This window comes from Onychomys torridus, chromosome 5 (genome assembly GCF_903995425.1).
Source record: "Onychomys torridus chromosome 5, mOncTor1.1, whole genome shotgun sequence".
NCBI classification, from domain to species: domain Eukaryota; kingdom Metazoa; phylum Chordata; class Mammalia; order Rodentia; family Cricetidae; genus Onychomys; species Onychomys torridus.
Window position 1 is genome coordinate 106,569,086 of NC_050447.1, and position 144,179 is coordinate 106,713,264.

Genomic DNA, 144,179 nt, shown 5'->3' on the forward strand with positions numbered 1-144,179 from the left:
CCTGGCTGTTTACAGCTCCTAGTGCAGGCTGTGGCTGAGTGCTGTTACTTAGGCCCAGGACTCCTGTGGGCCTTAAAGTGATACGTTCCTCCACCTCCTCTCACTTGAGTGCCCTTACAGTTTTTGACAAATAAGCATGGTCCGGTAAACACAAAGCCCAAACCTTCTCCTTGACTGTTCATGGATTTCTAAATAAATGAAAGACTTTTAAATAACCCTGACAAAGAAGGCTACGTGCTTTCCAAACCCTGGTTTGAGCCTTTGACTGTGATATACTGATTTATTCCCCTCTCCATCTTATTCTCTAAAAGATTCAAGGCCACTTAAAAGACTATATCCTGGCAGACAGACAAGCAGAAACCCTGAGCCCAGAAAAATACAGATCAGAATGAAAGATTAAAACCAGTTAGAGCTGGAGTTTACGGCTCAAGGTTAGAGTGCTTGCTTAGCATACATAAAGCTCTGGATTTGTCCCAGGCACCACAAGATGAAAAGGAGGGTGGGGGTGAGGGAGAAAGACCAGTTGCCCACTGCAAAAATGTAAGCCCTGCGCAGTTGTTAAAATTTAGTTGCAAGAATGACCATGGACTTTCTGTCTAAGATTAGGGAGGTATCCCTTTCTAAGGGCTGAATGTTGGAATTTCTAAGTCTCTCTCAGTTGACGTGCTGCTGTTCTGTCTTCTCTAGAACATATCTTAAATTTATTATTGGAATAAAAGAAGGCATGCCCCAAAACTATCCCTTAACAATCCAACAGAACTGAACATGGGGCAGAGGACCCATACATGAGTTTGTGTGGGGTGATGTTTCTTGGGGTCAGAAGCATAGCCAGGGTCAGGGGCAGCTGCTGTGTTGTGAGTGAGGGCATTAGCTTCTAGAATAATGGGGTATCTCACTCCACTGTTTTCACGTAAAGCCTGCATAGCCTTGGGTGAGCTCCTTTATTCTCCCAGGTATCACAACTATAAGGGTAATCTGAGACAATTTCTGTACAAAGCCTGGAGCCCACTGAGCTAAGAAGTCTCGGGGCTCTGTCTGTGTTACCTCAGTGGGACCACTCTGCAGACTGGGGCAGTGGACTACCTACAATGCACACAATAGGGAGCTGCACTTCTTCCCCTAGGACATGGTAAAGCTGGGAAGAAGAAAACGCAATAATCCAATTGGAACCTTCTACCCACCAGCCCAAAATTTGCCTGCATCACTCAATATCTGTACAAGAAGCACCCCACTTCTCTCCTACCCTATTCACGTAAGCAATACACAGACACCACTCAGCAAACAGTCCCAAGACCAGAGAAGTACATTTTCATGATGACTGGAATCTGGTTTTCCTGGGGTGCAATCCCCATTGAGTTATCCCCAAGCAAACATGTTCCCATGGGAGGAGGTGGGGGAAACTTGAGACCAACCTTTTGAATAAGCTTCTTCGTGAGTTATTTGGTCATGAGGTTCTGAGCACCAGAGTTACAGTTCTTCTGGGGAAACAGAGACAGTGGGAAAAGGGTTAGAATAGGTTTAATCAGGTTCTGACTTACAATAGGAGAGCGTGTGAAGAACTGATAATTTACTACTGGCTTTGTGGTGATCTTCTAGAGACATCCAAGAGGATAAAATTGTTGGTAGCCTTCTGATAGACATACCTATTCCCCCTCCCCTGTACTGTGACATCCTGTCATCCATTCCCTTCCTTCCACTGAAGCCAGGTCAACCCACTTATTCCTTCATCATATCCAAGTTGCAAATGCATGTTTGCTCAAAGCCCACTGTGGCAAAGCAAAAGAATCAGTACTCATGACACTAGGGCTATGACAGCTAAAGAGCATGGCTGCTTCTGGTCAGTGTAGTCGATGAAGGGATGTTAAGGGGCATGGGAAGATTTAAGAAGACAGGCAAGGTCTCAGATGGGGATCCTACAGCCCTTGTAAAGGAGAGGACATTGAACACCAGCTTTAGTCAACAGGCTTCTAGGTGATAAAGAGCGATCGTGACGGACTGGAGTTTAGGATGTATTAGAATAGCTGAGGCTGCTGGTCTGATGTCTTGGTGTGAACAGTGGGAGATGTCTGAAGACTTTCTGACTGGGGATTGTCACGACATGGCTTGGATTTTAGCTGCCCCTCCCAGAGGCCTATGTGCTAAATAAAAGCTTAATTTCCAGCCTGTGGTGCTACTTGGAGGTGGTGGCACCTCTGAAAGGTCCCTGGGGGCATGACCTTGAGGGGGGCAATAGGACCCGAGTCTGTTCTCTCTGTCTGTCTCTTCTTGGCCACAGTGAACCATCTTGCTCTACATCTTCACAGGAGCAATAGTAATGAAATTATTGTTGTGATGTAAAATAAGAAAACTTAGCACAAGAACTTCATCATCTTGTATATTTGTTATAGTGATGAAAAAATGACTAATAGAGACGTTGGAAATAGGGAAATCCTTTGACAGAGTATGAATGGCAGTGGGTATTGGCCTACAGTCTGTTTTGTTCACTGGGAGAAGAGCAGGCACAAAGTCCTGAAAACAGGAAGAAAGAGAGAAGGAAGTTTTGTTCCAGGGGAAAGGAAGCTACATCATCCTTGCTCACATTTCTTTCTTCTGGCTCCAGAGTGCTGAGGAATTTTGCAGGAGGTACCTACTGAGTTCTGATAGATGAGAGGCTGTTTCTGATGGGGATGTGTGGTGTATGGTTGGGGACATAAGACAGAGCCGTGTGTCACTTAAAGTCTAAGACAGAAAGCAGAGAATTCCCAGGCCTTAATTTTCTAAGAGAGGAAAAACATGCTTCTTAAGAGAAGATGGGTATGTTCAACTGATCAAAAGCTAGTTAAGAGCTTTCAAACATAAAACAATTAAAAGAGATAAAATAAGAAAACATAAAATACTTTAAAATAAAAGGTTAAATGGTAGTTTGGGATCAGAATTAATATTTTAATACAATGTAAATTCTTATTTTAGAGAACATATAAGATACAGATTATTTCAAAAATAAATCTGCAAAAGTTTAGTCTCAACACTGTTTAGTATCCCTAATATAAAAACCTGAAATTTGAAATGCTTCAAAACCTAAAACTTTTTGAGTTCCAACAGCATGGCTCTGTAAGTAGAAAAGGCCACACCTGACTTTTTGTGCTAACAGTCAAAATTCAGGGGCACTGAAAACACTGTACACTACTTCCTGAAGACGGTATGTATAAGGTGTACATGAAACAAGGGAACTCTGTGCTAAGATCGGGGCCCATTCTTAGGGTATCTCATTATTTATATGCAAATATTCCAAAATTTGAAGAGATCCAATATCTGAAATACTTGTGGTCCCAAGCATTGTAAGTAAGGGATGCTCAACCTGTATTTTATTGAAAAATAAAATGTACTTGTCATATTTAGGCATCCAGGAACACCAAACATATATAGTACTAGAGTGGGTCTGGAAATAAGCTCTAAGCCCCTTCCCATCCATCAGGAGCATGATAAAGCTTTGCCCATACTCCAGTACTTCCCTTCTCCCACCTCAGTGTTCTCATCTGCAAAGTGGGCAATAGTAATAATGCCAGGTTTATGAGGGCAGCATGAGGTTGCATGTGTTAATCTTTGTAAAGCAGTTAGAGTAGGTTCCACCATGTAAGTATAACTTTAAAAACAACTAGACTTATGCATGGAGATTTTAAAAATTATTTTCTTATGATATCAGTTTGCTTTAGGTATCGCCGGTTGGGTAGGATAACAAAAAGCTGATTTTTGTAGTTGTGCTCACATGATTTAAAGTATTTTTAAACACTTTTTAGTCTGTATAATGTCATTAATTCCTTGCTGTGGTTCCTATATTGTCCTGACATGTCAAAATGTATTTAGACTCTTGGTTAAAAATACATTGGTGGAAAGTGGGCTCAAAATAGGCTGGTTACCCTAATAAGCAGTTTATGTAGTCTGGGTGAGGTACTGGCTAGGTAATAAGTCTATTTTTATTTGGCATCAGTACCAATTATCAAGGAAAGGTATATTCAGACACAAATAAAACTCAGCACTGATGCTGAATTTAGATGTAGATTTAATTTCAATAAAAACTGGCTGTGGAAAAAGTGAGAACCTGGAGTAGAGTCATTCCAAACTTTGCTGGTCAGAGAGAAGCTCCTTTCCAAACCCCAGAGAGCGGGGATGGTGAGGAGAAGAGCAGGAGGAAATGGAAGTACGGAGAGTGTGTACTGTCCCAGGCTGGCACCAGCTACCCAACCAATGCACCCATACAGAGACAGCCACATAAGCTGGAAGCTGAAGGTGGGGTTGCTAACTGTCTCCATGTTCCTCTATCCCAGTTAAGCCTAAGCCTCAAGTAAGGTTACTTAATGCATCTGCTTTTGTGTTATCTCAAAAATCCATGGTTATTTGGGAGAAAAAAAAGCAAATGAGGCAGAGAAACAGTTAGGAGGCTACTGTAGCAATTCAGGGAGCAGGTTCCAGGCCAGGGCAACATGGGATGGGGAGAGCTGGAGACATTCCTAATGCAATTAGAACATACAAGGTGCAGACCTTGGAGATGAATGAACTATGAGATGGGGGGACTGAGATAGGAAGGAAAAAGGAGAGGCTCATGAGCTGATTGCTGCCATATAATGGGCGTTCTTTGCTGGAAGAATGGTTGTCAGTGATGAAGTGAGGTGGAGATGGGTTTGACACAGGGCTGAGAAGACCCAGTGGATACATCCAGAATGCATGAAATCTCTACCAAAAGGAAGACGAGGGGGTCGGAATGCACACACTAAGGTGATGGGAGCAGAGAGAGATCTCACCCTAAGAGAAATTAGCATAGTATGGACTCAATTACCCTCAATAAATACTCCAATAAAAATCTCTTGAACATATGCTAAAACATATGCTCATACCAAAGTTGAGCATTAGAAGATCTGGTTCCCAGAGGAGAATAAAATATACAAGGTAAACAGAGAACTGAGAATTGAGAATTTTGTTTTAGGGAGAGCATTCTCCTAAATGTATATTAGCATATCTTCTCCAAACTGTTTTTATAAATCTCAGGCCATATATCTGTATATGTGTGTGAGTTTGTGGTGCAATACATTTTACAACAGATACAATGATTTCATAATGCTAAAAACAATCTATGAAACATATATAAAATATAACATTAATGTCAATTAAAATAATTGAAGCAATTTATTTCTAGCACAAGATGGGAAACTGTAGCAAAGACACTATGAGCAATCTCACTTAAGTTGAATTGACTATATGGTCTGAGGAAACAGACAAATGGAAACAGGAAACATGGTCACCTGCGCACTCAGTCTGGAGTGGAGCTTGTGGTCTGACAGCCAGGGGTGCTTGAGAGCTTCGCTGGCACTTATTCTCCAACTAAAGGGAAATTCAGAAGCATGTTAGGGGAGCATGCAAATTGACGACTGCGTCAGCAATTTCTCTTGGGCCCTGGTCTCAGGGTTTGGTGGAGTGGCTAACCCACACTGAAGCCTGTCTTCTGGAATTGTGTGGTATGAAAATGTCCAGAGGTGACTATCAGCTCTAACCACAGAAACAACATTGGTAATAAAAACAAGACAATAATCAAAATCTTATTAATAATTGAATGATTTTTCAAATATAAGTAATTAATTCTGTGATATGACATCTGAGCTTTATAAGTTGAACTCTTTACAGATCATTGAGGAAATAAATGCATGTTTATTAATTATAAGAATAAAATGCTACAGTAATTCTCAATGAAAACAGAAGCAGTTTGTGTGGGAAATCTTTTGAATATGTCTTCTAACTTTTGAATGAAGGAGTATTGGGGAGTTTAGAACAGGGAGAGTTATAATCATAATAGAATATATTAGATTACTTTTTACAGAAACTATGTTCTTTTGGAGAATAAAAAAAGGTTTACAAATTTTTTTAAAAAATAACATGAAGATTAATAAAGGTCATATTACATCCTAACTCTAGACTTTATAAACTTACTTGGTGTGCTGATAAATATCACATTAAAATAACCTTTCAGATTAAAAACTATGAGTGCACCTTCTGAAAAACATCAAATAGTTTCGAGCAGTCATGAAGCTTCAGTATGGAGGATTACTTTATTAGATGCCAAATGTTGAAGTGTAAGTCTTCACTTACAATGAAGTTATTGAAGAAAAATCACTGTTACAGGACCCTGAACATGCAGAAGTTATTAAAAATGCCTCAGCTCCATCAGCCTCACATGGTTCTATTTAGGATCCTAAGGTTTTTGCTATTGGGTCCCTTGACCACTCCAACAGGATGGTGCTGAAAGATGATTATTTCTGCACCCCAATGAAAAATGTTTGAAATCTATTAAGTTATTAAGACTATACTCATAACTGACTTTTAATAATATTTCATGTTCATTTTTGTGCCCCAGATACTTATTTGATGACAGTGATATTTGGCCTGAGCTTCATCCAAGTGTTGATTTGAAGACTAAGTTAGGTGCTCATCTGTCAAAATGTTATCTGATACTTCTTGGATACTAAGGAGCCCCCAGACTGTGGGAGTAGGCAGGACTCAAGACGCCTGAGTCCAGAAAATCTGCTTCTGGATCTGTACATGTGATTCCATGGCTCTCAACCTCATTTTCCTTACATGAAAATATAGTGATTAACTCCACATGACACAGGAGTATCGAGGAGTTAAAAACACACGCACAGTACACAGTAAATGTAGTGTTCTTCATCCTCCAAAGTTTAAAAAAGCTGGCATTTTTCCATCTCTACATTGTTTAGCACCCATAAATGTAGAACACTAACAACCTTGGCTGTTATTGTGCCTAGAAGTCAAGGAGAAATAAATTAACTCTCTAAATTGCCCCTCCTCTCAGACTGATGCTTTTATTCATCTAACTCACCTCATCCTTTAGAGCAGTGGTTCTCAATCTGTGGGTTGCAACCCCTTTGGCAAACCTTTATCTCCAAAATTATTTACATTACAATTCATAACAAAATTAGCATAATAACAAACAACAAAAGTATCAAAATTACAGTTATGAAGTAGCAAGGAAAATAATCTTATGGTTGGGGGTCACTATAACATGAAGTGCTGTATTAAAGGGTGAAGTCTCTGAAAAGATGATAGGACCCCATAACAATGATTCCATCAGGACTATGATAATGCCACCAAGCTGACAAACACCACCTAAAGATCAGCTTTGGATCTCAAACTGCTTAGGACAATTTCAAGATGGCTAGCTGAGATGATTCAACTTAATAGACTACTCTAACCAGGACTTGAGACAAGCCGTGCTCTTTCCCATTTTGCAGAGACTGGACAACAAATGATACAGCTGCCTCTTCCAGAACTTGACAATTAACTCAAAATTTTCTTTTCAGGATCCCCTAAAGATGCCTTTGCCCCCAGAGAGCAGGAAGTAATTTTAAGAACACAATGCCCACATTCCCAAGAGGTGGGGTTGGTGGCTTTTGGCCTTTCAATGGGTTATGGATAATTGTCATTGTTTAGAATGGTTGGTTACAAGTTGTTAATTGTTAATAGTCAAGAAAAAAAGCTAAAATAAAGGAGATTAGATTCAGGGTTTTTGTTTTAAAAGAAAAAAGAAGATATATATATGTGTGTGTGTGTGTGTGTGTATGTGTGTGTGTGTGTGTGATAAAAAGGTAGATTGTTGAAACTACTCTGAAAAAAAGATATAGAAATGATAGGATAAAAGATTCAATGAAAGATTATTGAATCTACTCTGAAAAGAAAAAAGGAAGAATATGGATATGATAAGATTTAAAAGGTAGATTATCGAATCTACTCTGAAAAGAAAAAATATGAATATGTATACATATAACAAAAAGGTATATTATTGAATCTACTTTTAAAAAGCAACTACTAGTTTTAAATATTTCCATTGGATTGGATTTTTGTATATTATATACAAATTTTGTATATTGATACAAAGTTGAGATTAATTTTGTTAGAAAATACTGTACATATAATTCTAATCTTGTTCAAGGTATTGTATCTATACAGTTCATTTAACAATGTAATGTAAATTGCTAGTCCTCTAAAGTTATTATTACCAATTATTAGGATATAAAGAAAAAAGTTAGTAGTTAGTCGTTACAATCAAACTTGTAAGTCATATTAGGTATGTTTTTAATGTCAAACAGAAACATATTTTAGATAGGCAGGTCATCTTCAAACACTTCAGAGATCTACATAATATGGCATTTATGATGTTTTAATAAAATAGATTATTTTTTAATGACTAAGAGACATGTATGCTCCTGCCAGCACCAATATACTTCAGAGAAGATGATGGGCACCAAAGAAACTCCATATAGAATTTACTTTATTTGTGGTAAAAGTTAACCATTGGGCAAGAAAGTGCCCTTACCTCAACTGCTGACAGTATGCTGTCCAACTAGACAAACAGGATACAAAAGAAAAGACTGCCAAATCTTGCCAAGACAAGATAGCGAGGTCCTTTAGAAAATCCTGCTTCACGGATGAATCTGTCAGATATGCTAGGTCTATGGGCTGAAGATGGATGCCCCAGTGTTGCAGAGGAACCTTGGGTGACTTATCCAGGCAGCCAGCTGTTTCTGCATTTCTCACATTTTTTTGGAAATTGCTTGCTTGCATTTCCTGATTACTTAAGTATTATTATTTCCTTCTTGGGTCTCTGAGGGAGTTGAAGACTAAATCATTATAGTTATAGTTTCCCTTGTTAACAAATTCAGAAAAGAAACTCACTAAAGAGGTGTAAAGTGTATAAGTTTGAAAGACATCAAAAGATAGTATTCAGTTGGTAATATAAGTTAGGATAGAACGTGAATTAGGTACAACATTTTGGACTCACCAAAATAGAATAGATAATGCAGTATTTTCTCTTAATCTGTCAAATGTTAATGGACTGGACATTGTTATGTAATGATTGACTGTATATATTGTATATACTTATTGTACATAGTTTTTCTTATATTAGTTATAGTCTTTTATCTTTTTAGACCAAAAAAAGGGGGAATGTGGTGATATATTGTATATCCTAATAAAATTTACCTGAAGATCAGAGAACAGAACAAGCCACTAGATTAAACATAGAGTCCAGGCAGTGGTGGCACACACTTTTAATCCTAGCACTCAGGAGGCAGAAATCTGTCTGAATCTCTGTGAGTTCAAAGCCACCCTGGACTAAATGAGATTGGCTCAGGCTAGGAGAGAGAACAGAGCCAGGCAGTGGTGGCACACATCTTTAATCCCAGTACTTGGAATCACATGCCTTTAATCCCAGCTCTAAGAAGGATGTGTTGGTGGGCAGAGAGACAGGTATATAAGGTGTGAGGAGACAAGAACAAGAGACTTTTTTTGGCTGGAGCCTTTTGGGTGAGGACTCAGAGGATTTCAGTCAGAGAATTTGTGGAGTGGGTGAAGTGACACATGGCAATGGCTTGTTACTTTGTCTCTCTGATCTTTCAGCATTTACCCCCAATATGTGGCTCAGGGTTTTTAATTAAAAGACCTTTTAAAATCTGAGCAACAAAAGCATTGCTGCATTAGGAAGGTTGAGAACCACTGCTCTAGAGACTCAGATCTGGTCCCATCATTTTATCAACTGGTTTGTGTCATTTCCTTCTAAGAAGACCAATCTTGCCAGACATGATAGTGCATACCTTTAATCTCAGCACCTGGAAGATAGATGCAGGCAGATCTTGATGAGTTTGAGGCCAGCCTGGTGTACAAACTGAGTTCTAGGCCAGCCTTGACATATTTTCTAGCACCAGTTAAGTGTTTAAGTGAAAGAATTCCCCCACCTAATACCATTAGCCATTACCTAGGTTGTTACTCCTACTCTCCTCTTCCCTATTCCTTCACAATCATGTTTACTAGTGGGCCTAAATGCTACAAGGAAATAAAGCAGCTGTTATTGGTTCTAAAGAGCTTAAATGTGATCTATTGTCATATAGTTCACATATAAAGCCATCTAAAGTGGCTACTCAGTGTCCTTCTCATTCTGTGTCTCTAAACTCAAGCCCCTATACTTTAATATCATAGTTGTTCATCCACTAAAATTTAAATTAATGTATTTTCAGCATGAGAGGAAAAGATAAAGCCTAGAATGTAGGCTTGGAGGAAGATCAATTCATATTTAGTGTCATTTCTGCCCCTTCCTAGCAGTATGATCATAGAGTAACTACATACTGTCTCATCATAAAGTAGTCACAAGAACCTTCTCCCTCTGGGAATTAAGAGCTGTGTTTAAAAGAAATAATGTCCAAAAAAACAGATGACACTGTCTGGCCTATAAATGTTGGTAGACATGAAAGGGATCGAGGGTAGGTCACCTGGGGTCGACCAGAAGGGCTTGACTGATGGAATGTCATTACAAAAGTCATAAAGAAGCAAGTTTTTCAGTCCCATCTATCCTCATGATGAAAACAGTCCTAGTCACTAGCAAACTGGGTCAAGGATTCAAACCTCATTGCATTCAGAGTCTGCACAGGCATTATGGATGTCACTGAGAAAATGGAATCTATTAACTCCATGGTGCACTCTACACCTAATCATCCCTATTCCTCCTACAACACGAGATGAACTTGGCTTACCTCTTCTCCTTAATTAGGAGCTTGGAGATGAAATCCTTGGCCTCCTCTGAGACATCTTGAAATTCTTCATCCTCTAAGTCCCACCTACATGCCAGGATATTCGTCAGCGTCTCTGCATCATTATCGCCCAAAAAAGGGGACAAGCCACTGAGTCTACAAGACACAGAATTCAGGGTGAGTATTTTTTAAACAGTCTTGAATCTCTTATAGATAGGATGCATTTTAGTTTTTCCATTTAAAAATAAAATCAGGAAAATATCAATAAACTATAAGTATGTAATACGTCATTGCAGCCAGGCCCATGCCTATGTCTCTCATTCAAACTACCAGTTAAGCAACTGCAGCATTGAAGGTTATAGCTATACTTTAAAGTTCAAATAATAAAACAAATTTTCTTTCCAAATATTTTACAGCTGGCAAGACAAGGTACTGTCACTTACTCAGAAGGCAAACCCCAGAATATCATTGCTGAGGTGCAATCCAAGCAGATCAGTGTACACTGACCCAAAGAGATCAATAACTAGAATTTTTATAAAACAAACAAACAAACTTCTTTTAGGGTTCTTGGTAACCTGGGACTCAAAGTGTCCTATGGAGAAGGCATGCATGTCTTTTCTTTTTTTTTCTTTCAGATACAGTGGAGAAAGGAATTCACTCCTTTCACTTATAAGACTCAACAGAACCTAGGCAACAGGAGATGGCACTGTAGGAGATAGCACTGTGTTATTCTAGAAGGCCTGGGTCAAGGCTTTGATGCTAGTGAAGCCTCCTAGAATAGTCACAGATTACAGGGAGAGTGTGTGAGAGATGGGAGAGCTGCTCACAGCATGTATGTGATGACGCCCACACTCCACATATCCGTAGGAAAGGAAACAAAATCATAGTTCACAACTTCAGGGGCAAGAAATTCTGGGGTTCCAAAGTTCACCTTCAGCTTCTCTCTGGGTTTGTATCTGAAATTGAGGGAACAAGAAGGGAGGGGTGGGCATGTCAATCCAAAATCAAAACTAATGAACTTCATTGAAAACAGACACCATCTATAAGGCCAAACTACCTTCAGTTATGCAGCAAATAAAAATAAATTAACTTTTGCCAGAAATCGCATATCTGTGGTAGTGTCAAAAACTGACTGATATTCCAGGGGTTCAAAGTAAAAATAAATCCTATAAAACCTTAACATTCTGAAACCGTTGTAAGAAAACCACTCTGAATAACTGGAACATCTGAATAGGGTTGTGACAAATACCCTGGTACAGTCCTTCACACGCACATGGCCAGAACAAACCCTTCCAAACTGACAAGATGCTGTAATAATGCACAGCATCTGTTTTCTGTGTATTAGTGTGCTGAGCTGTTAATATGCCCATGTAAACTATTTGCTTCCCTAAGAAATCACAACCCTCTATGCCTTGTTTAAATTACTAACATTTTTTAAGTAAATATTCTCTTTATAAATGGAACATAAAAACTCTGATAAACACAAATTTTAAACTAATTTATTATAAGTTAATAAACGTCACTGGACTAAGTTTTCACTTCTCATTTTCTATTACCTGTGTTATAGAAACTTCTCAACGTTCAAATCTCAACTCTAACAGGGTTAGGGTAAAAGTAATTTTCATTAAATTAATTCTAAATAAAGGCATGAGATCTGAGGCATATCAGATAGTCTGCAAAGAATGAAGCTCCCATCCCGTACCTCTATCCCTGTACTTACATCTGAATGGACATACCTTCTGGCCAATCCAAAATCAATAATTTTTATTTGCTTAGCATCCTGATTCACACACAGGATGTTCTCAGGCTGCCAAAGAAAGAGACACATTAGCAATGAAAACAACCATCTTTCACTCAAATTGTCCTTGAACCACAACTAAAAATACAAGATGCTCAGAAAAAACATATCAGGCCTTTCACTTGGGGGCTGGCTTGTCTGTGTGGGTATTTTCTTCTCTAATTATGTGGTGGATGAGGTTGTGGGTAGCCTGCCAACCTTGCATTACCCTGCCTGTCCCTCTTCATGGTTTTAGAGATTGCCATAATGCATGAGTTCAGGCATGGGCCTTCTAGAAGAGAGACAGAGAGGGGAGGCTGTTCCAGCACTTTCCAAACGGGCTGGTGGAGGCCAGCTCAGAACTGACAGAGCCCTCCTCCTGTTAAAGTATTAAGTATATTTCCTTCTTGGAGGAATATTTCCCTTAAGATTTACGAGTTCCAAGAGAAATGGCCTGATTCACTTAAACAACCACACTGAATACGCAATACAGTGCGAACATTTTTGACCTCCAGACTTTTCCCGGGTGCTTTGTCTATGGGAAAGTCGCATGCTAAAGGGAGGTTTTTGTCTCCTACTCATTCTTCATCTCCAAAATTCCAAGGTTTTGCTGAGCTCGGTCTCAGTGCTTAAAGTCCTTGACTAAGTGTTCCCTTGGAGTTAGATGCTAGTAAAACTTGGCCCTGCTAATCTGACAGGCTTGGGGGAGGGGAAAAAATCAAGCTACAGCACTACTACTCAGTGTCCCTGGAATGTCCTGCTGATGTAGCTATATTTATTGGGATAGAAAACCTTAAGTCTGGGAAAAATAAGTAATTTCATTTAAAGCCAAGGTCATCCATTAAAAAAAAAAGAAAGAAAGAAATAGCATTTTCAAAGAGCCAAGAACTCTTAAATTCTAATTTCAACTCCACTAAGAGCTGGGCATAGCAAAGTTGCCAGGTACCCGGAATTCCATCCCCATCTTTTACACGGACCACACCCCCTTTCACATCCTGTCTGGTGGAAAGGAGGTCCAAGAGAGGCAGAAACCCAGACACACTTTGTGAAATGATGTAGTGTCTTCATATCAATATCTAATCGCCCATTTGGTTGTGTGTAATATCTTTGGAAGCTCTTTTCTAAAATGTCTCTAAAACAGATGTCTGAGAGTAAAAGTCATTTTACACAGAGGTGGGTGCTCTACTAGAGCATTTGGAGTCATGCTTAAATAATGGATTGGACAAATAAAGGCTGTCCTATTATCAAAGAATACCATTGTATCCTGAAAATTCTTTTGCAGAATATAAAGAAACAGAGGGCACTTCAAAAAATATTTCTATGATACTAAAACTGAGACTGTCCATCATCTAAGATTTTCAGAAAATAAAATGACGAAAGAGAATACTTTAGAGTCACCTCTTGACTCCCTGCAGTGATGCACACTCAATGTCACCAGTCTTTTGTCTTCCAAGGAGCTCTCTGAAAAAACCTGGTCCTTTGTGACTCATCCAGCTGTAACCTTTATTATTATCTTTATATATAAGCCATAACTAAAACTGCCCATTGCAAGTCTTCAATCAGTGTTACAAAGCCACAGACGAAATCATTTGACTTATGATAGGTCAGCTTCTGGCTCCAGCTGCCAATCAAGTCCCTTTAGGGATATCTGTAGAATATCTACAGTGAACAAAAGTGCTCCTTGAAAATGCACATTATCATATTCAGTCCGTGGCCAAGGACTTTGCTAATGATTTCTAACCTCTGACTTGGTCGTTTTATGTCCCACTTTCCTCCCCTCCTCCTGTGCAACAGTGAATGGGAAAGGCAAGGCACATAAATCAAGACAGCGAGGGAAGCCAAGTTGTAGGAAGAGAGGCCCATGGAAACCTATTTAAGGAGGCCAGATTTATTCAGCTGTACCTTCCCTGGAGACTTACAATATATGGTATGTTACATAGAATACACAATTTATCTCACTGTCATGCTGTGCAAACAGGGAAATGAGGAAATGATCAAGCCACACAAGAAGATGCACTTTATGATACTAACTGTAACATAGACTGGACCAGGCTTATTAGGTAGGGTCCAGTCTTTGGTTGGTTTTATCTCATGTGATGTGCAGTACAGTTCTGGAGACTTCACAAGGACAGAGAGATAAAGAGGAGGAAGGGAATGGACTTCTTCCCTCATGGCTTCTGATTTGTGAACAAGTACCCTCGCTTCTCTTTGGCATTGCATCCCCACCCTCCAGCTGCCCTGCGTTCCATTTGCCATGGCTTCTACTTGGTGTTTTTAGCAAACCTACAGGAAAGCAAATCCCAAACCAGAGTTTCCTAGAAGAATTCAAGAGGCTACTGGGGATTCTTGAGATCTGAAATGGTAGCTACAACTTGGGAATTGAAGACCAAAATACTCCTACCATGTGCTCTGATAATAAAGAGATGGCAGGAATACTGTGGGAATGGTGCTGTCTCTAATGCTACACTTTTAGGGACATACCTCCTGTGTTGGTTTAATAGAGGCAATTTATAATAATCTCAACAAAAGACTCTAAAGATGGGTGTGCAAATATTAGTCCTCAAAAGTGGTGACAGGAGTTGAGAATGAGATAAAAATCCTGATTTTGCTAGGTGGTGTGGGGCTGATTTTGATAGGATATCTTGAGCTCAGAAGTTCATGGCTGGGCTAGGCAAAGAAGCAAGACACCTCTCAAAAAAAAAAGAAGGGGGGGGAATCCAGATTTTTATTAATTCCTGAAAACATGACCAGAGACAACACAACTTTCCAAGGTTGGTACATAATATTTCACAGGTCCCCTGACCATGGGGGAAGACCTAAGGAGGCTTTGCATTTCACAGGATGAAAAACATGCCCTACCTTGAGATCCAAGTGGAGGATATACATCTGGTGCATGTGCCTGATCCCCTCACAGATCTGCTTCATGAACAGGATGGTATCCAGCTCTGTCAAGTTGCAGTTTTCATCAATGATGCGATCAAACAGCTCCCCACCCTCCACACTGCAGAGGAAAGAGGTGGAACATTCGGTCCTGACTCCATGAACACCATGTGTTTTTCCTGTGCTAAGTTGCTGCCCAAGTTGTTCTAGCTCTTGCAACAGGTCTTCCTTGCCTTCTTTGCTGTGTGGGTTACATGATGCTTATATTGGATACCTTCAGTATACCTTATGTATATACCTTCAATGTCACACAACTGAAGTCCCAAAGTCCCTGTCATTGGTGGCTGAGTCCGTGTGTATCACTTAACAGATAGTTGTGAAGAGAACACAAGGACACATTGAGGTTGGATTCCAGTGTTAACAGAAAGTGAGTCAAGGTCTTCACCTTTTAGGTTCTTAGATTAAATGTAATGGCAAAGGGCTTCTATGTGGCCAATGCTGGACACATTGGTTTTCCAAATGCGTTATATATCATGGCAAACAAAACAAAGCAACTTTCAGTATCTGTTCACTATTAGAACTGCTTGAGTTCTGTGGTGGGTGTGCTGGTGTAGGACTCTGTAGGACTTTAGATGAAAACCAGGGCATCACACATGCTGGGCAGGCACACTATCACCTGAGCTGATTGAGTTTTTTCATAAGTGATTCTGAAATGAAGCTACTTGGCCTAGTATCAAGGGCTCGGCATGTGCTTTGTGTTCTTGAATACTTAACCATTCCTCATCCATAGCTTCATTTTGTTAGGTTTTAGCTACTCGTGGTCACCTGCAGTTGGTCTAGCACAAGATATTCTGAGATAGAGACTGCAGTCACAATTTTTATTTACTATATTGTTGTAATCACTTCATTTTACTATGAGCTGTTAACTGAGAAGTTAATCTTTACCATGGGTATTTAAGCACCTCTAGACTGAGCACCATTCCAATTTCAGGCATCCACTAAATGTTTTATTTAGAACATACCCCTGAGGGTGAGGGAAATCACTGTTGAAGGAGATGAAACTCACAAACCACGTTACTCTAGGTTGCACAGGATAAAATCCAACCTTGATTTGGAACAACAGAACTGCATCTATTTTGATACAGGCTGCATCTGTTTTGTACTGCTGCACCTGATCCGTGAGTCATGCTGGGAAATTGCACTTAGAAACAGCTTCCCTTCTGATTCTGGCAAGATCTCGTGTCTCCTGCAACCCAGATCCAATGGTGCACTGCCCATGGTCCCAGCTGAGTCATGAGCACTGTGCAGAAGGTGTGTGAAGGTGGGTAGGAGGGAGAGGACACCTACTACTCCATGATGAGGATGATGTCATGCTTGGTCTCAAAGGCATCGTAGAGCTGAATGAGGTTCACATGGTCCAGCTGGTTCATGATGCTAATCTCGTTCTTCACATCCTCCTGAGGAGAAGGAAAGAGTCAACTAGTGTGGTGGAAGCTGGCCCAGAGGAGAGGAGATGCACCTCCAACGGCCTTTACCTTGTCCTTTGCACCTCTAATCTTAATGATTTTAGCAGCCAGCTTCAGACCCGTTGCTTTCTCTTCACACTTGTGGACCTGGCCAAAACGCCCCCTGCCAAAGAACAGACAGTTCAGTGAGGCACTGTAGTCTGCAGGGCCCCACATCAGTCCCTGCCAGGTGGACAGCACGAGTTCCCAGGCATGTGTCTCTTGAGTGAGCAAACTTGCAAGTGTGTCTCAGCATCGGGAACAGTACTGGCCAAGGTGAGTTCTATAGCTCACCTATATCCCAGGAAGTTGTATTTGTCTTTTGTTATTTCTCCAAGTCAGAAGCACTGTCCACTACAAAGCTCTACTATGTGAAGGGAATAGGTAAGCCCTGAAAATCTTATGTCTTGAATTATATTCATGTCTGTTGTCTTGACCTAAATCCTAGAAGTTAATTTGCCTCAGCTGTCTGCTAATACTTATTTCTGGTTAGGGCAGAGGAATACGGTCAGTGTCTCCTGTAGGTTTCACTTGAATTTTGAATTAAGGACAGTGGTTAAGCAGAGTGGTGACTAAGTTGCATTCACACATTATGGTGTTGAAGCAATACTTCAATCTGAATTTGAATTAGAATTTTAATTGTTAATATACCTCTGTATGTTTTACTTAGATAAATATCTGATAGTCTTATCCTGTGCTTAAATGTTATTTATTTATTTAGCATAGACATTAAAAATAACTTCTGGGGCAAAAAGAATAGTTTCCTGGACCTTGCATCTGTCCTACACAGGCAGGAAGGTGAAGTCCCAGAGTCTGTACTTTCAGCTGATGCATAGGCATACTAAAACTTGAAAATCGCTATTGTAGATAACATAGAATCTTTCTGAATGCATATGAATGTAGAAAATTGGAATTTGTAAGCATATGAACAATGCAACCTGTGGGTCAGGTGTATAAAAAAAGGTTCTAGAAACTGCATTTAAATAAAATAACAACATTGCAAGTAGATACATAATTACGTTGTGTCCAAAGAGACCCAATGAAGTAATTTAGATTAGCTTAGATATCATCTTAATACTTTAATAAGACAGTTGCTTCTATGCATATCGTTTAAGTGTGTCCCCATAGGTTTAAGCTGCAGGAACTGAGTCATCAGAACAGAGGTGGTGTTGGCAGTTGTATAGAGCCTTTAAAGTTGGGACCTAGTGGTAAGTAATTGTGTCATATAGGTCTTCAGAGTGAATTGGTATAGTTCTTATTAAGCCCTAATTTCAAGAAAGAGTAGCTATAAAGCAAACCTTATCACCTCCCCCCCTCTCTCTCTCCCTCCCTCCTCTTTCTTCCCCTTCTCTGTCTCTGTCTCCTCTCTTCCTCTCCCTCCCCCTTTCTAGCTCTCTCTCTCACTCTCCATGATGTGATCCACTATGATGTGATGCAGTCAAAGGATTTTTCACCACAGTCAAGTGGATACTGGTACCATGCTCCTGACTCTCCAGGACTGTAGATTAACTTAATCTATATACATTATGCAGTATCCAGCCTCAGTAATTCAGTATAATATAAAACAGAATACTAATACTTCTCACATAATCATATTCAGAAGTGCACACACATAAGCAGCTTGATTTGCTTCCCTTAGTATTTATTTAATAAAGTAAGTCAGGACACATATCTCTGCCCTATATATTGGTGGCTATCATGGAAGAAAGTGAAAGGGGAGGTCCCATAACAACACAGTAAACCAGAAAAGACCACATTCCTGTTCCCTGTAGAGATGAGGGTGACCATGCTTGATGTGTACAGGAGGAGCAGCAGCCCAACCACCATGGACTTGGGTGGATCATTACTCTGTATTACTATAAACATATATAAGTGGCTACTTCAATTCCAACATCCACTCTAGAGGCCCTCTGTGCTGGCACACATGAACACACATGTCACTGTGATTAAGAAAATTTCTTTTTCCATCATTAGCACTAATCTTAGAACTGTCTGATCAGTGGTGATGCCCTCACTGTCTCTCTCCAATGATATATCTCCATGCTGAGGCTCTCACATGACTCGTTCTGGAAGGACCTTGATACTGAGGCCACCTTGTAGGATCCATGCTGGAACACCAAACTGGTACCCTCATGCTAGCTGAACATAGACATGAGGTATTGTGCAGATTCTGTTGTATGAATGGAATCCATGAGATAACCTAAAGGGATTCTTTAGGTTATCTCAGGGTTTGACTCAGGGTTTCAGAGGGCTCAGCCTATGGTCAACTGGCCCTGTAGCTTTAGGCATGGGACAGCACAGCACATCACGGTGACAGAGAGCTGCTCACTCCATGGTGGCTGGGAAGCAAAGGATAGGAGAGGATGAGAAGCCACTGAGGTCCCACTATTCCCTCCAGGACACATTCCTAGTGACCTAATTTCATTCAACTATGCTCCACCTCCTAAGGGTTCCACCATCTCTCAATAATGCCACCTAGTAGCTGAGCTTTTACACACATTGGGAGAGATTTTTATTCTAAATGATGAGCCTGATATATAAATACCCTAATGCCACAGTGCAGGAGATGAACCTAGGAAAACAGCCAAGAATTCCATGGTATTTGGCCTGTTTCAATATCTCCCCCAAGTAAAAGATAAGCTACAGCATAATTCCTTACCACTCATAGGCAACATGTACTTGGTGGCCATGTCACATCTTGAAACGATGCACACCTAATTATGCTCTTCTAACCATTGCTTTTGTTTTTTGGTGAGCACAGCATGGCCACCAATGTTGAGGTGAGCCCATAACAAGCAATATCAGACCTCAAATCCAACTGTGCCCAAAGAGGCAGATGAGAACTTTAAAAGGAGCCACTGACAAATGTAGCCCCCAAAGCAGGACAAACCCTGGGAATTATGTCAAAGTTTCTTCTGCAAATAACTTTTCTCCTTCAGAGGTATAGTTTCTGGTTTCCACTGAAGTCCCTGAAGACCCAAATACTTCAGTCTTACACTTGGGGTTCCGAATCCTCATTTCTCCCTCATTCCATCCCCACAGGCCTGGAGGGAGTTCTCCAAGATCAGCTGCCAAGGAAGAAAAAGGTCAGGTGTTTCTACATGGCAGAGGGCAAGGGAATGTGGAATGGTAAGGAGAGGACAAGACTTTACAAAATTAACTGATTACCCCTTAGCATCCTGAGGCAACCACACTGAGGTATCATGTGCATCCTCCATGGGTCGGGTGTGTATGTAATTGCTGTTTTCCTCTATTTTACAAAAATGTGTGGATGGTAGTAAATCCTGTTAGGCAGGCTTTGAGTTACAGGAAATCATTGGGAGATTGTGGCTGAAGCAGGAAAGGGAACGGTCCCCCAGTGTAACCCTGTCCCTGATGAACTCTAATCCTCCTTCTTTAAGAGACAGTGCACTTAGATGACACTCAAATCAACTGAAATGGAAACAGCAGTGAAAGCTGTAACAGCAGAAATGGAAAACCAGCAAGAATGATGGAAAGATGAAATCCACATCACTGGGAATACATACATGGGATGCATTCCTGCATGTCACCTCCTAAGGGTTAAACCTGCCTTTGGACAGTTCCTGGACCTTCTTCTGCTGACTCATCACATTTTTCCTACTCTCAGACATTATGACATAGTAAATAAAACAGATGCTAAATGGAAAGTATAGCTACCATGTCAACCATCTGGGACAAGTGACAATTTTCAAAAAATGGTTAAAACCTCTTAAAATGTTTGTTTTTAGTGTTTGTTGTTCTCAAGTCGAGACCAGCGAACATTTCTTAGGCTCTGCCTTGGGAAGATTCTCTGCTTTTACTGAGACATTCAAACTGAGCCTTACTCACCCTCCTAGGATCTCAGATTTGCTCACGGTGAACAGACTATCCACTGCAGAGTGTTTGGCCATTACAATCCGATGGTCAAATGGGGCTGCAGGAGCAGGGACATCCTCTGTAAGGGGAGAAGAAAAGGGCTGTCCATCAAGGAGTCTGACCTCCTTCCATCATTAAGCAGCACATCTCATAGTAAAAGTCAGCTCATGCAAAACTGAAATACAGTTACCTGTCTTCTTCCCAATGAGCCTAATATACATTTCCATTTCACGTAAGAATGGCCTGTAACTCACGACTATCTTATCATGTATCTTTGAGAGACAATGTTATTCACAAACTCTTTAGGGTAACTTCCACACAATGCAAGACAGTGAAAAGTCTGCCATCCCAAGACAGTCAAACACTTCTAGGGCTGGAGCTGAAGCACAGTGGGAGAGGACTTTCCTAGCATGGACTGGAGTCTTAGTTTGATCTCCAGCACATTTTCCTTAATGCTTTCAAGCCTGAAACCATTTTTCATTTAACCATGAGAAATTAATTGATATGTCTTTTTGGAAACTGATCCTGTATAATCCATATTTTAATTAAAGCAGAGATAAAAAGAAGAAATGTGAACTATTTCCTTGTGTCATTGAAATATTTCACATTGTATACTACTTTGTAAAATGTTTTAGGCTTTATTTCAGAGTCATTTAAAGTACAGAGATGAATTTTTCCTGGCTGAATGGAAATAAAACACTCAATAAAACTATGTAAGTTATATGCTACAGCTATTCAATTTTTCCCACTTTCCACCTTCCATCTTATATATTAAGTGATAGTCCACATCAGCATGAATCCTAATGTGCATAGCTACTCAATAATATTTATCCTAATAGTCTTCATATTTTCCCATGGCCATTGCTGTCCATGAATTTGTTCATCTCCATTTACTTATTAAAACAGCTACTGCACACATAAGCAAGGGTACAAAGAGAGGGGAATAGAAACAGCCATGTTCTTTATTTTTTTTTTATGTATTCATTTATTAGTTTATTTGAGACAGGGTTTCTCTGTGTAACCTTGACTGTCCTGGAACTCACTCTGTAGACAAGCTGGCTCAAACTCAGAGATCTGCCTTTCTCTGCCTCCTGAGTGCTGGGGTTAAAGGTGTGGACCACCACCACTGCCTGGCTTCAAAATAGCTGTTTTTAAAATTTGGAATTTATCCAATATATATTTCCTGATCACTTAGCTTGTTCTAGGTATACTGTCAAATAGTAATATTAATTTTGTTTAATTAATTTAGCATGTTTATAACCAGATAGCACAAATATCTTGGAATCTAATTTGATGTATATATTCCCTTCTCATGCCATAAAAATACTCTGAAACAAAACCAGGAGAGATTTCTTCAGGAAGCATTCACTGTTTCAGATTTTGTTCAGGCTGGGTAAAAGTGCTTTGTGTACAAGCCTAAAGACATGAGTTCGGATCCCTAGGGCCCATGTAAAAAGCCTAGCATTGTGCCTGTAACCCCAATGTTGAGGCCACCAGCCTAGCTCCAGTCTCAAAGGAATATGGTGGAAAATGATAGAGCAGGACATTTGGTGTCCTCCTTTGGCCTCCACACATGTACAGGTGCACACCCTGAGCACACATGTTTATCGGCATCACACATATAGTACACACATATTCATACACACCTAAAATAAATAGTTGATGATAGAGAGATAAGTAGATAGGTAGGTAGGTAGATAGATAGATAGATAGATAGATAGACAGACAGAACTGTTTCTTTTGCCTGCACAAAGAGTGTTCAAGTTAAACACACTAATAATATTAATATGGCATGTGTCTTCTTAAAGCTGTTAGGATAAGAGAAATTCAGTTGGAATGCTTGCTGGGGATAGTTAGGAAGCTTTGAAAGTCCACAACATAGAACATTTCCTACCCAGTGAGACCGCCAGTTCTTGCTGTCTAGAGGTGGTCCTTCCATCCCGGGGTCTATCATCCAGGCTCCTGGCTTGTCTGGTTTCCTCTGTCATAACTGTGGGCTCTTCCCCCACACTCACTACATCCATTCTGCTCTTCTTGTTGTCCTCACTTAGGAAACACTCCTCTGCCACTCTGCGCTTACTGCTGCCCACAGACTCTGTCTGTTCAGCATTCTGAAAAGTGGATCCTGTTACTGAATTTCCCAGAATTCCTGGCATAGAAATGGCCTTTATATTACTGATGCACCTGGAAAATAAAATTCATTTGCAACTCTCAATGTTTCAAAGAAAAAAATGTTCATATTGTCAAAACTCTTAGAACTGGGCCTTCCTTAGGATGGTGTTTGGCGAAGAGGATGCACAGAGGTGACCAGTCCAGCAGTTGAGAACATCAAATCTAAGTAGATTACTGGACACAGAGAGTCTTCCAAGGACCTCACTGTGAAACCAAAAGTGGTCATTTATGAAACCTAACTAAATTAACAGAAGAGATAAATTATAGGAAAGAAGCAGTTATCTCTTTAAAGATTGACAGCCACAGAAGAACCATCATTGGTGGAAGAATTGGCTTACTTGGCATATTTTGGCAGCTGCTGGTCTTCCTAAGCACAGTTTGTCATGATGGACTGCAATAATGACAAGTGTTTAATATATAGGAATTAGATTTCTTCAAGATTAATTTAAAATGTACTATATCAAAGCTAAGAAAGAATTATATCTTAAAGACCCCCAAAAGACATCAGAGGTGTTTGGATGCCCTTGGCTCCAAAGAAATACTCACCATACTTAGGGCAGCTAACTTTAATTGGATACAAAAATTCCTGAATTTGTACATGACACTTCTTCATTTTAATTTTAAGTAAAAAACTTAGTTATAATGAATTAGGCCAACTCCTTCAGATTTGGGTTTTTAATTTACAGCTCAACATAATCATTATTTAATTCTTAACCTTAGAAAGGATATGTTTTCATTGCTAAACAATAAATCTTTTTACTTGTTCTTTAAGTAGTATTGATTACTGAAGATATCAAAATTCCTGATCTTAATGTTGGTGTAAGATTAGAAACAATCAAGTGGGGATCAGGGAGGAAGTGTAGACTTAGCTTGAACAAGGCCCTGAGCTCCATCCCCAGTGGAGGGAACTAAGGAAAAAAGGAAAGGGAAAAGGAACTGGAAGGGGGATGGAGGGATAGATGGATAGTTGAGGGAGAGAGGTAGGAAGTGAAGGAGGGAGTGAAAGAGGGAGGCAGGGAGGAAATAACTGAAAATATTGGCAAGAAGAAAGAGGAATAGCAGAAAAATAGGAAAATGTAGTCATGAAGAATCAATGTAAGACTGGAGTGCATTCTAAACATTGCCTTTAAAAACATTGCCTTTAAAAACATTGCCTTTAAAAACATTGCCTTTAAAAACATTGCCTTTAAAAACATTGCCTTTAAAAACATTGCCTTTAAAAACATTGCCTTTAAAAACATTGCCTTTAAAACATCTTCGTTTTTCTTCCAAAATGGCCTCCAGTACCACAGCACAAAGGCCTTTAGGAGACAGCAGCTGTGGATGTGGAGTACCGTAGCACTACCTTTCGCGGGATGGGCTGCCATTCATTTCATCAATGTGCTGATTTTCAGTTGAATGTTTGCCCAGCACTGTTTCATTCGAAGCTATTGGAACTCTCTTCTCAGCGTCTTTGTCTCTGGCATCTGCCTTAGAAGGAAGCTCATCTTTCCCTCCTTTGAAAAATGGACATCCATTTTTATCCTCAGTGTCTTGTTTATCTCTCAGGATGTTGCTTTCTTGTCCCTCCAGACTTTCTATGCATGGACCACCTTTTCCACCGGCATTCTCTCTTATCTCTGTGGAATTCCTTGGAACAAAATCTGCCTTGTCTTGTCTTTCCTTATGGCATATGGTGTAACTCCTCTGAACTTCAGACGTGTTGGTCTTCTCGGCATTTTTCCTGTTGAGTTTGGTAACCTTTTCTTTCTCGGAGGAGAATTGGCCTTTCCGGTCTGGTCTCTCTAGAAGCCATAGAACACAAAACATTTTAATGAAGAATTCACATGACCACTTTAATCTTGGCTTCATTCAGTGGCATCTCTAGTCTAGCTTCTTTTTAACAACAGATTTAAGTTTTCAAAAACAAAGCAGAGTGAAATATGCCCTCTGACTGAAAACTGTGTGTCAAGAGATTTTCTTATCTGTCACTGGCAAGTCCAAAGCCAATCAGATAAAAATATCAAGAAAATAGCCCTCCTCCCCACAGGATTTAGGAATGTGTGATTTTCTCCAAATAAGAGAAACAGCAGACTCTCTCCATAACCACTGAGTCTCCTAAGGATGTTACCTGTGAGTACTGATGTCTTTCCACCTTTGACAATTGTCCGTTCATTTGGTGCAGGGTTGGACCACACATTTTCCTCAGCCTGTGGAAGTACAATCAAGCAATTAAGGTTACCTACAGTATACACATGCTTAGCCTCAGCGCTACTGACAAGGGCTATTCAATTCTTCATGTAAAGAGCACCACAGCATGACAGGATGTTTAGCATTATACCAGGCCTCTCCCCACCAGTGCCAAGAGAAGCCTGCCTTCCAGCTGTGATAACCAAAAAAATGACTCCAGACATTTGAAATTTAATATCTCAGTTTACAATGCATAATACATTATTGCTGACTATATTTACCCTGCTGTGCAAAATAAAAATCTCAGCCCTATTCTTGTCTATCTGAAATGTTGCCAATTAAAAATAGTTAGTAAAGCAAAATGTCTCCAAAGATTACTTAATTTCCTCAGAAGTAAGGGCAAAAATTGTCCCAATTTGAAACTATTATACTATGTAATTCAAACATGGGGAAAGGCACAGAAATGGATAATCATTTAACCTGAAAAATAGTCTGAACTAATGAAACTCTGTATAGACAGCAATATCAAACAAAACAAAATGAGCTCACTTTTTTCTTTTTCTTTTTTCTTTCTTTTTTTTTTTTTTCTCGAGACAGGGTTTCTCTGTGTAGCTTTGGAGCCTGTTGTGAAACTCGATCTGTAGACTAGGCTGGCCTCGAACTCATAGAGATCTGCCTGCCTCTGCCTCCTGAGTGCTAGAACTAAAGGTGTGTGCCACCACCGCGCGGCTGAGCTCACTATTTTCAAAGAAATTCTGCATGGTGTGTAGAAGGTAACCCATCTACACGATCTTGTTGAAGGGTATGGCTAACGTGTAAGCCGCCCTTGGACTCCGTTTTAGTTGTTTTGATTTGGTTCATGTATGGACTGAAGAAAAATCAGAGAACACATGTGAATGAGCTTTCTGAACTGCCTGGTGGAGATAAAGGCAGTGAGCTTCTTAACAACTGCTTCTTCCTTTCCCTAGAAGATGCCTTCCTCCCAAGCAGTTACATGTTCACACAATCCTAGTTTCCCCAGATTAGCATAACAACCCTTCATACAGATTAGCCTAACCCACACAAATTCTAAGTTATACATTGTAAATTGATAAAATCATATGAAGTCATAGAAAAATCAGTCCCGCCACTCTTTGAAGCAGAACTCAAGGAGATTTGCAAATATGAAATATCACGTAAGTGCAAACTGTTGTGCCTAAGACAAATTGCAAATACTCTTGTGATAATGCTTCCTTTTTCTAGATGGGCACCTCACCACACAGAGTCACATGTATTACATCTATAGAAAGCCAAGGGTGGAGGTCAAAGCTAAAGGAAGCCTCTCACTTTTATGTGCAAGTACAGAGATGACAGTAAAAAATGTTCTTCAATTTTCTTAGGTGAAGCCAGTTGCTGCTTCTGTATGTGGGCACAGAACTTGGCACTTAGGCCAAGACCAGTTCCCCCTGTAACACTTCACTGAACTGTTTTGGCCAGTTTGTTTCCTAGTAGGTGTTGGGTTTATGATGGCCATGTATTTAGACTAGAGACATCACATAGTGATGATGATGGTGGTGGTGTAGTCCTAGTGCTGTAATGATGGTGACAACCGTGAAGAAGATGATGATGATGATGATGATGATGATGATAGTGTGGTCATGATGATGGACATAAGAATGAGAACGACAATGATAGCTACATGCACTGAGCACAGACAAGTCTACTAGAAATTCTTCAGTGCACTCTGCATGGTTAACTCGCTGGTGACTCACAGGAACTCAGAGAGAGCCTGACCATCAACCACATTTTTATATTGAAGTCAGGATTCTAATGCATTTCTCTGTTTGGTCTCTTCTCTACGTGGCAGCATGCTCTGTACTATTTTCCTGTTGTGGGAAGGGATTTTAGCCAACCTGGATAGTTAACATTGGAATCTACTGAAGAGTAGGCACCATAGAATAAGAAAAGCAAGAGCAGGGAGTTAAAAAAAAAAAAAAAGCATTAACACAGCAAGGAAGACATATGTGTTCATTAGCTAAAAGATTAGAATTAACATGGAAGAGGGGAGAAAGAGATCATTTCATTTTAACTCTGAAAAGTCTATATTCAAGTTAGTTAAGTAAGGCAGTTGAACAAATTGTGTTGATGGCGTTTCATATTTGTCTCTTGGTAATTTCCCTTCTGAAATGAAAATGTCTGGTGTATTGGTAGGCACCATGCTTTGGGACTTAACCTGTGGGGCATAGACACTACAGTAAGAGCAAAGTGAACTGGATAATGATGAAACCTGGTATGTGTTCATTTATTTCAGCCCATCAGAATATGTAAAAGTGAGAGTCTGGCCATAGAACTCTGGAACCAGTCCAGGCCACGAGTATCCTGGCAAAGGTGAGTGTGAGGTATCCACATTCTTCATTCAGAGGCTGGCCTGGCTAAGCATGGAAACTGTGAGTGCCGAAGACACAGGAGCCAGTCACCAAGCAGGGCTGCTCTTCCTTTATGTAATTATGAGTCGCATGTGTTTTACTATTTAAATAATGCAAGGCCTCCATTCATTGCCACAGGCTATTTATAGTTTCATTTCCTTGTGTAATACTGACATCTAGAGGAACTGAAGTGTCTCTAATAAACAGCAGCAGCATTTTTTCCTTTTCTCTCCCCATGTAGCAACCATGTGGACCTTTATTCTGAATCCTTTTCATTTTGTATTTCAATTCTTCCATAGAAGTTCGTACAACAGGACACAGATCTATGGACACATTTTCCTGTCATCCAAAAATGACATTTGTTTTCTATGAATATACAAGTCAGGATCAATGCTGTTAAAGAAGGAATTCATAAAACCATTCCCATCATCCTGCAAAGGGATGAATCAGGATTGTGCTTCTCTGCTGCATTCACAGCTCTGGCTGAGGTGGACAAAAGAGTTCTTTTCATTCAGATTTGTCTATTAATTCATTTTAAAAATATGTATGGCTGGGCGGTAGTGATACACGCCTTTAATCCCAACACTCAGGAGGCAGAGCTATGGGTTCAAGGTCAGCCTGGTCTACAGAGCGAGATCCAGGACAGGCACCAAAACTACATGGAGAAACCCTGTCTGGAAAAACCAAAATAAATAAGTAAAATAAAAAAATATGTATGAATTTGCATATGGATACATTTGCCAGTGCCTGCCAATTCCTTTTGTAACAATTCTTTTATAATTTATATTTTATATATTTTAAGATATATATTAATAAAATTAGGCAAACATAATTTATGTGTTACTATAATGTTTTTTCCAAAAGTAAATATGCACACACATTATCAATGTATATAATTGGTGAATATTTTAGAGTGGGCTAACCTTTTACTGATAACTGTGTAAAATCAAATATTTCAGACCCATTTTTTTTTTTTTAGGCATGCTGGTTAGTGTTTATCAACTTGACACAAACTAATCACCCAGAAGAAAGAATCTCAATTGAGGAACTGCCTCCAACAGATTGGCCTCACGGCATGTCTGTGGGAAATTTCCTGGGTTAATGATTGATGTGGGAGTGCCCAGGCCACTGTGGTCAATACCACTCAGATGGTCCTGGGTAGTATAAGAAAGCTGAGCAAGCCATGGAGAGCAAGCCAGTAAGCAGCATTCTTCCAGAGTTCCTGTCTCTGCTTCTCTTGAGCTCCTGTCCAGGTTTCCCTTGAGGACCCACTGCAATCAGGAAATGTAAGCCAGATAAACCCTTTCTTCCCCAAGGCACATTTTGGTCTTGGTATTTATCACATGTAACAGAAAGCGAGGAAGGCTACTAGGCAACACTGTTTCAGTCATATTCCGATTTTTCTTAATTGTCTGTTTTGGAGGGGGAAACATTCTAATTAGCTGGTTCAAGGACAAGCACAGAATTAGAACTCTTGGTTAATTTCTTACCAGGGGTTTTCCTACAATATACTCTATATGAGGTCAGGATTCTTCGCTCAGATGCCTGCTTTCATTGCTCATCATACACTTTACACCCATGTCACCTCTAGAATTTGGCTTGCCAAAGGATCCAACCATGCAGGGTGGTGGCACCCACTGCCAGGGAATGAGTTCCTTTCTGTCCTGTACTTCAAACCCACTTCCGGGCCACATCCTGACTCTCCTAGAAGCAGTGAGATGACTGGGTGGGAAATTAACCCACAAGTCCAACTTTGCCTGTTCCCTCTTTCATACCCATTCCATAAAAACAATCCTTTAAAAATCAATTAAAAAGTGGATTTAACCTGGGAAGTGACAGGGAAAGTGAAACTTCACTAGACTTCAACAATCCTGCAGTCAGTTTTTGTGTCATTGTGCCACTGAGGGACACATCTCTCCTCACACTGGTATATAAAGCCTTCACTCTATTTCTGGTCCTCTGGCACTTGGAACAGGAGAATTTAGGGCTCTAAAAAATGCTCAGGAAAGCAATGTGCACTGAAGGGAGGAAGTGCCTGCAGAAATGGTTTCTGCTAGTGTGGGTGTGTTCTGCCGTCAGGCTCCTCACAGGAAAGCAAGGTTTCCCTGAGGACCATCGCTAATGCATCCCCAACACCGATGCTCATGTCCCTTGCTTCACTTCAGAACAAAATGTTATGTGATAATCACATCCCTGCATTTGGGGATTACAGCTGCTTCAGAACAGTAAATTCATAACATCACACATGGAACAGAACCAAACCTGCTCCCTGAATAGTGGCTTTGTGTCTCATTGCTGTGGTAATGCCATGGTGAACACTTTCCGATCATTTTAACCCAATGTCTAGTAATACAAAAACAAAATTATAACAATTTAAAATGACTTTGCTAAATTTTAACTAGGTTCTTAATGGGAGAAATGAGAAGAAATAATTCCTGACAGAATACAAAGAGAAAGGTTTTTAGAAGAAATAGTGAAAGTACTTATGTCTCCCTATTTGAATATAAAAAATTAATTGTAACATCTTGTGTCTATTTATTATTTGTTTAGAGTGAGTGTGCCACAGCCGAGTGTGGTGGTGAGAGGACAGCCTGCTGGAGTTAATTCTCTCCTTCCACCAAGTGGGTGCTGGAAACCGAGTACTGATAACCAGACGTGACAGCAATTACCTTTATCTGCTGCACCATCTCACCAGCCTGGAAAGATTAATCTTAGAGATCATTTGCAAATAGACCTATTTCTCTTCATCTTCAGATGCTCTCCAATTCCCTGTGCTCTAAACACAGAGAAAACACCCTGGGTTGCTGGTCAGACAGGGAGAATTCTCATACTGTACAGTCTGTGTTGTGGGCATTGGCATGGGATAAACTAGGGCAGGGTCCCACGGACGGTAACCAGGAAGGAAAGTGTTGGCCTTGACCTCAGAACTGAGGGAGTGGCTCCTCCCTGAGCTGTGGATGATGTCAAGCAGGATCAGTCACCTGAGTAAATAACCCTGCCCAGAAGATGAAAGCCTTTGGACGTGTCCACAAATCTGTGAACAGTACTTCATTCAAAACTATGAAAACTGGACTTCAGGGGGCAGATGCTAAAGCTGCCGGTTCAGCAAAGTCTAATTAGACCATCTGTCAAATGAAGATACATAAACATATAGGGTGGACTGCTGGGTTCTTGTTCTAATCTTGAAGAGCAAACTGCTGTGTTCCTCAGCCTTCTCCAGCAGAAAAAGCCAGTATAGCACCTTGTTGCTCCAATCATCCTCTTGGGCCATTCCTTGGTGAATGACAAAGAACTTTTCTCTTTTCCTTTCTTTTTAGTGGAGGGTTGAACCTAGGACCTCATGCATGCTAAGCAAACCCAAAACCCAAGGTCCACATAGATGGAATGTCTGAAAGAGTTTTGGAAGACCAGTGACCTAGGCTGGCCACAGAAGACAGAGTATGAAGCCCCAGTGTCTACCCCAACATTATTAAGGTACAGGTATGGGTCACAACTGTGAATGATCCCTTCCATGCTGTTACCCGGGCCTATCTTTGTCAATTTTAGAAAAAGCAGTTTAAAACAAGAAAATTGTATGTTTCTCCTAATGTTTAGTCCCACCAGGTACTCTATCATGCATATCTCATTTTGCTTCAACTTATACCAGATGGCTGAGCTGAACCAGGCTAAGATACCTTATAAAATATTCATATTCCTTCTTAAAACTTTACCTATTTTGCTTAATTGTATAAGTGTTTTGCTTGTGTGTATGTGCATGTACTACCTGTGTGCCTAGAACCTGAAGAGGCCAGAAGAGAGTGTTGGGTCTTTTGGAAATGGAGTTACGTTGTTAAGTCTCATATAGGTGCTGGGAATTGAACCTAGGTCCTCTGGAAGAGCAGCCAGTGCTGTTAACCACTGAGCCATCTCTCAGCACCTCACATTTCTTTCTACTTCCCTCCTCCCCCAGATGGCACACTGACTTTGCTCTTTTCCTAAGACAATGACTTTTCCGAACCTGTTGACCCGGCCTGCCTCCCCACCTCCACATCCGCCTTCTTTTGCTCCTCGTGTCCTTGAATGCCAAATATTCTGAATGCTCCTGAAGATCTGAGTGAAAGTGGCAGTAAAGGGGGTGGGTCCTGGACCTTGAGGTCTTCCTAACCTCACTCACGGTAGTGTGATTGCAGCATACTACAGCCTTTGCAAGTCACCACCTGTGTTGGATTATGTCAGTCTATCCTTTGTTACCCATTTTTGTTCTTCAAGTGCTGATTCCTCAATCCCACAAAACCTGTATGCACCTTTGATCTCATCCATGGCAGAGTATCTACAAACCACCGCCTCGTTCTCACTCTTGACCCAGGTATGCAATGTTAGCAGGCAAGCAGTCTAAAGCACGACCCTGGGGATCCCAACTCCCCTTGCAAAAGTGACCTATGGAGTACCCAAGGAGAACTGTAAAATAAAAAAGCCAATATCCCTAACCACACTTCTGGTCCTTTGTCTGAAGACCCTCTGCTTGCTTCTTGGTCATGATGTTTTAAGTAGCCAGGTAAAAACTCATGCTGATGGGGACAAACACCATCTGACAGGGCACAGAATTATTTATTGGTCTTTATATAAAAGTAAATCTGGAAACCATAATCCATAATGTCCTTTGGCCTCCTCAGGACTCTGTGGCAGGAAAACACTTGAGCATGTTAAAAACAGTAGTGCCACTTCTAAGAAATTGTGAACATGAGTCGGAAAATGAAAAACAAATTCACATGGAATCATTGCTCCATTACAGTCATCTGGTTAAATTGAGTCTTACATGAAAAATTCTTTTTGTACTACACAAGACTAGATCTTGGGAGATTTGTACATGAAGTTTACAGTGTTTTTTCATCACCCAATAAACTTTTTGATTTCTTTTACTGAAGACAGTTTTAAGAGCATTCATTTCACTTGGTGTTCTCAGCATGCATTTTATTTTAGACTCACTTTTATCCCTTTATCTCCTGTCTCCTGACCCAACCATTTGTCCTGTCAACTCCATCCAGCAGACCAGCTCTCTGTGGTGTCCTGTGCTGGCAATGCCTGGCTAGAACGGTGTCTCTTAGGGTGAGGGGATATGTGGTCATTTGGGTGGTAGGGACCTCGGAGACCTAAACTTAGACTAATTGGGCAAATCCTTAGGCTCCTAGTGACTGTCTTTATGCATGTTCCCCCTGTTGATACAAATATAAACTTTTTATATTCCTATTTAAGATAATTTGTATATTGATACAAATACAGAACTATGTTTGTTATATTGTACACATATTTTTACTCTTATTTGAAATTTTTGTATATTGATACAAATGTAAATTTATATGTCATACTGTACTTGTGTTCTACTTCTGTTTAAGATATTCTGTATACTGATATATATTTAGGATTATTATCATATTGCATATTGCACTATACATTCCTACCTCTGTTAAAGATATTTTGTGTATTGTCACAATGTAAAGTCATTGTCATTTTACTGTACATTTGTTTACAGACTGTTTGCCTTATTTATATGAAGCCTTAGTCCTTAGGTTGTTTAGGTAGATAAGACTTATAGATTTATTGTCACCTATGCTTGTCATCTCTATAATTATGTTAGTTAGGTTATCCAGATTTATAAATACATAGGTCAGATGGACAGGTAATCTTCAAACATTTCATGGACCTAGATAATATGGCATTTAAATAACTTAGAATTCTGTTGACGTGAGACACAATTGCTCCTGGCAGCACCAATTTGATCCAGAGAGAATGTTGGGCTTCTAAGACATTTCCATTTGGAAGTTTGTCTTTTTGGCTCAAAATGGCCTACTGGGCAAATAACTGCCCTTGCCTCAACAGCTGACAGTACAAATGCTGTCCTTTCTGGACAAGCGGGACATGAGGAAAGCGACCACTATACTTTGCCAAGACAGGGTAAGATGGTCTTTCAGAATTCCTGCTTCTGAAAATGGTCTGTCAGATACTCTAGGACTGTAGCCAATTTGAATGCACCAACGATGCTGAGAAACATTAGGTGACTGTCCAGGCTGCCAGCTGTCTCTGTCTACTCTTGCAAGACTCCCGAAAGTTGCTTGCGTCCTTCTCCCATTTCTCAGGTATTATTATATTCTTTCTCAGGTCTTTGATGAGGTTGAAGACTAGCAATTATAGTTACAACTTAGTATATATACCTATATAATATCTTAGATAGAATATATTAAGTATTAGACTCAGGTTCTTTAGGATAGGACACCTTTTGAAATGATCTTTGTAACATGCCACCTACTCACGCTCTAGACTTCCCTGGATTTTAGTATGTGTTTTTTGCTTGATATTGTTTGCATTTATTGTAATTCCAACTTATCTAGGTCATTATCCCTCATTACTCCTGGACAATATTTGATAACCATTTCTTTGTATATAGTCTTGTATTAGGTTAGAACCTTCTTATTTAGACAAAAGGGGGAGATGTAGTGGGTAGCCATCCCAGCCTTGGCCTGAAAATTCCAACCCCCACTGAGGCTTCGGTAATGGTCACGCCCACAAGGCGGGGCTGAGGGAGGAAGCTGAAGACCCAGGATCGAGAGGAGAAGTCTCTCTTGGCTCTGGGACCCTGGACACTGGAGGTAGACCAAGCAGAGTTCTCCAGAGAACACCCCCGGACTGTTCCATACCTTTGCCGGACCCTGTTACCTATCCCTTCATTTGTAAGTTACCCCAGATCCCCCCCAAGTAGGAAACACTAGAGTACACTATGAAGCAGAATAGCTTTTAGAAGGTTACCATTTTAAAGCAATGAGAAGCTACAAAGTTCTTCAAAATGTCCCTAAACTTTGTACATGTAATATGAACCCTAGAGAAAAAACTAGTTGGGGTGGGGTGGGGGTGGTAAGATGGCACTGTTGGTAAACCCTAACAATTTGAGTGGAATCCCTGGAATCCACATAGTGGAAGGAGAGAGCTAACTCCCTTCTGACCATACACATGCCATAGCATGCACATAGCATTAAGTAAATAAACAAATATTTTTAAAACCTAATAGGTTCTGAGTACCCTAAGCCTTTAATTGCCTGGCCCCTTCTATTCAAAATGGGTGTGTGGACTGGTAGCAGTAGCAGTACCTGAAATCCTATTAGAAATGCCCACAAGGGCTGGGAGACGACAGCTCAGAGGGACAATGATGGTTGGCATACATGCCTCTGGGTCCAGTCACCAGCACAAGAAAGAAGTGAAGGAAGGAAGGAAGGAAGGAAGGAAGGAAGGAAGGAAGGAAGGAAGGAAGGAAGGAAGGTGAACCTCTGTCCCTCCCTCCCTATCTAGAATCTACATTTCAACCAGTCCTCAAATAATTTCTATTCACATTAAAATTTGAGAACATGGAACAAGAAAATCCATACAATGAACTGGTGTGAAAATGACACAAATATTTGTGATTGCCTCATAAATCTATTTAATGTTGCATCCATTAGCTGCCTCACCAGCTAATTAAGCTCTTACCTCATGAGTTCAGAGCAAAGACAGTGGGAAACACAAAGTGGCTGATAACATTGAGCTGGTCTTTCTGTTTGCTGGCCTCAAAGGGAGTCACTTTTGAGAACCCACCACTGGGAATGACTTCAATGAGGTTCTCAGAGTGTCCAGACCCTGACAATGACCAGGACTCCCAGCAGGATCTGGGAAAAGACAATGTATGATTGATGTACCATGCCTAGAACGTTCCACTAATTTCTGGGGTCTACAGAATGGTCAAGCTTGGCCCTCAGAGGGGGGAAAAACATTAACTGGTGCAACCATGGAAGAGTGAATCCAGAGAACTGAGAACATAGCTGTTAGGATATCTGAAGGGCACTGGCCCCAGGATCTCTGTTGACACTAAATTCACAGATGCTTGGGTTTTTTGCATAAAATGGTGTAGAAATGGCCTGGAAATGGCACATATTCCACATGCCTCCAATTCAATAGCTTCCCAATGATGCTCAGTGCAATGTGATGCTGTGTGAATGGTTGTTATACTCCACATTTAGGAAATAATGACTTCTGTACATGCTCAAAACTGACAGTTTTTCTCCAAATATTCAGTTGGTTGAAACTACAAGTGCAGGAACCCCTGTATCCAGAAGGCAAGTCTGTGTATCCTGTTTGGCTCCCCCAGTGCAAAGAATACAGTTATGATGAAGAGAAGTGTTTTTCAACTTGCTTTTTCATTAAAAAGGTGACTATTAACATAAAGGGATAAAAAGTAATTTTATTTCACTCTGTTCCTATGGGGAGACAATGATCAAAGGTTTAACGTTTCAATTCTGCCAGCCAGAGGAGTAGGTATTAGTGAACTGTTTCATCCGATGGTGACTAGAACTAACTTTGTATTGAATATTTCAAAACCGTGAAAAGGATAGTTTTTGTTGTTGTTTTTTTTTTTTTTTTGTGGAGCCGAGGATTGAACCCAGAGCCTTGCGCTTGCTAGGCAAGCACTCTACCACTGAGCTAAATCCCCAACCCCAGTATAGGTTTTAAACATCCCCTTCACATACACAAAAAAAGGGAAGTTGTTGATACAGTAATGATATGCTAATTAGCTTTAATGGAATCTTCCTATGGTATACATACATACATAGATTGAACATCAATTTGTGTCCCATAAAAATACATAATTATTATGCCAATTGATTTTATTAAAATCAATAAAAATTTCAAATTACACAAAAATATATACCTTTTAATAATCTATACTTGTCTATTTCTATTCTTAAATTTTTTATTGATTTGTTGGTTGTTACATTTGTTCCAGTTTTGAGACAAAGTCTTCTTGTATAACCCAAGTTGACCTTGAACTCAGGATTGTCCCTAACTCTGCTTCCCAAGTGCTGGGACTGCAAACACGCACCACCACGCTAGCTGTGCTTGCTATGTTTGAATCCTCAGTTCATGAAGAGCATAAATACCTTACTGCATGCTTCATCTTTTTGCCTCATTGCTCTTTGTTTTGTTGTGAACATCAGAATTATTCAGCTGGTGCCCTGGTACCTTACTGGTTCTCAGCATAGAAAAACCTCTATAGTGATTGCTAAATAGGGGATGTCCTATGACTTCCAGGAGCCCCTCTCTCTTCCTGCTAGGACCTTCATATTAACCAATAACCAGAGGATCAGTATCAGGCATGTTGGGGGCCTCCAGAACTGTACTGTAATGTAGTGGGTTCTGACGAATCCCTATAAGTAAACAATACTGACCAGGAAAGAGCAATAGAATTTGAAATAACCTAGCCAAAAAGTAGGCTGATGGCCATGTGATTTTTCAATAAAAAGCAGGTGATGCTTGCTATCCCTTTGCTAGTTTTGTAAGTTAACTGGCAATGGGACAGTGAAAAGGAGACTTTGAAAATCAAGAGTGGATAGTAAGTGAAATACAGAGTACTATCAATGCATTTTTCAATCTTACAGCTTGGGGCAATGGTCCTAAAATTTATAAATCTCCTCCCTTCTGATATTCTTAATCTGGCTTAGAGTCCAAGGACATCTCTCACAAGTTTGCAAGTGATTCTGATGTAAGTGGTGCAGAAACCATACTATGAAAAAAGCATGTAGAGTTCCCATGCATTATTCAAGACCTAACTTGGCAAAGTGTTCCTTTGTAGATTCTTTCTCAAAAATGCTTCTCCCACATCCTCATTCTCTTGGTTGGCCATGAACCTCACACATGTGTAACATCAGACCATGTTGGAAGTATTGGTTTGCATGTTTGACCCTGCCTGTGCATCTCAGTATCTCTGACATCTAACTTGGTATCCGCATGTGCCAGACAAGCATTGATTGACTGCTTCATACATTAGTAACTTGGGAGAGATGAATTCCAGGCAGTGACTGAGCATATTGAATGCCTGGATAAATGTGTCTTGAGAGCTTGCAATAGGATACACTTTACCATTCTCTTCAGCAGCAGACCCTATTATCCAGCTCCCAGAGTCCTCTAGTGCCCAAAAGTACTTTCATGTAGGGAAAATTGCCATCTGTACCTCTATGAAAAACTATAGTCTTCTTGGACTTTTAGAGGACTGCAAATGTCACCACTCACATCTGGAACTCTATTCCTAATGTGGTTTTGTAAAGTCATTTACCATTTAACCACCTTCTCAACAAATGACTTATTACTAATGAAAATCAGAACATGCACTACAAATGTTCATTTGTTTAATGTGCATAGTTAAGATCTGTTATTCACATTGCTGCACGGGCTGTAACTTCTTCAACATGTAGCTTCTTTAACACATTAGCACAGAGATATTTTGTGAATACTTTTGATGGGAAAGGAGAGGTTGGAATTAGTCATGGCCACTGCCACTGTTCACTGTATTCTAACTATGGAATCTAATTTTTCCAGAAGGCAAGAGAAAGCAGCAGCTATTTCCTTTGAAATATTTGATGAAACTTCGATGCTGACACTGACTCAGGTGTAGAAGAAATGTCTTTACATATTACTATTAAAGTCCTTCCCATCCAAGCAGGGAGCACTACCCCTATTGGCCTAGCTGTCTATGAAGCTGAAGCAGGGTCACTTTTGCCCAGCAGTTCAGGACTGGCCAAGCCTAGACAACGTAGTAAGACCTGCCCTGGGTAGGAGGTGGTCTTTACAATATTTTTAATGTCAATTAAGTAGGTAGCCTGACAATATATCACATATGCCACCTACTGTCCCTTCCACTTAATAAAAATCACAGAATGACAGAGAAACTGGAGGAAAGCTTGACACCATCAAGGAGCCCAGCCTGGAGCTTCTGACACAAGAAACCACTTCTTAGGTGATTTGCCAAATACCTTCACTCCTGGAGGTTGCCCTCCATCTTGAAGACGGCTTCCCAGTGCTGGGGCTCCTAATTAAGAATGTCTCTGTAGCTCATGGTGGGGGTGGGGGGGAGAACAGTCTATACTTATTTTCTTCACATTTGTAGTTCATATCTGCTTCTCAGAAGGCAAAACTTCTACTTGGGCTTTAAGATCAGGTTCTCTCACTGTATCCAGGATGTCACCCAGAATTCTGCTGGACTCAGTCAACCAAGTTTCCCAAGTGTCTCCACCTGTGGCTCTCAGGGTGAATGGAGTACACATTCCATTTGTTGTAAGTCCTAGCATTTGCACACGGGCTGAGGGGAGGGGCGTACGTGATCTAATTTAGCGACCCTGTGGTATCTAAAGGAAATTCTTGAACTCAGCTTCAGCCTGAGTAGTGCTTACAAACTATGAGAGCTACCTTCCCTCCTTGGCAGCGGTAGTCTCCACACAGAACTCTCCAGAGGAGAAGAAAAGATGTGTTTGGCAGGACACGTGCTCCTAGGAAACAAATGAATGTAGATTTGCTCTTCTCCACTACACTGAGAGCCCAGTTAAGAAATGCTTACAATGAGGTGACAGCTGGCCTCTGCAGCACACCACAATCGCAGATGGAAAGTTCAATTATGGGTATTCCAAGAACAGAATGAAAGTCTGTTTCCAGTTAGAAATCCCATAGAAAGCCATGTTCCATCTGTGTTTACTACATGCAGCTGTGGGTTTCCAACTGCTTAATGAACTTTTTCTTCTTGGTGAACACTGCCCTATAGAAGTGCACAAATGCAACCACCTGAAGCACATATCATGAGCAAAGGCTGCATAAGACAACCCAGGACCATAGGCATGTGCTCTCTTCCAATTACTAAAGCCTTTTATGTGTCACAATAACAGCCTGAGAGAATTCATCCAATTGCATAAAGGAAATCTAAATTGTGAAATGAGAAACTTTTTAAAAACATACTAGTGACTTTCCCCAGCTATTCTGATCATATATCCTTACTTTCATATTAAAATTTAAGTGGCAGTCTAAATATACTTACATTATACATATAATGAGATCAGTTCAATTTGTCATTTAACAATCATCACTAATAAAGAATTTCATTTTGATTTGACTCAGTTCTATACTGATATACTTCTCAAACTGATCTCATTATTGGTGGAGCAGATGTGCTCATAACTCATTGTGGCAATATCCATCAAAGCTGAACATGAAAAGTGCCTCTTGTGTAATTACTATGCTGTTGTTCATTTTTTATTCACTCCCACGAAATTAAAGGTATTGGCATGAAGTTCTCCTGTCTAACAGAATAGTAATCTAGTGTGAAAATGAGCAAGCTCAGGCTCCAGGTAAATGCTATAAACATTTTGAGAACATTTTATGAATTCTAGTTTTAGTTTATATCACTTGAAATTTTTCTCTACTAAAATTAAGACAATAAATGTCAAAGTCAAATTAACATTATAAAAACAGGGATTTCAGCTGCTAAAAAAAAATAAAACAAAAAAGCGAAAAACAACCTTCAAATCAAAATTCTAAAATCTGTATTTTTTCAAACAATTAAATAACCAAGGTTGGTTTATTATACAAAATGGATATTTATTTTTAATGAAATTGCACTCCATTTAAATGCATTATGTTTTTATTAAAATATTGCTTCTATAGTACCAGTTCAACCAAACTCACTTTCATAGAGTGCACATAACCTTTTCCTTCTAAAAGATCCAATTTATTAACATTTAGAAATAGGAATTTTGAGAGCAATAATCTCAACTTTATATTGAGACATACTTTCTCTAAACCATGTTTCACTGGAATAATAAGCAATGTTAAAGAAAAAGTCCCTGTTAAATTCATGAAAATAATCAAACAGTAGCTCAAAATAAAAAACTGGGAAATCTGACAGTGCATCTACAAAATATTTGTATTTAGAAATATTAGAAACGTGGCTGATCCCCCAAACCCACAATGGAAGGAGAAAATAAACTCCTGAGAGTTGTCCTCTGACACACACACACACACACACTCACACACACACACACACACTCACACACACACACACTCACACACACACACACACACACACACACTCACACACACACACACCACACTCACACACACACACACACACACACACACACTCTCACACATGTAATAAAGAAAATTTGTATGTGTGCTCATGAGCAATATTCCTTAATAAAACTCCACTTTTAAAACTTGGCTTTTGAGCATTACGTGTGGTTTCACTGTTCTGCAATGGTTTTGTGAGTAATTTTTTTCAGAATATACAAGAGTTGACCTTTGATTGTCAGAGTTTACCTTTGCAGGTTTGCTCCACAATATAATCTTTTTTGTCATCTTGACTGTGTGAGGAAGAAGAAATGAATCACCTAACCAAAGGGATTCTACAACACCAAAAAAAAAAGTATATTTACCTTGACACAAGGCATGATAATCACCCAGTGCTTTAGGATCCTCACAGCCACTGACAAGGGCTGCGGCTCTGGTTAGCTGAGACTCTACATCCTAACCCATTTCATCTCTTAGCTTGTTACTTGGCACTCCACCTTATAACTGCAAGTTGTGGCTCCCATCGAGGAAGTGGGTACTTCCCTGTAGAGTCTTTATATTACAGGAAGAGCTGAGTTCATCTTCTCGGATATATACATTATCCTGCATGACTTGAAACCTTGAAATTATTGGGTCTCTTTCTTAATGAGCAACTCTGATATGGAATCTTTTAAAACAAAATCTAGCAAGTTTAGTGTTCATTTACAAATTATGCAGCTATTAAAATTGAGGTTGTATGCATTCTCTTAGGAGATGCTTAGACCTGTTCACCACAGCTGCTGTGGCCTGCCTCCTGCTTGGGATGCCCATCTCTGTCCTTTCGACATCTCTCTACACTGGCCATTATAACACCCTGACAGTTCTCTTGTCTACTAGTTTTCTTGGCATCGATGAACATGAGCACATTTATTCTCACTCCTCTCAGTAAAGTCATCCAGCCTTCAACTCTACACCAATCATTTCAAGATGTATCTTTATTCTTCTAAAACAATAGGAAAAGTGTGTGTGTGTGTGTGTGTGTGTGTGTGTGTGTGTGTGTGTGTGTACATGTGGGTGTGCACATCTGTATGTACATGGAAGTCATGGGATATCAGATGTCCTGTTCTAGCCACCTTATTCCTTTGAGATTGAGACAGGGGTCTTTAAATGAACTTGGAGCCTAGCTGGCAGCCAGCAGCCCCAGCAATGTTCCTTTTTCCACCTTGTATGATGTTGGGATTAAAAGCTCATGTGTGGCTACACTTAGTTTTTTACATGAGTGCTGGGGCTTTGAACTCAAGTGCTCACACTAGCCCAGAAAGTGCGCCTACCTACTGAGTCATATTTTCAAAGCAAAGGATTTTGAACTCTATGTATCAGAAAAAGAAAACATCTTACATCAACATCTCATGCTCTAAATTAGCTTGTTGCTATAATTTAGATCTGCAATGTTCTTTATAGGTCATGTCTTAGAGGTTTGAACTGGCACTGTTAGGAGTTAATGGAACTGTTAAGACCTAAGGTTTAGTGAGACGTCTTGGATGACTAGAATTATATCCTCAAAGGGATTGTGGGGTGTCAGCCCTTTCCTCTCTTTCTGTTTCCAAACTGCATAAGATGAAGTTCATTCTACTACACGCTCCTTGTTATATGTTGCCCCCGCAAAGTCCCCAAAACAGTGGAGCTGCCTGACTGTAGATGTAACTGTCTTGTTAAATAAGAAACACAGAGCCAGTTGCAGAGTTAAAAGCCAAGAGGTCAAAGCAATAGCTGAGCACTGAAAACCTTACCCTTCACTGCTGCTCTGTCTTTCTTCTCTGCAAGAGATTAAAACCCCCAAAACTATGAACTAAAGTAAATCATCTTTCATTTGTGACTTATTTGTGAAATTAGGGAGTTTTGAGCAAGACAGAGCCTGATCTGTGAAGAAATTTCACCTAAGACTCTGGATTAGGGCTTCAGAGATGTCTCAGTCAGTAAAATGCCTGCCATGCAAACATGAGGACCTGAGTTCAGATTTCTAGCACCCATGTCAAAGCTGGACACAGTAGTACATATCTGTGACCTCAGCACCCACCATTGAAAGACAGGGTGGGAGTGCTGCTGACAACTTGCTCGGCAGGTAAAAATGATTGCTCCAGAGCCTGACAACTTGACTTTGACATCTGAGACCCACATGGTAAAAAGAGAGGACAAATTCCTACAAGCTGTCCTCTGCCCTCTACACATACATTGCTGACATACAATACCCCCAAAATTAAATAAAGAAATGAAATTCTTTTAGAAAGTTGAGTATAGTGATGTGCACTTGAACTCTCAGTGTTGGAGAAGCAGAGAAACAGGTAGGTCCTTAGGACCTGCTGACCAGTCAGTCTAGCCTAATCAGCAAGCTCCAGGCCAATAAGAGACCCTGTCTCAAAGAATAAGATGGTTAGTTCCTGAGAAACAATACTGCAGATTGATGTCTGGCATCTTCATGCATGTTTATACACATGAGCACATACAAATTCACATACACACACACATACACACACACACACACCAAAATAAATATATTTAAGACAAACAGCAAAGACTCAGCCAAATTTAACAATAATTATTTGCAGGGAGATTTGGTGGCTAAGAAGACCCCTTGAGATATGCCTGTCCTCACCAAGCTGAACTCCTAAACTGAACTTCAAAACACTAAGGCATAAGTGAACATTCTCTTATACCACACAGCAGAGTAACTTGTCTTGAGCCCAGAAAAGTCCTGAAGAAGGCAAGCTACTCGAATCCATCAAGTGTTCACTCCATGGGATCATTTCTGTCAAAACCAAAGACTGACTTGGAGCTGGATGCCAGACATTGTGGTCTGAATAAATATTGTCCAAAGACCCATGTGTAAGAAGTCTGGACAGCAGCTGATGGCACTGGGAGATAGTGGAACCTTTAGGAAGTAGAGCCTAGTGGAATGGAAAGAAGTTAGTTTATTATAGTTGTGCCCTTGAAGGAGATAATGGGACCTCAGCATCCTTTCTCTTCTTACTTTCTGGTCACCATTAGATGAACAAGCTTCTTTATCACTTACTTGCCACCATGATGGTCTGCCTTGCCTTAGACCCAAAGGCAATGGAGCCACACAACCATGGACTGAAACCTCTGACATCATGAACCAAAATAAACATTCCCTCCTGATACACCAATATCTCCAGAACTTTCTCACAGTGTTAGAAAGCTGAATAACACATAGGCTTTGATCCCATGTCTTCTCAAAAACCATGTGCCCTTGAGCAAGGCATAAACAACATCTGGCTCTGTCCATTATGAAAACAATGTACAGTGTACATGTGAAAGTGTAGAAAAAGGAAAATAAGGAAATGGTCACTCAGTTTAGTCTTTCCTTGACCAAGCATTTTCAAGGTCTACACAAACATCGCAGTGCATTGATACTCTGACCACTGCTAAAATAGAAGGTTCTCCATGTATAGATCTCAGTGTTGAGTCTTTGTCACCTCTGCTGAAATTGGAGTAGTGTCCATGCTTGACCCTTACACATGGAAAGACACTGTCCTGTTTATATAACAGCCACAGAAAGCTGCCCCTAGTAATGTGTTAGGCAGCACATTCCCCACCCAAGGAGTCAGGACAGGATTCACAGCCCAAACTCTCCTGGGACATCAATAAGGAACAGCAAGGGCTGGTGGTGCAGCCAGTACCTGTTAAAGGTCACATCCCTCTTTAGCTTAAGTATAGGCTGTCAAATGTGTCCTGGGTTGCCATTCAGTGGCAGAGCTGGCTTTTAAATTTTCCTTCAAAGCACAGGTTGTGGGCACTCCCATCCAAAGTCAGGGTAAGGAATGACTTTTTCCTTGTGTGAAAAATAATATATGAGAATATAGTATATGAATATATATATGAAAAATAATAGATGTAGAATGAGGTGCATTCTACAATAATGGCTATTGTCAAAAATGGGATATTACTAAGGAAGTAGAAAGACTGCAACTTTTGTGCAGTGTTGACAGGAATGTAAAATGGTACCATGCTGTGATTAAGCATGTGGAAGTCCCTCAAAAGAGAGAACATAATACCTCCATGTGATCCAGCAACTGCACTTCAGGGACTTCTGAGTCTATACATACAAGAATGGAAAGCAGGGTATCTTAGACTTTCTATTGCTGTGATAAAACACCATGACCAAATGCAAATTGGGAAGAAAAAGGCTTATTTTGCTTATACTTCCACATCACAGTCCATCTTCAAAGGAAGTCAGGGCAGGAACCTGGAGGCATGAACTGAAGAAGCCATGGAAGAATGCTGCTTGTTTGGTTTCTCCTTATGACTTCCTCAGCTTGATTGTTGTTGTTTGCTGTTTTTTTTTTTTCCAACTACCAATGGTACATTATTTCTGGAAATTTCTATGCATTACATAGGTATTAACATCCTTCCTCTCAGCCCCACACCCCCTGCACATCCAGAAAGATTTAAAAAAAAAAAAAAAAAAAAAGATGTCCTGTATAAAAACCTCTTACCTACTCTCTCTAAAGCCCTGAAAAGTGTCACTGCATGTGAGCGAGGCTCTTGAAGCTCAGGACTGCCAATCCTTCCCAGGGGGCAAATGGTCAGCGCTCCTGCTTCTTTTTCTGAGATCCATTTCTCAATCATTACACATTACACATTCCCCACTTCACACCTCCTTAGCAACTTGATTGTTGGATGCATTTTTCATTTGGCAAAAATTCAATGTGGCTTTGCATAGGATGTTTAGCGTCAGAAGCGGCAGTGTTGATGCTCAGGCTCTGTGGGAAAATAGAGAGCTGTGTATATTCCTGGACGAGCACACGTGGGAAGTTAACGCCTCGCCTCATCAACACTACCTGCTTTTCAAGTCTGTGATTGTTGGCCGGAATACAAATGCCCCTTGTTCCGAGGGTGTCAGAGTAGGCATTCATGACACTGATACAAGGCACACTATGGCATCAGAAGATGGCTCCCTAGGACCATCTTAGAAGTCCTGGGTGTGCCCGAGACAGCATCCCATCTACCCAGAAGGGTATGCCTTAAGGATCTTCACGTCATCCATGGGATGGTCCTGGGTGTTTGTTTTCACCATGCCCACTCATCCCTATGCCCTCGCACACTCGACCAAGATGGTGTGTTTGCCATCCAGCCACTGGGTGGGACATGAAGAACTGGCTGCCACTGGTGTGTCTGGTCCTGCATTGGCCATTGCAAGAATCCCAGCCCCAGTGAACTTCCGGTCTGGATGAAGTTCATCTTCAAATTGTTTGCCATAGATAGATGTGCCACCTTGACCTGTCCCTGTCAGGTCACCGCCTTGGATCATGAAGTCCTTGGTGATTCTGTGGAATTTGGTGCCTTTGTAGTAGCCCTGCAGAGCCAGCTCTGCAAAGTTTTTGCAGGTCTTCAGAGCATGCTTCCAGTACAGTTCCAACACAATGACCCCCATGCTAGTCTCCCGGTAGACATTGGGCAGCCAGGTGTCAGGGGGAATCGCCGCCATGCTGAGCAAAAGTATCCCCTAGCAATGCTATTTCCAGCAGAGTTCACTGGGGACCCGTCCCGGGGTAGCACACTTCCGGTTCCCGCTGATCAGCCGGTTTTGGTGATAGGGTATAGGGAGCTGGGGAAAGGAAGATGAAGGAACTTTTTCGAGGCTGGGGAGGGGCTTGCAAGATGAGATACCCAGCGTGGGGACCTGGACTAGTGCAAAGTCCTTCAATGGCGATTCGCACCATGCTCCAGAACCTTGATTGGTCTGTTTAGGTACAGGAAGTGGGAACAACTGTCTTTATTCTGTTCCCAGTCTGTCGTGGTGCATGCCTTTAATCCTAGCACTGGGGAGGCATAGGCAGGTGGATCTCTGTGAGTTCAAGGCCAGCCTGGTCTACAAAGCGAGTTCCAGGAGCAAAGCTACACAGAGAAACCCTGTCTCGACAAAACCAAACCAAACCAAACCAAACCAAACAAACAAACAAACAAAAAAAGAAGCCAGAGCCTGACTTCTTATAGCACCCAGGGCAACCAGCCCAGGGGTTGTACTGCTCACAATGAGTCGGCCCCTCCCACATCAATTATCAATCAAAATATGCACCACAGGCTTGCCCAGAGGCCCATCTGGTGGAGGCATTTTCTCAATTAAGGTCCCCTCTTCCAAAATGACTTTAGCTCAAGTCAACTTGACATAAATCTGGTCATCACATGGGGCTAGGAGCACACCTATGTCCACAGCAACACTGCTCACACACAACAGCCAAAAGGTAGAACCCAACCATCTAGGGACAGAAGAATGAGTAAACAACATGTGGTAAGTGCTTACAATGTAATATTTAGCAGCATTAAGGAAGGAAGGACATTCTAACATGCTTTTACACAGACAAACTTGAAGAACATTGTTCTCAGTTAAATCCATCAATCAAAAAAAGGATAAAGAGTATACGATTGTGCTTACTTGGAGAGTAACTTGGAATAGATATATTCACAAGATGGAGAACATAGCAAGATTTCCTCAGGGCTAGGAAGGTAACAGGTGTTTAATGGATGTACTTTCAGTCTGTGAAGATAAAAGTTCTGGGGATGCTGGTGTCAGTGGGTGTCTGGAGATAGCTGAGGTCAGTGGATGCAACTATATAGCCTGAACTGTGCCCTGAAAGTTACTGAAAATTGGTGGATGTGGTAGGGCACACCTGTAATCCCAGCATTTGAGGGGCTGGATTACTATGAGTTCAATGCCAGCCTGTGCTACAGAGTGGGTCCTTTTGTGGGGGAAACAGACACATTTATTAAAAATGTGCTCTATAATTGGTTAAGAACCTAGGTTCAAATCCTGACCTGATTATTTCTTAGCACACAATCATAGGCAGGCTTTGGTTTTCATGATTGCCTAATGTGTGACTACATGGAAAGCACTCAGAACTGAATCGGTACATGATAAAGCTCTCCAGACCTCTGATGTTACAATGGTAAGAGAAAGGTGTTACAGTGGAGAACAGGGAATCTCTTCTGCACAGTTCTTAATTCCCAAAGCTTGGAACTGAAAGAAGTGTCAGATAGATGGTCAAGACCACTGGGCAATTGCAAGGTGAAGAATGAGGAAAGAGGAGCAAAGTGGCTCTGTGACAGTAGCCAGTGTGGCCACTGTGAACGTCTGAACCTTACTGCCAAGCGCAGCACAGGAAAATGAAAAAGAAGACAACTTTGTTTGGATTTTAAAAGTCCAGTGGTAATTCCTGTAAAGTCTGACCCTTTGTAAGGCATTTCAGGCTCAGGTGTTAAATTTCTTTTTTACAGTCTTATTGGTAGAAATTCACACCTGATCAAACATCTGTAAATGAGCTAGTATAAAAAGTGAAAACCCTGAACTGTAAGGCCAGTCCCCAAGCAGACCTCCAGGGCACAGGCTGCCTCACACCTCTGAAATCTAATTGACACCTGCTGTGGGTACTTGTGGCTGACAGAGGGCCTGTGACCTTGTGCTACCCCCAAGAAGCTCCTAAGTAGGATTGAGAGATGGAGATCTTGCAGGTTGTATGTCCCCACTCCTAAACTGGAAGTTAGACTGAAGTCTTGGACTACTCAACTTGGAGGTCTTATTGATTGAGGACAGATGTGTTTGAGACTCTGAATTAAGACACTCCCATTAAAAAAATAATAATAATAAAACAGTAGACAGACCTTACTATAAGCCTGCAAAGTTATCCAAAACTTAAAATTTCTGGAATGCCATAGAATACTACAAGTAAAAACACCACACTCAGCCTCATACGACATACTAAAACAACTGTGTAATATGACAGTCAGTGTATGTGTGTAAGGTGCATCTATAACATACATGGATTTCATTAGACTTCAGCCCCATCTCCAAGATATGTCAGTATTAAATGCAAATATTTCAAAATATAAAACACGTCCCATCCCTGGCTTTTCAGATAAGGAATACTCAATATATATTTCTCTTCTTCTAGGGGAAATAACTGCTGAGGAGTCAGCAACTTGCTTGATAAATAGCTGGGACTCAGATCCACATCTGACTTCCCATTTAGTATTCTTCACTGCTATCTTCAACTGCCTGCTTTGAGAGGTACCTTGAACCCCATACCCTAAGATTTCTGCCAGAGCCATGGAGTGTTGTAGACCCGAGGAGTCCTGTGGTCTCACACACCAAGACTCTGCTATGCACACAAGCCTAGACACATGCCACCATTGTCTGTCAATCAGACAAGCAAAGACTGCTAGGAACCTGTGCAAATCCTCTCCCTCCCATCTTCTGTCCACACAGATGTCTATGAAGCTACGTCTTTCAGGTTCTGCTGCAGATGGGGGGAGGCAATAAAAGATGCATAACTGAATACAAATCTTCTGCAGAGAACTGTCTGCTCTTCTATTGCCTTATTGTTTTCAAACTGTGGGAAGAACAGTACAGCAACAGGAACTTAGCAACTACTTTGGGCCCATGTGGGTTGAGTCAAAGATTTGGGCCCTAAACTCTCTAATCAGGATTCTTTATTACAGAGCTTAAAATCTCACATATGTGATCTGCCATACTTAGGGCTCTGCTAGAAGATGCATATAATCCCAGCTGATACACTAAATGTCTGATTGCTGGGTCATTCCGAGGCACTTATACCTGTGTGGTTAGTAAGAATCACATTTACCTTAAAAAATAATGAATAAAAATAACCATTTGCCATGTTTTTGTTTTCTTCAACAAGAAATAACAGAAGTACAGATGCCATTATGAGGGAGTCTGTGAATGTTTCTCCTTCTTACACAAAGAAGGGTTGGGGGCGGGGAGCGCTGGTTGATCATTTTAACTTTTGATAAGCTGAAAAGCCACTGTTCTCTGGTCTCTGAGCAACTTTCTAAGGCCAGTCTCTAGAATCACAATAGGGTGCTCTTTCATCCATCTGACACCCTCTGACTGCTGTGGTAGTCTGTACGAAAAATAGGGTCTGCCTCTGAGCTCAAGTCTTCTGGCTTCCCAGGAAACTTCAGCATTCTTCACAGAAAGTCTCTTCAAAGCGCAGGATGTGTAGCTAAATCTCAGGCTACATTCTTGAGTTACATCCACCCACACATGGGGAAAAACATTCCCGCCAGCTTCACACGTACAAAAAGCACACTGAATTTTTATCCAGGACAGAGGATTAAAAGGAGGAAGAGAAGGAAGTGGGAAGGGAGGGAGGGAGGAAGACCGATGGGCAGCATGTGGGAAAAACAAACGTCAACACCGTGACCTGGCAGGCAGAGTCATAGTTTGCCTCCATGTTCCCTAACAGTCCTAAAGGAATCAAAAGGGGGTGACAATGCCTCAGGAAAATCAGTTTGAAGCAATAAAATACACAATAACTTTCTGTCCAAATATTGAATGGACAGTGCTAATAAGTCAGTATTAACTGGCCGTGAGAATCCGCAGCATCATCCAGCCTGTGCTTAGTAGTTTATTAGTTATAACTGACACCTGATCTGTCACAATTTGTCTTTCCACCATTTTCATAAGGATAGGCCAAAACAATTCCAAGTTCAAGTAGATGAGACGTCTATTTGAAAATTAGCTAATTGTGGGTCACATGTGTGGAACATCAGGTTCACATCACCAGGCAGCGTTTGTAATGGGAAGAACTAGCTGTTTGTTCTACCCACATAGGTTCCAGTAATAACTACTAGGGTTTTCTCTTACCTGTGTTAGCAACCAATTTGTGAGCCTGTCCATTAGTTTTGTTATCAATGCTGGGAATAGAGTCCAAGGCCTTGCATGTATTAGACAACATATCCTATCACTGAGCCACACCTACACCTATACCTACACCTACAAGGCTCTTTTAAAACCGAATTTTCCTCTTGTCAAATAAGACAAAGACAAACTTTAACTGAGTCCATTATCTCTAGCTGTAAAGGAGCATGTCTATGTGAAGTTGTCCTGGGTATATAACAATGATGCCAGAAGCCCTCACACTAGGGATTTGGGGTGTTTAAAAGGTATTCACTCCCTTTGGAATGAATAGTAAGGTCTCAATGCCGCTAACATGCTACATCCATACCAGGAGGACACCCAATTGAAATTCAGCTCTTCGCCTTTTCTGTCAAGCACTCTTGAGTTATGTCCACCCACACGTGGAGAAACTAGTCCAGCCTGCTTCACACAAACAGGCCAGTACACGGAATGAATATCAGGGAGCAGGGAGAGAAGAGAGGAGGAGGTGGAGTTGGGGGAGGGAGAAGACTATGCTCCGCTGCTTCCTCAGATGTCAGTAAAACAGCAGTAAAGAGATTTGAGTATGGCAAACACACACATAGTCAAAAGAGGCGAGAGAGGAGGTAACACCAGTAGAATTTTGGAACTAAACATTGCCAAGAAAGCTAAATCTTAAACAGAACAGAAATATAAGGTCTCAAAAGAATTTACAACTCTCCATCACATCTTAGGAAGCAAGTGGAGGTTATAGTTCACTTAAATGAGAAGTTAAAGAAAAATTACAACAGAGGCTGTCTGTCCATTGCAGAGGACAGCCTCCTACCATACCAGCTGGGCTTTGGGTACAGTGGGATAAAGTCAAGACTGAACAGAACTGATCTGGAGAATTTTCTCCAAGAAAATAATGTATGTAGAAATGATTTAGATAATTAGTAGAGGGCTCAGTTTTGAGCTAATGATACTTTTATACTAATCAAAAAAGTTTTAGAACAAGACAACCAATAACTCCAGGGTGGGGGGAACAGTTTAGAAAGGAGTAAAGTTATGATAATGTTCCACCTTGCTATCAGCCAGGAATAGGATTCCTCCAGAGTAACTCTTATTTAACAAAAATTTTAATAATATCTTGTTGGGAGAATAAGAAGAACAGTATGTGTGTGTGTGTGTATACCTGTGTTGGAGATAGAAGCTGTGTGTATGAGGAGTGTGTTGTAGGTGGAAGGTGGGAGAGATATAATTCTTATTTCCTTTTTAAAAGGAGTCTCTAAAAAAAACTTAAGTATTAAAATAAAAAAGAACATACACATACTATTTGGATATACAAGGCAAGTACCAAAAGAATGAGTAAATTAAATGAAAATGTTCACCTTTGGGGAAGAAGAAATGGGAAAAAGAATATGGATTGCTATTCTCATGAAAACTTTTTAGAACTATATGAGTATTCATATCACATAACTATATAATAACTGTATCAAAAATATACATAATATTAAACACTTAATATTATAGTTATACATGGATTTTCCTAAATTTAGTATGATATTCACTGCTATATCATCTCAATAATTAGCATTTCTTCAATAAAACAGAAGCTTCTTATATTTATACTTCTTTCATTTTACTTTAGATTTTATGTGTGTCTTGTCTGCATATATGAATGTATACCACATGCATGCCTGGGGCCCACAGAGGTCAGAAGAGAATATTGGTCCTCTTGGAACTAGAGTTACAAATGTTTGTGAGCTACCATGTGGGTTCTGGGAACTGAACCTGGGTCCTCTGTAAGAACAAAACATGCTCTTAACCACTGAATCACCTCTCCAAGCCCTTTTCTTAATTTTTAAAAAGCCATGTGAATGCTAACAATTGTTAAAGTGGTTAAGTAAGATTTCAAACATATCCTTTCTATTTCCTATCCTCCCAGAATATGGAGGAGTTTGCTTTCAGGTCTAATTTCAGACAAATTTGCTCAAGAAATCCAGCAATCAAATGTGTAGAAATACAGAAGATGCAAAGGTGTCTCAGAATAGCTAGGTGACCTCCTTTGCCCTGGGTCACAAAAGGTTCTCCAGCCCTTAATGGCAGTACTGGGTCTGTATTTGTCGTTCCATGTTTCTTCTTCGTTTATGGTCTAGTTGGAAAGCCTCAGAAACTCAGAATTGGGCTTTTGACATTCATTGGGAGCTTAGGGGGAGATGGCCAGGCTGTGGGTCATTTTGGCTCCAGTCGTCTCTGGCTAGAGGGATGCCCTTCGTTAGGCTTCTAACACTCATAGAAGTCTTACCTGTGATCAGTGGCTGCCACCCTTCACACTGGATTTGTGGACTGAGCACTTTAAACATAACATTGTCCTCTTCCTGTAACCAAAAGTGACATTTCTCTTTGTCCAGCATCTACCTCAGTGAACTATCCACATCCTGGACATTCTTGAAACCGCTTAGTCATCCCCAATCTAAGGAGCCACAGGGGCTTGATTTGGACAGGGACAGGAATCCTAGAAGGCCCAAGATACAGGAGCTATAAAACAGCACATCTAATTTTGATCCCACTAAGGAGAAATCAAGACCTAGCTCATATAGAAAAGTAGTTACAAGTCTTTTGTCAGCCCATGCTTAGGATATGATCTATGAAGAGTAAATGAAAGCCAGAGAGAAATTGTTTAGAAAAGAACATGTGCTAGAGTTGGCATATGAAGTGTTCAAGGCTTGGCTTTCAGGGTGGTACCACTGGGAAGCAGTAGAGCCTTTAAGAGGGAGGACCTAGTGGGAAGACATGGGTGGTGGTGGGTGGGGGGATATGTCTTAGAGGGGAGTGTGGAGCTCTCAACCCCTCCTCACTCTCTTTTATTTATTGACCACAGGGTAAATGATTTGGTTTGCTATACACTTCTACTATGATGTGCTACTACTCTACCAGGGACCTAAAAGCACTGAGTCAGCTCAGTCAATGGGATGCCATCGAAAACTGACCCTCAGGTAATCCTTTCCTCCTGTAGGTTGATTATCTCAAGTATTAGCTATAGTGACATCTGGCTACACACCAAGAAATCCATCCTTTGACTCTCTTTGTTTTCTTCTCAATCTTTTGCCCAAAATCTCAAGACACTTGAACCTACTCCAAAGCTTATCATTTATTGGGTATCTTGAGGAATCTATTCTGTAATGATGGAGTTAATAGTGGAGGCCTACCAAGTCTAATGTTTTAAACAGGATACAAATCTCACACCACATGAAGAGAAAATTATCAAATGTTTTACTGGTAATAAAGAACATGAGATGGGGAGAACCTCATATTCCAATAACATAGGAAACACAAAATTCAAGCATGTCAAAACTCTACTGAAAGTATGTTGTAGGTAAGTAAGATGTTGAACTTCTCTTTTAAGTTAAATCTTGATAGGCAGAGCATATTTAAATAAATTTATGTGTTTGGCAGTGCATACCATTAGAATTCAAAGTTTGTCTGGATTTACTGTTTTCAATAATTCTATAGTACAGAAGCTCCATGTGTATATAGAGCATTTGACCTTTTATGATAGGCCTAGCAGGTGGTTATCTAGCCATTGGCTTCTTACTTCAGAAGCCTACTCTGGGATATAATTATCTCAGTATTTGGAAGGTCTGTTTTTATATACTGAGGTGATCATTCCTAGTCTCTTATCTTTAAAATATTGATTTGAGGGCATCTCCCAAGAAGCAGGCTATCCCAGGGTGCTACCTCTTTCTCTTGGCTTACTTATTGCTTTTTCAGTTGTACATACTACCAAATTCCTCATATGGGCAGGAGCATCAGAATACTTAAAAAACAAAAAGCTTGTCCACACATTGGATATATTTAGGAAATAATGCTCTGCATATGAAAGTCCAATAGTAGTATTGAGACTCTCTGCTGACACAGTATCATTAAGGAAAACACTTGGGGTTAGATAAATGTAATAAAAAAAAAAAAAAGAAGAAGAAGAAGTGGGTGAGAAGAGAGAAGGGGAATCTGGGCACACAAAGCCATATCCATTTCTCCAAGAAATGGTCTTAAGAGTTTTTAGAAGGGAGGCAGGCATTTAGCACAAAACCAGATCTCCAGGGTTAGGTGTTTGCTTAACTCTGGTGTGCTCTCCCTTCCACCCATGAGAAAACTGCTCAAATGCAGAGAAGACAAAAGCCATGCCCAGAGTTGTTAGTTTTTTACCAAAGATGAGGAAACACAGAGAAAAGTTGGAATGATTCAAAGGAACCGCAAGGCAAAGCAGCCCTCTGATTGTCAGCTCTGTCTACACTTAACAACTCTGGCTCAATAAATTACCAAATAAATACCTCCACATGGTATGATTACCTCCCAGCAGGAAAGTCCCATTTTGTGGTAGCTAATGCACTCAAATTGTAGACATCTTAGAATGTGATCTAAAAAGTGGTCCTTGCAAAGGCCTCTCTCTGTGCATACAGCAGAGGTGCTGGCAGCAAGGGCAGAACCCAAGGGCACCTGGGACTTGCTTTCTGTTCTTTGTCTGTCTTCCTGAGTCTTAAGGAATGGGCTCCATTAAATAAAACTCAAAGGCTGTTGCCTGCCAAAACAAGACCAAGCCACTGCTCACCTTCCAGCGTGAGAAATCGGTTCCATTCTAAGATCCTGCCTTCAGGAAATGCGGAAGTCTCTGGAAAGTCTCACAAACTTCTTGGAAGTTGAGAAGAGTAGGAAGATGGTGGGCAGGAGGGCTGATGCCAACTGCAGACCAAGAGACACTAGAGACCCTCACGTCCCAAGCCCCGTCCGTACTCCAGGTGAGAGGGATGGACGCTAACTTCTAGGCACAGTGCTCTTTCCCAGAAAAGCAAAGCCAGTGATCCTTTGTTCCCTTCAGCAGCACATATACTAAACTTGAAACCATACAGAAAAGATTAGCACAGTCCACGTGCAAGGATGGCACCAAAGTTCATGAAGCATGCCATATTTTAGAGAGGGAAAGAGACAGAATCTAAAGTTTGGTGGGTAGGGAGGTGGGAGAAAATCTGGAAAGAATGGGGAAGGAAAATGAATATGATTAAAAAATATGGCATGAAATTCTGAAAGGATAAACATTCTTTTTTTTTCAATATCAGTGATTTAAGCTTTCAGAACACTTAAGAACCCAAAGTTGTATCTGAATGTGAAGATCATAGACTTTTATTGCCTAGGTCAGGAATGCTTGATTTTTTTTAAAGGGTTAGTTCTAATCTTATTACAATCACTATTAATAGCTATCATTAGGATCGATCGGCTTACTCTGATCCAAACAGTCCTTATTTAATGTCTGCCTCATACATGCTAAGCACACACCCCACATTATACACTTGAAAGGCTAAGTCATGTAGCTGAGGCCGTGCAGTGCTAAGTAGGAGAGCTATATCTTTTTTAACAACAGTTCCAAGAACTGAGGAGTGTAGTTCAATGGTAAAGCACTTGCCTAACACTTAAAAGCCCTGGGTTCCTTCTCAAGTGTTGGGGGGGGGGGTTGAACATTCAGGCGGCAAATCCCACTGCTTTTGAGTATTTTTTAGTATTGAGTATACACTTTGCTTTTGAGTATTTTTCATGGTGGACATAGCAGTGCAGTGAAACCGGGCTATTTTCTGCAGAATGGGAAGGGGTTGGTTCCCCTCCAGAGGGTCAACTTTTCATCTTTTATTTAACTCATCCTTTATTTATTATCCAAAGAAAGATCTTGGAAACAAAATAAAACACTTTGGTAATGCCTGGCCTTTGAAAGTTGGAAGTTCCTTAATCAGTTCCCTGTGGCCTAAGCCCATCTGCCCTCCCATGTTTAAGGTCATCTGCATTCAGGCTCTGCATTCTTTCCTATCTGAGACCTCTCTCTTCCTGCTTGCTCTGCTGGCTTCCTGGGCATGATCACTCCAGGGGAGGTGCAGGCTAAGAAACAGTTGGGGGCCCACAGAATGGACTTCTGTTCTGGTTGTCACAGCAACCAAAAATTCCTTGGCACCTGGTAGGCTTCTTTCTCCCTGACATGGAAATCACGCAGCTTCACATGTGCTTTCTCCTGTTTTTCAAAGCAGTTGTTAACTCTGTTCCCAATGAGTCAACTCCCTGAGACCTCAGTCTTACTTGAACTAAATCCACTCAGGTCCCAGATCCGACACCAAGAAGCTGAAGGACATTAATTGTGCCCATCAGTATTGGCCTTTGGGTACCTTTGCCTTGTATTTGCAACCCCAGGGCCCAGTATAATAATGAAATCTCTGGTGGCTGAAATCCCTGCTTGCAGTACAGTAGCCCCAGGATATCCCCACTTCCTGTTAATGTCTACCATCTATGCTCACATAGAAATCCGTTCTTCAAATGTGCTTATGTAAGCCTTACCCACATTTGGAGGAGGTAATGGTCACATTTTATTTCTTTCTAGGAGGCTCCTTCTCAGGGGCTTTCTTTAGCATTTACACACTTAGATCACTGGAAGGGGAGTTTTTGACAAGCACAGAGGACACTGTTAGGATATATCTCAGAAGCAACGGCTTCTGTGATTTTTTTTTTCTTCATTTATATAACCACAAAAAGTCTTTTAGGCTGTTTTTCCCCCCAGCAGAACCACTGAGCCCAAGAGATCGTCACACCTCCACCCAGAAAGCAACTGTCTTACCCAAACCCCACTCCCCATCCTGCTGACTAGTATCAGCAGCTCAACAGCAATCAATGGGCAGCTGGCTAAGGCCGAGCACCGGGGATGTGTCCAAAGAGATGGCCACCCGTAGTGCATAGTTCACACACTGAACACAGCTGCTCTCCAGAGAGTCAGATTTGCTATGAGCCAGCTTGTGTTCCCTTGGCTAAGCCCAAAGAAGAGAATGTCAGCTGGCCAAGATGTGAGTCTACAGTGCACGTAGAAGGATGTCCTTGTCAATGTACAGCCCCAGAGGGAGCGTCTTTTAAAATTTTACAAAAATGCACTTGGCTGGCTTGGAGTGGCTCTCTATTCCAAGAGAATTTCCTGGTGTTGGGGAAGAAAGAGGATGTATAAAGCACAAGGCAGGCACTGAGTTTCAAAACACCTTCTTTTTCTTTACTGCCATATTGATTAAGGGCCTCCAAATAGCCATGGGAGCAGAACAGGTCCCTGTGCGGTTAAAGGCTCAGGCATTCACTTAAGAGGGTAATTTCCAGCAACATTCTCTTACTCAGCACTTTTAATCAAAATAATAAGTTCAGTGTCTGAAGAGGAATAGGGAATGAATAGGGCAGTGTAGGAATCCCCTGTTGCTAATGAAGAATTAAAAAATCTAGGACAGCAATGGTTTATGCCATTTCATATGGAGAAGACTCTGGACCCCATACCTTATTTTTACTTATTTGCACGAAGAAAAAGAAGAATTTATGTACCTTAAGAAAATATGAAGTGAAAAATTGTCCATCAGCACAGCAAAGACCTATTTCCAGGAAATGGATTTTAAAAGGAAAGTCTTGATGTCCAAAGGTCGAGACCAGGAGGTCTCTTGACTTTGAACGTGAAGGATGAAAAGACCCTATGTCCAGGTGCAGGTCAGGCTGGCCTCATTTCAGCTGCTACAGGAGGCTGCTTAAAGCCCTGGTTGTGGTCCAAGAATATCCTGGCAGTTAGTATCCTGCATTAAAATTTATAAACCACAAAAGACCTTTTCTCACAGAGAAGTTAATTCAGGCTGCAGAGCCTTTGAAAACCTCTTTAAAAGAAGGTAGTCATCAGGAGCAGTTGTATGGAAAACTAGGAGTAAGTGATGCTTTTTACTCCCCCCGAAATGTACTAAAAATATAGCAATAGGAATTTCAGAAGGAAGGGAAATGGCACCACGTATAATTTTATTTCAAAGAGGTCCCAGGAATGAGCTATGGGATTGCCAGAATTAACTTTTAACGGTAACCAAAATATGGGAAGAATATTACAGGCTACAGGCCATGCCTGAAGAAAGGAAACTGTATCACCCTGGTGTCCCATTCTCTGGAGACTCCAGGACGGCTGGTCTGAAAAGGCCCCCAACCACTGGCCCTAGCTGTGACTGTCCCCAGCCACTCTACTCTCTGCCCTATGTTCTGTAACGCCCCACTGAGTCTTCATGGCGGACCTCCTCTAGGCTACATTGAGTTAACCTGGCCATCATTCAGAGCCAGTTAAAACTACACTTACTCAGGAAGCCACTCTAATCCTACAGGTTAGGTTAAATCCCCCTGCTGTCAACTTCTCCTGTGCCTGCTCCTACCTTAACCCTTGGCAACCTTCTCTATCACCTGACCAGGGTGGGGTGTGGCTGGTTAGGCAGGTTCTTTTAGTTACCACTGTATCCAACCTTTTCATTTATCCATCCATCATTCCTAGTAAATCCTCATGAAGTAAATCAATGTCCTTCCCCATGACTCCAGCTTTCTATGCTGTGTTAGCTCTCCATTTCTATACATATCCAAGACAATCAACTTTTATAAAGAGAAGTGTTTGAGGTGAGCTCACAATTTTTAAGGTTCCAAGACATGATTGATCAGTCCTGTTCTTTTAGGGACTGTGGTGACATAGTACATACACCATTGTAGAAATATGTGGCAGAGCAAAATGGTCATAGAAGTGAAAACTAGAAATAGGAAGAAACTAGGCTCACTCTACACCTTCAAAGTATGTTTCTAATGTCCTGAATGCTATCTAATAGGCCCTATTCCTAAAGATCCCCCACTTCCCATAGTGCCAAGCCCACCTCCTGAAGGTCCACTACCTCCCATAAGTCTCTCTCTTTCTCCCCCTTTCCTCCTCTTCTACTCTCCCTCTCTCCCCTCTTTCCCTCCTCCCTCCTCTCTCTTGCACACACCACCACCACCACCCAACACCCAGCAGGAGTAAGTCAGTGATAAACCTTTAACATGTATTTTTGGGGGAGGTGAGGGGTTGAAACAGGATCCCTCTACATAACTTCACTGTCTTGAAACTCACTATATAGGCCAGGCTGCTCTCAAACTCACAGCAATCCATTTGCCTCTGCCTCCTGAGTGCTGGGATTAAAGGCCTGTACCACCATGCCCAGCCAACACAAAAGTGTGTGTGGGGGGGGGACATTCTAACTAAAGCATATGCTCCACTTATCTTCTATTCCAAAGGACCTGGAGAGTTGGTTCTGAAGTTGGCATTTTGAGACCATTGGTAAAGAAAGTGAAGAGGCAGCAAGAAGAAGGTAATCAATAAAAGACAGACAGTCACAATGATGTCCCACTGTATAGTGGTTAGGTCAACAGGCAATCAGGCTGATGGGATGTGAGGGCATTTCTCACATATAAGTGAACACAAAAAATTCTCCTAGCAGTCTCAGAAGTCAGCCTGGCCCAGCCAGTTTGACTGCATCTGTGGGACATACCCGGAGGGTTACAGGACACACCCAGAGGGGTACAGGAGAAGCACTTGGAAGGTTACAGGACACACCCAGAGGGGTACAGGATCCAAAACACATGCTCAAATTTCTGTCTTGTTTTCATCCTGATTTATATAATCAGTCCTTTCAACCTCAACAAAATAACAACTTTCTAGAGTAGCATTTACAATAATATTAGTAATTATTTTAGCTAGCATTTGCTGAGTGCTGACTTCATATGAGACACAGGGCTAACCGTTCTACACATAGTTTCTGTTTATCCTCCACAGAAGTCTAATGAGAGCAAAAGCATTAACTTGTGCTTCTGTATCTACACAGAAAGCTGGGTCCATAGCTAGGCATGGTAGGCATAGGAAATTCTGATACTTTGGCCTCCTCTAAGATCATTGTGAATATCTGGGTATACAGGAAGCACTTAATGGAGCCTTCTGTATCAGCTTATGCAGAGTAGAATAGATCGTTGTGGTTTTGCTTACAAAAGCTGAAACCTGGACCCCCCATACAAACACAGGGCCTGCTCAAGAGGAGCCTGATCTTCATGGAATTCATCAGCCAGTTCTGAAACGACACTAAGAATTCAGTGCTATGCTATGTGTGCTAAGTGAGACTTGAGGCCTGCAGAGTTGATGGGTCCAGGGAAGTGTCAGGTCAACATCTCAGGAGACTGCAATCTTCTACTAATGCTAAAACTGAAAGTCTAGAGTGTCTTGCAAGAAAGGCCAAAGGGACTGGGCTGGTGCCTCATTTCTCCTGGGAGTGACCCATGTTGCATAAAGTTTGGGCTTCCCTCCACCCAGTCTTGGCTCTTCCTCCCAGACACGAAGCCTTCCTTGACCTCTGTCCCTGTCTGCTCTCTGAGTCTATTTTCAGATGCAATTGAAGCTAATGCTGTGGAGTTGGATTTTAGTCAGTCCTCAGTAGATGTCAGAAAGATGTACTGCTTCATAATTGTTCAGGAAGATGCCTTCTACCTGCTTTCACCTAGAGCAAAGGGATTCTCTAGTCTTTGTTCAAGTCCACAATAGCCTATGTTCTTCAGAATTATTTTTAACTTACTGCATGCACTTAGCACTTTTGCTACCGCAACTACCTGTTAATTCCCTTATACCAAACCTCAGAAGAAGCTAGCCTTCTGTTAAAGAAAGCCATCTCATTCGATAGGCAATGAGTTAACCCAACTCTTAATCCCATGGATGTCTCTTATTCCAGTGTTGATGTAACTCACACACAGGTGGGAGACATGGGCTGCAACGTGGCTCGGTGAGGTCCTGAATTCCATGTCCAGAACCAAACCAGAAAAAGTAAATGTTAGTGTGTGGAAATTCTAGCCCCCGCAGGTGCCCATGTCACAGTCCCTGTAAACAAAGACCACAGAAACCAAGCAAGCAACAAAAGAAAGAAGAAACTCAATCAGCTCATAGGCCTATAGCATTTACTCAAATGATCTATGGTATGTTCATCCTCAGCTTCACTCTGCAAAGACACCTACATAGCCCAAAGACTAACTCAATAAAAGGAGGCAGGGTTAATGAGTAGTCAGCCCAGAAAGAGGTCAATATTTTAAAATTTAATGGTCTTTATAGGCTCACAAATCCCCAGAAGTCACATAATATCTTTTTAGTTGCCAGCCACAAGCATAAAGGGGAAAAGAGCGGAATCTGGATAGTGAGCCAATGACTGCCCAAGAAGAGCCCTAATAATGCTCTTTATTAGAACCTTGGGGTTATTAAAGACATGGCCTCCCAAACCCCACTCTAGCAGTTTCTGCTGAAGGATTCTTGTGGGGCCTATGAGTCCCCAAGGGATGCTTATTTCCAGTAGCTCTTCTCTCCAACACGTAACAAATATCAGGGTGTCTCACAATGCACCAGAAGTCAAGGTTGCTGATCTAACAAAGTAGCAAAGCCCAGACAGAGCCATAAGCTCCAGACCCTATTGACCTTTCCATGTGACCCTGGGAACTGCGAACCTAACTTTAGCCTTGACAGAATGCAGCGAGATCCAGTGGCTCCCTGCCACAGGCACTTAGGTTCACAAAGCCTGCCAGCAAGCACCTGGCAGGCGTGACTGGATGACACCAGCGACTCTCACGGCCTGTTCTTTTATCCAGCACACACATAGCTTTCAATTAAACCACCTGCTGCCTTGCTGACAAGGGCAGACCAAGGAATTTCCATGATGCACAGTCCCTTGGTGTCCTGTCACACAATTGCCTCTTTTTAAATGGGTAAAGGACTTGATGTCCAGACCACCTCCCTGGGGATGAATGTGACCCTTCCAGGGAAGGCAGGGTGTGCTGCCATTCACATGTCCCCTCACCCCAGCTTATCTGACTGGCTGAGGGACAAGTTCTGTGTTTTGTCTGCCTGGGAAATCTAATGGAAACAACTATTAATAGACATATTTATTTTATCAAGGAAAATATGCTCTTAAAATGTTCAAGAAAGGATATTGCCTAGTTCTCAAGGACTAGCCTGAGAGAGGCTTAGGAGCACACTACACACACACACACACACACACACACACACACACACACACCACTATAAATACATATACTTAATATACATGTATGTGGCTATAGAATGTGAATATACATGCATCTGTCACCTAGTTAAGAATAAGCATATATGCACAACTTTACTCGTATTACATTTCATTTTTTTTCCATGGGAAAAACAATCTCTCATTTTTCAATTGCAGGCAGTAATTAATATTCTGGTGATTTTCAAACACTGACATTCACCTAGGTAAGAGCACATGGGCTGGGCCTGAGAGCTTCTATCTGAACAAGTCCCCTGGTCACACCAACACTGGCTGGCAGGCATGGGGGGTTGAGGAATGAGATTCTAGTGTGTGGTGAATGGCCATTTTTGCATCACCATAAAATAATAACTGCCAGAGTAGAACCTATAAAACAATTTAAATTGGCCTAATCTTTCTAGATTGTGTCTAAAACGGACACTAGAACCTGGGCAATGCCTTACTGCTGTCATTAGAAACAATTTCCAATGTGCTCATACCACTGCAGAGTAAAAGTTAACACATTTTGACTGAGGAGAAATAGATTGCCTTCTTTTTCAGCAGGGACAGAAGGCACCTGGAACAACACATGTCTTTCTTATTGCTGATATTGATAGTCAGGGAGTGTCAGGATCTTGGGAAAAAATAGCAAACCCAAAGTTATTCAAATATCCTGACTGACCATATTCATTACTTTGTCTAAATATTTGAGTAAGTGTATCAGTCATCTTCCCTTCTAAAATTTGAAATAAGAAATTAAACCTAAACTCTAGAGATAAACAGTACACAAATGCAAATGAACTTATCTCATTGAAGGATATGATACAAAAATAAACAAATAGGGAATACTCCCCATGGAGAGAGAGCTCTAGCCAGAAGGGCATGGAAGAGTTTACCTGCAACACAATAATTGCCATAAAGGACACCCAGAGTAGCCACACACCTGGCATGGGTACCAAAGCAGTGTGTATGAAAGGTGATGTAACTCAAGTTGATTAGAACTGTGGTGAGATTTGAATCCGGTCTTCAAGGTTTTCCAAAGCTCTCTCAAGGGGAGGAAATGACCAAAGGTGTGGAGTATAACCAAGCACCAGGAACAGGGGTCAATGTGGGGGTTGCATCTCTGTACCAGGCACCAAGCCACTGGCTTATGTAATTATTCCCCCAAATAATTTGACAAAGTTGACATTATTTCACCAATGTGATGTCATGAGAACTGAGACAAAGAAAAATTGAATGAGTAATATCATACAGTTATTGAGCAGGCAGACCCCAGGGGTATGAATTTGGGTACAGAGCATGTTAGAATCAAGAAATGAAGCCCCACATCCATCTTACAGCTCCCTAAGCTCTTAATTATGAGTTGGGAAACAATATTGAAGTAGAATAATTGAAAATAAACTTTAATGAGTTTCATCTATAAATCTTTATTTTATGGACTGTGATAGGAGTCAGCGTGAATAAAATGTTAAACTAGTACTAGTTCCATTCATGTGAATGTGTCTTTATAACACCAAAAGCCAGAAGGAAATGCTGTGTGGTGGGATCCTATCACTTGATATGTAAGAATCAAACAGTACAGGCTTCACAGAACATGAGGCAAGGCTGAGATTTAATATTTTATTGGACATGCTTAACCAAACTAAGAGCTATGGCTATTGACTTTCCAGTCTTCAATTTCTCCCCAAAAATTTCATTAGAATATAATACCATGTCAGTAACTGCCTCCTGAACTGGGGACTTAGGCCAGTTCTCAGTGGACAAAGCAGAGAGTAAAGAATAGAGCTGTTTCTGCATCTGCCAGCTAGGTTCACGTTGGGTACAGCTCTGCATCACTTGAAAAGACAAGATTCTAGACACCAAAAGAATCTCTTCTGTTCCTTTTGTTAGGATGACAATATTAACTGTCAAAATTTCAGAGCTGATGATTTTGATAAACAATCTGCACCAGGATGACCTAGGTGTGCACTTCCTGGCTCCTAAGGGATATTTAGTAGTGTGTAGCCAGTAAAACAATGGTCTCTGCCTCGCCTCAGCTCTGTGGAGCCCATGTTGCTTGATTCTTATGCAGATAGTAGGATCCCATCACACACTATTTGCTTATTCACATGTATCTGATCTTGGTACTGTGGACCTGTTCATTCCTGTTGGAACTTTTTCCCTCTTCATGGTGTCTGATGGCAACTCTTCTGTATACATCCTCACATGATGGTGGGGCAAAATAACTCATTTTGTCATCACTCCAGTAGGGATGAAAAAAATGTAAGACATATTTCAATAAATCACATCCTGTACTGATGTCTGAGAGGGTGTGATGGTGGGGATGAGAAAAGCCAAGCATGACAGTGTAGTATCCAGATGTCTAAAGATCACAGCCTAGAGGCCTCAGGAACATGGAAACTTCCATCCACAGAAAACAATGAAATGTGAAAAGACATGGAAGGAGCAATGTCTTCCCAGGAGGTAAATGTGAAGCTCTGAGCAGGAAAGAGAACAGAACCCAAAGAAGACGCACCCAGTTGAGGAATGGCCTGGTGGCTTCTGATAATGAAAGCTGGACCCAGGGCAGAGCTAAGTGGTAGAGAGGGCTTGTGTGAGGTCCTATGTCCGTCCAGTCTACACACAAGTGAAGTGTATTGTTTCTTTACTGAGCTTTTCGTGTTCTCTGTGCCAAGCACAGTATAAACTGCACTAGGCAATGACTCTGTGAGGCCAGTAGTATTAATCTCAGCTATTGAAGGTCACTGAAAGAGTCTACCGAACATGCTCAGTGTCACAGAGGTAGCAAAAGGCCAAATGAAATTAAAATCTGTGGTCATACATGTGCCAATCTGTATTGCAAAGTGAAAATGTCTCATCCTGCAACTATGCTAAAGTGAAATACAAATAGGCAAGGCTGCAAGGAAAAAATATCAAGCCATGCTATAAAAAGAGAAGTAGAATATTTTGGGACTATCTGCCTTCCTAAAGCTAGATTTGGTGAAATGTCAGTTGCATCTGATAGTCAAGACTTATATTGTGTTGACAAAGTACTGAATTCATAGGAACTATTTACTAAACAATAGAGTATTAATGAGCTTGTGGTATTGGGTTACAATTTAACCTTACTATGCATACTTAAACAGATCAGATCCAGGATACTGCGTCTTTTCTCAAGCAGGGCTGAGAAAGTGCTAGCATTGGTTTGAACAACTGCAGAGATACCCTGGCCCAGGGTGCAGCACAGTGGTAAAGCACTCACAAGGATGCAGAAGTCCCTGGGTTCCAATCTCAGCGCCAGGAAAACCCAGAAAGTCTGAAAGTCCTTACACCTACAGTAGCCTTTCCAACTTTTCACCACTGGAGGGCGCTGTTACCTTACGTTTGTGAACAAGAACCTGGGTTTGCTGGCTGGCAACATGGACATTGAAAACCTACCTGCTCCCTACATTTGTATTTGAAAAGCAAACAGTTGAAACAGTCATTAAATTGGAAAAATACTTCCGATCATATGAGGATTTAGAAAATTCTGTTTGTCTACAAATATTTAACATCTTTTTGTTTTAATTAAATTACTATAATGGTACATACCTGAAATTTTACATTTGTTCAAACCCATAGACTGCACAAAACCAGAGATGAGCCTCGTATCAGTGAAGGTTTGTTAGTTAGAACAAAAGCACTGTTTGGCTAGAAGAGTTGCTCATAGGTCTGTGTTGTGGAAGATGACCGTGTATGCATAGCTCTGTAACTAGGGGAGATGTGTTAAGTATGCATAACTCTGTAACTTTCTCTTGGTTTTGCTCAGAACCCAAAACTTCTCTAAGGAGCAAATTATATTTTTAAAGACATGCTAGTAAAAATTTCTGCAATTAAGCCCATGTGCTGGTTTGAAATGTTGAGCAAATGAATCTATTCAGAAAGAAAGACCATAGTGTGCATGCAGCTAGTCCAAGCTCCTAGTCTCAATGAGTCTTAACTTACTTGCCTATAGACAAAGAGCTTCATGGGGCTACTGTGACAGGCACTACACACTGTGTGGCAAGTCCTTAGCACAGTGCCTGCAACATGCAGCATATGCTAGTGATCAGTCAGGGACGGATCTGTCTCCTCAGGTTGTCACAGAGTTTTTGCTGTTATGTTACTAGAGACTGAGCCAAGGCTTTACAGGGCTAGACAAGGCCCTGAGCTACAGCCTGTTTATAAAGTACTTAGAACAAGTAGACACACAGTAAGGAGGACTGTTTACAATAAAATGCCTGAGTCAATAAAGAACTACAACCAGGTTAAAGGCATTGATCCTAAGTAGGTAATCAGCAAACACAACCCTAAGAACATAAAAATTGGAGTGGGGTGCAGCACCTGTGCACAGAATGTGAGCCATCATGGGCTGGTTGCATCCCTGGGGAGGGATAATGTATTAGTGTAATATGCTTGTTCTGGAAACCTAAGAACTAAATGAGACCTAATGCCATCAGTTCTTAGGTTTCTAAATACTAAGGCCTGCTAAGTCATCTCAACAGGACCCCTAACCAAACATCTCTACTAAAAGGAAAAGAATGCACAAAAGGAATCTAGTCCTGTTTAACACTTAAAGGAACTGTCTTGTTTTGCCAGCTTCTGTCTCTTTTTGAGATGATCAGTGACCATGAGCAAATGAAATTGCTTCTGTCAGTGAGTTTCAGGTATTTTCATTGAGTCATCATTGGGCAACTTTTATTGGCATCTAAGCATAGCCAACACAGTACCTTTTTAGCTTGGTAATATTGCTTTTTAATTAATATAAAATCTATATGATTTAAATGAATACTTAGACTCTGGTATGGGTGGATTAAATACATTTATGAATTAAAAGTTTGCATTAATATTTCATTTTCATGCCTATCCCTTATCCTGACTTCATTAATATGAGCATTAAGCTACATAGGAAAGTAGGAGTAGGCCTAGCTTGTTCATGTGTGGAGTACAAATAATGGAAGGTAACAGACAAGTCAGAATGTGAGTACACTCACTACTGGCTTCTAGTCTACTTATTTCCTTTTTTAGAATTTCCTGATGCCTGGGCCACTAACAAGATCATTAACCCCACACCTGTTACAGCAGGAGTCTCTGGACTCACCCCCTGCTGTTCAAGCTTCCAGCTCCCATGCTGAGGCATTCAGAGAATGGGTGTGGTGCTGGGCCCCGTGGAAATTAAGCACCAGTGACACTCAGTGAAAAGCTAGAGCCAGGGCCTGGCTGGTGGTTTACCAGCAGGAGGAGGGCCTGCAGGACTTAAAGAACTGAGCCAGATTTTGATCTGTAGATCCAATGTGGGAGGTGGGGGGAGGGGCTAACAGACACAAGAATTCTGAAGAAAAAAAAAAACTGGCCCTGGCAGCACAGAAGATCAGCCCAGAGAGAACCCTGATGTTCAGAAGAGTCCTCCGTCATTGTCAGGAATCCTGGACAAGTCCATTTGTTGAGTCCTCCTTTCAAAGATTTGGACAAGCTGGCCTTCAAGGATATATGCTTCGTGTGTGTGTGTGTGTGTGTGTGTGTGTGTGTGTGTGTGTGTGTGTGTGAAAAGTCAAACCAAAAGACTTGTGCATCATAGGCACATGTTTGACCATAGAGCTGTATCCCAAGTTCCAATCTTTGAGTCACAACCACAGTACAGTGCTCTAGGGTGTCTGCAACAACACATACAAAAAAAAAAAAAAAATTACCAAAAAGCGCCACCATAATCTGCAAGCAGCAGAACCTCCAACTAGGTGAAGCCACGAGCCACAGACTAATACTGAAGATTTATGAATATATTTTAAAAAGCATATATCATCTTAATTCCATAAATCAAGTGACTTTTTGAAAAACACTAGACAAGGTTGAGAGAATTGTTAAAATAAATTCTAGGAGGCAGTATACATACAGAGGCTGTCTCCATGCTTTAGACCATCTCCATGTGTTAAGAAGACTGTAGTTAGAGTTTCTTTTTCTGCAACAAAACACCATGTCCAAAAAGCAAGTTGGGGAGAAAAGTAGTTTTTTGGATTACACTTCCACATCACTGTTTATCACTGAAGGAAGTCAGGACAGAAACTCAAACAGGACAAGATCTTGGAGGCAGGAGCTAATGCAGAGGTCAAGGAGGGGTGCTGCTTACTGGCTTGCTTCCCATAGCTTGCTCAGCTCGATTTCTTATAGAACCCAAGACCATCAGTGCAGGGTTGGCCCCACCCACCATGGGCTGGGCCCTCCCCTATTGATCACTAGCTGAGAAAATGCCTTACAGCTGGATCTCATGGAAGCATTTCCTCATCTGAAGCTCCTTCCTCTCTGATGACCCTAGCTTGTGTCAAGTTGGCACACAAAACCAGCCAGTACAAAGACATAAGGCTCTGAGGCCCAGATGTTAAGAAAGCAATGCACTGGAAATAGTAACAGTGACAGCCTTCGCATTTTACACAGCATGTTCACATATGCATGCTCCTTTATTTTACCCAAAGAATGTGCCAATGTGACGGAAAGGGACAGGCACATACTGCTGCTATTCAAGGAACATGAAGAATGTCCCTGGAGTGGTTCGGACTGGAAACTGTCTCTGTCCTGGGGCAATCCTCAGCGCTGGTTTTGAGGGGCCACTCTGAGTTCACCTCTGACTGCATGTGGACAGTGGTCAGCCATCCTTCATTTCCGTTGATGAGACAAATACACTAACAAAAAGCAACACAGGGGAGGGAGGGGATTATCCTGTTGACAATCCCAGGTTACATCTGTCATTTGGAGAAGTTGAGGCAAGAACCCAAGCAGCTAGTCACATCACATTGGCAGTCAAGAACAAACAGAAAATAAATGCGTGCTGGGTTGCTGCTTATCCTCAGCTAGTGCTCTTCACTCTTACACAGTCTAGAGTCCCTCTCCTATGCAATGAAGAGTCAAGATAACCCCCTAAAATCATGCCCACAGGCCAACCTGATCTAGATAATCCCCCTTTAAGATTCTCTTCCCAGGTGATTCTACGTTGTGGCACCCTGACAGGTAAAACCAACCAGTGCAGCAGATTAACTGACCCCAGCTATCTGCAGAAATACTAGTATGCGCCTCTGAGACAGATCAGGGGAGGCCCTGAAGGCCACCGAAGACTCCTGCTGAAACCTGGCTGCTTCCAGAAAGTGGCTTCCACTGGGTTCAGAGAGCTGACTCCCTCCTCATAACAAGTAACCCATAGAGGTGTGGGGAGCAATGGTAAGCACCTCCACTTTGTTTGTGAGCCTGGTGTGGGAAGACCCAGTGTTCATGAACATTATGTCTGCATCAAGTGCAAAACCATATACAGACAGAAAGAACTGATGAGGTATGCTGATATCCTGGGATTCTGTGCAACAGTGAACAGTGTACCTGGTAAGCCCGCCCTTTGAGGGCTTAAAGACCTTTGAGACAGGGTCTAACCATGTAACTTGGGCTGGCCTCCAACTCACGGATCTGCCTGCCTCTGCCTCCTGTGTAATGGAATTAAAGGTATGCACCACTAGGCTGCATGTATATATAAGCTTTGTTTCCCAAGTCTCAAGAAGCAATCCTGGGACCCAAAGCCATGCACTGTCTCCCTTATGCTCAGTCACAATCTCCAATGAAGCCTTATCCTCATGACTTCCATCATAAATTGAGCAATCTTCCCTCAGATAAGCCAACAATACCAAAAATGAGCTCATAACACAGCAAGCAGCAAACTGGTAAAAACAAAAACGAGCTGGTAACAACAACAACAACAAAAATCCATCCCCAGGAGAGCAAAAGAATACAGTCTTGATTGCAACACTTCGGAGGCTAAACTTTGAAACTTCAGTGGATTTGAATACGTGTTCTTCTCTCTGTTCTTTACACAGTCTGCTCTACCTTTTGTTCCGGCCGTTGTTGAGGCAACTAAATGGGGACTTTTCCCGTCCCCCTCCAAGTGACTGCGGCTTGCCACTTCCCTAGAGGTCACTGAGAGAACTGAAGATGTCACAGGTCCTGCTACACTTAGCAAAAGAGCCAGAGCCAGGAGGCCTTCAGGCCTACAACAGGAGTGCAGCTATGAGCCCTGCACAGGGCGGTCAGCATCATGCTGGAGCTTCCTCCTTTCACTATTTCATCCACAGAGGTTCCATGCCTATTCCTCGGAGTCAATTCTCAAATTAAGGATCCAAACATAAACCCTGGTTACAGGCTCTACTTTCTGATGGGAATTCAGGAGTGGCAATTTGGAGACACTAGACATACAGCCACATAAAAACTCTAAGCAAACTTTCCCAATTTCAATGTTCTATACTAAAGGCTTCTTTTTTTTTTTTTTTTTGGTTTTTTTGAGACAGGATTTCTCTGTGTAGCTTTGGAGCCTGTCCTGGATCTCACTCTGTAGCCCAGGCTGGCCTCAAACTCACAGAGATCTAGCTGCCTCTACCTCCCAAGTGCTAGGATTAAAGGCATGCTCCACCACTGCCCCCCCAAAGGCCTCTTACTATTAATTTCCCCCTTTCTTTTGAAAGAACACTCTCTGTTACCTGCTTGCCTCAGTTCCCTTGGACATTCTCTGTTACCTGCTTGCCTCAGTTCCCTTGGACATTCTCTGTTACCTGCTTGCCTCAGTTCCCTTGGACATTGTTACCACATGTTAGACAGAAAATGAAGAATAAATGCCTCTGGGCAAAAATCTGGAAAGAGTTCCTGTTGCAGGTGCCCCAGAGACCACCTTCGTTGTGAGAGATTTTTAGGCTCTCTGAGGTCGTACACTAACAAATCATTTTAAAATTTATGTTGTGCATGTGTTGCTGTGCATTTGAAAAATCTATACTTAGCACACTGTTGCAATTTTGCTTTTGCTAAAGTTTTAAATGGGTTGGCATATTAATAAAAATAAAAGTAATGTGAAAGAACATCTTTTGGCATGTATGCTTGGGAGACCTGTTCCTGGAACCCCTCCCAAGTCTTTTAGCCTTTTATATAAAATGGCACAAGGTTTACATATGACCATGGACCTCTTCTTCTATGCTTTAAATCATCTCTGGCTTACTTACATACTTAACACAGTGTGAATGCTGATAGCTGTTATTCTCTATTATTTAGGGAATAATTATAAGGAAAAATGTCTGCAGATGTTCAGTACAGACATAATGTTTTCTCCATGGCTAGCTGAATCCACAGATGTGTAATTCATGGATACAGAGGGTCAATTGTATAGTGAAAGTCATGAAGATTGCCTGAAAAAATGAAGGTCTGGGTAATACTAATAGATAAATGTACATTTTACGACCATAATGGTTTGAGGAAATGGATAGGAACACAGTTTAGTAAATTATATTTAGGAATTTCATTAAGACATGTGTTAAGCATTCTCTTACCTAGAAACATAGTCATAACTAGCAACAATTATATATATTGAATTCTGTTGTTTTAACTTTGGTAGAGAGAGAAAGATATTTTCTTCATATTAAAACAACTAACAGAAATTATATAAAATTATCGTAATTTTGATTATTCAGAAACACCGAAACAACATACACAGTAAGGTTACTCATCTGTATACTTACTCAAGGCCATATAGAACTTTACATGAGCAGCATCTATACACAGTGCATCAGAAAGCCTTTACCTCTCGACTGCAGACAACATATTAACATTACAAATGGATTCTCTGGCATCTCTGTGAAAGCTAATCTCTAAACTGTTGTGCTTGGACAAATTTCAAAGATAATCAGTTGTCAACATTATAAATGATCATTAGTGATGAAAAAAGATGAGAGTTGTGTTCTAAATCTGACATAAATGAAATTTTTCTTTACACTTAAAAAGCTATAAGAACCTTTAAAAGAATATATGTGGTACTTCTAAATGCTTGTTAACCTTTCATTGTCAGATACCAGAGGTAGAAATACCAGTGGTGCTCATTCCAGAGCTTTCGTGAATACCATTCCTTTCCACACAGAGGCTGAAATCTCTCATAGCATTTCTCATGGAAGAAATGTAGTCCTCCTGATAATTTCCATAAAAGATATATTAAACCGCCAGACATGATTAATGCTTAGGTACCAGTGACTGGGTCTCAATAGATAGACAACCATGATGTCAGGGCTAGCCTAGAGATGGGTTTTTATATGATTCAGGTTTGGTATGGTTTGTTTTTTCTGTTGCTGTTTTTCTCCCACTAATTTTACCTTGTTCTCAACTAAGACAGATAAAGCAATTTAATAAATTATTCCAAGATTTGGCTGTTCATTTGAACATGAACTTGATAATCACAGAAGTATCCATGTAACAGGGACTCCAGGAAAGGCTCAGGCATCAGGGAAGCATAGAGCTGTGTCATCTGAAAACCAAGAGCTAGAACTTGTGGTTCTCATAGGATACGATGTAAGTCATGCATGTATGTATCACTATCAAACCACCTCTCCTTGAAATTTTTTAAACTGTAAATCATGTATTGCCATTACAGCAAGAGCACCTGAGTGGGGATTTGGTTCTCTGGTGAGAAGAGATAAAGAAAATCTTACTCTTTATATGTGCACAGGATGTGCATACATATAATGCATCAAGAATATATACATCAAACAGAGTATCTGTAGAAATAAATTTCCTGGGAAGGGCTGGAATTTGGCCCAGCAACACTTACCTGGAAACTTCAAGGCTTTGAGATTGATGCCTAGTACTGTACACACACAAACAATTTTATGTAAGTGTGTATGTGTTGGGGGTTGAGGGCTTAGATGTGGTTCTCAGGAACACCACCTACCTCCTTCTGAAACAAGGTCTCTTACTGACCAGAAGTTTACTTATTAGGCTGGACTGGCTGGCCAGTAAGCACTGAGATCCAGCATTGAGGTTACAAGATGAGTCACTGTACCCGACGTTTTCATATGGGTTCTGGGGTCAAACTCATACCCTCATGCTTGCAATGCAAGTACTTCCCCAACTGAGCCCTCTCTCTAGCCATTCAGAAAAACATTAAGGAAGGAAAAGAAATGACATTTCATGGAAGAGGTCAATGGGGGAAGGGAGTGTTGGAGGAGGATAAAGGTGCTGAGAACCAAATGCTGCTGTGAGCCTGCCTTCCGATAGAAGTGCTGACCCTCAGGGTCTTCTGGAGTGTTTGCTAGACTGTCTGAAGTGTTTGGAAGTGACTTAGCAGATGATAATGAATAAAGTAATCAAGCACACGGAGAAAGCTGTTTTTCTGGAAATGAACACCTCTCAGAAAGTTCTACACTCTTCAGACTGAGAATTACTTCTCTTCCAGAACTGTATTTTGCCCACAGAATTCCATTGCAGAAATAGCTTCTGTGTTTGATGAAAAACCATATCAGCAGCAGCCCAAAGCATGGGAGGAGACAATTCAAGTACTCAGCACCCTTCACTGCTGAGCCTACAACAGATTTCCTATGAACAGGACAAATATATGTTTTTCTTTTATAACCACGACACATAAAAAGGACAAAAAAAAAAAATGAACTGATGCCAACATTATTTTTAACTCTCCTATCCCAAACAGATCACCAACTTAAATTAATTCCTGATACAGCTGCTTCAAGATTCCCCGAAAGTTGGCCCAATTGCTAGAAATGATGAAAGGTGCCACATGTCACTATTATTATCCCAGCCCCTCCTAAGACAGTAGTCCTGGGCAAAGATCCAGCAAGGCATGGATCAACTGCCTTTGGTGAGCACCGCTTCTGGGCTGGAGATGTTGGAAGGGAATTGCAAAATGAATCTGCCCTCGTTCAAAAGGATTTCACTACCTGTGCATCCTCAAGTGCAGGTGCCTGCTTGGGGCCTCCCCATGTCACCACTGACCGAAACAGGCGCCAGAAGACTGGAGACGACAGAAGGCACACGCTACCTACAATCCAGAAGTCTTTTCTTTGAAGTATGGAGTCCATGGCCTGGGAGCGGCCGCGAAGTCCCTGGCTTTGTAGGCACCTTCCCTGCCCTGATCTAGCAAACCACTTTCTAAGCTCCCTGTGCTCCCTGCTCTGCTCTGAGGAGTGGGCATTGTGGACTGCAATGGGATTTTTTTGTGTAGTCCTACACTGGGCATCTCTGGTTACACGACCAGCTAATACTCTGCTTCTTTAAAAGGAAACAGATGATGGCTCTTTGTGACAGACCCGAGACAGGTGTAGGGACTGAGAGAGATCGCTGGCAATAATTTGTCCTGACACACATGTGTTTGTCCCCTGGTCAAGGACTAGTAGCTGCATCGTAACTGGTATCAGCTGCCTATGCTGGGCCAACACCAGCTAGGAAGCTTTCTCTCACCATTTCGGGGCAAGGAGAAAAAAAAAGGAGTGGAAGAATGTAACTTCAAAAATTAAAAACCTTCATCCTTGACTATGCTATTTTGAGATCTAAGAATAGTCATTATGAACACAGCTGGTGGTAAAATTTCACATCAGCTGTCAGGAAATGTCATCTGCTATTAAAACAACCAACTCAATCAAAATAGAGACAGCCATGCTTTATCCAACCCTTTCTTGTCTTTTGCACATCCAGCTAAGAAATAGTTTGGTTTGGTTCAGTCTTTGAATATCTGTGAGAGACACTGAAATATCCCAGGGACCATGAGACCCTGTGTCTATTTGGGCCATCCTAATCTCTCCTCTAGATGGTACCAGGGAAGCATTGAACCTGTTTTTGTTGGTGGTAGTACAGTATTTTGAGTTTTTGTTTTTGTTTTGTTGTGTTTTTTGTCTTTTGTATTTGAGATAAGGTCTCAGACATCCCAGGCTGGCCTCAAACCTTCTGTGTAGCTCAGAATGATCTTCAGCTTCTGATCCTCCTGCCTCTATCTCCAAAATGTTAGCATTACAGGCACAGAGTGGGTCATCATGCCCAGTTTATGTGGTGCTACTGCTCAAACTCAGGCTTCTTACATGCTAAGGAAGGATTCCATCAACTATAGAATATTCCCAGCCCTGAAACCTGGAACTTACTAAAGGAGACTTCTCCATACAAACCATGATGAGTGTAGGTTCAGAAGTCATCCACCTTGACTAAGGCCTATGAGCACAATTCTGGAGGAGTGGTCCACAAAGACATATTTTGGTAAAATGACCATCCATACTCTAATCCCCCTTAGTTTTTATACTTGGGACCAAGCCTTCAGGGGAAATGACAGGAAATAGGATCACACAGGAAGGCAGAGAAAACCAAGGGAGATGAGCATAAATCATCTTGGGTATAAAATTTAGAAATATGGCGCAGGGGACACAGCATATCCTTGTATGGGTTGAGGATATAGCAGCATATCCTTGAATCCTTGGGTTGTGTCCATAGCACCAAAAGTATGACTATAATAATTTAATTAAAACTCTGCATTTAATTATATCAAAGTAATTACAATTATAGTTGTGAGAACTATTTATCATTCATAACATCATAGTATGTACATGGTGGCTATTAGGCTCCTCACTCAGATCAACTCTTTGCTAAGTTCTGCTTGATTTCAGTGCATATGTTGGACAAGTTTAGATCTAACGTATTGTGGTATGTGGTTATCTCTTGAAAACATATTCTATTCATCCATTTATTTGATTTCCATACATGCATGATCTTTTGAAGGAGTGTTGCAGATGTCCTCATGGGAGTGCTGGGACAAGGACATGGCCTAGGGGCAAATATAAAATCTAGGCTTCATACTGAGCATTTTAGAGAGTAGAGGAGAGTCCTTGACCTGTGTGAAAGGTAAGGTAATCGTGCTGGTCGGGAGCCAGGTTGGAGAGGTCCCGGAAGTGATGACTATAGGGCGTTGGTGATGGCACAGGTTTAAGGCCCAGTAGAGGTTGAGACTGAGCTGAGGAATTGGAGAGCTTGTAAGTGTGGTATAAAGCAAGAAGAGGAAAAAATGGCTGGGGGAAGGAAGTTGAACAATGGCCTTATTCTTAGGACAGGTAACTGTCACTTCCTATCTACTGCCAGCTCCTTGCTTGGGGAGAGGCCTCTGACACCCTTCAAAGGCTTTAATTTTGAGATATGGCATGGAAAAGAAGGAAAACATGGAAGCAAGCCCATGAATCGCCCCTTTAAGTAATAAACCTTTTAAAATCCACAGTATTATTTAAGGGAAAAGGACATTGGAAAAACAGAAACAAATGGAAAATGAAGAAAACTTAAAGGAACAAAGTTAAAATTATAAAATAAATTAAATGTTTCACATGCAGAGGAGCAGAATCTGAAGCATTTAACAATCCACCTAAAAAAGTAGAGGAAGAGAAAGGTAGTCTAAAATAAACGCAGTGCAGGGAAAACAGACGACAGAAAATCCCGCTTAAGAGCCGGAAAAGAAAACAACATCCAAGTCTCACCGAACTATTTTAACAAATACAGGCTGTTAAATTTATATACAGTTTTTCTGCTCTTGGGACTGAGAGCAGATAAAGTTGCTTTTGGAAACTGTATTCCAAGCTTCCAGAACAAAGCTGTGTCCCCAGAGTGTCTGAAATCCAGTGAAAATTGCCTTTCAGTGCAGCTAGCAAATGTTTCTACCATTAGCGGCCCTAATCTTCTCAGAAAGAGAATGGGAAGCGGGAGAAGAGAGTTAAGTGAGAAAGTGGACAGGTCTTTTTAATAGTCCCGGGAGAGAAAAGAGTGACGCGGTAAAGGTCTGCTTCAGCTCTGCAGAAGATGGAGAGAGCCATGGCAGCCCGGCGGTGTCCACACACCCGAGCTGCTGAGGTGGCCTCTACCTGGCAGCTGCTGGCCATAGAAAGAGCTCTGAGGCACTAATACCTGCACCTGTCCATTCTCCACAGGGCCAGAGACGGACAGGGTTCCTGACTGCTGACATCCCTGGGCCTCTCTACTTATAAATAAAAAACTGAATGGGACATATGGCATTCCTTGTCACTGGTTTCTACCTTCAATGGTGTCAACTGTAACACGGAAGCCAGAAAGGTCCTGCTACAAAATGTTTTTCTACTCCCTTTAGGGTCTCTACAGACTCAATCTCCCCACCCCCCCATCCCCCCCACCGCCGCAAATCCCAAAATATATAACTTCCAAATTAAGTTTGGAACTTTCTAAAACAGTTGGTAATCATAAAAAGTAATTCTTCCTAAGAAAGCTTATAGTCCAATTCACCATTACCTCACATTTTAAAGGCAGTTAATTAAAATGTTATCACATAACCTTGGCACAGTGGCACACACCTGAAATCTTAGTGCTTAGAAGGTAGAGTCAGGAGGATCAGAAATTCAAGGTCATCCTAAGATACACATGGAGTTCAAGGACTGCCTGGGCTACACAAGGCCCTCTCTCAAAAAAAAAAAAAAAATTCCAAACAACAATGGCAACAAAATTATATCACAGAATTATGAGAACAAGTGTACTTGACAATCAAATCCATATAAAGCATTAGTTGATTTCTGTTTGCAAAGTGACGAAAGATGAGTGGTCTTCTGTTTCCTGCAGAAATCCATGAGCAGAAAATAAATCCTCTTTATTTGTTTGTGCTCTTATTAGCGGTCCTTGTAAGGGTGTCTTTCATATCTCACTTATAATTTGCCTATGACAATTTCTTCTTCTGGATCTAAGCAACAGGGTGGTTACAGGCACTTAGATAGTTCCAGATATCTGGGAGGCTTTGGCAGGAGGATAGCTTGAGCCCAGGAGTTTAGGACCAGGAGTTTTACCATATTAGCTCTCCTCTCACCCCAAATCTATACAGTACAGTACACATCGTAAAATAACCTTACAATTTCATTTGCAAAAGGAAATTCTCTAAGGAAAAAATAAGTCAACCAGCTCGTTTTTATTATGTACCTGAGAAATAAGTCAACCAGCTCTTTTTTTATTATGTACCTGAGATAGAGGGTATGTCCACTGGGGTGCTGTGTCTATGAAGACCAGAGGTGTCTGGGCCCATGGAGCTAGAGTCACAGACTGTTGTGAGCTATCTCTTGTGGGGGCTGAGAACCAAATTCACATCCTTTTCAAAGTCAGTAAGTGCTCTTAGCCATGGAGCCGTCTCTCTAGCCTCTATAATTTTTACTTAACTTTTAAATTCTGCTTAATCTTTAAACCTGTTGTAAATTAATCCTTTAAGTTTCTTCTATTTATTGTGTGTGTGAGAGAGATGGGGTACAGCTCATGTGCGACCACATGTGTGGGGGGTTAGAAGACAGTTCTGTGGTCTCAGTTCCTCCGTTCACCTTCTTGTGGGTTCCTGGATTCTAACTCAGGCCACCAGGCTTGCATGGTCAGCACCTTTACCTACTCAGCCATCTCTGTAGCCCACGTAACTTAGAAATTCACAGACTCATAAATGAGGACATTGTACATGGACACCCATATCTTGAAATGTACTGTCCCCCCTCTCTCACACACACAGCGATGCCCACACACATACTAGCTCTTTTCACTTATTTAATAAAGTTGCCAACTTTGTTTCTCCCTAATCATCTTGAAATTCTTTTCTACAGTATAGTCAAGGATAGGCCTTTACTTGAGTGGAGGTCCGTGGCAAGGCATGGAGGGTGGGTGGGAGTGAGGGGGTCTTCTCAGTATTGTGGTGACAGTGCTAGCCCACTCTCCCTTCCACTGCTGACATCATCGCCCACCCCCCATACACAAACAGCAGAAATGCTTACCGTGCTGCAGATATATTAACCAACTTACTCTCCTTGATCAGATTAGGCAACTCTGTGCTTGAATTTGGTGCAACTCAGAGCTTTTATTCAGCAGAGTGGGCACAGGACTCTACCATCATGCTGTCGGCAAGGAATGCTGCCCCTTCTCTGGACTTTGCTGTCAATGACTCTGCCTCTCACAGAGCTCAGGGTCTTTGGGAAATTGGAAGTTGTCCCCCCAGGGTGCTTCTCTGAGTTTTCTGCCCAAACACGTATTTTAAATGATCCTCCTCTAAAGTGTGTTTCCAAAGCATATTCCATAAGTATGTGTGTATGTGTTCATGTATATTTGGTTGAGAGGGGTGATGATATGGAACCCAGGGTCTCCGGTATGCTATGCAAACCCTCTACCACTGAGCTACACTCCCAATCCCCAGAAACTCACTTCAAAGATTCTCTGCAGGTAAAACGCACATTCAAAGGCTTCTAATCTATCAACCCAACTCAAGAGTAGAGTTTACACATCATCCTCAGAGAACAGGAATGGAAATGTGTCTGTTCTCAGGCTTCCTCAGTTCTAGATATATGTGACAACACTGAACCTGAAGGGGACCCGTAAAGAGCACTACCCATGAGATGAGAATGAGCATGATTACCTCACGGTCTCCAGCTTGCAGATCCAGCTCACTAGAATTCTCCTCCAGGAAGCATTTCACCTTCTCCACCTCTTCCATGCACTGGAAGAAGGCCACTTTCTCCAGGGGGTTGCTGCTGTGGCAGGAGCTGATCTCTTCCAGCCTCTTGACCTTCAGCATACTGGTGGTGAGTCTGAGCAGGCTGCTGTCAGGAGTGGAGTTCTTGTCTCCCTCGGTCTCAGACTTATAAAGCAGGACACAGTCCTGACTTCTCAGCACTCCTTTCTCTTGACTATAAAGAGAGGAGACAAGAAAAGTTGGGACCACTTATTCACTATCAACTTCCAAAATCAGGAACAATGTTGATATCCACACTGAAATTTTGTCCATTGAGAAACTTTTATTTTTACATTTTTCCACAAAGTTAAATAGTAAGAAGCGCCCTCCCAGGTGACTATGTGCATCCTACACCACATTAAACAAGACATATATGGAGAGAAAGTAAGACATCCAACCCCAGTTATGTTTATGCAGCATATTTTAAGTTGATTATTCAAAGAAACCATGGACCTCTGTACACACTGGAATGGCTAGGAAAATCTTTTTGTAAAAGGAAATTTATATCCATCTACATTAAAAAGTAATAAATGAAATAGAGGTATTTCTATCTGACACACCACCCCCCTTTTCTAGAACCCAAGAAAGGTTGAGTCATCTACAGGAAGATGAGACCGAGGGTCTGACACCTGCCCTGCAGAGATGACACAGGTGGCTGCTGCCTGAAAGACTTCATTCACATCCTCGATGTTTGTTCACCCCTCCTTAGACCTTTCAGAGACTTCTCACTTCCCTTCACCCCAGAAATCCATACTCTGTCCCTTCAGGCTCTCAATAAAAGACAACTATGCACCCTGCTTTGAGTTTCATATTCCTGTGCTGTGCGCATGTGTTTTTTCTAGGTGTCTAGTCATTATCAGGTTTATTTTCTTCACAGACTAAAATTAGACAAGCTGTGGAGATAAGGGGCAAATTTCAAGCCCCTCTGCCATATCAAGTGATGGGTTAAAACACAATTTGAGGACTGGGGTTTTTGACTGGGATTGGAAGGCTTACTCCTCACAGTCCTACAGGAAAGGCTTGTCCAGGAAGAGGGGCTCCTCCTCTCCTTCTGAAATCGTACCTCCTTTTGGGCAGTGTCTCCACCACAGCAATTATCTGCCTGCACTTGAGTCTTTATGTTATTCAGTGCTGGGGACTGAACTCAATAACCCACACATGGTAGGCCAGCACCCCTACCTCTGAATCACACTGCAAGTCCTCCGGTCTACATCTTCAGACATTTGGTACAGGTCTTTCAAAAGACACTCATTTCACAGGAAGAATGCAGCCCACACCTTTCACTGAACCTTTACTAACAGCTGTGCCCCGAGCTCGGCTTTGCATGCAATACTCTCCATTCAAATTAGGTAATGCACACACTGCAAAACAACACTTAATTCTAGGCACATAAATGCATCTACGTGTTCACACAGTACTTGGCTATCCAGGGAGAGAAAGATTAACAAAGATTTGAATTTGTGCTTTCCTGTGGCTAGTCCCCGAGGCCCCCTGCTGGAAATTCTCTGAACTTTGCTTCATTTTCCCTACTTCAAAACCATTTCTAATTCTGCCAGTGAAACTTCACCTTGCATTTTCACAATTCATAGATTAAAATAATCTACTAGAGTTATAAGGTATTTCAAACATAACACTCTACAAAATCCTATATATTGCCTAAAGTACTTAGGTTCAAAAAAATTAAAATACAAATAACATCAACCAGAACTCTACACATATGTTATAGATCATTATTAGTATTTTGTAAACTTCTCTGAAAAAATTATAAAAATAAGAACAGATGCATGTCTATTTAATGGTGAACTGTCGATAAGATATAATGTTGAATTGCAGGCCATACTGAAAGTCATAAAAATTAACATATTAAAACAAAAGTTTGGGTTTAACACATAATCATCTATAAAGAAATACTAAGCATTGACTCTGCCTGAAGTTTGGAGTGACATAGAGAGAAAGGGGAGGTTGGAGGGGCAGTAACAATAAACAAGAGTGATACCATCTGTAGGACATCCTGGAGTCTGAGCCACTTCACAAGAGGAAGATTCTTCCCAGCAGAGAACAGGAATCTGCAGATTCCAATTGACTGCAGAACTCTCCGGTAAGAGACTTCACCCTCAGTGGCAAAGAGTCATTTGGAGAGACAAGTGTCTCGACCTGAGGAAGTGGCTTCTCTCAAATGCCACCCTGAGCCCCTGTTTAAACTAATATGCTCCTTGATCTCAGGTTGCTCAGCTGTTGCTTCCTTAGTCAGATGGGGAAGAATATTAATTTTAGATGCCAGGCCTTTCAAAGCTGAAGGCTCCATTTCAAAGGTCAGGTAGGGAGAGGATGAACTGAGAATGCTGGATGAAATCTCACCGTCACCATCCTCTCTCAGTACCCGTGTACAGAGCTGGATTTATGTTTGGTGGTCACATACTCCCCTCAGACCTGGTTGCAGCAACAGGGATGCAAGGTATGGATGAAATATGGTGCCTTCTGAATGCATTTAGCAAGCGTTGTTTAATTTATTCAATACTTAATTGTATTTACAAGGTCTCCAACTCCCTCTAGTTTAGGGGGAAGGTCAAAGGCACACATATCCAGGTAGGAACAAAGAATAGAGGTAGAATTCTCGCAAATTGTCCTATGAGTGATACCATGACTTTTCCTGATTCATCAGGAAAGCAACCACCTTCCTAGGTCTACTGTTTCTAGATACATTTTCTTGACATAAAGTTTACATTGCGGACAAACTAAAACTGGCATTATAGACAGCTCTCTAATTGTCCGTGACCCAGACAAGTGTCATCCTTCGTTCAGCTTTTACTACTCCCTTGGTGACCCATCGCCACCATAGCCTCGGGCACTCTTGCTTTTTCTTTCTTTCTTCTTCTTCTTATTTATTTTTACATGTAGATCAATGTTTGCCAGTCAGGACAAAAATGGGTGTTTTCCATTTTAAGTAGCATTTGAAGGATTTTAGCAGAATCTTATTTGAAAAGCAGAACTGTTGCTATTTTTCTAGGATTCCAAACATCGTTTTCTTCAGGAAGAAGATACATTATTCAATAAAGTATTCTCAAAAGGCTGAACTGATTGCAGCTTACCAACTTTTGCAGGTGTGATTAAACTGTGTAAAATGCTGACAGAGGCAAAGCCTTCTCAGAATAAGGAAGATGTACGTAGTCACATCCTCCAGCCAAACCATGAAAATGAAGTCAGAATTCCTATCTCCTTGGCTCTTAGCCACAAGCATTAGAGAGCCAGGGCCAGAAGATACACTGCTATGAACAAAGTCCAATAGTTAATTTTTGTCATTTTCCCTCTAAAGCTTTTTTTGGTTCTAGAATTCCATGCATGCGTCCACATTTCACACATGAGGATTTGTGATGAATTAGACACAGTGTGTAAAGGAAAGACAGTAGATGGGCATTGCAAAATATCTAGCTGGACTGCTCATAAAGTTTCAGAGTAGACATTTTCTCTTTCATGCTAATTTTTCTTCATACTGACTGGGTAGGTAGAGGTTTGCTACTGGCTTTCTCTGTAAGCTTTGACTACTCCCTTGGTCTGAAAACAAGAATCAAAATCCAGTACAGCAAACAACTTAATTTCCTTTAGGAAATTTAAGTGTTCTATTTGATTAGGGGCACAGTTATTTGTTACAAGAATGCACCGGTCATAGTAAAAGTTATCCAAAACTCACTGGGTAACTCTCACTAGGACTGGTACAAGGCTCCCTGGATAACTGAGTGCCCAGCACTGAATAGGATATCTTTATCCACACCACCACCTTCCCCCACTATGTCACTACCAAGTGTCAGGGAACATCAGTAAAGAAAAGGCATTGTAAGAGCTGGAGGACACAGAGGAGTGCTGTAATGTGCTGTCTTCTAGACATCACAGGGCTTACACTTATGAATTCACTGTAGCTGTAGTTACCTGCACAAGATCAAACCAGGCAAGAGGGTGTTCTCTATGCCTCACCCCTTGCTAGTAGTTGATATCTGCTAGGGAGGGAAAAATCATTCTTTTTAGGAGGAAATAAAATTGGGAGGGAGACATGAAAGAATATGGAAAAGTTGGAGGGAGATGGGGATGGATATATTTCATTGTATACATGTATGAAATTCTCAAGAATAAAGAACAGAATTTCTTGATTTTTTTAGGCAACATTTGCACTACCCAAGAAAGAGACTGAAATCTGAAGAGTCACATGAACTGGCATCATTGACAGCTCACCTTCTGCTTGGCATTCAAAGAAAGCCAAGAAATGTTATTGTTTCTGTTTATACACAGCTTTCTGAAAGTCTCCAGAAAAACAAGGCTTCTACACACAAACGTGCAGCAATTATCATAGATATCAAAATGCAGACGAAAGACTGCCTCATTCCAGCTGCTTAACAATTACATTTTACACCTTTCATAAAGCACCAGAGAATATGACCCTAAATGCAGAAATTGATAAATTGCACTCCATCAAAATTCAGTGCTTGCTCTTCACAATACAGCATTAGAAAAATTAAAAGACTGGCTACGACTGGAGAAGATGTTTTGATAGCACAGATTTGATAAAGGGCTTGTATCCAGAACACACAGTTACAACTCACTAATTGGATGACATACATCCCAATTTTGAAAGTGGACAAAGGATTTGAATAGGCAGGCAGAAAATAAATATAGAAACACTAAGAATCAGTCATCAGGAAGATGAAAATTCAACTCACAAAAAAATAACATTGGCATCCACTGGGAAAGTGTTAAAGAGGTAGAGAGAGCGAACACGGCAAGGATGGGAAGAAAGGGGCGCTCTCGTCAGACTGGGGTAGGCATGGAAAATGGCACAGATACTTTTGAAAGTGGAGCAACAGTTTAAGTTATTTTCTGTAAGTCTAGTATTTCTGAGTACACAGGGGAGAGAAACGGAAACACAAGAACATGCACCCCTTACACACACACATGTTGGAAGGTGCAGTACACACAATGGGCACAAATATGTCCATTCGTTAGTTTGGAGACTACAAAGTGGTATGTCCATGCAAATGGAATACTAGTCAGAAGCAAAATATGGATGCTTGCTATTGACACGAATGGATTAAAACATGGTGCTAAATGAAAAAAGCCAGAGACAAAGGCCGCATGCTATGGGATCCTATTTTAAAAAAACAAACAAACAAACAAACAAACAAAACCCCACTCTATCTATAGGAATCAGCTGTAAGTGAGATCTCACTGGATGGTGCATGGTGGTAATGATTAGACAACTTACCAAATGTCTTAAAATACTGTTGAATTGTATACTTAAGTGAAACGTTTGATCTGCAAAGTATACTTTATTAATGTCACTAAGAAAAAAGAAAATTCAGTTTTAATATGATTCATAAGGTAATCTTGTGTAAAGAAGTGGGAGGGGGGAGTGCTCCTGGGTACTTTGGAGCTAGTTGTTCCAAGTGACCAAGGCTGGGATCCAGGGAGGCATAAATTAAACACAGTACTGGGTCACCTGGGGCTGAAGAAAGGAAACACGTGAGTGAGAGAGAGTTAGAGTCTCCTGTTTTTCCTCTAGTACAAATACCACGTAATATGAGATTTTGTAATTAATAAAGAATGTGTGCTTATATGAAGTTAGCTTCTACAACTTATTATCTCCTTGGAGATAAGATACTTCCAGCCAAGAGAGTAATGATGTGACCAAATGTCCAGACTTGTTTACAGTCCATTTGATATTAGACCTTTCCATTTTCCAAGTGACAGTGAGTAAGTAGCTAAATATTTTGTAACAAAAACCAAGGAGTCTAAAACTCCCAGGCAGGCCATGGACAGAGTTCAGTGGTGGAGTTCTTGCTGGCACGTATGTGGCCCTGACACAGAAACAAAGAAACAAACTCATATTTCTTAAGCATGTGATATATTTTCTGTGTTCCTTTTACTGTTTATTTCATTAGAAACAAAGTACATCATGCAATGCTGTTCATAAATAAACTGGCAAAAGTTTCCAAAACTTTATATGACTTTTATACCATTTTGTTGTATGCCTTTGCTTCCTAACCTTAAAACAAAACAAAACAAAACAGAAAGCAAAACCTGGAGGCTAAGGATGTAGCTCAGTAGGAGGATGTAGCTCAGTAGGAAAGTGCTTGGCTGGGATGCTTAAGGACCTGGGTTCAATCCTCAGCACAGTAAAAATGGATAAATTTGAAACATTTCAAAGTTCAAACCTGCAGAGGCATTACAAGAAGACTACAGCAAATAGCTATATACGATTTTCTTATTGTCACTGTCAATGCTTTCCACATCTGCTGTTTCTGTCTCCTTTCTAGAAGTTGCAGTTTCTACGGAGCTTCATCCCTACATGTACGAGCATGTCTCCTCAGAAGGAAGACCGTTCTCACATAACAGGGTCCATCAAATATCCCATAGTGCATAATCTGTAACGTCTTTTTTAAAGTCTTCCTTTCTCTATTTAGGAAACAGTCACCCCATCTTTTTTTCCTTTTATTTTACATGAAATTGTTATTTTTGAAAATTCCAGGCAAATACAGCTTCATAAATTATCACAGTTTGAATTGCTTAATTGTGTCTTCATAGAACCAAGTTAGATTTGTGGCAAGAAAGCCAAAGAAATATTGCATTTTTCTCAGGATATCCTAATAGGTGGCACACAATGTCAACCTGTGCCATCATTAGTTAGTAAAGGTAACTTTGATGATCTGATTAGGGTGGTATCCACCAGATTTCTCTAACATAAAAGTTATATTTTTATCTTTCTAAATGATATGTAAATTATGAAACTCTGTGAGTACCCTATGTTCCAGCAATGCCTAGGTCTTTAGTATCTATTCTTGACTGGATGGATTACAATGGTGATTATGTAATAGTGATTTTCTGAGCCTACCATTTCTTCCATACTCACTAATGGGCATTCTTTTAAATCACAATGCTTCCATCCTGAACCTGCATCTGTCCCTTTTAAGTGTCAGTACAAGTCAAGCCAAACAAAACCAAACACACAAACACACACACACACACACACACACACACACACACACACACACGAGAGGGAGAGAGAGAGAGATAGAGAAAGAGAGAGAGAGAAAGAGAGAGAGAGAGAGAGAGAGAGAGAGAGAGAGAGAGAGAAGAAAAAGCACCTTACACTCTTCATTTGGATGCTCAAATTGTTGCATATCTGGTCAATGAGAGCATCTGCGTTAGCTGTTGTGTGCTTTTGACACACCAACATTATTTTTGATTACTCTTTACTTCCTCAACATTTTCACTCTATTTCTGGAATTTTCCATTCCTTCAGGGAGCTCTGGTTCTTTTTAAAGAAGAAAGAAATTTCAAAATCAAAACCAAGTATGAAGATGCTCTTTAAAAATCAAGAACTGGGAACAGGGATGCACCTTGCAACTGTGATATAAATAATTACTGTTTTATATTACATGCTAATTCTCACACATTTATAATTCCTCCTCAACACTGCGGGATTCTTCCTGCCTCTTTCCACATCTCCCATGTGTATTTCCTCCTGTTGGTTCTCTAAGCCTAGGTAGGAAAGAAGAAAGCAACATGCTTGCTTGCTACAAGGTTAAAATTCACTCAACTGCTGAGACTATCCATTCTAAACAAGTGGAGGGCATCTAGGAGGCTGCTGCCCACTTATGAAACTCCCATCCCATGGCATGAATCATCATTTTCTAGTTTTAGGAATTGGGAGAACAGCGTATCTATGTTGACATGCTTTTCTGCCTTCTAAATTGGAAGGGGATTTCAGGAGCTAGAAGCAGCTTATGATAGCAACGAGGCATGAAATTACAGAAGTACAAACTTCAAGTCTTGCTCTCTCACCAAAGCTGGCGAACTTCTCCTAGAGGGCAAGGCTCAGGGGAGAAATTTTCCACAAGGAAAAACCCTGTAGTATGAGGCACGTAATGGCTGATACGGAGACTTGTGAAAACCTCATCTACAACTGGGATGTGTTATTCACTGTGAAAGGTAAAAGAAAACTGGGCAACTACAGAATAGTTCAGAGTAAGTTGCTAGTTTCTGTTCTATGTTCAAAAATATTGAAGAATTTGGGTGCAAATTCTTCAGTGGTCTGAAAAGACACATTGCAGTTAATATGAGACTGAAAGGCACTGCCAACCCAGTTCTCACCCAGAACAAATGTTCACTGTGAAGGAAGCTGGGCAAGGTGGGGTAGATGATACTACTCTCACACACTTGGTTGGAAATGAAAGCTCAGCTAATCGATATAAAATGTGCCTTGAGCACACCCTTGGAATACATCAATGTATTTTTAAGAGTTTTATTTCAAAGGAGTATATTGTACCAAGATATTATCCTTGAATTTATCATAGTGACTTTTTTATATTTAAAACATTAATTAGAGGGTAAAGATGTAGCTCAGTGGTAAGAATATCTGTCTCTGGTATTCAGTCTCCTACATTGCCAATAATAATGATGATAATAATAGATTGCAATAAAACATTAAAATCAAATGAGATATAAGAATTATTTAAATAGGATAGTATCTCTATGAGAAAAAGAAACATCATTTCATTAGTCATATTTAGTCATATAAGAATAAATGTAATGGTCAAGTTGGGAGAAAAATGAAATATTCTAGAACAGAATTTGCAGCAGGTTCCAAAAATTGTTGTTTGTTTTATTTTGTTTGAGACAAATCTCAGCTTTGGCTGTCCTGGAACTCACTATGTAAACCAGGCTGGTCTCAAACTCATAGAGGTCCATCTGCCTCTGCCTCCCAAGTGCTGGAATTAAAGATGTGCACAACTATGCCCAGCGACGCTCCTAATTTTTATGGATAAAAAGATACACTGCCAATAAATATTAAATAATAATAATATATAGAGAAAAGTAATTAAATAAGTGATAATATATAGAGACAAGTAATAGAAAAATGTCAGACAAGATTGTTGCAAGAGATATGCTCTATGATCTTCTAAAGTTACTCATTGGTCTGTAAGCATTTATTTTCTTTTTAACATGAATGAAATTCCATTTAAATGAACGATAAATACCACAATAAAAAGACCAGCCTAGTGGGAATGGCGTTACAGAGAGTGAGCTGAGGTTTGAAGTTGAGGTTCATTCACTGTGTAAGTTCAGAGTGGCTGCGTGGTCATGCTAAACTTTGGTTCTTCTCACTGTTAAATGAGAATACCATTTCCTTCACAGAGATGAGGAGTGGAAAGTGAGGTGAAAGCGGTTAATGCATCACGGGGACTTGACAGATGCAACCTTTAGGATTATTATTGGTACTAGTATTGCTATTAATGTTACGAAATCCCCCCCAAACAAAAGGTATCAGCTAAAAATTTAATCTAGATTCTAGAAGTAATACTCAAATACTCAAAATATTTTTGAGTATTTTAATTTATTATTCCACAGTGCACCTGTAAAATCTTTTTTCCTTTCACCAGGCTGTTACCCATAGAAAACACAAAAAACTGTAAGTATTATTAAGAAGAAGGACCACTCACAAAGCCACTACCAGGTGACACACCCCTACATCTCACTCCTTTACCTCCTCTCCAACTAACTTCTAATCTGAGTTTTTTAGATGATAATTGTGTTTTCTTCATAGTTTTACCACTTACATGTGCCTTGTAAACATATAACTTTATGACAGTTTAGGATTTGTGTGTGAATGCAACCATACTGTTTGTATTCTTTTGTATCATTTTTCAATCAAATCATCTTTCTCTGGCTTATTATATTTTTGTGTCTACTAGTTTTACTTAGAAATATCACATTGTAAAACTATACAATGTATGCTCTTGTTATACTGTTAATTGATTTGTGGATGTTTTTGCTTTGGGGCTATTATGAACACTACAGTGCATAGAAATATAAGTACCAATATATTCCCACTAGCACCCCAGTAATGCTTCTTTGCTCTGCTTTTAACACTTTTTTGCTAATTTAGTGACCATGTAATAATATAGCATTTTAAACATTTAAATTGTATGTCTTTAATGACTAAATGGTTGAAGTTCTCATATATGTACATATATATACATATATATGCATGTTTTGCTTCCATTAAGTGCACATGTAATGGTTTTAATCTCATGATTTGATAAATTTCCTATTATTTTTATCACTATGTAGGAATTTTTAAATATGTGTTAAATGTTTGATTATATTATATTTTATTTATAAATAAATTTACATTGTGTTTGATATTATTGTATTTTGTTGCACAAATCCTAAATGGTCTTATAATAAAAACATGGTGCCAGATATGGGGTAAATGCTGAAAGATCAGAGGAAATAAGCCACTAGGGAAACTTCTTACCATTACCAAATCCTCAGGCCAAAAAGGAGGCGAGATCCTGTCTCCAAGAATCCTCAGACTGAATGCCTCTGAGTCCTCAGCTGAAAAGGCTCTAGTTTCTGTCTCCTCACACCTTCTATGCCTTTCTCTGCCCAGCCATTTAACCTCCTATCTCAGCCTTTTCAGTGTTGGGATTAATGACATGTGTGCTTCCCAAATACTGAGGTTAAAGGTGTGTACCACCACTGCCTGGCTCTATTTCTCTCCTAGATTGGATCAATCTCATGTATCCAGGTGTGGCCTTGAACTCACAGAGATTCAGAGTGATCTCTGCCTCCTGAGTGCTAGGATTAAAGATGTGTGCCACCACTGCCTGACTTCTATATTTAATCTAGTGACTGGCTCTGTCCTCTGATCTTGAGGCAAATTTTATTAGAGTACAACAAAATATCACCAAAGTATTTTATTTTCTAAATGCTTCATAATTTGAACTTCCCATATAGGAATTTGTTATGAACTATAGTAGGCCCACTATTTCCATATATTCTTTCAGTATCTCTTATGGAAAAGTCTATCCTTTTTTCACTAATTTTTAAGACAGTCTCCTTCCTGCAACAATAGCTGTACATTTTTGGGGGGTTGTCTTTTGGCAAGCTCCTCTACTCACTGAGGATGTCTTAGTTATTCTTAGCATATTTAAAATATTTGTATAATCAGCTTGTTAGTTTACACACACACACACACACACACACACACACACACACACACACACTCCTGTGGCCTAGTGTGGAATATCCCTTTACACTGTGTGAATATATGTCACTATGTTTGGTTTGATAAAGAAGCTGACTGACCAATAGTTGAACAAGATAAAGTTAGGTGGGAGAGCCAAACTGAGAATGCTGGGAAGAAGAAGGGCAGAGGAGTTGCCAGCAGACGCAGAGAGAAGCAAGATGGACATACTGTACTGAGAAAAGGTACCAAGCTACATGGCAAAGCATAGATAGGAAATATGGGTTAATTTAAATGTAACAGTTATCTAGTAACAAGCCTGAGCTAGTTGGCCACGCATTTGTAATTAATATAAGTCTCTGTGGTTACTTGGGACTGGCGGCTGGGAAAGAAAAGTTCACCTACAGCCTATAGACTGGGATGGAATTGAATCTATAAAGGAGTTTGACAATGATATACATCTTACACTAAAGGATGTTAGGAGCTGCAAATATGGAATATTACTTCATTTATCACACTCCTTTACACTTTCTTTCAGGTCTGTTATACATCTTCCCTCTTCTGAAAGAAGAAAACCACTTCTTCATATATTTCATCAGATTTATTCTTAGGTAATTCATATTTGTGATGCTACTTCATGCTTTTTTAAGCTTCTTTCTACCTATGCCTATTTACAATATTTAATATTTTAAGCAGATAACTTTTTAAACTGATATACCTCAGAATAATTTTCTATACATAATTTTTTTTGTTGTATACAACCTGCAAATAAAGATGTGTCACTTTTCTGGTACAGTCCCCAACCCTTTTATTGCTTTCTCTTTTTCTTTACATCATAATGTTTATAGTAAAACATCAAGTAGAAATAGTCTGACATTTATTATTTATTTTCTTAGCTGAAACATAATATTGTCAGTAGTTTTTGTTTCTGCCATTCTGGTTGGGATGGGGTGACACCTGTTGTGGTTTTAATTTGTGTTTAATTTTATATCTCTGTTTGGTTATTCAAATATCTTGTCTTGGAACTTTTACTCATCTACAATGGAATTGTTTAGTTTTGCTATTGTAGTAAGATCTCTTTTCAGATTAAGAACACAAATCTATTTTCTCATTTCTTCACCTGTAGATTGTAGTTTCATTTTTCTAAAGTTGTCTTTTTGTAGCCTAAGCTGGCTTACATTTGTAGAGATTGTTTGGTCTCTGCCTCTCAATTGCAGGAATTACAGGTGTGAGTCACTCTGCCCAGCATCCAAAAATGTCTTTTCAACAAATACATTTAAAATTTAATAAAGTCAAATTTAACTTATTTTATGATCAACGCTACTTAAGTCCCCTCTAAGAAACCATCTACACAAAGACATGAAGAAATGTAAATGCTTTACAGAATTCACCATTACAGTGAAACCAATTTTGAATTCTACTTTGAATTCCTTGTTTTTCATGTGGGATCAGGTAAAAGCAAACATTCATTTCTTTTTTCCCTCTCTTCTGGATGATTAAATATTGGCAGCACCAATTACTGCTCTTCAAATAAATTCCAAATACTTTTAAGGGAATATCTCTTAATTTCTTTACCATTCAACCCAGCAGGCACTCAGCAGAGCCCAGTGCATCCTCTACATATTTCCAGAAGTTCCTCAAAGGCTCAACTGTGTCTACAACCAGTCCACTGACAAGCCACTGATAAGGACCTTACTATTAACTCTGCTGAGGTTGCCCACACACAACCCCAAGGTCTATGTTGTAGGTGCTCTGAGCAGGTGTTCCCTGAGCTGAAACTGGGAACATGGGTGCTTTGGTCCTTCCAGATCTTGGGAGAAAAAAAACCTGTTTCCATCAAAGTTTTGCTTATCTCTGACCTTCAGCCCTCTTGCCATTGGACTTCCAATCCAATTCAGCAAAGGAGGAGAAAAAAAAAATGAATGTATGGCATATCCACCACATCTCTTTTATCAATCTCACCGCTCTCAAAATTCACCTGTTTTTTTTCTTTCTAGTTTTATCTCTTCATTCTTCCTAGATGACTATTTTACTCTCCCCTCTGAAATTTTTTTCCCCTTTTTCTTTGTAAGGGTTCTCTACATATCTATATCAGCAGTAAGTCTTTAAAAACCTCAGTCAGGTGGTTTTCCCAGAAGAAATAGAATGTTCCAAACATTAGCCTTGGGCAAAATGAGTTAAGCCTACACCTTAGGCCTGCCCAGATGCTCTTACCAGCTGATTCTGTTCCAGCACAGTCCACAGCATACGAAGCCCAGTACTTGGCACTGAGCTGGCAAGGGGAAGAACTTTACCCTCCGGTGGAGGTTGGCAGGAGGAGTGGAAACAGACATAGAAACTGGCAGTTGGAATACTGCCAGGTAACTGCTATGAGGGACGGTCAGGGTCAAATAAGCCTATGGCAAAGAGCAACAGAACAGCCTAGGGCCAGGGAGATACCAACAATAGTACCTTTGTGCAGACAGGTAACCAGGTTCCAAACCTAGGGTGGTTCTGATCATTAAACGTCACAGCAGCTGCTGGTTGAAGAAAAAAAAAAATCATAATTAAGAAGGTGGCTTTAATAGAGTTTTGTTGCTTGTAAGTCGGGATTAACATAGAATGTTGTCAAATGTTCATAAGATAAAGAGACATGCTGTCTCCAATAATTTGACAATATTTCGTATTAGAATGAAAAACCCAAAAAGAATTATCCTGATACCAGCTGTGTATTCTGCAATTCAGTTCTGACATTAAACTACTCAGTTAGTACATCCTTTACTGGTTAAAATCAATGTTCTCCACACAATGGCTCCCACTAAACTGACATCCTAAAAACTGCTTTCATTTCTGACTGGTGAGGTTCAAATGTGGTATAGTTAAGGAGAAAACTTAGCAGAACACACTGAAAAGAAAATCTATACTTAAATGATTAAAGTTTCATTATAAAGGATACTGAAACAGAGAGTGTGTATAGGGAGAGGGGAAAGCCCTGAGTGAATGAAGTGCTGTGTATTATTGACAACGGCCACAACCCTGAGAAGGACTTCAGAGTCTTGGCAAAGGTGGTTCCTCATGTGGGCCAGGCTCTACATGGGCGGCCAAGCTCTCCTCGGGATTTCAAGTTTGAGTATGTCAGAACAATTGGTTAGTGTGTGCAAAGACTAGCAACTTCAGCTTTCTCTTCTCTGATGTTCACTGCTGAGACTGCTGGCCTCCAGAGACCTCCCACCCAGGCTAACACCTTCTGGCACCGCCACCCCATTCTGGAATGTACATAATAAACATGCTGAGGTTTCAGGTTGTAGGACATAGAGTCAAAAGAAACTCCCACCTTACCCCAGCTACACTGTCCCTGTGTCTGTCTGTCCATGCTTCATTCCATTCCCTGCAGCTACTCAAGGTGTCCTGGTCAGCTTTCTATTGCTGTGACTAAATGATCGAGATGACTTTAAAGAAGGAAAGGCTATCGGGACTCAGGTTTTGGAGAGTCTACCAGAATTAGTTGATGCCGTTGTCTTTGGCCTGTGGTGAGGCAATAGAACACCAGGGTAGGAAAATAAAGAGGAGCGAGCTGCTCATAGCAGCCAGGAAGCAAGGGAGGCAACAGGAAGGGGCTAGAATTCCAATATCCTCTTCAAAGACGCCTCTCCAGTGACCTAACGTCCTCTAGGACACATCTCAGAAAGGTTATACCATCTCCCAGTAGTGCCACAGGTTGGCAAATAAGGCTTTAGCACACAAGGCTTTGGGGGATATCCCAGTTCCAAACTCTAGCAGTATGGCCTGGGGGCCAGGCACAGTTTTCCTTGCTCTCGTTCCTGCTTATAAAGGCATGGCACACTCCCTCACTTCAGTGTGCTCACCACCAGGAATCCACTGATTTTTTTTTTTTTTTAGAGGTTCATCCTATAGGCAAAATTGGTTAAATCACTGTCCAAATTCCATCCCTAAGGAACATTGGATATTACCCTGTTTGCACAACACAGGCACCTTATCTATCACTCAGGAAAACCCCAGTTTTGGAAGATCTGTGCCAGCTGGAAAAAGATCAGATACATTTTTTTTTCCTATGCTACAAATGAAATTGGCTAGAGACTAAGTATAAAGTAAACAAAGCTCTTTGAAGTTGTTTTGAAGGGACTACCTCTAGAACCTGCCAGACACTAGCAAAAACATGAGCTAGCTATCTCTAGCTGAGCATGTGTAGAAGGAAACTGCTCATTCAGCTGATGCCCTCTGCTGTTCCAAACTCACCATTCACATAAAACCAGATACTTCTCACTGAAAGGTGTATGCAAACCACAAGACCTGGGACAAGGCATAACTGTCTGTCTATGCCTGAGCACAAGACACTCCAACAGTCCACTTCTTACCATCCTGCTAGTAAGCAGTTTCTCCCTATGAATTGATCAATGCCAACATGTATGATAAATTTGAACATGCTTCCTGGATCAGTGTCAGTCTTCAACAGAAGCTCCTTCTGTTTCACAAAACTCTGACGCCACAACCTTGGCTTATATGTGCGTGAGACAGTGGGCTGGAATTACTCATGTCAACCCAAAAGCACTTAACACTACCAGGAGGTCGCAGGTATGGAAGAAATTAACTTTTAAAAATCCACACATTCTTTATATCAATAAAGGTAAGGAAAGAGAATTTAGAAGTCCTCTTTGAAGTACCAAGGATAAGCAATGTGGCATAGAATCAAGAGAATGCAGAAAAGAGAAGGGTGAACTTTGAGTAGGGGAATGAATCATGGAGCAATAACAGCGAATGACCACAGGGCTAGCTTTGACAAAGGTGACTAAAGATGGTTGAGATGCTTGCCTCATGGAATTAACTGGACTCAAATATGGACATGAGGGTGTGAAACAACGTTCAGGGGTTCAGCAGCCTGAGGAGGCTTGCAGTATACCTCTAATACTGAGGAGGCTCGCAGTATACCTATGTTTAAGCACTGTGGTCAGGGTATCACTATGATTGTGTTCATTGAACATCTGGATTAGAAGGTCTTATTCCAACCTCTGAGGACCCCGTGGTTCCCACTCTGAATCTGAGGCAGGAGAGGGAAGATGGTTTACACAGCTCAAAGTAAGCATTCAAGGGCAGCAGAAAACCATCAGTGAAGTCCTAGAGGAGAAAATCCGGTTTTGGGTTCTGGTTTGAGTAGATTTCATTTCCTATAATTTTACAACAGAGTTTACATGTATTTGAATTTATGCTAATTGAAAAACAAAGTTTGGCTAAGCAATACAAAATTAAGAGTGACTTTTTTTTTTTTTTTTTTTTTTTTTTTTTTTAAGTGCTTGCTGGTATGGTTAATTTTTGTACCACCACCATCTAGTGGAGAAAACCTTGAACTTCAAAGAGATAAGGTTTGGGAAGAAATGCAGGGCACTGTACTAATTTCACTTTCACTCAGTGATGTATGGTGAGGTCCTTATTCTTCCTCAATTTGGAAACAGGACCAGAAGTTAAGTAGCTTTGCCCAGGGCCACATGTGACTCACTCGATTCCAGATAACTTGAAATTAAATCTAGTACATTTTTACCTCATAGTACATTCAAATGGCTCAACTCTATTCTTGTCTTCAGGAGTAAGTTAGATATATAAGTAGGTACATAGATAGATAGATAGATAGATAGATAGATAGATAGATAATAGGTAGGTACATAGAGAGATGATAGAGATATAGGTAGAATGTGGAGAATGACCTCATTTCTATATGTGTACAAATGACGTGTGCAAAAGGAATAGGCTGAAGATGGGGTAGAACACACGGTTAATATGCACCAGGCCCTGGCTTCAATCTCTATCACAAAACAACAACAATGAAATTTTAAAAAGGGGTGCCTCCCAGAGATTGGGCCACCTTCCTTCACCCCAGAAGCCCCACTTCTTTCAGTAGGAGCCAGCCAGTTTGTTCCTCTTTGAGTTTAATACTATTACATCTTTAGTATGTAACAGAATTTGTAAATTCATTTACATTAGCTATTGCCAGTTTACTTCATAGACAGATAATTAAACCTTCAGTGGGAAAACGGTAAGTAGAAAGAGTTCCTATATAACTCTCGATGGTATACTGTTGGGTAGTAGATGAAATAAAAATCCAATTTTTGTCAAAGTTCATAAAAGTCTTCATTTTCCTTTAATACATTTAACTTCTGATTATCAGCAATACAATAATGAAAGTTTGATACTTCTGGTACCCCCAGGTATTTGAGAGATTGAGAACTCCAGCCTTAGCGACTTAACAAAACTCTCTCCTCACAATCTGCATTTATATCTTTTAAAGATTTAATAATTTTATATGTAAGGGTATTTTGCCTGCCTGTATGGCTGTGCACCACATAGGTGCAGTGTCCCTAGAGGCCACAAGGAGTCAGATCCTCTGGGACTGGAGTTAACAGCTGTAAGCCACCATGTACTTGATGCAAACTTTTTGAGGGGCCTCTGCAAGCAGCTTTTAACTACTAAGCCACCTCTTTCAGCCCATTTTGCATCTTTTAAAGGGTTTACAGAAAAGCATAAAATCATAAGCAGTAATACATAGATGTAGACTAACACACCTATGTTGTTTTTTAAAAATAAATAAATAAATAAATAAAATTTTGAGACAGGACCTCACTATGTAGCCTGGGCTGGCTTGGTACTCAATATGTAGACTAGGCTAGCTCAAACTCAGAGGTCCACCTGTCTGTGTCTCCTTTGTACTGGCATTAAAGGTATGCACCAACACACCCAGCGAGTGTTTTATAACTGTCTATGGTACTCCTTTCCCGTTTCTGTCTGCTGCTACTCACCTTTAAGGGATGCCTGCCATCACTTTATGGGAACAAAATGCTTGTCGGTTTACAGCTATTGTATCAGCAATGAGATAACTCTTGAGCAAGTACTTTGGGTGACAGGCTCCTAGGTAAAAATAAAGGGGACAAGGGAGGGAAACCTTTTTATTTGCAATTTCTTTGAGGTGCCTTCTGAGTTGAACTTTTTTTGTGCCTCTATAGCTGCTTGTGATTTTTCCAGTCGAGGTTCTTTTTCCAGTTTTCTAGGCACGTTTGGGGTATTTCCACTTCGTTTCTGTTTTATTACAAATAATTCTTCCTGACTACAGCACCTCTGTTTTCGCACCCAGAAGGCCAAAACCCTGGAAAGCCAAGTTCCCAAGTTCCTCTCCGCTTCCGCACTACTCGAAGGGCGGAAGACGGCTGTTTCCGGCACTGAGCAGGCGTGCGCACGCGTATCAAGCCTGTCCAAGCCATGTCTCAGAAAGGCTATTCCCAGGGACGGAAGAAGACGAGAGACCGGCTTAAGCGCCAGTGAACTACATTTCCCAGAGTGCAATGCGAAAAATTGCCGGCGGCGATAGGGGCAACTGGTTGCGGGCGATTCTGCCCGCTTTGGACTACACTTCCCGACACGACACGCGAGGCGTTGCCAGCTGCCGGCCGAGGGCGGGTTGACGCGGGAGCTCGGGACGTGAGGCATGAGCGGCGCCCTCCCTCGGCCCGTGCGCGTCCTGCTACCTCCCCGTGCGAGGGTCGCGCGGCACGGGGCCTAGCGGCGGGCGGCGGCATTCTCAGGGGCAGGTGCAGCCGTGCGGGCGCCGGGGAGGGCAGCGGCCACCATGGAGGTGAGCGGGCCGGAAGACGACCCCTTCCTGTCGCAGCTGCACCAGGTGCAATGCCCCGTGTGCCAGCAGATGATGCCCGCCGCGCACATCAACTCGCACCTGGACCGCTGCCTGCTGCTGCACCCCGCGGGGCATGCGGAGCCCGCGGCCGGGCCGCACCGTGCCGGGGAACGGGCTAAGGGGCCCTCGCCGCCCGGCGCCAAGCGGCGTCGGCTGTCGGAGAGCTCGGCGCTGAAACAGCCCGCCACCCCGACGGCGGCCGAGAGCAGCGAGGGCGAGGGCGAGGAGGGCGATGACGGCGGCGAGACCGAGAGCCGTGAGAGCTACGACGCACCGCCCACGCCCAGCGGCGCGCGCCTCATCCCCGACTTCCCCGTGGCGCGCTCCAGCAGCCCCACTAGGAAGGGCTTGGGGAAGAGGCCAGCGGCCGCCGCCGCGGCGGGCAGTGCATCTCCGCACAGCTGGGACGAGGCGGAGGCTCAGGAGGAGGAGGAGGCGGGGGTGGACGGCGATGGCGACGCGGACGTGGACGGCGAGGAGGACCCCGGGCACTGGGACGCGGACGCCGCCGATGCATCGTTCGGAGTCAGCGCGGGCCGCTCGCATCCCCGGGCGCTGGCAGCCGAGGAGATCCGACAGATGCTGGAGGGCAAGCCGCTGGCAGACAAGATGCGCCCCGACACGCTGCAGGACTACATCGGGCAGAGTAGGGCCGTGGGGCAGGAGACTCTGCTCCGCTCGCTGCTGGAGACCAACGAGATCCCCTCGCTCATCCTGTGGGGCCCGCCAGGCTGCGGCAAGGTGAGTGCCACTCTTGCCGAGGGCTGCTTCGGAGCCGAGTGCGGTCCTCAGAATCCCCAGCCCTCCTCTGGAAAGGGAGGCCTGGGGGCGCGGTCCCGGTGCGTGAGCCGAGTTTGTAATAAGGAAGTAAGTATGTCATTCACCCAGTTTCCCAAGACCTCCTTGTTGGGCGTTTTCCAAAGGAAAATGCGTGAATTTCTTAACCAAGATGCGAAGATGAGGACTGAGATTCGGGCTCTGTTCCTACGTACCCCCACATCCCTGATTTTTAGTGACCTAATTCCAAGCAAAGGGCATGCCAAAAAAATTGAGGAAGAAACATTTTGTACACTCCATTTGTTGTGGAAAAGTAATTAAATTTTTTTCTCTTATACTTCCTTTCCTTCTCACTAGTTGGTTTATTCTAACTGGTTTTTGGAACTAACAGAAATCTCCCTTCTGTGCAGCGTTTCAACAGGCATTTCCATAACTTTCTCATACTGCTTTCCACTTTAGAAAAGCATTGATGCTTTAGTGACCTGTTGTGTGTGTCATCTTACCACAGCCAGAGGAAACTGGCTAGGATATCATGGGTTTAAAGAACAGGTCACTGGAAGAATACTTAAGAAAATGTGATGAATTGTCAATGCTTTTCATAGGTTGTCCCATCCATAGGACAGTAAAGAATGAGCCCAAGATTGGAATGGAAAGAACGCTTCTTGATTGGAAGGTCAGGCTGCTTCATACACAAGCACATTTGTGATATTTTTCCTGTTTTTCTTTGCAGTTAATCTTTCAACCACACCTCTTTATTTTCTGGAATACATCATTTCTTTTGTGCCTTGTACTCATGTTTGAGTTGGTCAAGCATAAATCAGATGTACCTCAGATAACTTTTTTTTTTTTAAGCTCTGGCCCTTGCATTCTACTCCATCATTGAGCTACACTTCCAGCCTCCAAAATAACATGCTAATTGTTTAGTTGTTGGCATCTTGCCTACTCATCCCAGATTTGGTTACTCTGTTTAGGGGCTTGGTCAGTGGCATTAGTGGTCCTTCTGACATCTGTGTGACAACATGAGAGTGACTTTCAGCTATTGATGCTTGTAGGCTTTGGAAAAGTCTGCAGGGAGGTGAGAGGTGAGTCATGCAGGATTGAATGCAAGAGATGTACTGGGCCAAGTCTGCCCAGGGAGGCCATTGGTCATAGTCACAAGCCTGTATGACATGGGAGCCAAATTCCAAAAGGCACAGGTAAGCTGGGATTTGTTACCAAGCAGCCAGTGTCTAATGACACTCAACTGTACAACTTTCAGAAAATAAAGCGCCACCTTTCTGTTCAGGAACAGTTTGTCATTCAGTAAGCAACCCCAAAATTCCCATTTTTGATACTGAATTGTTAACAGTGGTCTTAGTAATAATGGCAAATACATATTTATTGAGTACTCATTAAGTGCCAGGTACTGAAGGAAGAGATTTTCTTCAGTCTTTCCTTTGTTTTCTGGTAAGTATTAATAAGATCAAATTGTTGCTTTAAATTTCCTCCTAGAGTGGACATTCAGAGTGGCATGTAGCCATCTCACTTGCTGGCTGCTTATCCTTGCCCTCAGAAGCCATTCATTTTGCTTTTCTCAGCTAATCTGCTGCCTTCCCAGTTGAGCTTGGTTCTGGGATCAACTCTTCTCCTGGGGCCTTCAACATTACACTCTTGGCCAAAGGAAAAAGAATTTTCTCTTTGGTGAGAGGTCACAGCTGTTGCCCTGGCTTTGCTAAATCAAGACTGCTGTTCTTCATTGGGATTCATAAGATCTTAAAGAGTCTACCAAAAAAGAATCAAAAGGAGTTGTGTGTGTGTGGGGGTGGGGGGAGAGTCAGAATTAACCGGCTTCCTAATTTTATTGTAAGTTCTGTAGTCTGTATTCTTCAACCTTCCTCCATGTTCAGTGTAGCTGGTTAAGTACTTAGGGTGCTGCTTGTGGTACCTAAGCATGCTGCCCAGTCTATCTGGCGAGTCTTTCAAACTCTGTGTGTCATCCTTTTCTAGACCACCTTGGCTCACATCATAGCCAACAACAGCAAGAAGCACAGCATAAGGTTTGTGACCTTGTCTGCAACAAATGCCAAGACAAATGACGTGCGAGATGTCATAAAGCAGGCTCAGAATGAAAAGAGCTTTTTCAAAAGGAAAACCATCCTTTTTATTGATGAGATTCATCGGTTCAATAAATCTCAGCAGGTATGTTAATTTTTTACTGTTTTTTCAGATATTTGCATAAACTAGGATACATAGAATGTAAGATCACTCTGGAAAGTATAAAGCAGTATACAAATGCAACAGATGTTAGCTGTCTTCAAGACGCAGAGGCTTGCCACCCATCTTCAAACCTATGTCTCCATTTTTTTTTAGTATTTTTAGATGACAAGAGAATGCTTTCTCCCTCTGATAAATGAAATGATTGCTCTATCTTTCCTTACTGTCCATGTAAGAAAGGGATCTTTTGATCCAGTTTCCAACTTTTAGAGGCTTTTAATCTAAAATGACATTGTGACCAGATGAACAATCTAGGGTATAAAACACTTACTTATCAAGCTTCTGAAAACCCTGGATTCTGGCTCTTATTCCCCACCCACACCCCCCACACCCCCACACCCCGCGTGTGCACATTCCAATTCATGGTTTTATTTCTCCCCAATATTTTTATGTTCAAAATTATTTTCTGTTTTCTCTGCCTTCTAGCTCTTGTCAAGATAAATATTATACGATAAAGTTCTAAATGTTTATTTTAAGGCCTTTAGAAATAAAATGGTACAATTTGTTTTTATAATAAAGCTTTGTTTTGAATTACCTAAATAGGAAAAACATTGTTTTTCAGGCATACTTTTTTTCTTTGATTTGCATTGTTGCAGCTTTTTAACTGCAGTTGGAAATATTCCACAAAACTACTAAAACCTCTTTCTCCTGATTTGAATCTTTTTAAGTAAAACAACACTTTTGCGTTCTGCCTGATGTTGGCTTCAAGGTTTCATATGGGACCATTGACTTGGCATTTCCCATTTAGACAGTGTCTGGTGGTTGTATATTCACCAGTTTGTTAAGAGCAGTAACAGGATGGTTGAATACTTATAGGGGAAGAACATTTTAGAAATACTAACGCTGGTCTTCTGTAAACAGCTGGTGTACAGGTGTACACATTGCGTACTAGTTCATCATTGGGTAGAAGGTGCTTTTCTAAGCTAAGAAGTAGTTTATGTTGAAATTGTTAGAAATGTACTTAAAGGTAGGTATTGTAGCATACTCTTCCAGCAAGAGACCAGGCTTAGACACTGTACCCAAAAGTTGAGTTTTACACATACTAATCAAGAGGAATATTCTTGAAATTGATCTGCCTTATCTGAGGAGTATACTGAAAAGGTAAAATTAGGAAAATGAAAGAGTGAATAGATAACTTACCTAGGATTCTGCATATGGCTGTTAGGTAGAATCACTGTCTTCTCTTTACCACCCATGATTAGGACACTTTCCTTCCTCACGTGGAATGTGGGACGATCACACTGATTGGTGCAACCACGGAGAACCCTTCCTTCCAGGTCAATGCCGCTCTTCTGAGCCGATGTCGGGTGATTGTTCTTGAGAAGCTTCCAGTAGAGGCAATGGTGACTATTTTAATGAGAGCTATCAACTCACTGGGAATCCATGTCCTCGACTCCAGCCGTCCTACTGACCCTCTGAGCCACAGCAGCAACTGCAGCTCTGAGTAAGTAGATTGTGTGCAGCTCCTGGCCGCCCACACCTCCCTGAGAATCTCTTGGCAGAGGGCCAAAGAGGGCTGGGCCTCAGCCAGTGGAGCAGTGGTGGCAGAGAAGAACTGTCTTGCTTGTAAGGAAAATAAAGAGGGAAAGTGTTTACTCCTTCCCTCAGGCTTCCCTTAGATGCATCTTATGGTTACTGATAGGTGTGTACATCTCTTTGAGCTTTAATGTTGTAGAAAGACTATAGGAAGCCTTGTTTTAAAGGCTCCAAGGCACTTATTAAATAGAGGCAATAGATACACACTTCTAGAATTAATTTGCAGATCTTTGAAGATTTGTATTAGATTCTGATTTCTTTTTGCCCCACAGTGTGTTTTTCAAAGTACTGGGGGGAGTTAATGTAGATCTAATCACACGATGACTTACAGCATTTTGCATACTCCAAAACTCATTTCCATGAAAGTAAGGAAGTTAATTGAAAGTGACAAATAAGAGGCTGTCTCATCCCTTTTGTTCCTTAGCTCTGCATCATGACCACCCTGTAGCGTTCGTCAGGGTTAATCCATTTCTTGGGTCAGAGGTTTTCTTTATTGTTAGAAGTGTTCTTCAGAAGTCATTGGTTATGTGCTGGCTGAAATAATGCAGTGGAACATAATGTGGTCTGAGGAGAGGCTGTTGCCCACCTCCTCATGCCATGGACCAAACAGCTGCTTGTGCTTGCTCCAAGGCCAAGTTCTGGGGCCACTTTTCAGTGAGGATTAAAGTACTCAGGTTTTGGGTTTCAGCAGTTCTCTCTGTGTCTGGATTCTCCATTTGCTCTTGTCTTAGATGTAGGAAGAATGCCACCACCATGCCTCATGAAAACCTTGAAGGCCGAGGATCCCTGGGCAGAACAAGTTTGCTTTATTATAGAGTATAGTTGTGGTGGAATGGCCATTAGGGCTGTGGCCAGAAAAAAGTGTAGGACCTGCTGTTAGGTGCCCATTGTTCTCTCTCAGGAGCCTTTGTGGGCTGGACTTTTTTAGTTCTCAGGTCATTGTATCTGGTATAGTCTCCTCAGTCCCTGACCCTTCACAAATTAATATCAGGTACTTGCATACTTTATATAAAAAGATGCAGTGTTTGCATTAAATCCACACACATTCTCTCCCATTCCCATATACTTTGAATTCTGATTAGATTGTTTTTTAATTTTTTTTTGCAGTCAACTCAATACCTGCTCATGACAGACAAATGTTATATGACTTAGCTATGCTTCTACCTTCCCTAGATAATAACGCCTAATATAATATAAATGCTATTTGAATAGCTGTTGTTCTCTATTGTTTAGGACTAGTGACAAAGGGGAAAAGATCTGCACATGTTTGTAAAAGTGCATTTAAAAAAAAAAACCTCTTTTTCAGTCAAAGACTGATTGAATTTGAAAATGCAGAGAATCCGTGGGCCAACTGTAGACTCATGTCAGCATGTGGTAAAGACAATTTGAAAAGGAAAAAGGGAAAAGAAAATTGCCTAAGCTGTAGGAAACTGATATTATCCTGTGTACTGGTTGTTGTAATGTGTATGCAGTTTTATGTCCTGCTTATTTGGGGTCATTTTTATTTTGTGTCATTTCATGGAACTGAATTATCCAAGTTCTTCGAGGTTCTCCACTCACTGCTTTGCCATGATTGAAATAAAGTCAGTAGAACTGTGGAGCTCATCCTCATGAGGAGGGTGTCTGTGCTTTAAGAGATTTCTAGGTGATCTGCAGGCACATGAAGTGTGAGAAGATCCAGCAGAATAATTCAAATTTCATATAGTTACTAAACTTAGGAGTCAGATACAGAATAAGTCAGCCACTCTTAACCTGCTAAAATTGCATCACAGTCAGTGCAAACCTCCGATATCCAACACAGTTTTCTTATGTTTTCCTCTGTCATTCATTTAGAGTTGATCCCAGTTATGGCTTCTTTTCATTCTTGCTTGTTTCTGTCCGCCACCTTCCTAGGAATGCTAAGAAAACAGGAGATTGTCTTGTTTATAGCCCCAGCACCCTCTCAAGCATATTTTGCATCCTTGGTGATTGGTTAGGGTGTGAATAAATCCTACCTTTTAATATGAGTGATATGGTTACTCTTTAGTGTTGTCTTTCATGGGAGATGGTTGTCCAGGTATGAGAACCTTTTGCTTTAATGAAAATATGCCTTTCTATCTGTTGCAAGCACAGTAAAATAAGTATTGGCCTTAACTCCATTCATTGGCCAACTTGCTATCATTTTTGACAAGAAGTTAGGAGATTTCATAGGTCACAGAAAAAGAAACATATTTTAGATAACTTCCTGAAAGAAGTAGCTGCTACCTCAGTTGCCAAGAATAATTTTTTTTTCATTTTGCCAGAGTATTTTATTGCTGTCATTGTTTACAGCAGTCAGCACATAGTCATAATAAAAGAGCAGACAGTTTAAATAATTTTCTTATTACTGTCAGGTTCTCTGCAAGGTGTGTACCACTTTGTAGGCTGCATCTGAAATTGACCTGCCTACTGGCAGCCTAGAGAAGCCACCCAAGCCCCTATGTAATAAATAGTCCTCTGTACCTGATTCTCTATTCCCCAGAAACTCTGAAGTCACTTTACAGCACTTACAGTTTTTAATTGCATGTTTGTTTGTGTAATTTTAAACATGTGTGGTTTGTGTATGTTCATGTGGTGGTGGGGGTGGGGAAGGGAGACTGAACAAATGTATCCCATTGCATTTGTGTAGGGTTCGAAGACAACTTTCCCATTCTTTCCTTTTACTGTCAGATCTGGGGATCAAACTCAGGCCATCAGGCACACAGCAAGCACCTCTCCCTACTGAGCTATCTCTCTGGCCCCTAACTATTTTTAATGAATGAATGAGAATGTTCAGTTAGCAATGGCCATGGTGGTAAGAGATCAACTGTCAATCACACAAAAGTGGAGCTGGGAGGATTCCCCCACCCATCAGCTTACTCACTAAATAAAGCCATGAGAGGTTTTATGCAGCAGATGTCCAATGATAAGAACTACAGCCCCTTTTTTTGTAGTAATATAGGTAAGAAAGCTGACCAAGATGGCTTAGTGACTCCACTGGGACCATGAGAATAAAGTATATGTTGTCTTTCAGTTATTGAGGATAAAATTATACTTTCACATCTCTATTAACTAGTGTCAACTGTGTGTTCATTACACACACTCATCAGATTTGGTTACACTGATCTCGCTAGAAGAAAAGACTCTGACCCCAGTCATCAATTGCTCTCTGGGAAGAGTGAGTGTGCACTGTGTTGATGTGTTGTATTTTGGTGCTCTAGATAGAAACTAGAGAAATTCTAGACTGTTGAAGGCTGTGTGTGAAATGACAAGTACAGCGTCTAGGACTACTCTGGGTGTTGTTTCTCTCACACACTGTATACATGTGCACCCTCATTACAGTAGGACAGAAGTATTCAGTTTCTTGTTTGTTTTGGTGCTGGGGTCCACACCCAGGTCTTTTCATAAGCTTAACCACTAAGCTCCACCCATCTCCACCCCAGCCTGCATGCTCTGTAAAAAAAAATTCCTTAGGCCTTTAAGCCCAGCATTCCTGAGCCATTGAAAGTCCTGCATATGCTAGATATTGGCTGAGTGCTGAAAAGTACATTCCTTTGCCTGTAGAGAGCATGTAGTGTGATAAAATCCAGAAGAGCAAAGGGCTCCTATTACTCTGCTATGGTCATGTTTACAAGAGAGTTCCTTAAACTTTGTATACTAGAGACCCATGTCATCCAATAATTGATATGACCCCAAGTATAAAAGACAGGTATGCACATCAAACTTTGATTGGTGATAATTCACAATTCTTTTTTTTTTTTTAATCTTTTGTTTTTCTTGACAGGGTTTCTCTTTGTAACCCTAGTTGTCCTGGAACTCATTCTGTAGACCAGGCTAACCTCAAATACAGAGTTTTACCTACCTCTGTAGTGCTGGGATTAAAGGCATATACCACTACACCCAGCTAAAATTATTATAAAACAGTTGTTTAGTGTACATGTAATTTTTTCACTAAAATTTAAAGCTCCTTTGCTAATAATGAGATCAATGTACTTGTTTGTGTAAAACAGTACAAACAAAGGATACAACAATAGAGAAATATTAAGTCATTATTCTCTTGGGACTGGGAATGTAGCTTAATTGGTAGAATGCTTTCCTAGCATTCATGAGGTCCTAGCACTGCAAAAATGTCATGAGGACATATGTCTATAATCCAGCACTTAGGAGGTGGAGACAAGATTGATGTGAAGTTCAGAGTCATCCTAGCCTGTCTAATTAAAGGTTAGCTTGTGTTATATTTGACTCTATCTGAAAAAGGCAAGGAGGTTCATTCTGTCTGTCATCTATCTATCTAAATATCTAAATTTTGGGGGTTTTTTTGAGACAGAATCTCATGTAACCAGGTTAGCCTTGAACTTGAACTGTAGAGCTTTCTACTTCCCAAATGCTAGGATTACAAACACATTCTGGATACAATGTGTTGGATAGCAAACACATTCTGATTATATGACACAAAAAATAAAGTGTGTTACCTGTATACTGGGTTAAATTTGGAGGAGGGCGAGGGCTGAATGTAGTTGTGGTTGGTGATCTTGGTCTGTTGAGAATGAGAGTATAAACTACTGCCGTTACCCTACTCTGCTTGCTGCTGATAAAGACTGTATAGATCACAGGACTTGGGTATATGCAGAACACCTCTGAAGAAGCAGTTATTTGTGGACCAGATAGAGTTCATCCCTGTGGAGATGAAGAGAATAGGATGATAAGCCAGAATGGCTGCCTGATTGTCTAGCTAGGCAGGGTTTTAAGAGTAGGGTGGAAGGTGAACAAGGTGTCTTTCCTTGTGTAGACTGCTGTGCCTGAGTTGTGGTTCTTCTCTATAATCCAGGAATTCCAAGCAAGGTGGCCTCATGGCCCCCAAGCAAGAGAGCTATAAATGCTGTTTACTCCCTTCTCACACTCCCGCGCGACTGCTAACAGGACCTCATGCTCTACCACTGAGTCACCGCTCCTAGCAAGTTTTACTTTTTTATTTTTTTAATTATCTTGTTTGCCTCTGACATGTTTTCTACCACCAAATAGCAAAAGACAGGTAGTCAAACACTGAATATACCAACTAGAGTAAATTATGAGTATAGAATACATTGTATTTTCTCTTTTTAATACATTTTTAATAGAATTGCATTGCTTTCTCCCTTCCTTTCTCCCTGTAGCCCTTCCCTCCCAGAGGCTAATTCTCCCTCTCCAGCAATCATACAGTTTTTGGTCTAGGGGTGGGACCCTGTGAAATTTTCTCCCTTCTGGGTTAGCATGCCTGTTGATACTACCATTGTCCAGGTCTTGTTTATGCAGCAGTTTCTAGGAAGGAAATAATATTTCACAGCAAATTTACTGGTGTTTTGGTCCTTGCAATAAACCTCCCTGTCCAATGTGATGTTCCCTGAGCCTAGATGCAAGAGCTGTGATGTAGATGTATCCACTGGGGTTGGGTTCCCTGTGATCTGTTGATTTCTCTATTTGTGTACAGTTGTGGTTTTCTATGATGGCCTCCCTTTGCTTTAAAGAGAAGCTTCTTGGATGAGGCATGATAGCTGACTTGTTTGTAGGTAAAAGGTTAAGATTTAAAATGTAGTAAGATATGCTGGTTTTGCAAAGTGGCAGTAGTAGATTATCTTCTAAGATCTGTGGTCTCACTAGTCCCAGGAAGGTTTCTAGTACCAGGCATGATTTCTCTCCTGTTGAGTGGGCCTAAGTTCAGCCTCACAGCTAACTGTTGCTTACACCAACATATGAGTGCCACTTATTGCACTTTTACAGGTATGTCAGCTCTGGCCTCTTTCTATTACATGAACCAGGTTGTCTTTGGTTCTCCCATGAAGTCACAAGGAATTTCACTTTGCAGTACCATCTGTTGGAAACAAACAAACAAACCCCAAAACAAAAACTAATGTGCGAAAAGAGTTCAGGCCTCTAGAAAAGAGGAAGGAGTTATCAGTGTTTTCTACTAAGATCAAAGCTTGTTCTACAGTTGGAGAAGTTTGGTTCTAATTCTGTTCTACTTCTGTGTCTTGTTAACCAAGAATGTATTTTCCAATGCATTTGTTTTAGCCATTTTTTTCTTATTACAGAAGCTTTTATTATGTTTTGTTGTTGTTTGTTTGTTTAAAAAAGAAGACAAGGTCTCACTATATTACTCTGGCTGTTGTAGAACTTGCTGTGTAGGCCAGGCTGGTCTTGAATGCAGAGCTACTGGCCTCTGCCTCCTGGGTGCTGGAACTAAAGTCATGGGCTACCATACATGGCCATATTATTTAGTTTTCATTATTTTGCTTTATGTTTATTTTGTGTGGGGGTTTTAGTGCATGCATGCCATGAAGTATAATTGGAGTTTAAAAGACAACTTCTATCATCTCTCCTTTCACCATGTGGGTTCTGGGAACTCAAATTAGGCTTCAGCAGCAAATGCCTTCACTCACTAAGGCATCCTAACAGCCCCTGTTTATTACTTTACAGTATAACTTACTGTTTATTATTTTATTCCGGGATGCTGTGAAATTTTGGTCAGCCTTTTCCTAATGTAGATTTTACCCATAATTCTCTAACTTTTGAAGCTTCTTTCCAAATTGAAATCATTTCCATCTCCTCCCCCTGCCCCCGTGTGTGTGTGTGTGTGTGTGTGTGTGTGTGAGTGTGTGTGTGTGTGTGTGTGAGAGAGAGAGAGAGAGAGAGAGAGAGAGAGAGAGAGAGAGAGAGGGAGGAGTGATGCGTATGTGTATGGAGGACAAAGGACAAGTTCTGAGAGTCAGTTCTCTCTTCCATGTGAATTCCAGGAATTGAACTCTCAGACCATTTGGCTTGGCAGCAAGCACATTTGCCCACTAAGCCATTTCACTGGCTCCTGTTTTATCGTTTGTAGTATAAATTGTCTCCTTGTCTCATTCAATCACAGGATATTATATTTTTAATTATTAAAAGAATTTTTTTATTATGTGTTGCTAATGTAGGCTTGTGCAGTGTGTATGTATGCAGGTGCTATGAGAGGCCAGAACCAGGTGCTGGATCTGCTGAGAGCAAGACTTAAAGACTGAAAGGAGTTGTAAGCTGTACCACCTTGGTTCTAGGAACCAAACTCGGGTCCTCTGCAAGAGGATTACATACTCATGGCCACTGAGCCATCTCTCTAGCCCCTATATTTTGTTATTAATAGTGTGTGTGAATGCACAGACAAGTACATATGTATCATGGAGCTCCTCCTTTATGTAGGTTCTCAGAATTGAACTCAGGTCTCCAGGCTTGCACATACACCATCCACCTTTACCTGCTGAGCTGTATCACTGCTCCCAGAGTATTTTAATACACTTTATGTTATTATTAATCTTCAAAGCTTATAAAAGCAGGAGTTCAGGACGTAGCTGCGTTGTGGATAGAACCTTAGAACTTCTGTACCGTATTCTTGAGAGGAGATTTTCATTTTGTGATTTGCTTATATATAACCAGTGAGTGGCATCAGCACAGCCCCCTTTTTATTATTTGGACAGAGTTGCTGACAGATTTATTCTGTTTTTAAAATACTCTGGACAGATGGGGGACATTGTGGATATGAATCATATCTAAATGGTTGAAGGAGTGATGACTCTTGTGACCCCAAACTGAAATAGCAGAATGACCTATACTTTAGAACCTGGTGTGATGCTCTTGGCTGTAATGACAGCTAGCTAGATTAGCCCCATGGGCAAACTCTGGATTCAGTATATAAGGTGGATAGCAATTGAGGAATATGCTGGGTATCAACCTCAGGCTTCCACATGCACCAACACACATGTCCACATACATACACTTTGGTTAAGAGTTCAAATGTCTAAGGAAGGGTCCTAATTTTCCCAAGAGAATAAATCCCATGTCCACTCTTGAAGCCCTGGTCAGTGTGCTGTTTATAAATCTGAAACAATAAAGGACACACTCATGAGAGGGACATATACCACAGTGCTAATTTTAAAATAGTCTGGCAGTGTGTGGTTTCTATCCCTTTGACTTTTGGAGGCTGAATATAATGTGTTTTTGCTTTAGAAGTGAGGTCTGAGCAGCTATTTATCTGAAAAATGTAAAACTATACAGTATGATCCCAATTTTGTTTTAAAAATTAGCATATCTAGTAGTTTTCACTATTCTATAGGCTAAAAACAGACAACTCACTTGTCAACAGTGACTTTGCCCATAGCATTTTTGTCCTACCTTATACAAGCTTGTATAAAGGAACAGTGAGGTCTTCTGTGGCTCATAAGATAGAATGTGATATCAAGCCTCAGCTTGTGAGATAGAGTGAGATACCCTGTAGCTCATAACTGGTAAAGTATACTGACATACCCTCAGGACTTAGAAAATCTGGTCACTCCTTAGTCTAAAAATGCTTAGTTATCTAAGCAGTGAACAATATGAATTCAGAATAAGTAGTAAAACCTTTGAACTGGAACAGTTACTAAAGTTAAAGTTTAATTAAGATGTGCTGCAAAATGAGGTGTGACGTGAATGTGTTGGTAATGAACGCTGGTTTCTATTGCAGGCCCTCTGTCTTCATAGAAGATAAGGCAGTGGACACTCTGGCTTACCTCAGTGATGGAGATGCACGGACTGGCTTGAATGGACTCCAACTGGCAGTGCTGGCTAGGTTGAGCTCTAGGAAGATGTTCTGTAAGAAGAGTGGTCAGACCTATTCTCCTAGCCGAGTTCTGATCACTGAGAATGATGTGAAAGAAGGCCTACAGCGGTCCCACATTTTATATGACCGTGCAGGTGAGGAATTAAGATAGGGGAAATAAAGAACTGTGGGGACAAGTGTGTGCCCATGGTTCCTTTCCAGCCTCTAACCTGCAGCCAGCTCCAAAGCATACCCTAGATTCCTAATTTGATAAGTGTATTATAATAGAAGTAAGCCTCACACACAGGGCTGACCTTTCTGAAAACAGGCATAAAACAAGCTGCTTTGATAAGAATAAGAAAAGCTTGGGTTTTGAAGTTGGAGGCTTCCCTGGGCAGTGGTGGTGCACGCCTTTAATCCCAGCACTTGGGAGGCAGAGCCAGGCGGATCTCTTGAGTTTGAAGCCAACCTGGTCTACAGAGCAAGATCCAGGACAGGCGCCAAAACTACACAGAGAAATCCTGTCTCAAAAAACCAAAAAAAAAAAAAAAAAAAAAAGTTAGTTGGAGTTGGAGGCTTCATCTTGTAAGGCTGTTAGATAATAGATTTCCCTTGCTGTCTGGTACCGCTTGGAGAATATAGCAGTTTGAAAGCACATGAACTCAGTTGACAGTGGTTCTTGTGATCATTTACAAAGACAATTAGTGAGTAAAGACTTACTGGTTTATTTGAGAGTTAAAGTCCTCATTTTTTAGTCTAAAAGATAAGTTTGCAAGGATTTTGATAGTTCTGTTTTGTAGTAGCCTCAACATTTATAATTTTGCAGTGTGTACTAGGTATTGGTGTGGAAACATGCTTATAGATGGCAGATATCCTAGCTCTTATTAAGTCTGTGAGCTGGCAATATTAAATATCATAAGCATAGCACATTTGCAGCTTTTTCTGAAGTGTAGAATGAAGATGGATTGCTGTAGAGTCCACAGAACCCTACTCTAGAACACTTGTGTGACTCTGAATAGTATTGAATTGCATAACTATGTCCATGGCTTTAAAAGTCCTGCCAGAAAAAGATGTTGGTAATTGAACCTTCCAGGTCTCACGTTGACTATGCCTCCATTCTGGTAGTTCTTGATGATGAGAATTCTCTTCATTGGCTAGAGAAATGGGGAGGGGCTGGAGAATGATTCTGGTCCTGGCCACTGCTTCTCATGAGTGAGCTGGCTTGCTGCACGTCCTGAGTGACTAAAGCACCCCTAGCTGATAGTATTGTGTGGTGGTGAAAATGGTGCTAAGAACACATTGAACACCCCTGTCCCACCTGTGCTGTGCTGGTGTGGCCTCAGCCAGGGGCCTTTTCACATGCTTTCCCTTGAATGTCTTGTCAGCCCTTGAAAAGCCGAGAAGTAAAACATCTAGGCATTGCTCCATACTTTGATTTTAGCCTTTTTAGGAGGTTCAGTAGCAATGGCCTTTATCTCCCCTTGTGAGTGTCCCAGAAGAGCCTTTCCTTTGACTGCACCATCTTACATTTATCAGGCCACTGGTTAAAGTCCATAGAATGTTTATGAATGATCTTTGAATGCTTTACAGTTTTTTCTTTTTTAGATTTCCAAAACAACCTTAGAAGGTAGCTTATTAATATTATCCCTACTTTACATAAAACTTTTCAGTTCACAAAGCATGTGCTAAAAACTGATCCTCAAATCCAATTTTATCTACTTCCCAAGATATGCTTCCTTACTGCCTGCATATGCCTCCATGCCAGCCTCCTGGTGGAGTCACTAAGGTCACTCTACCTAGACCATGTTACTGGGAGAAGTCACTCTTGGATGTGTTCAGCCCTAGGGAGCTGTGTATAAGGGATCATCTTTCTAGCTCTTCGCTGTCCCAGGAGGAGCTGAAAGCAGTGGAAGCTATGTGGTAGCACAGCCTTGAGGACCCCATACATCATGCCCTTCTAATACAAGTGTGCTCACACTGCCCACCAATGCCAGCATGTTTGCTCTACATGCGATTATCGGACACATAAATATAATTTACATTCTCAAGAAATGTGCTTTTACAGGTTGCTCCATAAATAAGAACTGTAGAACCATTGCCCTAGAAATGTGTTAGCTTAGACTCTCGGGGCTTTTTTATAACTGATGGCAAAACAAACAAATAAGCAAAAAACAACAACAACAAAGTTGCCCACTAGTATGACCCAGCAAGTAGTTCAAATGTCTCTATATCAGAGTGAAAGAATTTCAGAGTGATAAAAAAGGGTCTGCCCTACATTGACCTAATGCTTTTAGATTAATAATATGAAATCTCCAACTATCAAGCAGTATATAATAAAAGCAAAAGTGGAGTTATTACTAGTGTAAGCTAGTAATTAACACTAACAGGTATAATTAGTTCTTCTGTAGTGCTTGCTCTGTACACGGCCTGTCAGTGTGTTTAAAACAACCCCATTTTACCCAGTGAGAACCCTGAAGCATAGAAAACTTGCCAAAGTCTACATTGATAGTGAGTTTGAGGTTCAAGTCTAAACTACCTCAGGCCAGAGCCTGTTCTTTGATTCACTGTACCAGTTGGATTACCTCTCGTGTTAACCCAATAAAGATGAGTAACCTTGTGTTAGAGAGTATAGGATTGACAGATAAGGTAGTGGGCTAGAGGTTTTTTCTATCCCTTCCCAACCCTAGGCCCTGCCCTACAGAGGGATCGGGGGTTTGGAACACCCAAACCAGAGAGGCAGAAAAGGGGCCAAAACCATCTAGATTATCTAGGACACTTCTATCCAGGTAGGGTCCATGGCTCACTTGATTGAAGAAGCCCCAGGAGGGGGACACTGCTTATTCATAAAAGTTTAGTAACTGGGCTCATGCCATTGATCTGACTTGGGTTTCCTTAGGAATTGGAGTTTGGGGGCCCTGCAGTCAGCCTAGCAGCTATTCTCCCTTCGGTAGGCCAGTTTCTTGTCATTCTATTTGAAGACCAAATGTCATCTTAGCAGCTGCTGGGATTTGTTCCTGGAGCCAGAGTGCTATGCCCACCAGAACACAGTCACATTGTTGTAGCTCATACTGACCACAAAGCAGGTGTTTCTCTGTAGAACCAGTACACTTTGCCTTCTCAGGTGTCATGTCCTTAAGCTTACATGAGAGGATGGTCAGAATGACACGAAACATGTTTGGAGAGCACCGCTTACTTTTGACAGCTGTTAGCTTCAATTTCTTTGTACTTAAGTGGTTTTTCTAGAGTACATTTTGCTGATTTGCTTGTGAATCAAGGATTAAGGATGGACTGAGGCCAGTGGTTAAGATGGAACTACAATACTTTCAGGATAAGAACCATTAGTTCATCTGCTAATCTCCTCAGATCCTGCCTCACAAGTGTGCCCACACAGTCTGGTTTCATGACCAGAAGCTTTAGATACCAGGTGTCAGCTGGTAATGACACTGAGGAACAAATGGGCTTTAATAGCTGTCCCTGCCGCTTTGCCTCCATTCTGATGCCTATGAGCAGGCCCAGTTGGTTTTACTCAAATAGACTGTGAGGGCAGAAGATGGAACCATGACATGAGATTCTTCTCTGACCTCTCTGGTCTCTGGTAATCCTCCATGGTAGAGACCACTCTTGACAGTGCCTGTCTTCTCCCTTCCCTTTGCCAGCTGTATCTGTGTGTCCCCAGTGTGTGTAGTCATCAGATGTTTCTCCTCTGAACAAGACCTAGCTAGGAAACAGTCATGGGACCCTGAGTGAGCTCCTCTGGGGCTCACTAATCCAGGTTTCACCTCACTGAATATGGCTGGGGGGCAGCTGTCATGCCTGCCTTCCCCAGCATACCTGGGGCCTGTTTTAGTGCTGCTTTGTACGCCAGGAGGGCACACAAGGCAGCCACGTGACCGTGCTCTCTCTGTACAGGAGAAGAGCACTACAACTGCATCTCCGCCCTACATAAGGCTATGCGTGGCTCTGACCAGAATGCCTCCCTGTACTGGCTGGCACGGATGCTTGAGGGAGGGGAGGACCCACTCTACGTAGCCAGGAGGCTTGTGAGGTTTGCCAGCGAGGACATTGGTGAGTAGAGGAGAGTCTTTAGGGGTGGGGGTTGTGAGAGGAGATGTGTGGTTACTCTTGGACCAAGAAAATCATGTAATCATGCAGAATAGGTAGGAAAAGAAAGATTTGTCATGAGCTCAGTGGTCTGTTTCTTCATGTGCACGTGCTTTGGTGGTGTTCATAGAGTCACCATTTCTGTTTCTTCTTCAGGAATGGTCCTTCAAGATCATTCAGAATATCGAAATGCAAGAAATGTTTTCTGGTTTGCTTTGGAGCCAAATGTTAAGGTTTTCATTGGATAGTTCTTGAGGTAGAAATGGAAGATTCTGGACACTTCAAGGCAAAGATCAGAAAAGTTTTTGTTTTATTAATCTTGTAGACTTTATATTTTCATAAAATGTTGTGAATGCCTTCAGGGCCTTTGTACCTTCTGTTTGTCATATGCAGTCTCTTGTTTTTCCTACTAGAATATATTTTATCCACAAGAGGCGATTTTTGACACCAACAATAACTCGATAGTTCTTGTTTAATGTGGTTGGATACCAGAGATGAATTGGTGTAATTGTGCTGTGTGTCCTGTTCCTAAGTCTGCATGCAATAGTTGTTGCACTGACAGGTCAGATCAACAGTGTGCTGTGACTTACACTTTACTTTGTCTCTTTATGCATGGCAGGTCTGGCAGATCCATCAGCATTAGCACAAGCAGTTGCTGCCTACCAAGGCTGTCACTTTATAGGCATGCCCGAGTGTGAGGTAAGATATCGGCTCAGTTCTTTGTAAATCTGTTTTGTTCTATGTCCTGTCCTTTGTAGATCTGAATGTAAGTTCTGCCTTCATCACTGGTGTGTTAGGCCCACTGAGCAAACTGCCTAGCTTTTAAACTTGGTTGTTTGTTTGTTTTCTTAGCCTCCTAGAGAGATGAGAGCTTCCTATCAATGAGGTTGTGGTTTGATTTTGGCTTTGTAACATTGGGGCTTGGACCCAGAATGCATGCATGCTAGTCAAATACTCTACCACTGTACTATATCCACAACTCTATTTTAACTTTTTTAGACAGATCTTATAAGTTGCTCAAAATAGTCCTTGACCCATTCCCTAGCCCAGGCAGGCCTTGAACCTGAGACTTTGCTGCCTCAGCCTCCTGAGTGACTGAGATTATAGAACTATCACCTGAAACAAGACCGTGTTTTCAAACTGTCCTCAGGAGTCCTGAGGCTCAGAAGTGTTCCAGGCTTCCTGGGGACAGGAAATTACTGGTTCACCTCCATGCAGGACATCTTTCCCAGTCAACAACAGTTGTTTTATGAATCAGGGCTTAAGAAGTTCTTAGGTTAAATGAGAACCACTGGTCTAGCTTCCCTCTCACATCATAGGACTTTTTTCCATTTGTTATTAATTGTCCAGACTAAGTGAAAGGAGGTGGGACTATAAAAAATTATCTAAAAACAACCAACCAAACATGGGAATCTCCAAAGAATTAACTAGGTGAGAGCATAAAGTACTTTGCTAAACATAAACTTTGTGGTATCTTCCTGGTGACATGCCCTTCTGTATCCTAGGTGCTTCTGGCCCAGTGTGTGGTCTATTTTGCCAGAGCCCCCAAATCCATTGAGGTGTACAGTGCCTATAACAATGTGAAAGCCTGTCTGCGGAATCATCAGGGGCCCCTGCCTCCCGTACCCCTGCACCTGAGGAATGCACCCACCAGGCTGATGAAGGATTTGGGCTATGGCAAAGGCTACAAGTACAACCCTATGTACAGCGAGCCTGTGGACCAGGACTACCTGCCTGAGGAACTGAGAGGAATTGACTTCTTCAAGCAGAGGCGGTGTTGACTTTTGGGCAATGAATAGGATGCTTGTACCTTGGGGAAGGCCAGATCACTGGATCTTGGAGATGGTTTCCTGGGAAAAGTTAAAACAGACCAACATTTTATGCCAGATATTAAGAGTTCCATAGGTGGAGGTGGTTACTTCAGCTAAATGTGTACCATTGAAGTTGTGTTCATTTGCACTCTGTGCAATGATTATGCTTATGAAAATACCTGGCAGCTTTGTGCAATTAATTAATGTTTTAAGGAATTATCTATTTTGTCATAGTATTTAAGTCATAATGTCATTTCAAAATTCTGTTCAGTAGGCTTTTTTTCTTTTAAAAAATGTATATTCTGGGTAGTTCCAATTGGTAAAAGAAAATGTAATTGTGATTTAATACTGCATAGTGATTTGGGTATTTTTTTTATATGCAAAGGTCTTATGAGCCAATAAAACTATTTCAAAGTACTCTTCAATTCTTCAATGTTCTCCTCCTTGGGCTGGTGGCACCAGTTTCTGCCACCATCTCATTTCAAGAACTGGATACTGTAAATGAGGAAACACCAGAAGATTGAGAAGGCAGGGAATTTTTCCGAAAATTTGTTGTTTTTCATTCAGGGTCTCCCTGTGTAGCCCAGGCTGCCCTTCAATTTGTAGTCGTCCTCACTGAGCTCCTCTGGTGCTGGGATTATACGGGTGTGCCACTACACCCGCTCTTGTGTGTGTTTGTTTTAAAGGACTGTACCTGTGTAGCTTTAAGTGGCCTATGAAAGATGGCAGTCCTTGTAGTTGGAATTTTTCTTTGGGCCTCCAGCCAGCTCCCAAATAAAGACACTGAGGCCTATTATTATGAATGTTCAGCCTTAGCTTGTCCCACTAGCTCTTTTAACTTAATTTAACCTGTTTCTATGTTTTGCCTTGGGGCTTTTTACCTTCCTTTCTTTGTGTATGTCCCACTTTCCTGCTTCCTCAGTTTTATCTGGCCCCTGATGTCTCCCTGTTGTCTCCTTTTCTTTCTCCCTTCAGCCTAAATTCCTCTTCCTACTTACTCTCCCTGTCCAGAAGTCCAGCCCATACCTCCTCCCTCACTATTGGTGGCTGTTCAAAACTTTTTATTAGACCAATCAGGTGCCTTAGGCAGGCAGGGTAAAACAGCAACATATCTTTACATAATTAAACAAATGCAACACATCTTTACATAGATAAATATTCCACAGCATAAAACAAAAGCAGCACATCTTCACATAATTAAACATTCCACAATATAAACAAACACAACACGGCTTTACATAGTTAAACAAATACAACACATCTTTACATAGTTAAATTCTGCAACAAGTATTTCCCCAAGTCTAGTAGTCTTTATTTACATGTGGCTCTGTTTGTAAATACAGTTTATTTTTTGTGTTTTCTGAAGTTATGTCACTATCACTAGACTTGGACTGGATGCTAATTCTTCTCAAATTTTTTGAGAGCCAGTTTGTACATTTCCACAGGAGTTAGTGGGTCTCTTCTTACTCCTTTAATGTAATGTCTCCTAGAGATTCCTTAGGTAATTGAGAGTTGATGTCACCTGTCATTCTGGAGTGCCTCTGCCTTCCTGTTGAGAATACCTGTTTTCTGCACAATGTCTTACTGCTGAGATATCTAGTTTTATCAACCTAGTAAAGCAACATACTGCAGAGACTTCATTCTTACTCAGGTGGCATACTTCTTTTAGTAGCTTTATCATTGAAGGGTGCTGAGAAGATCTAGTGTAAACCTATAAGCAAGCAATGCTTATAGTCTACATTTAGGCTTGTCCGATGGTTTGACTGGGGATACATGCTAGGTGAGGCAGTAGTTGTCCATTGTCTTCTACTTTCCCATGTTGTTACTTAGAAGTTTGAGGACATTCTGATGTGGTAGCTTTGTTTTGTAAACAAAGCTAGAATCTTCTGTTTCTGGTGTGTAGAAAGTTTTCAGTGTTTTTTGTGTGCATTTGGTAGGACCTTTCTAGGTGGAAATACCTGTCTTACACATTTCGGGACCTTTCTCTGTCTAATTCATTAAATATTGCCTGTTTTACACTAAGCGATCTTGTTGATCTTAGAAACACCAGTGAATGAAAGAGACAGTCTTGCATTTCTTGAGTGAAAAGCTAGTACTGTGTTACATAGAAAACTGAATCGGGAAGGAGATGGGCAGGGTGGGGAGGTGATTAGGTTTAGCTGGAGCACCAGTGGGGAGCACCAGAGAGGGATGTACTGCTACTGTCCCTCCGCTCTAGCCCCACCCCTGTTCACTTTCCATTCTTACTGTAGTTTCTGGGAAACTTCTTCCCCTTTACTTTCTACTCTTTCATTGCTGCCATCCTGTCTTAGATTTCCCAGTTCTTCTCTTAAGTACTCAACCTCTCCACCATTCCACCTCTCTCTTCTCGTTCTTCTGTCCTCTCTTTCCCCCGACACCCCAGAAGCCTGTATTTATTGTATTACTTGTTTGATGATTGCTTAACTCCCTGAGGATATTAATTTTTTTCCTTTTCCTTTTCCTTTTCCTTTGTTTGGTCTCTTGTGTCACTTTCCTGCCCTCATGTCCAGCATGAAATCGGAAGCTCTGAACACGGATGGAAGGGCAGTGTGTGAGTTTTGTTGCTGTTCAGGCTCTCTGTTGAGAACCCTGGAAGTCAGTACTTGGGGCTTTCCACTTAGATAGTGGGGGCCCCCTTTGTTATCTGCCTGTGGGTGAAGGTTCAGCTCCCTGCATGCTGCGTATCAAGCAGGGAGACAGCATCAGTCAGGTGTGTCCTCTGGTAACTAAACAGGACTCAAACTGTCGGCTGTGTATGGAGTTTTCCATTTCAGATGCCCCGCAGTGGTCTGGGGTAGGAAGAGATTGCCCCTGACTCAACTCCTTGTAAATGACCCCAAGACTTTGAGACAACTTCCTTGGTGAATAAGCAGGTTCCTGGCTTTCCTCATTGGATTTTCCCATCATCTTTCTGATCCATAACATGTGGCAACTAACTCCTCTGTTTACTGCATTTTTCTTTTCCTGGTTTATTGTTTGTTTGTTTGTCTGCATTTGTTTTTGTTTTTCCAGACAAGGATTCCCTGTGTAACTCTGGCTATCCTGGAACTCACTCTGTAGAACAGATTGGCCTTGCACTCACAAAGATTCACCTGCCTCTGCCTCCCAAGTGCTAGGATTAAAGGCATGTGCCACCACACCTGGCATTTACCCCTTTTTTTTTCTAGGGAAGGATGCAAGGTTTTAAAGATTGCTTCACCGTAATTTTGATGAAGCGTAGGAAAATCTGAAATTCATGTGGGATCAATGTGTCAGCTTTATTGATATTTCACTAGGACTCACTACTCAGTGCTTCGTTGGTTTGCATTCTCTAAACATGGAAATGAAGTCACATGGAGCTAAGAAGTGCATTTGTCATGGAACCTAGAAGTGGTTCCATTCAAAATGAGTCTTCCATTCCCTCTGATATATTTCTTGAGGTACCACTGAGATCCTTGAACACTGTCCTTCAAACTTTTAGCCCATAGAACTGTCTAAGATCATTTTACTAGACATTCAACAGAAGACATCATGGTTCCTATCCTCATTTGTAAAGTCATGTGGAAGTCAGGAAGTGCTTTTTGTTAATTCAACGAATCTTAAAATCGGAAAGCCTATTTTTAAAGGCAGATCTTCACTGTCCAAAACAGCATGTACCACAGCACACATGAATGTGATAGTATAGCCCATACCAAAGAAAATTCAGTTAAGACCCAGTGTATAAGGGAGTCAGGACATTTGCCAACTGGAGGCAGCTCCTCTGTGTTAAAGTCACGCTGAGATTCTAAAATGGCAATGGGAAGCACCAAACAATTCATTCCCTACACCCCAGGTCTGTTAGGTTTGGTTTTCCCTGGCATAGCATACTAAAATTCAATGATGTTACATAAGTGACATGCAGAGAATCTCTCCAGCTGCTGTAAGAAAAATAATGACTCATCTTTTCAAGATACATAGCTTCAAACCTAGGGCATTTTATCAATTCTGAATGAAAACCCAGCTTTTATTAATACTGCATTAGAAAGTACAGTGTTCTGGCTAAGAGTAGTGAGTGTGATGGTTCAGCAGATAAAAGCTCCACACAAGCCTAGAGACCTGGATTCTATCCCTAGAACCTATGTTACTTTTCTGTTTTGATAACATCATGGCCAAGGCAATTTAAAGAAGAAGGAGTTTATTTTGGCTTACAGTTCAGAGGAATGAGAGTCCCTGATTGCAGGGCCAGAACATGGCTTCTGGAACAAGAAGCTGGAGGCTCACATCTTCAAGCAACTGGAAATGGTATGAGCCCAGCAGTTAAAAGCACTGGCTGCTCTTGCAGAAGCCCCAAGTTTGGTTCCTAGCACATACATGGTGGTTCACAATCCCAGAAAGATTTGAAGCCTTCTTCTGACCTCCTTGGGTCTTGTATGCACACAATGCATAGACATACATGCAGGTAAATCTCTTATAAATGAAAAAGAAATTCAAGTAATAAGCTCAAAGCCCACTTACAGTCACATACTTCTTTAACAAGGCCATACCTATTAAATATACCCCAAACAGTGCCACCAACTGGGAACCGGGTGTTCAAATACACAAGCCTATGGGGACCATTCTAACTCAAGTCCCCATACCATGTAAAGGGGAAGGAGAGAAGCAACTCCACAGACCTGTTCTCTGACAAACATGGCTGCACTTCAGATCCCCAGACCTCACTGCAAGAGCCACACCAGGCAGGAGTGATGATCACCTACAATCCAAACACTTAGGAGACAGAGATGGGGCCCCAGAGACAAGCTGGCTAGATTGACCAGAACTGGCAACTTCTGGGTTCAGTTGAGAAACTCTGCCCCATAGAGAGTAACCAAGGATGATATCTGACATCAACTTCAGGTCTCCACATGCACTTACACTCATTTGTATGTGTATCCCACCACGTGCACATCTCGTGCATGGGGTGGGGTTAGGGGTGGGACTGAAGGGAGATGTGGAAAATACAACTGCTCTCTTAGAGAAGCCTTCCTGCACACCTCATGGACTAGAAAAATATCTGAACAGTAAAATACCAGATGTAAACCACATATGCAAGTTGGTCACTTCTTGACCACTTGTTAAAAGCTAAAAACACACCCAAGAGAGATGTCACACCCTCAGCAGCCAAACTGAACTTGTAACTAAGGAGGACAGGAGGAAACAGAAAACTTGTGTAGTTCCTGAATGGGCCCTGCCTTTGCTTTTTTTTTTTTTTTTTTTTGTATTTCCATCAAGCTTAGCATATAGGATGTGAAAGTATATATTTGCTAAATAAGAAAATGAATGGATAACGTTTCCCTGCCGTCTATGTAGATGTAGTCCTCAAAGCTGCTCTCCAGTGGGAGTCAGGCCAAGGCTGGAGCAAACTCGAAGATGCACCTCAGCCCAGTTCACCTGCCAGTGACCAATGCAGGCCAAGGTTGTTTTTAGTGTTTATGATCAACATGATAAATAAAGGAACATCTTTAAATAGGAGCCTATTTCTCTGATTACAAAAGCAATATTTGATCACTGCAAAAAAGAAAGGGAGGAGCAAACAATTTGCCTCCGTGGTAACTATCATGAATAGCCCAGTATATTTCCTCTGGGTACTTTTCAAATGCATGTGTGCGTGTGAAAGTCGGGAACCTACGTCACCTGTATCATGGCTTGGTTTTTCTTATTTCCTCTCATATTTCCACAGCCTATAGCAGTCTTCACGTAACTTTTGACAGCTGCATCAGAACCACCAGGGGGCACACAGTTCCTGTTCTGTACACCTCCGCTGTGCCACCCACATAGGCTATGATAAGATGGACAGCCTACAAGCTGGACTTTGTAAGATGGAAGAATGGAGACCTTTGCACACTCCCCCTGCCCAGCCTTGCCCTCTGCCCCCTTCCCCAGGGTTCTGTCAGCAGCCCAGCCATCCATGCACAGTGAGGAGCACGGGCCAAGAGTGAGTCTACTAGAATACAAATCCTAGCTGGGCCATTTCATGGTCAAGGTTATCATCTTTATTTTTCACCTTCTTCAGCTGCAGAACTTAACTGCAGTGGAAACTCATCACTGAAGATTGAAATTTACAGGGACTCACCTTGCAGCACTGAGCCTCAATTACCAGAGTGTCATCATGGCTGTCTGGATTACTTCTGATAATGACTTTAAAAATCTACCACATTGCTGCTGTTATTATACTATACCTTTTGCTGTTATCTGGGAATTGACTCCTTCATTTTGTGAGAGAGACCCTGTCTCAAAACAAACATGTCCTGCCACTAAGCAAGCTGTGTATTTTGTTTCCTGGGCAGTGCAATACGTTTCTCAGCTGTAGCTGCATCACAAACACACGTGAAGTGGGGTGCATGATGGAGCTAGACCATGGCAATGTGGGGGCTCCATCAGAATCTACATCACCACAACCATGTGTGGCATGCACTAACTGACTGACAAAATGCCAGGGTACAGAGAAAGTATTTGTCATAGAACTCCAAGTCCCCTGTGTAGTTTGGTGGTCATAGTAAAGGTGTTTCTCCATGGTCCTGAATATTTGTAGAAGTGGTTGCCATTGCTTTGCTGTGCTGGGACCTGTCGAGGAGTAGTTGTTCTGACACCTGCAAAGCCAGGGTGTGTTAAACGTTTATTCTGTGATGTCCTTCTGAGGTTTGCTTCCTTGTGTTTTAAAACATAAATACGTGGAGATGGGTGGCAACCTCTGATTCAGCCACAGGACATATCATCATAGGACAGGAAAGGAACATCTGAGTCACTTAATCTAATTCCTGCAATGTGACAGCGACTTGACCATGCTGGAGATAAAAAGATCAGAATTACAGTTTGACAGATGATACATTTGATCATAACTTCTTCCAATTATGCAGGCTTAGGAACACCAAGCCCTCACTGAATTAATTGCTTAATATTGTCTGCAAGCACAAAAACAGCACATTTTTTAAAGTGAATTGTGGATAGAGAGACTGTGATGAGTCAGGCCACCTTGGTAAGCATGTGAGTAACAAACTTGGCTCCTCCACTCTATATACTTAATCCAACTCCCATGACCTTCGGTCTAGTTCCCTCAGGTTCGACATCTTTGCTGGAAACAGGGCTAGAAGGTTTTGTGAAGCCATCATACTGTACACTGGCTTCCACTTACCTGCATCTAGTAAGATAAACATACTCACAGGCAGTGAGTTACAGGCTGGCAGCATGAGACAGTGGAAGCCAGGGCTTAGAACTGAGCCCCAAGGCTAAGGAATGCGTGAGTGGATGGATTTTCTACCATGAAAGCCTTCTTTGTACCAACACTGAGAGAGACCAGAAAGTTGCTACTATCCTGGGCTTTATTTTCCCAGGGCTAATTGACAAGCTGAACTAAAGCACAGTAAGACAGCTGATTTCTAGAAAAGCATCCTCCTTCTCAGGCTCTTGTATTCCTAACATCCTTGGGAATGCAGGTTTTTAAGAATAAGAAGTAGGTAAGGGACTATATTGGTCCAAGGTCCCCTGAAGAACTATCCTGCAGTTCTCCATCCAACTCAAGCATCCTCTTTACAAAGCCAGTCCATTTCAAAAGTCCTGTCTCCCCAGACACATGCGCCGTGATCTCTAACTATAATAGTAGATTCGCCAACTTCTTTCATTTTTATCAGTTTTGTCTCAATGTATTTTAAATCTCTGTTATTGCATAGATTTTAATAAGCCCCCCCTAAGGATCTATAATTACAGATCTTTGGATGATGAAAGTGGTAATGCTGATGAGAAAGAAGGAGAAACCGAGATTCGTCTGCAATTGTTACCTGTGGATTCGGTGTTACAAAAGTCACAGTACAGCAAGAGTGTCCAAGCCAGGCATTGTTTTGTCCTTTTCTCCTGAGCCCAGAGCCCTTGGGATTCCTCTTTTGTCAAATACTGGACTTGTATCCTTCGCCCCCACAAACATAGAAGTGGCTGATTGTCACTAAGATGTAAATGGCAACTAAAGATTATTTTCATGGTAAGCATTTCTATCGTAAAGAGGCCTATATTGGTTACTTTTGCGTTGCTACGGCCAAATTATTTTAAGGGAGAAAAGCTTTTTGGAGCCACCATGGCAGGAAAGGCATGGCAGAGCAGCCCACGGCATAGCAAGGAAACAGGGTGGAGGCAGGCCATGTCACAGAAGACCACGAAACAGAAACCAGCTAGCTCCACAGGAACCAGGAGCTGGGCATTCTTTTGCCCACCCCTAGTGACTGACTTCTGCCATTAGGACCTACTTTCTAAAGGCTCTACAACCTGCCAAAATGGTACCATTCACTGGGGACAAATGTTCCAAACATTTCATCTTCAAACTACAAGTATATAAAAAAAAAAAAAAAAAAATTGAAGGAAATGGATGCAGCTTGGCTACAGAGTTTTAGGCATTTGCCAGAGACCTCAGAGCATAGAAGCTCCAAGACCCACAAGGAATAATTAATTGTCCAACTTTCTTTTGGAGGCATAGGAAAAAGCCCAGAGGATAAAGTCCTTGCCAGGCAAGTGTGAGGACTGGTGTTCCAGAGCCCAAGAACCCATGTAAAAGCTGGGAAGGTATGGCAACCATTGGTAAACCTAGCTGGTGATTCCAGGAGCAAATTGGCTAGCTATACCAGCTGAAATGGCATGCTGCTGGCTTAGTGAGAGACTCTGCCTATCAAGGTATAAGGTAGAATAATCAAGGAAGACACCTTGGGCCTCCACACACATGTACCTGCACCCACATGTGTATCCACACATACATACATGCACTCAAACCACAAACAGACACATGACAACAAAATTCCTCTTGGCTTAAATGAACCTGACTTCTGTCAGGATACAGTCCTCCAATTTCTCCCCATCTACTTAAGACTCTTCCAGCATTCTGACTGCTAGAAAAAGGACCTGTGCCTTCCTGCTTTATGTTGTTCAAAGGTCAGACCTCCCCTGGCCTGTAGGCAGTCTAGTTCTGGTCAAATCCTCCCAGCACATGAACCTGAACCCTGAAGTTTCACATCCTGCTTTCTTCCATCCTGACTGTGATTGCTGCCACAGGCTTCACAGGTGGTGCTTTGGCAGTCAATGGGAGTTGTGAGAATTGCTTTAAATTCAAACTGAAGTTGAGGCTACAATAATAGCTAAGTATCTGGCTTTTCATGTCACAATTAAGCCTGATGAATCCATCATTTTCTCCTGCTGCCTGGCAATCCCAGAATATAAAGGAACTTTATTTCATGTGGGAGGGAACAGAATAGGGATAGATTTGCAGGAGTTACAGAAACAATGATAAGAAGAGATATGAAATCAACAAGGAAGTTGTTGCCAGGCAACAAGGTAGGTTGTCAAAGAGATAGCCTTCAGTAATAACCCCTTGGCAATCTTCTATATTAGCCCATAAATCTTTGAGCTAGAAATGACTGTGCCATGACTGGACTTTCCAAAGAACCAAAGCATCCAGCTCACCCATTCCATCTTGTAAACATAACCTCTGCTTCTCTGAGGACTGCACATCTGTCTCACTAGCCGGAATGTTTTGTCTCCTGCCCTTTTAGAATTGCACTGTGACTGTGGTATGTTTCCTTAGTACAATGAACCCAGATTGCTGCCGCCCTACTGACTTGGGAACCCCAGCTAGTGGTGGCTAGGGAATGAAAACAGATACACAGATACATGGATGGCAAAACTGGGATGTGGTGGGTATTGTTCGTTCTCTAACCACTACTGTGGCAACTGGGAACCACAGCCTGTTTATAAGGTCCGCACAGGGGGAGGGGATAGCTAATCCCAGAGTAGGAGGTCTCTGTGGGTGAGCAGTGCCAGGCTGTAAACTGGGGAGGGCAAGCTACAGTTGCTAGTCTTTGTACACACTGATCAGTCTTCCCAAACACTCAAACCAGAGCTCCTGAGGAAAAAATGCCTTGCAGTTTCTCTTGAGCCTGGAGCATATGGGTAACAGCTTTTCTGATTTCCCATGTTTCCGAGGGTGTCCTTGGCAGAGCATTGCCCATGTCAAAATACACATTCACTCAGGACTTCACTCACTCAAGCCTTCCTTTGTTCCCTACACCAAAATTTGCCAAATTATTTTATCATCCCCGTACTGGTTAGATCACCATTTGACCAGTGAGTCTCATGTATTCACAGGCCTGTGAAGTCTATAAGATGTTGGATTTGAAGGAACATTACAATATATTGGGCCACAGTTTTCATTTCCATTGCTGTGGGATTGTGCTCTGTGATGGACCGTCTCCTTTGTTCTTTGAATCTGTGTTTCACAGAACCTGGCTTTTATGCTTGGAGTCCTCATCCTGCCTTTTCTTTGTTAAAATACTTTCTGCCAGCAAAGTCTGCTCTACTCATCCCTGTCTCCAGCTGCTAGCAGTTTCCAAGATGCAGAAACATTGACAAATGGATCTGGGCAATGACCTCCAAGACCTGTAGCAAAGTTTAGTCAACTAGAGTTGTCCTGACACATTTAGAAAGGTCTCTTCCTCCCTTTGCTGGGTAAGGTTGCAGACAGTGTCAGCATACAGAAGGAGGAGCAGACTCTCTGGGATGAATGCTGCCTTGTGGGACCATTGACAACTTGTGTAACATCTATTTATTGGTTTCATCATCTATACAGTGAGGACATGTTATATCCAACCCATTAGCTGGATGAGAGGAGTAAACAAGCTGAAATCATTTCTAGTACATAAGTACCACGGCATATATCTCTACCTTCCTTTTAGAATCTTTGCCAATATTCTTAAGGTGAAGCAAAATCTCCCCCGAGGACTAGGAAGTTCTGTTCTTAAAACTGAAGGTAAAGTGCAAGGGCAGGAAGCGTGAGGGTGGGGGTGGGAGACAGGTGTCTTTCTTAGGGGAAGGATACCTTCCTTATACAAACAAGTTGATTTCTGGATTGGTGGGATTTTTAGCAGTATAAACTAGACAATCACTTTGCTTTTGTTTCACTGGGGCTTGTCATGTGATGCAGATTTCAGTTTATTTTTTTCCAAAAACTTAGCTGACAAAAGAGGGTTTCCAAGGGTTTGATTTGTCATCACAACAGAACCGTGGTTGAACCACTCAGGAAGACAATGGTTTCCTGTGTAACTGGAAACAAGATTGCCTGTATCCAGGGCAAATGTTTCTTAACATCTAAGAGAAAAGGGAAGACTAGGGCCTGAAAAACAAAGTAAGATCCAAATTCTCTCTAAAGTTAGTGTATATTGATTGCACAAAATAGTGTGTTTCATTATGACAGATGTGGGTAAGGGGTTTTGACCATATTTATCTCCACACACCCACACTATTCCCTTCCTACTATTTCCCTTCTTATTCCTTGATGGTGCCCCTTGAATTTCATGCCGTTTCTTTCAAGGAGAGAATTCTTTGTGACTTTGCATACCCTTGAAAGGCAAATACACTGCCTTAGTCCCAAAGGATGCTGCTTTCTACCCCAGGGAAGCTGTTCACTCAAAATGGACCGATCATGTTGTTCACGCATGAACACACACAAGACACAGCTTATGAAATGAAGACAGTGCATGGACACAATGCCTTGATGGGCTCTAGATGGGACTTGTAGCCTCCAGGGTGCTGAAAGGTGACATTCTTGACTGGTGACCAAGCACACAAGGGTGTTCTTTCTGTGAGTCATCTTTGAGCTGTCCTAGATAAACGTACTGAGCATAAAGTACCAGTCAACTTGCAGACAGACAACCTCATTTATCAAATCATTAATTGTGGGAGCCTCTGTGACCTTCACAGGTAGCAGAGAGACAAGCTACCAGAGGAAAGAAGGAAGTTCAAGGCAATACAACTAAATAGCTGGAGTTGGTTCAAACTTGGGGGTCTGAACATGAGTCATTTGTTTTAGGAGTATTTAAACTCAGCAGAACTGGTGAAAACTATTTTTGTGATGATTAATTCAATCTCATGTACACAACAAAGCAGACCTAAATCTCTCCAAGGAGAAAGTAAGCCAAATGAGATCAGACATGACTACATTGAAACTCTTTGTAAAGTACATGTGATACCTTCCATAAAGATAGCTTCTCTAGATTGACTGAGAAAAACAAGTTTCTGAGAAGAGTCTCAGAGGATCCAGTTTAGTAAAGTCTCTGGCCACACAGATTGCACAAGAGTCACCAGGCTAGAAAGGACATCCATTTCAGCCTCCTGGGTAGAAAACAGGTTTTGCATTTCTTCTCTCTCTCTCTCTCTTTTGCTGGATGGACTGAACCCAGGGCTTTGCGCTTGCTAGGCAAGCTCTCTACCACTGAGCTAAATCCCCAACTCCTGCATTTCTTCTCTTAAAAGAACAACTCTGTGTGCTTAACATTCCCTAATGCATGGCTGTGAGCACAAAGACTTCCATGGCCCCTACAATCAACAATGTTTTAGAAGAGTTTTATACACTTTGTAAGTCAAAGACAACCCTTATTTGGCAAAACTGCTGCTTGTAATGGTTGATTAAAAGAAACATTATCAAAGAGAACTGTGGAGTAACATGTGGTGGTCAATTCCAAGACTGACTGATCTCTTGGGGTTCTATCCTACATTGTGTTCTTACCAAGGTAACTGATGATAGGATCTGTCTTCCCAAATAGCCACCTTACTAAGAATTCACTGTGTCTAATTCATAGTTTAATCTTCAGCAACTCAACTGTGTATGGCAAGAAGGGATATGTACTAGGTTCTCATCAATCTGCTGAATGGATAAATGGACAGAGAACTTTCCATTTGGATCTTGAGCCTCCTAGGCCACACAGAAACATAGAGTGCTGTGGCTGAGAGGCAATCCAATCAACTTTTTATCCCTAATGTATGGCTACAGTGAGCATCTCTCCTGGTCACATGTCTTAGGGATACTACTCATGTGCATATGTGTTTTGTTATGTTGGTAGACATTTTTATAGAATCAGACAAATAAACTTCTACCCATGTCTTAAACTTTAGCTTTCTTCATCTTTTGTCCCATTTTAGTCTTCAAAGATATTAAATATGTTCTCTAATTGTCTCAGTTACTTCCTATTTCTTCAATAAAGGCCATGACCAATAGCAACTTGGCTTACATGTCCTGATCATAATCCTTCACTGAGAAAAGCCAAGGTAGGGACCTTGAGCAAGAACTGAAGCAGAAGCCACAGAGGAATGCTGATTACTGGTTTGTTCTTCATGGCTTGCTCAGCCTGCTTTCTTATACTACCAAAGACCACCTGCTAGGGTGGCACAGCCCAGAGTGGGATGGGCTCCCCCACACCAATCATTAATCAAGAAAATGCCCCCACAGACTTGCCAACAGGCCAATCTCATGAAGCATTTTCTCAATTGAGTTTCCCTCTTCATGAAGATCAGCACATCACTATTTACTCCAGTACTTTTGCATGTAGAATTTTGTTTTTTATAGTTAACTCTTTAATTAGTTTGAAAAAATTTTCAGGGTATGAAGTGAGACCAATTTATCCCCCCCGAGAACAGACAGTTGTCCTAACATCTGCTAGGCCCCTTGTTTCCCAGATTTTAGGTACCACCTTAATTATACAACTAACTCCCACATTCTCTCCTGGGCTTCTCACTGGATGCAGTTCTCTTCTATCAACTTGTCAGTGTCTCATTTCTGACTGTTTGGAGACTAGGGTGGACTACTCCCCTTTCCTCTATTACTTGTTTACCCTTCCAGAGAATTTGAGAATTGGTTTGGTAAACTGGGGTTCTGATTGGAGATTATAATAGAATTATGATTTAATCTGGGGAGAATGGTGTCTCTGCTGCATGTTATGATGTAGCAGGAAAGGACCTGACTTGTTGAACAGAGGCTGATAGTATAGTTTTTGCTTCCAGCCTCCAGAACAGTGAGCCAATACCTAGCTCAAGTATTTTTCGACAGCAAAAGGCAATATACAGAGACATTTAGAATGCAAGATTGCTAGATTACATTGGGGGTGTTAAGCTTCCTAGAATGTTGGCAGTCAATACTGGAGATTTAAAAGTACCAGACCCCTGGGTTGGGGATTTAGCTCAGTGGTAGAGTGCCTGCCTAGCAAGTGCAAGGCCCTGCGTTTGAGCCTCAGCTCAGAAAAAAAAAAGTACCAGACCCCACACTGGAATTGATCCAAAGCAATCGGCTAATCAAGTCAGTTACTAGAGAGCTGTTTCATTAACTAAACACAAAAGCAGTCCTGGGAATACAGTTTAGTTGGTAAAATCTTTTCCTTGCCCCAAAAGGACCTGTGTTTGATGCCCAGAATCCATTTAAAAAAAAATCTCAGGAATGGTGGTTTGCACTTGTAATCCCATCTCTGGGGAGGCAGAGACTTGCAGATCTCTGGGGCTTGCTGGTCCTGTTAGCCTAACTTCCTTGGCAAGTTCCAGGCCAGTGAGAGACACTATCTTTGAAAAGGTGGCTAGTTCCTGGAGAATGATACCCAAGTTTGTCTCTGGCTTCCATCCACACATGTACACTGTATACATACACACCCAAACATAATGTGCCCATGTACACATAGAAACCTCCACTAACACACACACACACACACACACACGCACGCACGCACGCACGCACGCACTTAATTAAAAAATGCACAAGTTCTAAAATTTTGTGTAAGCATGTCATCAGGTGAAATCAGGTAACTATTACTAATATTTACTGTATTGTCTTAATAGAAAACATGTAGGTAGCCAACCAGTGGCTTAAGCATGAAATACAAACACATGGAAGGTTGAAGTAGAAGAATTGTAAGTTTGAGGTCAATCTGGGATATGTAGCAAGACTCTATCTCAAAACACCAAGAGAAGGACAAAAGAAAAAACTTGGGTTTATTGAAAGTGGAGGAGGGAAATCTCAATTTCTTAAATATTTTAAACTAACGTGATATTTTACACAGAAAACTGAAATTTGTAGTACACCTTCATTCTTTTAAAACTGAAAATATTGTGCAATGTTAAAATATTTACATTTTTAAAATACAGGGAAGCCATCTCTTCTGTTGAAATGAAGTTGCAACAGGATCTGGTGTAAGTCTAGAAAATGAAGGAAGGGCTGGTGCAAGCGCACTGAAAACCTCGTTCGGAAACATCGGATTGCTCTCCTGCACCCTCTCCTGCACTCGGTTTCCTGAAGTATGTAAGATAGCACACTGAAGGTTATCCTTGGGCCACCCCCACACTGCATTTTCTCTCTCCACACACCTCTGTGTTCATTTTCCCGGCTTTCAGTAGTGCTGTCTCCTTCAACACAGCATTAGGGCCCCGAGAGTTCAGGTGTAGAAATTCTCCCATTCTTTACAATCTCTAAATATCTCTGAACCATCAGCTTCTCTAAGGTTGAGATATAACAGCTCATTCTTGAGGCCCTAATTGTTTTTATTTCATGTACTCACTCACTCACTCACTCAGTGCTGGAGATTAAATCTAGGGCCTGGACATGCTAAACTCAGGCTCAACCACTGAGCTACATACCTAACCCCAAGTGAATGATACTTTGTTGTTGTTGCTGCTGTTGCTGTTGTTGCCTGTTTGCAGAGATTTGGGGCTTTGTCAGAGACGTTGGAAGGAGGTGGACTGCTGAACTGGTGTCATGGAAAGATGGCAACTCAACAACTTCTACTGGAATGCCATTTGCCTTCTGTCTTCCATTAACCTCAGCTGCCTTGTTGAGTGCAAGTTTATTGGAGGTTGTAAAATCACCAGTGTTTCATTTTAACTGACAGCAAATGAAAGGGTTTGGATGTTGAAGTGTAAGAACCTCCTAGAGTAGCGCAGAACCTACTCCTCTTCATGGACTCATTCTATGTGGAAGATAAGGCCTTCCCAGCTGTGATGAGTCAAGTTGGTTTCTGCCCTCAAAGCTTGGAGACACATGCCCCCATTCTCTTCTAAGCTCCTCCCTGGAATGAGGACCATAGCACCTAAGTTATGATGTTGGGGTTGATACTCAATAGACATACAAATGCCAGTCCCAGACCCTAGGCTCACTCCAAGTTATTTCTTGTTTTGTATTAGTGATTTCTCTCACACCTAAATGGGAAGTGGAGACTTCCAGGGTACAATGTCATTATTTCCTTTTAAGTAGAAAAGAATTTGGAATAGACACAATAAGCATGTTTAAAGAAACAGACCAGCACAAAAAGTGCCAGACATTTACTTTAATTTTAATGATCTGTAAAGCACCCCTAAAAAGGTAAAGGACTGAAAACACCTTCAGCTTTGTACTACTCAGATCTCCTTCCTGCCCCGCTCTTAGAATCAGCTGCCTGTTTCCTTGTGTGGTGAAAGACAGTGTTTCAGTCTTAAAAAGCTCTGAAGATGTTAGAAAGCCAGGTTTCTAATACCATGACATCACAAAGCTCTCCTGCTTTCAGCTGTGGTTTTTGTATATTTCATTTGAGATAAATTGAGAAAAGTTCTGGAATTGGGCTGTTACCAGAGGACACTCTCTCAGACCTTATTTAGATTGTATGTCTCCTTAGGACTGTGGCCAATGAGAATTATCAGAAAATCTGACATTTAATTTAATGGTGCATTTTGCAGAACTGAGGTTTTTACTAGTAATTTGTTTAAATGTAAATATTTCTGATCTAAATATGAACATGTCCCAATGATGTGTTGGTGTGTACCTGTAGACCTAGCTGCTCCAGAGTTCAGGTGGAAGAACAACTAGAGCCCAGTGGGGCAGGAAGCAGTGTCCAACTGCTTAGAGCTGGAGAGAGGGTGTAGCAGATAAGAGCACTTACTGGTTGTGTGTGTGTGTGTGTGTGTGTGTGTGTGTGTGTGTGTGTACCACAAGCATGTGTGGTGCCCTCAGAGCCAAAAGAAGTCATTGGATCTGCTGGTACTAGAGTTACCGATGTTTGTGAGCCACCACATGGGTGCTGGGAATCAAACACAGGTCCTTTACAAGAGCAGCAAGTGCTCCAAGCTGCAGAACCATCTCTCTAGCCCCCATACTTGCTGCTCTTGCCGAGGACCTGGGTTTAGCACCCACATGGCAGCTCTGGTTTCCTAACTGATGCCTTCTTGCCACCCTCCACGGCCAACAGGCACACCATACATGCAGGTAAGCACTAATGTGCATAAAGTATAAATAAGTAAATACATTTTTTAAAAGACTGTCAAAAGACTTGTGTGTTGTATGTGTGTTCTGATAAGAAATCACTACTTCCAAAAGTTGATAAAAACTCATATTTGTTCTTATGTTACTGAATGCTTCATTGTTCTGCTTTTGTAGTTAAGTTTACAGTTCTGTTAATATAGTATATTATTTGTATAGTGTGTAAGGCAAAAATCAATTTCATCTTTTTTTTCACATAGGTCCCTAAATGTTCCAAAACAACTTATGGAAAATTTCTTCCTTTCACTATCTGCCTTGGATAGTAAATATGTGACCAGTGATTTTTCTTTAATCCAAATCAATTAAATCTGGAGAGCAAAAGGCAACATTGGGGATAGTTGCCCCAAGGTACCTGAAGACCACCCACTATGGTTATCCTCCTGTCCTCATGGCTATAAAACAAAAGACCCTAAAGCACCTTAGATCAAATGGAGTAACATGTTATAACTATACACATCCTCCCCTTCTGAGTTTGAGTCATCTCTAAATGACTTTTAATCTTGATACAATGTGCACACTATATAAATCACTATGTTGATGATTGGAGGAGTTATAACAAGAACTAAATATCTGTACATGCCCATTACAAACACAAATTAAGGATATTTTTCATCTATAGTTGATTGCCTCTGTGATGTGGAACCCAAAGTATCTGGAGTAACTAGGGTTGCACTGGGATTAGAGGCATAGTTAGGCTGCTATGGGAAATGGAGCAAAGGTCTTCCTCACCAGAAAACAGGGCTCATAATGTGTGGAATGACTTCTGGCTTTCTGTTATATTCCACTTCTGAGCATACCTACACATAAACTGTTCTACATCATTTCTACAGCCTAGGTTTTGGCTCAGTTGTGTCTCTTACTGATTCATCTTCCCATTAGTCTTGGAAATTCTTGGCCTTTTCAAATTACACAACTATTTGTTAGAGGCACTTGCCACATTTCATAGGAAATAAGGCATCTTAGCTACTCGTCTGTAGCTGTGAAGAGACACCATCACCAAGGCAATTTATAACAGGAAGCATTTAATTGGAGGCTTGCTTACAGTATCATAGAGTGACTCCATGACCATTATGGCAGGGAGCATGGCAGCAGGCATGTAGGCATAGTATTGAAGCATTGAAGTATTAAGCTGGGAGCTTAAATGTTGAGACAATAATCATGAGGCAGAGAGAGAGAGAGAGAGAGAGAGAGAGAGAGAGAGAGAGAGAGAGAGAGGGAATGTATTAATTAGAATGACCTGAGATTTTGAAACCTCAAAGTCCCCTAGTAACACACCTTCCTCCAACAAAGGCCATACTTAATTCTTCCCAAACAGCTCCACTAACTGTATACCAAGCATTTAAATATATAAATAATACAGGGGGCATTGTCATTCAAGGTAAAGCAAAAGGGAGCTGATACGGATGTAATGGAGGTTGTATAGCTCCAGATACCAGATAACGTTTTTTTTGAAATACCAGATCATGAGCTGGGGAGATGGCTTAGTGAGTAACGTGCTTCCATTACACACATGAGGACCTTAGTTCAGATCCTCAGCATCCAGGTGGCAATCTCTAACCCCTACACTGGGGGATGAAGACAGATGGATCCAGAGGGCTCTCTGGACAGCCAGACTAGCCAAAACAGGGAGCTCCAGATGCTGTGAGACACCATTCCCAAAAGAGAAGATAGAGAGCAGTAGAGGAAGACATTTCACATCCACCTTTGGCCTACACACACACACACACACACACACACACACACACACACACACACACACACACACAAATAAAATAATACAAATTGAAAATCACTGAGTCATGACCACAGTATACCTCTCTATTTGTTTACATCTTCTTCATATTTCTCTCAGTGATGTTTGTAGTTTTCTATGTAGAGTCTTGAACATCTTTTATTAAATATATTCTTGGACACCAGCATAGTTTCTGGTTTATTCTTAATGGTGTTTTTAAAAATTTATGTGTTAAGATCATATGGACATAAAAATTAGTTTTGTAAATTGAACAGCCTATCTTATTGAACTCCTTTTAATACTAATAATTTAAATTTTCTAACAAAATAATCTAAAACATTATGAGTTTCTCCTTCCTTTCTAAAATAATTCTGTATATTTTGAGTTACTATATCAGCTAGATTATATTAACTTACTAGAGTATTTTATCAATTATTAATTATCTTTATTAATTATTATTAACTAAGAGCATACATCCTTTTCTTGTTTTGCATAGGTTTTGCATTTCTCCTTTAATTTCTTTCTATTTTTGTTCTTTCATTTTGAGAGAATGTTATTGAGTGCATCCAAATTTAAAAGCTTTATGTTTTCCTAGTACACTGAATCTTTTTCTCATAAAATATCTATTTCGAGGATAGGGAAAGTTATTTTTGCTTAGTACTAACACATCTGTCTCTATAGTTAGTGTTTGCATGGCGTGTTCATCAGTGAAACGTTTCCAGTTGGGAGTTTAAGGGAGACCTGGAGGCAGATTGTTCTTTGCATTGAGACCAGAAGAGTTATTAACATCATAGATGGACAAACAGACAGCCTCATGGATAGACACCAAGGATAGATTCCTCTGTGTAAGTGAGTAAGGGTCCCTACACATTTTAACAAAGAGGTGGGGATAGACTGATTTTTTTTCTCTTTTTGACCCAAGGTTGGCCTTGTTGGGGATAAGGAGAGAGTATCACGCAATTGGTAAATGTTTTTGTGCTTAATCATTACTTGAGGCCCCTGTGGCAGGAATACAAGAACCTAGAGCAAAAGGGACTTTAGAAACGTAATGACTACAGTTACTGGAACTGCCAGCCAAAGTGGGAGAGCTTTACAAGACAGCACAGTCCTGACCAGAGGTCAGTTTTCTCATTATCGCAAATAAACACCCAAGAGGCAACTTAATGGCAGAAAGATGGGTGAGCTGGTGGCTTCAGAAGTTTTACTCCCTGGTTGCTTAGCCCAGGAGCCTGACACTACATCATGGCTGTGGGGGTGGATGGTACCCGGCCAAGACTTCACTTTTCTTCTGGACAGATGATAAGTAGAGAGAGACAAAGGGGGCCTAGATAAAACAACAGCCCCCACAACCACACCCCAGTGATCTGTTTACTCCAGCTCAGCCAAACCTCTAAAGTTCCCAGAACTTCCCCAAATAGAGCCAACAGCTAAGGACCACATCTTTAGCGCATGAGCCTGCGAAGGACCTTTCCTTCTCAAACCTATAGAAAATCTTTTTCCTTTCAAATTACGTTTCCTTTAAATATTACACTTTTTCAAGCCAGAGTGACCACCTTTGTCTCTTAACTAAAACATTTAGTGAGTTTACATGTCAGGTACTACTGAAATAGCTAGTTTCACATCTCATCTTGTTGTTTCTCATGTCTGCTGTTGATCTCTTCCCTCTCTCTTGCCTTCTTTGGATTGATTGTGCATTCTTTATATCTCTTCAGTTTAATTTAGAAGCTGTCAAACCATTTTACTATTCTTCCAGATTTTAGGTATTTCAGTACCCATCCTGGTTTATCTTCCCAGACAATGCAGGAACTTTGGAAACGTTTCTCTAAGGGAAGGAGGTGCTAGAGACTGAACTATACTCCTAGCCCAGGACCATAGCATTAAATGCCATCCCCACTCTGTGACTTCTACATTATCACTTATTCTAATTTATTTAGAATTATAGTCTAAATATGTTGTGATGTTGCACCAGCTAGCCTCAAACACATGAGTTCAAATAATACTCTTGCACCAGCATCCTAGGTATCTTATATTACTATAGTCATAAGCCTCCAAGCCTGAATTATCATTTACTTTAATTCTATGTACATTGGAAACTTACAGACACTATTGCTACTGTTTTATATAGTCAATATTTGTTTAAATTTATCATATATGCACATCTTCCTTGCTCTTTATTTTCTTCTTCCAATTCTGACATTCCTTGTGCATAAAGAATATTCCTCAGAGTGCTTTAAAGACAATATCTGCTTCATCAATATTCTTAGTTTTTGTTTATCTGAATTTAACTTGGAGGATATTTTTCTCAGATATGGACTAAGTTAAAGCTGGTGGGATTTGGCATTGGCTTTTCCTAGCAAATTGGAAGAACTCTCTGGCCTGGCTTTCACAGTTTCTGTGGCTGTGTGTTGTCAGTGTGGCTTTCCTGTCTCTAGTCCCTTTTTTTTTTTTTTTTTTTTGGTTGTTTTTATGATCTTTGTCTTAAGACTTCTGCAGTTTTTCTAGCATATGCTACAGAATTGATTTGTTTCCTCTGCTAGAGTTTAGGGTGCACACTGATGCCTTTTATCTTGTTTGAAATAAGCATTTTGAATGTTAGCTTTTGTTCTTTTTGTGTATGTGTATGGGGGACATATGTATATGCTGGTGTGGGTGTACACCTGAGTGGGTGTGTCTACGCATGTGGGCATGCATACCTGCATGTGAGTGTGTATTGTTGTGGGGTATTTGTACACTGTGTGAAGGTGTATTGATGTGACTGGGGTAATAAGAAGCTGAATGGGCAATAGCTAGGCAGGAGGTGGAGGCAGGACTTTCAGGCAGAGAGGAAGTAGGGGGAGGAATCTAGGAGCATGAGAGAGACATGGAGGAAGCAGGATGGGCAGTATGTGACAGAATGTTGATTAATATAAATGGGTTAATTTAAGTTATAAGAGCTAGTTACAAACAAGCCTAAGCTAAGGCTGAGCTTTCATAATTAATAAGAAGTCTCATGTCATTATTTGTGAGCTGGTGGTCCAAAGAAAAATTCATCTACAGTGTATACACATGCATTCATATGTGTTAGGGGCCACAGCTCATCACTCTCCACCTCATGTTTTGAACATTGTTCCTCAGTGCACTTGGACCTTACTGACTGGCTAGGGGGACTGGCCAATCGTCTTCAGGGATCTACTTGTCTCTCTTCTCTCATTGAAGTTCTAGATGCACTACTCCACACAGGTTTTCATGCTTGCAAGGAGGCATTTCACCAGCTGAGCCATCTCCCTGGCTCAAATGTTTGCTTTTTAAATATTATTCTGCTCTGTGCCTCCTCCTCCTCTCCTAGCACCATCATCCTAATTCTTTTGGGATACCTATCATTCCTTTTGTCTTTTCCATACTCACTTTTGATTTTGGAGGTTTATTGACTATGTTTGACTTTCTAGAAGAAACTAAAAATCAGTTAATTACTTAATCATTTTAATGAATTGCTTCATCAGATTTTAAAATCCACATTTTTTTCTCTTATTAGCTAAGTTTTTCTATGAAAAGAATTTATTATATATTTTAAGCTCTGGGATTTCCAGTCCCTTTTCAATCAGACTTGCAGTGTCTTTTATAAGTTGGCAGTTGCCTGCTGAAATGTTTGACCTTGGCTTTCATAGACTTCAACTTTAAAAACTGTTGTTTTCTAGTTTGTATGGGGGTAACATTTGGAGTCTTCCACTGTTTACAATCTCTTTTGTTTGTGCTGCTTTGGGTCTATGTTGCCATGGCTCCCCACCCAAACAGTCTTCTTTGATTATACTCTGGATACTGTACTTGAAAAGTAGATCGTAATAATGATTTGAGGCTTAAGGATAACTCTCCTGCCACCAACAGAGATGACTTGAGTTTGTGTCTGCATTTGCCCACAGGCAGCTGTAGATCCAGAGCTAGGACTGAAAATTGGGGTTGTTTGGTGGCAAGCTCACAGCTGCACTGTGAGCTTTTCATGCATACTCTGGGGCCCAGGCAAAAGCATAGGAGAAAAATGGGGGCCCCACTCTTAAAAGACCAAACTCTGTTTCCCTTTGCCTTAACAGTGACACAATCCATCACTTGGTTCTCATTACCTCCTCCATACTGACAAGTGTTGCTAAGGCACAGGGGCCAAATTTGCCCCTGGGTTTTCAGTTTTCTCTTGGCTTTTACAGCAATTCCTCCCATTTTGTTAGCATCTCGTTGCTGATGATATTATTTACTTGGAGTTTTAGTTGTCTTAAGGGCTGCATTAACTGCTTTATCATGACATGAATTAAATATGTCTCTCACACACAAAAAGATGTGAATCAGAGTCTATTCTGTGATCTGTGACTTAAGAATATGTTTGACTTTTGAAAACTTACTTATAGTTACCTCATAGGTAAAAAGGATATGAGCAGAGTTGCTTAGACAGTCAATTTTGCTGGAGGACTGTGTTAGCTCCCCATTACCATGATAAGCACCTAAGATAACCAATCTATAAAGAGCAAAGGATGGCTTGGTCTCAAACTCTTGTCTATAATCACATGGTCTTGGTCGGGAAAGCCAGGTAACAATGTTGTGGAGCAGGCAGTAAACCCAAACTGCTCACATGGAGGCAGGAGCCATAATCCCCCCAGGAGACACAGCTCATGGTGATCTGAAGACTTTCCTTGAGGATCCCACCTCTTCAAAGTTTCACCACCTCCCAGTAATGTGACATTGAGGACAAAGCTATTAATGCATGGGCCTTTGGGGGAACATTCCAGATCCAAACTAAAGGAAGCAGCCCAAAAGGAAAAGCTAAAGGCAGTGTCCATTGCTTTTCTTTTCTTCTAGATCTTGGAGAACCTGGAGTATGGTAGGCGATAGTATTTGGGTCAGGGAGTGGGGAGAAAAGGAAGAAAACTTCCTGGTGATTTGCTATATTTTTGTTTTGAACCTATGGAGTCATTGCTACCAATTGTCCTCACTCACCTTATTGTCCTTGTGAATGTAGCCTTGACTTGCCTGAGAACAGGGAGAGAGAAGAGGACAGGCATCCAGTTTGCAGAGTCTAATGAATCAGCAGTCTTACGGAAGAACAAATGTAGAATCTTAAGCCCCATCCAAAGGAGTGCATCTGACAAAGGGTCATACCAATCAACCCAAGAGTTCCCAATTCAACTTCCTTCACCACTGCACAAAGCCATCCTATCACCATAGCAATTTAACTAATTTAATTTATGCATTATTACTTGTCAGTTCTCTCTCTCTCTCTCTCTTCTCTCTCTCTCTCTCTCTCCTTCCCTTTACTTTAATTCTAGACTGAGAAACAACTGTCTTTGAAAAAGCCATACCTTCTCATACCTGTCAGGAGAGTATATCCATAGGTGACCTCATATATGTCTGCTTTATCCAAAAGAATAAATAGACCTGTTGCATTCGACAGCAACCACTGGATTATTTTCAATGTTCAAAGACAAAATAGACACCCATGTCTAAAGCCATGGATGTAAAAAGCCATTTGGGTTAAACATACAAAGGAAACTAAAGATATGTTTCTGGGTAGAGGTTTTATTGGCAAGGACAAATGAAAATTATCATCATTAAAATCTCAGGAATAAAACTCTTAGCTCTGCCTTGTGCCTCCAAAGTCTCTTCTACGGGGAACAAACTCTGCCAAGGAAGAGCACGTTAGCTGTGGGATTGTGCCGAATGAAGAAAATGAATGGGTGATCCACTGTGAATTCTTCCTCGCGCAACAACATGCAGAACATAGCGATGCCTCCAGTGGCGGCAGCTGCCTCTGTTCCCTCCTCATTCACTTCCACAAAGGACTTGTGGATAATTTTTGATATGAAGAGATCTCTGGATCCTGACATGCCAGACAGATCAGCCTTGCCGCTGCTAAAGAGATCTTGCACTCCCAGGCGGCCAAGGTTGGAGTTGAGGGTATAGCTCTCTTCCAGCTTGAATCTGGGCAATTTGACATGGACATCAATGGTTTCCAAGTTCTCACGTTTGGTCCATTCATGAAGCTTTTCCAAAGTTAATTGCTCCTCAATCTAGAATTAATGTAGGGCATAAAGAGGTTAATTTATTATTGTAATAAGGTATCATTCAAATGAATGGATTCTCAATTGCCAATGCTCATAGGGTTTCCTTCATGCTTTCTGTCCAAACAGATTCTACTTAGAAGATTTCATTTTTGTCTGTCAGTTGGTTGAATACAGCAGAACTATTTTCTAGGTCCTTGAGGGTCCAAGTACAAAAACATTTAACAACAGAATTGTCATCCATTCAACTACCCTCCTACTCATGTGCGCATCCATAGTTCTCTCCATCCATCATTCACCCATCTACTCATCTCTCTCTTTTCCACCCACTCCTTCAATTCATTGGATTCTTCCCTTCTGCACCTCTTTTAGTCTACCCATCTATCCACTCTTCCATCCACTCAGGATTTCCTAAACCCCCAGCATTTGGGAGCCACTGATGGAAGCCATGAGCTTAAAGCCAACCTAGGCTGCCCAGCAAGACCTTGTCCATGGAGTGGAGCAGAGTAAGGTGGAATAGAATAGATACCTAGAATAGATTAGGGATACTAATGGCACCAACTTTGTAGCATTGTTGTGACCATTGAATACACTGATGTATTTAGAGGGTTTAACACATAGTAAGTACCATAAAAATATCAAGTATTATTGTTCCTGAACAGAACCACTTATCTTATGGATAGCAAAAAATTCTTTCTTTAGATTAGAGCCTCATTTTGTAATAAAATAAAATACCAGCAAGAAAATACAGCCAACAAAAGGACCACATTCATGTCAGAACTACTCTGGACATGCAAATGACAGCAGGGTCCTTCCTGATTGCAAGTGTAGGCTGGAAAGGAACAAGAGTTGGTGGCCTAGAACTTCTGAAGGAAAACTGTAACCTTCACAGTTGTGTCTGCTTCTAACCCTGTCAGGAGACACCCAGTCCCCAAAGATGTAAATCACTTCTTACTATACTTTCTTTAAAGAGACCTCCTGTGAGGGGCCACTCATCACTGTCACATTTCCCTTTGTATCCTTAGATGTTCCTGTATCACAACGGCTCACTGAGAGCAGCAGATAATCTAAACATTTAAATTGTGGGCTTCTGGACTGGGAGTGAGGCTCAGTGAGAGAAGACTTACTTAGCACAGCATACTTGGGCACTTCAAATAATAAGTAATAAAAATAATACTAATTAACTGTATAAACACAAGGCCTCAGAGGAGTAAGCTCTGATGGACTGTATTAACAAAAATGTGAGCATACTGGCAAGGAATTTTGCATGAAGTCTGTGGATGAACAGCAAGAACATACAGTGCAGGGTACACACAGGAAGTTGAAGTACAGTATAGTGAAAGGAAACACGAATCATGATGTTGAGAACCAGGTACCTTCTTAAGACCCATGGACGTATCCTCAATGTCTTCAGGCAGCAGAATGATCATGCTAAGTTCTTCACCCTGGTAAGGCATCTCTAGCACCTTGCAGTTCAGATCCTGAATGTAACCGAATGGAAACTTTTTCTTTTGATACATCATCTTCACTGTTTTTGTGTCTTTCTGAGTGGTTACAAAAAAAAAAAAAAAAAAAAAAAAGTCACTCAAAATATTCCCTTTTGTCTTTTAGAGAAGAGAGGAATTTGGGGTCTTGGGGTAGAGTCCTCAGTGGTAATGGCCCGGCTTAATGGGGGAAGCCCTGTGGTATACCCCTGGCACTCACACACAACCAAGAACAGCCCAGGATGGTAGTATCACCTGACCTTATTCAGTCGAAATGAAGCATTGGTTGTGTCCTGTTTCATGAATTTCTCTTTCCAGAGTCCCTTGAAGTAGATGGCATTTACCAGCACAAGTTTGGTCATACTGTCAACCACACCCTCAGCCAACAGTTCTGGAATTTTCCCTGAAAAGATAAAGTCAGATTTTTTTATAAAAAGCTCCACATTGGAATTCCAAATTTGAACAGATAATTTGTTAGCTCTAAAACGTGATTCAGACATAAACTTCAGACTTTAACTCAGTGTTAAGTTAGGAAAGAGCCCCTTATCCTGTTTCTATTTAAAATAAACCTAGCATGTCCTAGCATGAGGACTTGAACCAGAAAAAAAAAAAAAAAAGCACTAAAATAAGTCAAATGTCTTCAAAGGTTAAAATGAGTACATTCTCCTTTCCAGGATAGAGACAATAACCATTATTTTGTGAATGGTTGCTTTTTAGAGAAAACAAATACAATTCCTCAGTGTAAATGATTTTGGTCACTGGCAAATTATGTCTTCAAATCTGCTAAGTAGACGTCTGCTCTCATGAAAAGGACTTCTAACAAATACCCAAGAGATAAGATTTATTGAAACAAAAACCACTCTCCCCACAGCCTGGCACACTGCTGGGTGGGAACTGACAGGGATCCCCTGGGTGCTGACTCCCACAGTAACAAGACTGAAGAGAGATCCGTTACAAAGCTGGACTGAGCCCAGAGGGTGAGTCACTCCCTACTCAC

The 144,179-nt window shown here is 41.2% G+C and overlaps 4 protein-coding genes and 1 non-coding gene across 6 annotated transcripts in view; 2 read left to right on the forward strand and 3 right to left on the reverse strand.

The window, feature by feature from the left end:
* Positions 1-1,436: 1,436 nt before the first annotated feature.
* Mylk4 (myosin light chain kinase family member 4) lies at positions 1,437-79,190 on the reverse strand. Of its 2 annotated transcripts, XM_036186712.1 has the most exons (13): positions 79,017-79,190; positions 24,886-24,964; positions 24,121-24,559; positions 22,498-22,787; positions 20,577-20,682; positions 16,758-16,851; positions 16,570-16,679; positions 15,202-15,343; positions 12,302-12,372; positions 11,393-11,521; positions 10,569-10,721; positions 5,277-5,355; positions 1,437-1,478 (listed from the first exon to the last, which is right to left on the reverse strand). In XM_036186712.1, the coding sequence occupies exons 1-13, from the start codon at positions 79,173-79,175 to the stop codon at positions 1,437-1,439; spliced, it is 1,893 nt and encodes a 630-aa protein (XP_036042605.1). In that variant the 5' UTR covers positions 79,176-79,190. The 2 variants fall into 2 exon arrangements, with proteins under 2 accessions (XP_036042605.1, XP_036042606.1); XM_036186713.1 differs by lacking the exons at positions 22,498-22,787; positions 24,121-24,559.
* Positions 45,243-45,725, reverse strand: LOC118583406 (peptidyl-prolyl cis-trans isomerase-like 1). Its single transcript, XM_036186714.1, is given in 3 exon segments — positions 45,243-45,321; positions 45,323-45,350; positions 45,353-45,725. Coding segments are annotated over 3 exon segments (480 nt in total).
* LOC118584899 lies at positions 54,761-54,865 on the forward strand. The gene has a single exon (XR_004945076.1). It is a non-coding gene; the product is annotated as a U6 spliceosomal RNA (small nuclear RNA).
* An 18,322-nt stretch (positions 79,191-97,512) lies between the features above and the next one.
* Positions 97,513-117,271, forward strand: Wrnip1 (WRN helicase interacting protein 1). The gene is made up of 7 exons (XM_036188618.1): positions 97,513-98,545; positions 100,568-100,759; positions 102,037-102,278; positions 110,868-111,097; positions 114,852-115,007; positions 115,663-115,742; positions 116,549-117,271. Exons 1-7 carry the CDS (start codon positions 97,739-97,741, stop codon positions 116,822-116,824), a joined length of 1,983 nt encoding a protein of 660 aa, XP_036044511.1. The 5' UTR covers positions 97,513-97,738; the 3' UTR covers positions 116,825-117,271.
* A 23,929-nt stretch (positions 117,272-141,200) lies between these two features.
* Positions 141,201-144,179, reverse strand: part of Serpinb1 (serpin family B member 1) — an 8,079-nt gene continuing 5,100 nt past the window's right edge. The window contains exons 5-7 of the mRNA XM_036188431.1: positions 143,443-143,585; positions 143,075-143,242; positions 141,201-141,707 (exon numbers count right to left, since the gene is read on the reverse strand). Of these exons, the coding sequence (XP_036044324.1) occupies positions 141,303-141,707; positions 143,075-143,242; positions 143,443-143,585 (716 nt within the window). The 3' untranslated portion in view covers positions 141,201-141,302. The remainder of the gene's footprint in view (positions 141,708-143,074; positions 143,243-143,442; positions 143,586-144,179) is intronic.

What these genes read in the sequence shown, in the direction of transcription:
- Wrnip1 (XM_036188618.1), top strand. Translation starts at nt 97,739, where the DNA reads ATGGAGGTGAGCGGGCCGGAAGACGACCCCTTCCTGTCGCAGCTGCAC. An exon ending in GCCCGCCAGGCTGCGGCAAG is followed by an intron (nt 98,546 to 100,567) that starts GTGAGTGCCACT and finishes ATCCTTTTCTAG; the next exon opens with ACCACCTTGGCTCACATCAT. An exon ending in TAGGCATGCCCGAGTGTGAG is followed by an intron (nt 115,743 to 116,548) that starts GTAAGATATCGG and finishes TCTGTATCCTAG; the next exon opens with GTGCTTCTGGCCCAGTGTGT.
- Mylk4 (XM_036186712.1), bottom strand. Translation starts at nt 79,175, where the DNA reads ATGCTGAAGGTCAAGAGGCTGGAAGAGATCAGCTCCTGCCACAGCAGC. An exon ending in TGCAAGCTGGAGACCGTGAG is followed by an intron (nt 24,965 to 79,016) that starts GTAATCATGCTC and finishes GTACTTCCACAG; the next exon opens with GCTGAGGAAAATGTGTGGTC. An exon ending in CTCCTAATTAAGGAGAAGAG is followed by an intron (nt 5,356 to 10,568) that starts GTAAGCCAAGTT and finishes ATTTCCCTTTAG; the next exon opens with TTGGAGAATAAGTGCCAGCG.